The sequence below is a fragment of the Chrysemys picta genome, chromosome 11, assembly GCF_011386835.1.
Source record: "Chrysemys picta bellii isolate R12L10 chromosome 11, ASM1138683v2, whole genome shotgun sequence".
NCBI lineage: Eukaryota > Metazoa > Chordata > Testudines > Emydidae > Chrysemys > Chrysemys picta.
Window position 1 is genome coordinate 53,335,475 of NC_088801.1, and position 144,179 is coordinate 53,479,653.

At 40.5% G+C, this 144,179-nt stretch overlaps 1 long non-coding RNA gene across 1 annotated transcript; it reads right to left on the reverse strand.

Annotated features, from left to right (window-relative positions):
- Positions 1 to 19,579: 19,579 nt before the first annotated feature.
- Positions 19,580 to 104,025, reverse strand: LOC135974269 (uncharacterized). The gene is made up of 3 exons (XR_010591488.1): positions 103,839 to 104,025; positions 38,468 to 38,549; positions 19,580 to 20,287 (listed from the first exon to the last, which is right to left on the reverse strand). It is a non-coding gene; the product is annotated as an uncharacterized LOC135974269 (long non-coding RNA).
- Positions 104,026 to 144,179: the final 40,154 nt, after the last annotated feature.

Genomic DNA, 144,179 nt, shown 5'->3' on the forward strand with positions numbered 1-144,179 from the left:
TCTAGAACTGGACTGAATGTTAGCCACATCACGTGTGAAGGGGGCAGACTCACCACTAGAGTGTCTCCTTGTAGCCAGGCATAGCATAACAGCTCTCTTCCTACCTGGTCCTCCGCCTCGTTCTGCAACTCAGCCCTCTGGTCAGGTCATGATTTAAGCCCCCCCTTCTGGGATGAACAGAAAGTCCAACACAGCAACATCTAAGACCTTATATCAGCCTTTGGCCCAACTCTTGTCCACAGTGGCCCACCTCCCTTTCCTCAGGATTCTTCATTGTCCTTGTCACTTTCTCCAGCCTCACACCTCCATAGCTGTTAGGGGAACCTGGCCCTCCCACTACATCAGATTCCAGCCCAGGGACTCTATGACCAGCAGCCACAGTGTGCTCAGTCCAACTCCCTGCCACGGTTTCTCTGAGCAGCCCCTCTTCATTATAACTGCTCTAGGTTAACCCTTCTTTAAGGGCCAGGACACTCAGGGCTCTCTCCTAGATTTCCCCTAGCAAACTTCCAAACAAAACATATAAACATAAACCCAACTTCTTCCTTTCCTTGGGCTTGCATTCTCATCCCCCTTCTAGTGTCCCTTACTTTGTTTCTTAATGAGCACTCCTCATGGTTCTCTCCATGGAAGTCCAGATCCTGCCTTTCTTTCCATGTGCACAGCCAAAGCCTGTTTCACCCCAGTGGCTGTTCTATCCTGAAAATGTTTACAACTCTTCTGGTGGCTTTCTAGCCTTCTCTACTCAGACTATGTTCTCACAGCTTATTGTGCCTTGGGTTTTCTGCTCTTGTCCCAGAAAGCAATTGCCAGGCTCCTCACTCTCTAACTGTAACCCCCTTCTACTCCAGACTTCCTTTCTTTATACTAACAATCCAGCTCTCCCAGCTGGGCTTCATCATCAATTAAGCCTGGCCCACTGTCTCAGTGCAGCCAGGTACTATAATTGGCTTCTCAGGTGCACAGGGCCATCAAATCAGTTGAAATAAACATTTTCACTGCTCTGTTTCTTAATTTAAATCTTTAATGACACAATGTGTCTGAACAAGTTGTTACATTTCTTGTAGATGATGCATTATAGAACTGATGGGGGGGGGGGAGACCACAATCACACTTATACCAGTGAAAATGTTTTTTCACTATTTTTAGTAGGAGTAGACAAAAATCCATTTTCATCTGAAGCCTTTTAGCCATTACCATCAAAAGGGAGTTTTGGGCAATGAAAAATTACTTTCCCCTATTGAAATCAGATTTTTTATTCCGTCTGCAGGTGAAGGTCAAAGTTGAAATGCACCTTGCTGTGTAATGAAGACATAATAAAAAATGTGAAGTCATTAAAGAGAAAGTGAATGATTGCAGGCAATATAATGAATGCCCTGTTTACTCCAAAGATTGCATTACATCACAGAAAGCTAAGCTAGAGGGACATGTCATTCTTGCCTACTTCAGACGCTAGTTCTGCTGTATCCTGGGTACTATTGTCCAAGAAAATACTATTTGATGAGCAACCTGGTGTCAGACAGAGCTGGTTGTTGGCCCAAAAAAGCCACTAGTATTATTAAACAAACACAAAAGGCTCATTCTACCTTCCTTTACCAGCACAAAAGAAAAACCTGGTGAAAGCAAATCCCTTATTGTAAATGTATACACATATTGAGCTTTTCAAATGTCTCTGCCTGCTTACGAACAGCAAAAGACAGACACATCCATCCCCATTGCGGAGGATCTAATAAGAACTCCGAATGGAGTAGAGAGTAGTTGTGAGGCTGGTGGCTTAAAACACTGAAGGACAGATACTCAGCTGATGTCAATGGATGTAGCTCCACTGACTTCAGTGGACATATGTTCATTTAAACAAACTGAGAATGTGCCCCAGGTCTGTGTGGAAACAAGGAGAAAACAATTTTTAAAAAAATGTAGTGGCAGATCCTCTGCAACAATCTGGCTAGCTAGCACATATGTATATTTGCAAAGATATACAAGTTCTAGCTAGCCAGATTGCCGCAGAAGCTCCTCCACTATATATCACAAAAAAGAGCTAGAAAATAATTGACTATATCTATATATATATATGTTATAGAGCTATGTATGTCTTAATATACATTTAGCTGCAGTACAGACCATGGGCCATATTTTGTTCTTAGTTACACACTACGTATTATAAAATTACACTAAAACCATTTACACTAAAACCAGGGGACAACTGGATCAAATGGAATTATTCCTAGCTTAGTCTGATAGAACTCAGATAAAAATCTGGACATGTGTGTACAGATCAGTTACTTGATTTAAAGTGGGTTGGCAAGGGATTTGAGAAAAATTTAACTTTACAGCATAGTTCGTCATGTGTTCTCTTTTCACTGCTTATGTCTTATTTCCCATTCATGCTTTTTTTTTTTTTTAATCTCTCCTCATCTAGTAGTGGTTATTAAGTGTTGATAGGACCACGTTGTATTTATGCATAGGTAGTTATTTTTTGTAATTAATTCTATTGGCAAAACCTTGCCATAATTGTTTGGGCAATGGATACATTCCATATTAACAAACCATCCCTGAAGCAATTTATTTGATACCATTTCCAGTGTGTACAAGGAAGAATTGAATATTTGGATTCTGGCCCAACTAAAATATAACATATTTGAAATATGTTCCTCATGCTTTCCCATGTAAATTTGATTTGCGCCTAGGAAAAATATGCTATGTTCCGATTTAATACCTACTCTAACTTTAGGCAACAAGGTTTTCTCCTGGCCCCCATTGAAATCCATGGCAAAACTCCCATTGCAACTTGGCCCTAATACCTGCTTACATCCTTTATTCTATTTAGGAAAAAAAATCATGATAAAAATATATTGAATCTAAGTTTGGGCCCAATTCTGCAAATCTTGGCACAAACCATTAGTCCTTACTCACATTAACAATACTTAGCTCTTATATGTCACTCTGCCTCATTTTCTCAAAGAATTATGTGTCACTATTCCCCATTTTACAAATGGGGACACAGAGGCACGGAGGTGAAGTGACTTGCTCGAAAGCACAACAGGACAGTGACAGAGCCATTCACTCTTGTGCTATATCTATGGAGTACTTTGCCTCCCCAGCGAAGTCTGTGACATTGCTCACCTGACTAAGCATTTGCAGAATCCAGCTCTCGGGACTGTGGTATGGATCTCTAACTCCTGACAGATGACAGGACTCTCTGCAGAAACACAGATCCCTTTGCAGGACCTGAGCCTTAGTTTGTATATTTCTTTCCCATCCAGGGTACAACCATAGACTGTGGGCATCTCCTTATCACATTAATTTGGAATGCAAGGTGGAATGTCAGATGAAGGGCTTGGGTTTTATTAATAGCTTTGGGCCAGACTGTAAGTTGTCCTGTGGGTACACAGAAGGCAGTATGCCAGAAGTCCCCTATTTTGTACCCTGGGCAAAGATCGATCACAGGCATGGTGCCTATCCTTGGGGGGCACAAGGACAGTTTCCAATGAACACCTTGAAGAGAGTGGGGAGAAGGTTGGGCCATGACCTTGATGCTGTCACATCCACCCACCCAATCAGAGAGTTGGCCCTCTGGGAGTAGGCTGCATCATCTTCGATATGGCACAACCTACACATTCCTCCTGGGCATGAGGCTGTTTGGGAAGGACCTCAGGGAGGCTGGTTCTGAACTGTCCTGTATCGGCACTAGTGGATATATATTTTTTCTCCCCTGGTAACAGAGGATGCCAGGCAGTGGGAGAAGTCTTTACTTTTAGTAATTGTTCAGTCTGGATGTTCCAGCAAACAGATTTTGTCAGGGTTGTCTATACCAAACGTTCATGAAAGACATACTACGTATCAGGTAAAAGAGGTTTCTTAAACTTGATTCCATGCTCCCCATTTGTAGTAAATACGTTTCCTTTTCTGAATAATTAAACCAGCCTTTTAAAAACATCTCATTTTCTTCTAAAGGTTGTTTTATTACCACCTGTAGAAATAGCAAGAGCAATTTTTGTTTTATAAAATCTCATAGGTAGGACTAAGCAACTCTTTCAGGCTCTCGTTCCTGTGCTACACAGAATGGATTATGCAGGGCCACAGAGGTTGTCAGTGGTCCAATCCTTGCTTGTTCACCTAAAAGTTTTGACATCCAAATCCATGTATCAGGTTTGTGCCTCAGGTTCTACACATGCTATTGGTACCCCTTAGCATCAGGAGTCCCAAAGGAACTGACATGATCAGTCTCAGAAGTGCTGAGGGGGATTTTTCTTTATTCTTTATTTTAAGCAGAGAAAAAGGAAGCAGGAATCTTGCATCATAGAGACCCTCAATTCAATTCACCCCATCCTTTTATCTCACTATGAAGACACCCATCTGTCTTAGAAGCAACAGAGGACCTCTACCCACCATATCTGTAGATAAGGTCCGTGTGTCAGCCACGGTTAAAAAAAAAAAGTTTCCTTTAAAAAAAGCCATTCAAGGGAAAAGGAAGCTGCCTCCTCATCAGAGAACATGGATTTAGAAAGCGCATCCCTGGTGTTTGCTAAACCTTCTAAGTAGCATAGGAGCAATGCCAAATCTTCCCTAGGCTTAGACTCGTTTTCCTCTTTATTTTTATGTCCCATTATCAGTCAGAGCAAATGTAATTGTAGGAAGGATAAAAACAGGAAAGGGCAAGTTAAGAAAAAAAAAAAGTAGAAAAGTTTTTTTTTCCAGGTTCCTTCTCTGGGAATTAACTTCTGGAGGAGGAAGTCTCAGGCCAGAAGGTTCCAGTGATAAGTTTTTCCATCCAGAATATTTTGACCAGATAGATTGCTTGTTTATGCAGCTACGCTTATTAAGGTATTCCCATGCAACTAATATAACAACCTTGACAGAATGATGTAATGGGATCTAAAATCTCTCCTTAGATCAAGTTAGATTATACTTCCTCCTGGGTTAGGATTTACTAAATTATTGCTAATATGGATTTAAGGTACACTTACACTATATGATAATTCCTTTGTTAGAGCAATTTCTGGTCCAATAAAAGATACTGATTCCTTCAAAAGGGGAATTTCTTTCCCAAAGACCCAGGTGACAACTTTTAGGAAAAAATCTCCTGGATTCACCTTCTTTATTGTTGACACATTTCTGGATTCTGTGTAGGTCTGGCGTAGAGTCAGCAAGTCTTTAAAAAATTACCATTGCCAATTAGATTAAGTTGTATGAAATGCAAGATATAAAACAAAGGGCATTTCTATTCTGGATTATATTGTGCTTCATTCTACCAGGTGCTTCCTAACATCCTCAGGGAAAGAGTAAGCACATCCGCTGAAGGAATTTGTGAGGCAGCATAGGGAGCAAATCCTCATATGTTGATGAGGTGGTTGTGGGTTGTTGTTTTTTGGGTTTTTTTTTGAGATTCACAAACTGACTTCCTCTGGCATACATTGGTAGACACATTTCTTCTTTAATCAAGGCAAATGTAAATGTACAGGCACATAAAACATCAGATAAATGAAGCGTGTTTCCCACCTTCTCTTTATTGATTTCTGCACTGACACTCCCATCCCACTGCTTTAGGTTGCTGTCCAAACTCTTGTCAGAGAGAAAGAACATTTCCTTTTCCCTTCCCTGATAAAATCCATAGGCATAGGCAGTAATCCAACCCCATCCTTTTCTTTGGATTCACTTAAGGAATACTTACTTTTCTCTTTTTAAAAAGGAGTATGCACCATAACACTCTGTAAACGAGGGAATTCCCGGATTAAATTCTATGGCCTGTGTTATGCAGGAAGTCAGACTAGATGATCATAATGGTCCTCTCTCTCTCTGGCCTTAATCATTAGGCTTGACTGGAATGGTCTTCAGGAGATTATTCTCCTAATTTTCACTGCTATAATGTAGCACATCTTTCTGATTGCAATAAAATCCTCCTTACGCTCAAACTGGATTGGCCACATGTATATTGTTGTGATTTATTCAAATATTTATAATCGTTCATTCATGTTAATGATATACATATATCAGGTAATTACAGCTGCCCATGTTGTAAGAGACGAAGTTACTGGCACTCTGGCTCCTTTCCTTTTTCAGCTTGGCTACCGCCTCTATATCTCTGATGCATGAAATCCCATCCATTAGGATTTCTAGCTGTGCTATCAGAGACAGAACATGATCAGGAAAGGAATACACATTCTTTTGCTTCTTTTGTTGCTCTTCTCTAAATTAATATGGTTAGTGTTTTGTTTTGTTTTGTTTTTAATTAATAATCCAGATTGGACCACTCTACTTCAGAAGAGGCCTAACCGGTACTGGTCAGAGCAAAGTAGCAATTCCTAATACTTTTCTAAATTACATGGGTGTAAATCCAGAAAAAAACCCTCCAGTGACTGCAAGTTACTCTGGATTTACACAACTGTATCTGATGTAAAATTAATGGGTAAAATTCTTCTGTGTGATATGCTTGTAATTACAGCTTGTTTGACATTTATTATAGTTGCCTTTTTGTAACACTGCATTTTTTCTTATATTCAGTTCAGCACTCACTATAACTCTCAGACAATCTCATTTTATGATAAAATTACCAGCTGAGAAACAAAAAGAAACAACATCTAATGAATACGATTATCATTTATTTTCAAGCATACCATACCAAAAAATAAGAGATAACAATTCATTTGTATCTTTTCCGGTTTTAGGAAGATTTTACATAACATTTCTTGTGTAACTATTACAGCTTAAAATAAACTTAAAACATCTTCAGGCTTACCAACACTGCTATCACTTAAGTTATTTCCCCATCTCTTCCTGGATCTTGCATTTCAATCATCATTATATAGGCTTTGTTGATTCAATATTGTCTTTTATGCCATCAGTTTATAAAGCCTTATTAAAGTTTAATGAAGATGTGAAATTGGATAATATTTGCATGTAAAATAAATCTGTAGTCTAAGCAATATAAAGTATCTATAATCATCATAAAAAGCAGTAAAAAGAGAATAAAGACAAGGGGAGGCAAATTTATATACAAACTCCTCCAGGAAATCAACTACCAAGGGTTCACTAGCCATAATCACTTAGCTTATAAACATTTATTGAGTACAATTTCCATTTATATAATCAATTTCTTTCTGCTTTAATAACCAAATATTCTTTGAATATGAAGTACTCTAACTCTTGGAAATAATTAAAATTTAGGACACGGAGTATAGCTCTAAAATAGGACGACTATGGATCAACTACAATGAATGGGTAAAGTGTATGTGTGGGGAGGAGGGAGGGAGAAGGAAAATTGTACTAAAATGTTCAAGTTATGGGATGGCAAGAAGGAAAATGCCAGATGAAGGCATATGTTTTTTGCTTCTGTACTGTCTATAGGAGATCTAAGCAATTTAAGGGATAATTTATTCTGGATCAAAGCCATCCTACTTGAAGTCTCTCTGCCGGCAGATCTGTTTTTACACTAACAAATTATTTCTCATTTCTGAGAGATTCCGGGGAGATGTGTATCATTATACATACTCTAGCCGGGTTTTATGTTCCATAGAGGAGCTTCAAAATGCAGTAGGTGATTACTTAAAGACCATGGAAACATTTTGACAGTCAGAGCCAGTTCAGAAAAATCTCTGATTCTCTGAACATAGATAAAGCTGCAATCATTATTTGCATAGATTTTAAACATAAATTACACCTTCTCTAGGTTAAAAAAAAAAGGGAGGATGGCATGTCCTCAATGAACTGACACTAGAACTGAGCAAATGCTGAAGAATATTTTGTGAATATTTATTTGAATTTTTAAACAAATTTGCTTTGAATTCATTTCCACACCTTTTTGTGTTTGCCCCTGACACTTATTCTAGTAAATTAATTACTAGCAGGAATGATTGCTGAAGCAGTGGATTTTAAGCAAATACTACTGTATATTAAACAAAAGTGGATTTTGAATTCATATTTGTGAGTATAGCCATCAGCAACCTAATTCTTGGGGTTGCTCCCACACAATCAATTAACAGAAACATGCTATGTGACTCACACCTTGAATTCCCAATATAAAAATCTCCAAGAAATTGTTCATGAACAAGTCATAGCCAATGACAAATTCATATTTGTGAGTATAGCCATCAGCAACCTAATTCTTGGGGTTGCTCCCACACAATCAATTAACAAAAACTTGCTATGTGACTCACACCTTGAATTCCCAATATAAAAATCTCCAAGAAATTGTTCATGAACAAGTCATAGCCAATGACTTAGTTGCAGAAATTATTTGCTCAGTCATTTTGGATAATAAATATATGTGGAAAAAATGCAGTCTGTTCTTGGCCTATTTGTATATAGAATAGGAGATGAAATTCATTATTCATTTTTGAAATATATGCAAAGCTTTAGATTCCAGTCACAGGGGTTGGGGCAGGAATGGTAGTATCAGATACATCTAAGTGCTCAAGCTGCTATTTCCTGAAGGGATTCCTCAGTGTCCCAATAAAACAGGAACAGTTTTCCTTTACCCTTACATTTTAAATGGGAATTTATAAAATTGATAACTACCAATGCTGCACCAACGTGCCTTAACACTGATTTCAATGTTCCCATTTCACCACCTTTAAAGATGAGTGAGTCATTAAATCGTCATATACATTCAGTCCTTTGCTCCTCCACAGAGGTTTCAAACAAGGGTAAGTGCCATTGAGTTGAAAGCACTGAATATCTTGCAAGATTGGACTCAGATGAAGCAAATACACACACACAGTATAATTTTGATTCTCTTCATGCTTTTTTGTATGTAGTGTTGCTTTGTATACAAGTGCACAGTAAAAGCTCTGTCTGCCTGATATCTGTATTTAAGAGTGTACCCTCTGAATGCACTTCTTGGATGCATGCTACTGAACCATCAGAAGTATTAAATGCTGCATGCAGACTGCTGCTGCTCCACACTCTCTGCAGACACAGGGAAGATCCCTCCACGGATCTGGCTACATTCTAAATAGAGCATCCAATGATGGCAGGTCTTTCCCAATGGGAGGCCTGATTTATAGAAGTTGGAAGATGGTGGCCCCTCAGTACATAGTGAAACCATTGGCTTAGAACTAGAAAATACAAGTCTGCAAGGAGAGTTTAGTCTGGAGCATCCCTGAAATATCCACATGTTTATATTGACAAACACTGATTAGACACAGTGTTCAGAAGCCTGTGAGAAGTTTGTTTGAAAATATTCCATACTCATCAACCAATCAGTATGAATTTCTAAATTAAAGTCCAGTGATTAACTGGAAAACATTGTTCAGTCTTAAAAACATTTGGTGCCAGATCATGCCTTGACCCTGCATGGTTGTACAAGATGGGAAAAGTCACAAGGAGACTCCTTCCCTTGTGTCCTGTACAGAAGTCAGGAACAAGGGGTTGAGTTGATGGGGCTAAGACCCCCATATTTTTCTCTGCATTGGTTAACAGCCAACTTCAAGTGGGGGGGGGGGGGAGGGAGAAGAGGGGAGGGGGTTGAAATGGTTGTGTGTGAAGACAAAGTCACAAAGCTCAGCCACTAGACAGAGACAAACATCTAGAAGATCTCTATCAAGTATTCTTAAAACTACAATACCCACTTGTGGAAGTGAGGAAACAGATTGACAGAGCGAGACGGGTACCCAGAAATCACCTACTACTGGACAGGCCCAACAAGGAAAATAACAGAACTCTACTGGCCATCACATACAGCCCCCAGCTAAAAGCTCTCCAGCTCATCATCAACGATCTACAACCTATCCTAGAAAATGATCCCCCACTCTCACAGGCCTTGGGAGGCAGGCCAATCCTCGCTTACAGACAGCCTCCCCAACCTGAAGCAAATACTCACCAGCAACTACACACCACACCATAGAAACAGTAACCCAGGAACCAATCCCTGTAACAAACCCTGTTGTTTTCTCGGTCCCCATATCTACTCTAGCGACACCATCATAGGACCCAACCACACCAGCCACACTATCAGAGGCTCATTCACCTGCACATCTACCAATGTGATATATGCCATCATGTGCACGCAATGCCCCTCTGCCATGTACATTGGCCAAACCAGACAGTCTCTACGTAAAAGGATAAATGGACACAAATCAGACATCAGGAATGGTAACATACAAAAGCCAGTTGGAGAACACTTCAATCTCCCTGGACACTCAATAACTGATTTATAAGTAGCCATTCTTCAACAAAAAAACTTCAAAAACAGACTTCAAAGAGAAACTGCTGAGCTACAATTCATTTGCAAACTTAACACCATCAATTTGGGCTTGAACAGGGACTGGGAGTGGCTGGCTCACTACAGAAGCAATTTTCCCTCTTTTGTTATTGACACCTCCTCATCAATTATTGGGAGTGGACAACATCCACCCTGACTAAATTGGCCTTCAACATTGGTTTTCCACTTGGAAGGTAACTCCCTTCCCTTCATGTGCCAATATATATTTATGCCTGAATCTGTAATTTTCAGTCCATGCATCTGACGAAGTGGGTCTTTTACCCACAAAAGCTTATGCCCAAATAAATCTGTTCATCTTTAAGGTGCCACCAGACTCCTGGTTAAAATAGAAACATGTTATTTAAATTGTAGCATCAGTACAACGTGGTCCTATCCTCTTAAACCTAGAATAAGCTTACCTTAATTGTTCATTCTTGTAAATTAAAATTCAACTGGTACTGCAGGCATCTCCTTGCAGTACTCTTGTTTCTAACTACATTCATGACTTCTTTTAACTATTCTGCTCACAGCACTTTTTGTTACAAGCTGCTGGTATTTAGTACTTAAAATTTTCAGCAGAACTCCTTTGAGATCTCTTCACAAAAGACATCTCATGTTTAATTTCTTGCTACATCTTGATCAGATAGATCAGAAAATGTACATTGTCATTCAGAATCATAAAATAGTTTTAGACAAGGGAAACCAAAAACAAAAGTACTATAACTTGCACAGTGGAAGTAACCTTCTTGCAATTGTATGTAGAATTCATTATTTGCTTCGTGATTTCTCTTCCGGGTTAAATTCTCCCATGTTATAATAGCAGAACAATTATATTACCTCTCTTTCTCTCTCTCTTCACCTGAGTTTTAAAACAACTGGTCACCGACATTCCTTTGAATTATTGACCTTCACTACATGAAGAAAAATTAAAGTGAAAATTGGACATATGAATGTGCTATTTCAGTGAGGTGCAGCCATTTTTTTTTTCACACGTCCTCATTACTTTAATATTTGTGTATTAGGGTTGCTCTTTCTGCTACCTTTTGGTAACTCCCTTTTCCTTTCTTATGCAATTAAGTGGACTACTGAAGAGAGAGAAGGGTCTTATATTGCTGAATGTTGGTCAAAGATTCCACTGGGCCTTCAAGAGCAGTCCTGCAATGAAGGGCAGAAGCCTACCATCTTGGGGAAGTTCTGGCAAATGCATAACTCCTCAGATCTTCTAGAGAGTTCAGACTCTGCCCCAACCTTTTAGACAATACACCCATCCCCACCAACCTCCCCCCCCCCCCCCCACACACACTTGAAGTTGGCTCTGTTAACCAATGCAGAGAAAAATATGGGGGTCTTGGCCCCATCAACTCAACCCCTTGTTCCTGGCTTCTGCATAGGACACAAGGGAAGGAGTCTCCCTGTGACTTTTCCCACCTTGTGCAGCCATGCAGGGTCAAGGCATGATCTGGAACCAAATATCTAGTTCTAAGCCAATGGTTTCAATGGTTTCACTAAGTACTGAGGGGCTACCATCTTTCAACTTCTATAAATCAGGCCTCCCATTAGGAAAGACCTGCCAAAGACCTGCAAAAGATTTACTTACTGGATGCTCTATTTAGAATGTAGCCAGATCTGCAGAGGGATCTGCCCTATGTCTGCAGAGAGTATGGAGCAGCAGCAGTCTGCATGCAGCATTTAATACTTCTGATGGTTCAGTAGCATGCATCCAAGAAGCGTATTCAGAGAGTACACTCTTAAATACAGATATCAGGAAGACAGAGCTTTTACTGTGCAGTTGAATACAAAGCAACACTATATACAAAAAAGCATGAAGAGAATCAAAATTATACTGCGTGTGTATTTGCTTCATCTGGGTCCAATCCTGCAAGATATTCAGTGCTTTCAACTCAATGGCATCTACCCTTGTTTGAAACCTCTGTGGAGGAGCAAAGGACTGAATGTATATGAAGATTTAATGACTCACTCATCTTTAAAGGCGGTGGAATGGGAACTTTGAAATCAGCGATAAGGTACTTTGGTGCGACACTGGTAGTTATCAATTTTATAAATTCCCATTTAAAATGTAAGGGTAAAGGAAAACTGTTCCTGTTTTATTGGGACACTGAGGAATCCCTTCAGGAAATAGCAGCTTGAGCACTTTGTGGATGCAGACTAACACAGCTACCCTTCTGATACTTTGTTTCTATTATATTAGCTTAATGAATCTTATTTCAGTTTTAAAGTCACAACGCATACCCCTTTTAATACACCATGCAGCATATGATAGTTTGAAAGAGTTAAAGCTATTTTCTTTGATGACTTGGTTTTTAGAGGACCCTCACAGGGCCTCAAATTTCATGTAAATTCTAGAAATGGTTCATATGCCTTCATAGACTTCTGTACAGAGGTGAATTTCGTCCTAAATTCATAGCCAGACAATTGCATGCAACACTGGATGTGTGGACACACAATCTGCATGTCCACACAACTAGACTGACAATGATTTACTCTTGTACATTAAAAGAGTAGAGATTTGCAGAAAGGTTTGCTGTCAATTAGCACATGTGCAGAGTAGGTTTCTCCCTCTGTCACCATGAACTTCCTGGTAGCTATGTTCCACTGCAGCCATAAACATGTAAATGAATAGAGGCATCATCATGAGCGTATGAAACAGGACTTTCACAAGAGCTGAGTGTAGACTATGAAACTCACTCCCTCAAGGAAAAAAAAAAAACATCACCACATTGAGAACTAAATGCAAAACTTATCTCTGACGTGGCTTTTTTCTCAATATAAGTCTCCCCATAAAAAACACTATATTGGCCAAAAACCAACCAAACAAACCAATCCAAAGCTAGCTCAAGCTATGGTCTCCTATAGGCTGTCAAGGAAGAAAAAAAAGGAGATTTTTATTTTCATTATTAAATAATGGCGAGCTCAGATATTATTGGTGTTCATGAGTCTACAAATACCTAGACAGAGGCTGTCCTCATTGGTGAGGCAGGCAGGCAGTGGAGGGAGAGTGGGAGAGAGCCAAAAGGAGACCAGTTTGGACATGTAGGCAGGGGCATGCATGATGTAGCCCTTGAAAGCAAGGACAAGAAAAGTCAGTTTGAGGCATTTCACAAACCAAGGGATCTTTTGTTCTTATGATGGCTATTTAGATCCCGAATTTTTGGAAAAGGGACTGTTGTCATTCCTCACTAGCTCAGTGTTGATTATATATAAATAATAACAACAGTACTGCTAATGAACAGCTATTAGCATTTTCTCGGTTGGATTACTAGCCAAAGATTTCAAACTGAATTTATTAATTGCTGCACATCCTATTATATCGTAGTATAAATAGCAAACAGAGCCAATTCTTACTGTTAAACCTGTGCACACTTTGATAGGGTTGCATAGGGGTTCAGTCAGTGCAGAATTTGACCCAATAAGTTGTGAATAAAGTAAACATGAAATATGTTTTGGTTTTTGTTATTTTTATATTGTTCATTTATACCAATCCAAAATATTTAACCCATTAAATATTTAAAATGATTCATTTGAAAAAAAAAGGGGGGTGTGTGTTTCAAGTAGGGTGACTAGATGTCCCGATTTTATAGGGACAGTTCCGATATTTGGGGCTTTTTCTTATATAAGCTCCTATTACCCCCCACCCCCCGTCCTGATTTTTCACACTTGCTGTCTGGTCACCTTAGTTTAAAGATATATAAGGACTATTCAAAGAGTTTTGCACATAAAGCAAAACTTTGGTTTCTTGATGATTTCAGACAGGGGTATATAACGTTTGTTTGACATGGGCTTTGTCTGGACCAGCTGGGGAAAGTATGCTCCCCTCCCATTCTTGTGTTCATTCTTCCCCTTATGGTCTTGATGACAGGACGTCTGGGCTAATAAATGGGGTACAAGGGTGTAGCAAATCCTATTGGTTCCCACACAATTAATGGGCAAGTTTATAAGCCCATCACCCTGTCTTAGGGGCCATTCTGAGAGGGAAGAAAAGAAACCTCCCTACCTCTCTTGTGGAATATGAGGGTTTGTGGCCTAGCTGTGAGCATCTCACTAGTTATAGTGAGGGTCTGGGAAGAAATTTTTCACTCATTGCCAGATTGGAGTGAATAGGGTGGGTTTTTTAACTTTCCTCTCAGCATCCCAGAAATCTGGTGTGTAGATTAGGTTATAAAATTTGTTCTGTTGGCCAGTGCATGAATTCATTCACTAGGGGGTCTGGTTTTACTGGAATGGGAAGTCGGCTCCTAATGATTGGTACAGCAAAGGAGACAACCCCTTCTTCCCCACTCCCTTAACTGTCACACGAGGTAGTTGTCAGATGTGCCTCAGTAAAATTGTGACCTGCTTAAACTACATTCCTGTTGTCTTCTTGTCCAGGACAGTAGGGTAATGTTTGAAAGAATTTTTAGAAAATACTCAAAATACCAATTGCAGTTCAAATCCTGAATTAGCAAAATTGCCTACAATCTTATTTAATTTGTGATCTGTGCTGTGTTTTGGGGTAGAGAAGTTTTTAAAGCTTTTTTAGTCAATTTTAAAAATAGAGAGATGGTGGGTTGAGGGATGGTCTACCTCATTTGCTTCTAATTTCTTATCATTTTGGTGTTAGTATATTACATAAAAAGATGGAAGGGGAATAAGTAGAAGAAAAAAAAGTAGGGATTGGTCCAGTTGAAATGGGATTTAGATTGCAAGAGAACCATACATCTACTTGCCTTTAATAGTCTGTTCCTACAGAATTACTAAATAAAAGCAGGTCAGGCAAACTTCTGGGTGAAGGGGGAGGAAAACACACTTTTGCTGTTATTGTATGAGGACCAAAATTCTTTTCAAGAACAGATCCTGACACCAAACACAGCTTGAATACCCAGACTTAAAATGTACCTCTGAACCAGGGGTTCCCAGGCCAATGGGGGCGGCAAGAAGCTGCGCGGGCGAGCGATGTGCTGGCCGCGGCTTCTCGGCACCCCCATTGGCCTGGGACGGCGAACCGCAGCCAGTGGGGGCCGCGATCGGCCGAACCTGCTGCGTCAGCAGGTAAATAAAACTGGCCTGGCCCGCCAGGGTGCTTACCCTGGCGAGCCGCGTGCCGAACGTTGCCGACCCCTGCTCTGAACCAAACATTTGAGAAGTATGGCTGGAAACGTAAAAAAAAACCTTCTGCCACAAACAACCACCTTTGCTGAAGAAGTGCATGCTGAATTACATGGCTGCCTACATATGAATTTTCTTTTTCATGTTGCCCGAGGTTTCTGTAAAAAATTTCATTCCTTTAAAATCCTGACTCTAAATCAATAAAAAACAAAACAAAACAAAACAAAACAAAAAAAGATAGAGGAAGGAACAAACTTGCAGTTATAGGCAATAGAAAGACATAGGGGCTACTTGTGGGCTTCTAAACATATGGCACAGCACTGCAAAAATGCCATGACAATTTACCAGGCAGAAAGTACATTCAAATATTTTTTACTACAATGATTGATAATGAAAAAAAAAAAAGATATTCTACTCATTTGGTATGAAATGGTGAGCGGGGAGCAGAAGGCGGATCTAACACTATTCAAAATATCAAGAAATAGATTGTTTAGTTCAGTGGTTCTCAAACTTTTGTGCTGGTGACCCCTTTCACATAGCAAGCCTCTGAGTGCGGCCCCCACCCTTATAAATTAAAAACACTTTTTTATATATTTAACACCATTATAAATGCTGGAGGCAAAGCTGGGCTTGGGGTGGAAGCTGACAGCTCATGACCCCCCCCCCATGTAATAAACCGGGGGTCGCGAGGTTGAGAACCCCTAGTTTAGTTGGTCATGGGTCTATGAAATACCCACTGCTTATTGCTATCAAGAAAAAGCTCTAGAAAATTGATTACCAATTACAATTTCTGACAGGCTGACAGAACATCATGTAACAATTAGGTGGCGCAGTTGGTCATCTCAAAATAGTACATCTCAAAGGCGGACACTGGGAAAGGGCAAGTCAATCTGGATAAAATAAGGACATCCAACCATCAAAAATGGAAAATGAAATCAGACCGCACAATTCAATTTTGTGACAACAAATTGCAATCAGAATGGGAAAGTATATCCTAGCAAATGCTCTGCAATACAAGGCCATATATACAAAATAAAGTAAAAAATCTTGTGCATCTCCCCAGACACATTGTACTTTAAATGAACATTTTTAATTACTGACCTATATGTTACATATAGCCCTTGTTTGGTCACACAGAACCTTTTAGCCCTTGTTTGGTCACACAGAACAGTAGCACGTCTTTACTCGCCTGTTCAGATTGTGACTCCTGCCACAGGAAGAGCAGAGACTGCTTGTCCAGTACCCGGACATGGGTTAGGAGTTGCTCTGCCTCTCACCCCGTATCTCAGTAGCTGGCTGAGTGCACTAGGAGGATTAAGCTGCTCCATGAAAAGATTGAAATAACTTACTTTCTCCCCGGAGTAAGGTAGGAGCATGGTCTGCCACTGGGGAAGGGCATCTATGTACACACAGGACAGACTGTATAACTACTATTTAGCCCATACACATTTCCTGTTTCTTACAATCAGAAAAAATACTGTAGAGTTTGTACCTGGGCTTTTTAGTAGGACTTATTTACATGATGACAATGAACACTTTTAGTAAATTATTAGTAGAGAAATGTCTAAAAAGGGAATAAACTAGTGAAGCCTGGAGGCATTTAAGCAAAGGAAAATGTAGCCTCAGTATGCAGAAAAAAACATCACTTGGGAAAATTAACTTTTGACTGGGCTAGAGTGCTAGAATAATATTGCAGGTAACAGTAACTCATTGACAAGGCAGGGAGGTGGGCCGTATTAATAGAAACCTTGCAGGGGGTTTCTATTAATATTTTTTGAATTTATAATGCCAGGTTTTGTTTCATCCCCAGAATTGGCATCTAGTCCAAATCCCATTGAGGCAATAAGTCCATCAACTTTTTGATTTGATCCTCCTTCCCCTAGGATTTTATAAATAAACTGTGTGATTTTTTCGTCGTGATTAATTGAGGCAGTATTATCATGAAAGGAGTCAATAGTACATGAGCGAAAGTTTGCTGGATTTGGGTGTTACAGAAAATTGTACTCAAACTATGGCTCAAATTCTAAATGGATTTGAGTGCATGGAAATCAATGGTGAGTAAGTGAAGACAGAATCCGGCTTCAGGGGGTGAAGGACTGACATAATGGGCTAACTAAGCAGTCAACAATCATCTCACAACTTTCCTGCAGATCATAAAAATCAAAGCTTCTCTCATGTTATTCAGGGTTCACTTTTGTTATTCTGCTTGTCAAATTAAAAGAATAAAAGCTGTTTTGAGAGTAGATCAATGAAGGTTTAGTCCTATTTCAATAGCTTTTAAGAAAGAATTCTTTGTAAAAGGAAGAAGGTGAATACTCAGAAAACGTAGTACAACTTCATTTGTAATTGAAATGGACTGACAAATGAGTTTTGTATATTGATTTTTTTTATGTGTCTCTGTTCAACTGATAATTGGAACTTTGTCTACATATGCATTTATAGATATACTTACTCTCAAAGAAAACTCAGGTAATGTTCCTCCAGGGCCATTGTGCCAATTTAGACCTCAGGATACTTGTAGACTTTACAGTTTCAGTAAGAGTAAATAACATCAATTCATATGTTGTACATTTCCCAAGAAAATACTTATGATTTGCAAATATAATTTTATGAACTGCTTTGGAGATCTAAGCTACTGTCAGAAGTCAAGACTAGGAAAAAATACTGCTTTTTTCTTTAAAATGATTTTAAAATTTTACCTTGGAGGAAAACAGTGAGTGATGGAACCACATTGAGTCATATTGAAAAAAAATATCAAATATAAATAGCAGAGAAATATTTTTTAAAAAACGGCAGAGCTAATATGTTTGAAATCTATTACCGGGATATTGCTTAATCTCTAGAAGCACTAGACACTAAGGAAAAAAGGGGAAATAATTAATACTGTGTCTTGCCTGAAATCATCAATGTCTAAAATGGAAAGATGTCTAAAACATAGGAAGAAATAAATCAATTCCAACATAGAAAGGGAAATAAGTACAAATTACTGAAAAAGCATCTCTGGCAATGAATGAACTCCAGTTTTATTGCCACTTCTCCCTCCTTTTTGCCCACTGACTCTGAAATTACAGATGCTTGTTTTAGGAATTTTATTGGATGAAAAGTACATTTATAGATTAGGCTGCAGGGAGAGATATTCAAAAGCTCCTGAGTGATAAAGGATTACAATCCCCAGGGATAATTAATGGAACTTGTGCTCTCAAATGCCTTTGGTGCTTTTGAAAAATCCCTCCGTGTAGCAATATGTGCCACAAACACTGTACAAGGTGATCTAACTTGCTCCTTAATCCCTCCCCCACCCCATCGATTCCCAGGATTTGGGTATTGTGAAGTCGCCTTGTGCCCTAGTCCCATGCTTAGTTTAGCTCAACCAGATTGAAAGCTCTCTTCGTATACAGCTGAATAGGATAATTTGTACACTGTTCAGATACTAAAACTCTTGGGCTATATTAGCTGCTGTAAACGTCAGATGGTCTGAATATTTCAAATGCCACAGGGATGTGATGCATGAAGCTTTCTGATTTCCCATTCTAGTCTTTGGATGGATGGATGCATAGGAAAGCTACAGATCTCTCATCCTGCTGGCTGATATGTCAATGAACTATTGACATTATTAATGCTATGCTACTAATATAAATTGTCTTTCTTATTTACCAGCGTGCCTTTTTATGCTACTGTATCAGACATCACTGTATTTAGATCATTTGTTGAGGAAGCAGCTATGTTTTGCGATTGCTGACCATTTTCCTGCAACTATTGTTCAACTGCTTCCTTTACCCTGTCTTCTTGTGCCATTTATCCTGTTTGCTTGATATGAGGTGGCAGTTTAGGTCATTTAGAAGTCTGAGTGCCTGATTTGTGGGCACACTCATACTCTTTTAGACATCTACGGGAGTAAAATTGTGTCCATAAATAACTGTTGACACAAAATAGGTTTAGGGCTAATAGGTTTTTAAAAAACTGTCCCTTCATTTCTTTTCTTAAACAAAAGAAACGAACTTGGATTATTCTATTTCTGCCCATTTCTCTTTTGCTAAGTGGCAGCTCTTGAACCTCTGAGCCCAGATTTGACTTAATTGTTTTGAATCTGCACAGGGTCCCAAAAGCAATGGGCATTTAGAAATGAAGGATATAAATAAAATGATCTTTTATGCAGAATGACTCTAGAAAAGAGCAGAAAAATTAAAATGAATGCTGATGATATACTGATAAATATAACCAATGAAAAAATAGAAGGGTTTTTATTATTAAGCTTTTTCAATCTTTGTACTTGTTACAAACTAAAAAAATTCTAGATGCTCACATATAGAACAAATGCAAAACCATTATCCATCAGAGAAGACCAAGATATTTATACAATGCTTCAATTCCCATGTATTAACCACAATATTCCCAACACACAGATTTTATGGCCCTTATAAAAAAAAAAGAAATCAAAGTCAAGAGGGAAAAAGTTGGAGGGAGAGAGAAAGAAAGATGAGAGCAGATGGGGAGAAAGTGTGTGGATTTATCTCCTACCAGGATCTTTAGTTAACCAGTTCTGTTGTACCATTCCAAATGGACTCAAAATATCTGAATACAATAGACAAGCCTTTGAAAATATTAAGTTTTAAGCCACCTAGGTGGGGCATCAAAGCCATCATGAAACTGTTAGATGCAAGGTATTCCAATGTTATGGCAGTCACACTAGAGCTGGTTGGAATTTTTTTGACAAAACTATATTCTGTGGGGAAATGCAGATTCACCAAAATCAAAACTTTTCATAGAAACATACCAGTTTTACTAAACTTTGTTGGAAATATTTATCATTTGGGATGGGATTTCTGGTCAAAAGATGGGTGCAGAAGATGGGGGAAGACACCCATCTCAGAATAGCCAATAGTCCAGTGGTTAGGGCACTCATACAGTCTGTAGGAAGTCCAGTTTCAAGTTGCCCATCTGTCTCATTCATTTTTCGGATTTTTTTTCGAAAGGTCATGATTCATCCTAAATCAGAACAAAACCATGATTATTTATTTATTTGTATAAAATGGAATTCATGTTTTCTGGCCATCCTTAATTCACACTTTCATTTTTGGACTTCTATCCTGAAAAGTCATTGAATCACAGAAAGGAACAGAGGGATATTAATAACCAGTATAAGTCAAGAGAATCTAAACCAGCTTTGCTGACTATTATACAGTTGAAATAAACAACGTATTGATAATAATACTGAGAAAATATGGTTATGTTTCAGCAGTCACATCTATGCTGGTAGTACTAGCTCTGACCCTAATCCAAGTTACAGCAATGTAAACCAGGAGTGAGTACTCCGATGTCAATGGAGTTACACTGGTATAAAAATAATCTGACAGGAGAATCAGGACCAAGTGGTTTTCTAAGGCGGGGGTTCTCAACCAGGGGTATGCGTACACCTGGGGGTAGGCAGAGGTCTTTCAGGGGGTACATCAACTCATCTAGATACTTGCCTACTTTTACAGTAGGCTACATAAAAAGCACTAGCAAAGGCAGTACAAACTAAAATTTCATACAGATGACTTGTTTACACTGCTCTATATACTGTACACTGAAATGTAAGTACAATATTTATATTCCAATTGATTTATTTTATAATTATATGGTAGGAAGTAAGCAATTTATCAGTCATAGTGTGCTGTGGCACTTTTGTATTTCTATTTTTTTATTTTGTAAGCAAGTAATTTTTAAGTGAGGTGAAACTTGGGGTATGCAAGACAAAAATCAGACTCCTGAAAGGGGTACAGTAGTATGGAAAGATTGAGAGCAACTGTTCTAAAGTACTTGAAGGAGCTTTGGAAGACTAAATAAACCAACTGACCAATGGGTTGGCCTGGTGATGAGTGGGGAAGAATAGTGATTCTGCTGTAATAGTGAGGGATTCATGGAAGAAAGGGAGGAAGACCAGGCCTTGCTGATCTATAGATTCTTGAAAAGCAAACTATGTGCTGAATGAAATTTGCATGTATGCTTTTGGATACTGATAATAATGTGAGATGATTTGATATCATGTATTAGAAATGGAACAACACTCTTTTAAGCTGGATAGCCACAAGGCCTCTGTGTACAATTAAGGGGAAATAGATTTGTCATTAGGAGGTGGGGGTCTCTCACCCCATTCCTGCAGCTCTTGCCTTTCAAACACCCTTTTGGAGAAGAAAGGTATAGGTTGTCTCTTGACTGAAATATCTGGCTGGGTGGATGGATGATTCGTCATTGGGAAATACAGACATTTTTAGTCCCTGAAGAGACAGCATACTTTCATGTATGCTTTTGGATAATGATAATAATGTGAGCCGATTTGATATCACCTATTAGAAATGGAACAAAATTCTTTCAAACTGGATAGCCATCTATCCATTTTGATCCAAAAGAATACATGATGGAGAACAACATAGGCTAATCAGATAGGTATTATATCTGCTCAGAACAATACAGAACATGTTGGGAATACAAAAGGAAATGGGTAAGAAACAACGGAAGAGACATCTTGCACTATGTAATATACAGCATTGTGACTACTAATCTAACATTTTTGTTTCTGAATATGGTATAGCTAAATATTGCACAAGTAAATGCCTAATATAGAACTATGGAAGTAAACCAAAAAATGAGACATACTGGAAAGATTTAATGTGCCATGATGGAAATGGAGCCATGGTTAAGGGTTTGTGAATTTTCCTTAACAGAGCCAGAAACAAAGCAAAATTCTCATGAAACAAAGAATGCAGAAGGGAAAGGGGCAGCACTGTATGAATGCCTGTGAACTGAAACCACTAAATCTTGCACACAGCTGCATGTACATAAAAAACAAAACAAAAGAAAAAAACACACCTGCAAAACGAAAACACACACTGCACATAGATAGTGAAAGGATGAAACTACAGATGTTAGTAACTTAGCGTATGAGTGCCTTCCAGTTGCATGCTATGGTGATGAAGGCAGTATATGAAATGGAACAGGAAACAGAATAGCTGTGATATGACTAGCAAAGAAATGGTGATCTGTTGTGAAACGGCCATCGTAGGTGGTAAACTCACCTAATTCACTCAAATATGAATACAGAATGGATGGGAAAGGAATGAGGATATTTATTGTTCAGCATTACCCCAAAACCGCTGAAATATTGGCACACTCACTACATAATTAGCATTTTATCTAGATTTGCACATGTGCAACTATAAACATTGAAGAAAAAGAATCCAAAACAGAGAAAAAAGTAAGTTAGTTTAGAGAAGCACATCAGTAAAATGAGGACTATCCAGGAATCTTAACTGGCTGTAATGCTCCGTGAAACCAATGATCCCAAAATGATCGTGGTGACAAAAATGAGAACTAAATTTTTTTGGCTGAAAATTTTGGTTTGGAAATGCATTAGTGGTGCATAATGGAAATTGTAGTTTGGATGCCTCGTGCTCCCACTCTCCTCCCAGGGCTGGGCTCTCTTGCTGGACTACATTTCCCATGATGAACCATGTTCTCCCTTCTTGCTGATACTCCACAGTGCAGCATAGGAGATAAAGTCCAGCACTGGAAGGAAAATAGGGGTTTTCTTTGGACAATAAAATTGTAATTTGCCGTAGAAAGCAGATATTTTTCACAAATATATTTTGTTCAGTTGACAATGCAATTTTCTGTCAAACAAACCCAGTAAGGACTTGTGGACCTCAAAAAAGCAGGAGCTGGCTCTCCACTTCTAAAACAGGGCTGCAGCTATAAATCTACATTTAAACTTTCTTTATTTAATAAGCTAATTTCTTCATCTGAATATTTTAGTGGAGGAAATTCTCTATGACATCATACCAAAGAAACGATTTACAGTGTCCAAGCACAAGTTAAAATATGTGTTTATATATGTTTTAGTAGTAGTATGCTAGCATATGCCTAAAGACTAAAATACTACAGATCTGGAATTGATTAGTTCTGTAAACACTAGCTCTTGTATGAACATTGTGATGTTCATTTACTTCAATAAAATTCTTTTGGTTAATTCACTCTCACAGCGTGAATCTTCATAGGATTTATCCTGTGAGTATCCAAAAAGCTTATTGATCCCCACTACAGGCAAGTAGCATTGATTGCCAATACAATACCAAAAAATATATATCGATATCACTTAGTCCAACTCCAAAACATTCTTAAGCTGCTAAATGCATAGTTGTGAAATAAAAGGTTACACCCATGAGGTAGCGCCTGTTGACCCACAAGTGGGATAGGTAGATAGTCATCCATTTTAACAAGTCCCTGCTGAAGTCAATAAAGCCGTAAGAGCAATTATTGCCTACCCTGTTTTTAATCAGATGCAGCAGGATTGTGATCAGCTACTGTAGATTTTCTCTGAGTTTATTTTTTATAAAGTGAGATTTGCCTACATATCTTCAAATATTACTGGCAAGTTCTTGGCCAGTAACACAGGTATTTTACTTGGTAACACATTGAAGTGTTTGAAGACAAATTTCAAAAGTTTTAGGAACCTAAGCCTCACTGACTTTCACTTAGGCATTTTTCAAAATTTTACCTTACATCCTTAGTAACAGGGTTAGTAAAATAATAATTTTGGAATTAGAGAAGAGGACTAAATTTCAGGTATTTTTGTAAAAAAAAAATCCTATTTTTAACACCCTCTATCGCATAGTAGGTGTTGCACAGTAATATGCCATGAATTATTAAAAAGTTGTCATTTACTGTAACATGATTAACAACAAGTAACATTCTGCTTCAAGTTAAAGCCCTTGTAACTCTATTGATAAAGAAGAGTTACTCAATTGTAAATGTGGGACATCTCCTGACCCCATTATAGTCTATCGCTAAACTTGATTTGACTTCACACATTCTGTTCTCAGAGTGAAATCCCATTATCATTGAAGAGAAAATCCTGGTTAAAAAAACAAAAACAACAACAACAAAAACCCTAAAAGGGGATTCAAAGGTGTTTTGAAATATAGCTTTTACTTCTACTGAAACTCTATACCCTTTTCATTCAGAATCAAAGATCTGTCATAGAATTCTAACTGGCAAAGCTTTTATATGCCACTCAGACATAAACACACATCCAAGTTCATTGTGCAGTAAAAATAAATTTGCATGTACTGTACATCGTTTTTATTAAGGTTATATCACAGTATTCATTTCACGTTGAATTCCTCCTTGTCACACTGAATGGTTCTCTTTATAGAATATTACATGGTCACCCACATTTAATGTGTCATTCCTCATCTTCCATATCATGATAAGAGATAGTATGGATATACTCCAGTGTTATACCACAGCATAAAACAGAGGTTCTCAATGTTTTTATATCAGGACACACTTCTCCGTTCTGAGCTCTGGTGTGTGTATATATATAGATTTGTACAGCTTTTGAATTAATTACTTGGGAAGCTATTTATCCTTCTAAATATTCTGCTGACCATTTCACAGCTCTTTTATAGACCATCAATTTATACAATGGTATTATATTTTCAGTATAATTTTCTATTATTTTTAGTAAAACCTAAAACCCTCTTTTCACTTTCCTCTTACACCTGACAAGATTTTCAAAATGTGCATAAAACGTCTGTTATTTTAATTCAGTAAGAACACTAAATGCTGATTATTTTGACGTCCATCACATGGAAAGTAAGTAGGATCAGAATACAGCCCTGACTGATCAAGGTTTTGCCATAAGTTATTATATAAATAAAAATGTTAGGTACTGAAGGAAATATGTCTCCATGCCCATGGCCGGCTCTGGCTTTTTTGCCGCCCCAGGCAAAAAAGCCTCCCGCCGCCCCCCGGCGGGGAGTGCGGTAGGGGAGGGCTGCGAGACCGGCTGGGGCCCCGCTCTCCCCGACCGGCCGGAGCCCCGGGAGGAGGGCGGTGAGCCCGGCCGGGGCCCTGCTCTTCCCGGCCGGCCAGAGGTGAGTCCGTCGGCAGGCCCGCTCTCCCTAGCCGGCCGGAGCGCCGGGGGAGGGCAGTGAGCCCAGCGCGGGCCCCGCTCTCCCCAGCGCGCCCCCCTCCAGTTGCCGCCCCAAGCACATGATTGGTAGGCTGGTGCCTGGAGCCGGCCCTGTCCATGCCAACACTCCACAAGTTTCTCCATATAAGCTGTGGAGTAAGGCTTAAATCATTAGCTTGAGCCTTTCCCAGGATACAAGAATCCAGAACTCAATATTTTGGTTGGTTCTTGGGACCAAGAAAAATGACATATTCAGTGTTAAATAATGTAACAAACTGTAACAGAACTTATTCCAAAATTAATAAATGCTGCCTGAGACTAGAACATACAATTGCTTTAACAGAATAGGAAAATCAATGCCATTATGTATGTGAATAATGTGAAATGTATTTCAAATGTTCCACTGGGGGGGGGTGGAGGGGAAGTCTTTGGAAAAAAAACACTGGATTTGAAACATGCTTTAGAATACACAAAATAAAATGTTCTACACAAAGAAAACTAATATATACAAGTCAGTTTATACGGCCCTTACTCACACTGAATCACATTATGCATAAATGCTACTTTGCATGAGTAAGAGTTGTTAAAAAACTGGCCCTTTATGCTGCTCACCAGTAACGAAGAGTCAGGTTTCTTACAGATCTCAAAATTAAGCTCTGGTTGTTGCTAGACTGAAGGCAGAATGGGATCTCTTTAGAATAGGGAACCCTCCTCTCAGTGGTTGAAGATATGAAAACCATCTGGAAATCTATAATAGTTTAAATTCCACATTTTCATTCAAAAATACTGTAGCATTAGGATAGCCAAAGGAATAAGGCAAAATCATTATCTAAAAATATCCAACTAATGGATAGCAATGCCTGCTTCCCTTTGAGTTGGTCACATATGACCTTTCACCCACCAGCAGAACACTATTTCAAATCTCTGTCCTCCAGTCAGACACTCTAACCACACTCACCTGCAGTTGGGGATGTACTTTTTCTTTTCAATAGGTAGGGAAGATGTGGAGGGAGAAGTAAGTATTTAGTAAAATAAACAACACCAAAAAAACCCCTCTATTTGTTTCCCCTAATCAAAACCTGAATGAAAAATGTCATTGGTAAAGAGAATTGACTGACATTCCATATTATGCGTTTAACTCAATGAACTGTATACAAATAGTTCCTTATTTGTCTATTAAGTAACAGCTAAATCCTTTGTTAGTTCTGAAATGTACAACACATTTCATAAATCTAGAGTGGCTTTGTTAATTTCCTCTCTAATACTTAAATACATGCTTCACTTTAAGCACATGAGTAATTCTGTTGACTTCATGAATGCATTGCTGAATATGGGCCTAACCTGGGAACAGGAAATATTATTCCAAAACATGAACAATATGAAACTAATTTTATTTTCTGACAATATATTTTTCCACTTCACCAAACTGTTATTTGATAATACAGATATTGGGTGAAATCCTGGCCCCACTGAAATCAATGTGAGTTATGCTATTGACTTCAATGGAGCCAGGATTTCACTTATTGTATTTACTAAGGATAAGACTGTAACTTGGATTTAGTGAGGGACTAAGAGGTATTAAGAACACCCCTAATATGTTGGGTCTACTGGGGCATCTGTGAGCAGAATTAATGGCTCCATTGCCCCCTTGTCACTGGACAGTGCAGTTGAGTTGGGGCACGTCTACACTTAGAAGATTGCGGCGGCTTAGCTGTGCTGCTGTAGTGTTTCAGTGAACATGTTACTATGCCAATGGGAGAACTTTTCCCATCAGCATAGTTAATCCACCTCCCTGAGAGGCAGAAGTCCTCCCATTGATATAGCACTGTCTAAAGCAGGGGTTAGGTAAGTATAACTGTGGCTCAGGGGTATGGACTTTTTACCTCTGTATACTAGTGTACCCCTCCACCTGAAGAACAAGTGAGGGGAACAGGGAGAATTATGACTCAAAAGGGTGCCTGGATCACAATACCTCCAGGGTCTTCTTCTAGGTTGTTCTAGTTTATGTACCAGCTCTTGATTTATGGCTGTAACTACAGCCTGTGTGTGACATGACTGAAGCTCTGTCAGCCCTCGTCTGGAAGAGGCTCTCCAGTTTTGCCATTCCATCTCAAAAGCATATGGAACAAATATGAATGTCCAAAGACAGGCAAATCAAAATTAAAGATATAGAAAAAAAAATTCCACAGAGTTTTAAAGAGTACTTAATTTAAAGTAGGAGACATACATGAGAGAGGTACATGAAATGACTATACAGAGAAAGTAATTTGAGAGCTTTTATTTCCCCATTTATTTTCATAAAACAGATAAATGAGGATAGTCAAAGGAATTAAGAAATTAATATTAAAATGATCAACACATAAAAATCCCTGCTACTAGATACTATTGAGATGAAACAACGAGGAGTCCTTGTGGTACCTTAGAGACTAACAAATTTATTTGGGCATAAGCTTTCGTGGGTTAGAACCCACTTTATCAGATGCATGAAGTGAAAAATACAGGAGCAGGTATAAATACATGAAAGGATAGGGGTTGCTTTACCAAGTGTGAGGTCAGTCTAACAAGATAAATCAATTAACAGCAGGATATCAAGGGAGAGAAAATAACTTTTGAAGTGGTAAGAGGGTGGCCCATTACAGACAGTAATGTTTGAGTAACAGTAGGGAGGAATTAGTATTGGGGAAATTAAGTTTAGAGTATAGTAGGATTTTTTTTTAAAGAAAAGACTAGGGTTTGTTTATGACTAAAAATGCCTCAGTTACACTAGCTAAGATAAACATGAGTCAGAGATCTTAAACCCCATGCTTCAGGATATAAAGCACTCAATAGTTGGCTAATGTGAGGAAGAAATTGCCTCTATAAGCATATTACTACATAATTGCCCATTACATTACTACACGTCTGCCCATTGTGAAGACTCTAGTAATGGTCACTGTCTAAAACAGATGAACCATTGTTCTGATCCAGTAAAGCAATTTCCATTGTCCTATGAATAGAGATGGTTGGGAATTTTTCAATGAAACAATTTTCTAACAGCAAATGCCAATTTGTTAATGTCTCATGGAAAGGTGTCCATTTTGATGGAACTTTTATTCGAGAGATTTCTCAAGTCTAAGATGGAATTTCTGGTCAAAATTAACAGGAACAGCCAATCACTCAATGATTAGGACAGTCACCTTGGATTTAAGATACCAAAATTTCAGGTATATCAGAGACTTGAACTTCGGGAGTCTCCAACATCCGAGGTGAATGCCCTAGCACCAGCCTATTGTGTCTCTCTCCTCTTATACAGAACGTTTCAAAAGATATCAGTTTTGTCCTGATGTGGAACAGAAAAAAAATATTGAAATCTTGAAAATTTTCATGGGACAGGAAACCATTTCCTGCCCAGCTCTCCCTATGAATAGGAGACTGAATTGTATCCTCTTCATGGCTGAAGATCATTAGCTCCTTCATTCTGTTTCACTTCCTCACCCACAAGGATCCTTCTATCCCTTCCTTTTCTTTCATCTGTATGAATTATGCACACAAGACTATGGATTCTGAAATGATGTTACCTCTCCTGGGCATGCTTTTGGAATCTTGGGAGAGCCTACTTATGTGCTTACATCACAAGATAATGCCACATCCTGGTACATCCATTTTGAGGTAACATGGAAGATGAACCTTTAAAAAAAAAAAAAGCTGCAGCTATCCATTCCCTGGAACCTTGTAAATGGAAACAATAAATTAACCAGGTCAATTAAGTATGGGAACCATGGAGTGAAGGTGTGCAGCTTTTCATTTCTAGCATGGAGTGATGGCCACAGACGTTTTGGATAGATTGCACTTATTTTTCCATATATCCTTTAGAAAATAAAACAATCTCAGGAAGCAGAGTAGGAATACTACTACCTTGCCTTTATAAAGCAATTTTTGTTTTGAAGGATCCTGAAATGCTTTATAGACTTTCACATATAAAATGAATAATCATCTAAAAGAGGAGAACCAATGGACTCATCAAAATGCAAATGACAAATGAGAGAAAGGTGCAAAGCGAGGCAGCTCTGTTTCCACATTTCTTGAAACTGTACCAGATGGCCTAGCACTTTCCTTTCATTAACTAGTGTGCTGGGATAAAGCTGTGTTAATTAAATCACTAAACTACTACTAATTTGCTGTTATTTACTAATTCAACTAATTTAATTTTTTTGTTTCTTTCAATACAGTACATTTTAATTAAGTCTTACAAAGCTGAAAGGATCAGCTATTAAATGAAATAGATGAACAATGATATTCAGTTGTGTATGTTAGAATACTAGCAAAGAAAAAAACGAACAAGGTTCAAGGCACCAAGATGCTACAACTTATGTATTTAAAAACAAAAATCAGAATAAAGGTAAATAACTTGTGCACTTGCTACTGCACTACAAACATTGGCAAGCCAAAATATTTCAAAACTGTCACATGCCAAAAATAAATGTGCATGTGGTATGTGTAGATCTTGGCCCTGATTCACTTCTGCATTCTAACAGTTTTATACTGATGTATCCACATAACCTTCAATCCTGTAAACTACTCAATGTGGGCAAGGCACAGTGCAGAACCCCTCTGCACAGGCACAGGGTAGACTCATGTGGGTCCACTGCTTGGACGTGTAGAGAGTCATAGAGGGTATATACTCTGATGTTCTGGAGTGTTTTTACTCTGCTCACCTAAGCAGCGCCTCACTGTCTACGCTGCTATCGATATCCATGCAAGGGGGACTTGCAGTGTATGTACTCTACACACTGCTCTAAATGTAGATATAGATTAGTGCTTGTTTACACTTAAAATGCTAGAGTGGCACAGCTGCATCGCTTCAGTGGAGACACTACATATGTAAATGGGGGGGAGGGTATTCAACTGTCAGTATAGGCCAGGGATTGGCAACCTTTGGCACGCGGCTTGCCAGGGTAAGCACCCTGCTGGGCTGGGACGGTTTATTTACTTGCCATGTCCGCAGGTTCGGCTAATCGCGGCTCTCACTGGCCGCGGATTGCTGCTCCAGGCCAATGGGGGCGGCGGGAAGCAGCTGCCAGCACATCCCTCGGCCCGCGCCGCTTCCTGCAGCCCCCATGGGCCTGGAGCGGCGAACCGCGGCCAGTGGGAGATGCAATTAGCCGAACCTGCGGATGCAGCAGGTAAACCGACCCGGCCCGCCAGTGTGCTTACCCTGGCGAGTCACATGCCAAAGGTTGCCAATCTCTGGTGTAGGCAATCCACCTCTTTGAGAGGTGGTAGCTAGGTCAACAGAAGAATTCTTCCATGGACATATTGACGTCTACACAGAGATATAGGTTGGCTTTAGTACAAGTCAGGGATGTAGATTTTTCATATTTAAACTGACCTAATTTTCTAGTGTAGACCAAGCCTCAGTTATGGGGAAGGATAATACCTCTACACAACATAAGCCCTTCCAATGGAAGTGAGAAAGTCAGAAATAGTTCAGGCCCAGGGCTGGCCTTACCATGAGGCGAACTGAGGCGGCCACCTCCGGTGTTAGACTGTGTGTGTGCGGGGGGAGGTGCCACTAGGACTCAGAGTATAGAAAATTGTGTCTGCTGCTGGTGCATATGTATTCTGTCTGCTCTAGATGCACAGAGATGGTGGAGTGCTGTGCTGGAGGAAGGAGGGCACAAGAGACATAACAGGCAGGCAGGAGAAAAGGTGAGAGGGAATAACAGAAAGCAGCAGGAGCTGCAGGGAGAGAGACAAGGAGGAATCCCCAATAGTGACAAAGTGGAGAGGCCATGGCTTATGTACTCATGGCTAGAAATCTGGCATGCCATGAGAAGGCAGCAAATCACCAGAGAGCATTCCATAGGTGGAAAGAGCTTGAGATGAGACTAAGGTTAAAGGCCACCATCGATGATCAGCATCAAGAGAAGATTGCATCAGAGCAGGGCCGGCTCCAGGCACCAGCTGAGCAAGCTGGTGCTTGGGGCGGCAGATTGTTCAAGGCGGCATTCTGCCCAATCCTAGGGCGGCACGGACGCTTTTTTTTTGTTCGTTTTTTGTTCCGCTCTGGCCGCCCCGTAGGGGGCGGTGGTGCGGAGAACCAGACTGCCCTGCAGGGCAGTCCTCTTCCTTCCTTCCCCGCCGACCGGAGCGGAGCCCTCGCGACAGGAGGCAGCGCAGCAGGAGGGGCTGCGTAGCAGCACCCCTGCTGCAGCCCTGGCTGCCCCCTTCTCTCTCTCTCTCCTGCCTGCTCCCTCTCCCTCCCCCCCGCCAGCCGGTCCCCCTGCACCCGTGCTCTGGCCGCGCCGCAGGCTTCCTTTTTTTTTTTGCTTGGGGCGGCCAAAAAGCCAGATCTGGCCCTGCATCAGAGTCTCTTTACTGGCAAAATGTTCTGAAAAGGCTCATTGCCATTGTGAGAATGCTTGCTACCCAAAACCTAGCACTGTGTGGCACTTCAGATCAGCTGTATGTGCCAAACAATGGAAACTTCCTTAAGATTGTGGAGCTGATGGCTGAGTTTGATGCTGTACTCCAGAGCATCAAAGAAGAGTCACCACCCAAGAAATGTACACACACCACTACCTTGGAAAAATAATTCAAAATGAGATCACACAGTTACTGGCAACAAAAGTCAAACAGAAGATTGTGGCAGATCTGAAGTCAGCAAGATATTACTCTGTTATTCTGGACTGCACACCTGACATCAGCCATACGGAACAAATGACTTTAATGGTGCGTTTTGTAACAACAACAACAACAGAACCTAGTGAAAATGTCCCTGCAATGGTGACTGTTAGAGCATTTTCTAGAATTTATTGACATTGATGCTACTACAGGAGCTGGTATGGCAAATGTGCTTCTTAAAAAGCTGGAAGATACGGGAATTGCGATAGCTGACATGAGAGGTCAGGGCTACAATAATGGTGCTAACATGAGAGGAAAGAACAGAGGGAGGCACAAAAGCCTATCAAACACCAAATTGGGAAGATAGATGATGCCATAGTTGCCATTATGGAGGATAATGCTATGACAGGAACTGTTCGTGGGAGAACAGTGGCAGAGGGAAATAGAATCACCAGAAACATACATAACTTCAAATTTCTACGTGGCTTAGTGTTGTGGCATGACATACTATTTGAAATAAATGTTGTAAGCAAGAGACTCCAGAGTGTTGACCTTGATATATCTGAAGCAATGGAACAACTGGACAAAACAAAGTCATACCTACAGTCTTACTGGTCAGATGAGGGATTTCAAAATGTTCTGAAGAATGCACAGAAGTTGGCAGAGGAACTTCACGCTGAAGCTATTTTCCCAGCCATTCAAGAATACAAGAGTCACCGAAGACTCTCTGATTTTGATTATGAGACATGAGATAATTCCGTAAGAGACCTCAAATAACAATTCTTTAACCAGGTGCTAGATTGTGCAGTACAGTCAGTTGAAAAACGTTTCATGCAGCTCAAGGAACACTGCAGTATATTTGGGATGTTGTATGATATTCCAAAACTCCTCACTATACTTGAAGAAGACCTACACCAGCAATGTAGGGCACTAGAGACAGTGTTGACACATGATGGCATGCGCGATATTGATGAGAGTGATTTAGGTGATGAACTGAAAGCCGTTTCAAGATATATTTCAACAGGATCAACTCCAAAGGTTGTTTTGGAATATATATGCACAAATAAGATGATCACCCTTTTTCCAAATGCTTTTGTTGCTCTGCTCATACTTCTAATACTTCCTGTAACGGTTGCCAGTGGAGAACACAGCTTCTCCAAGCTAAAGTTAATAAAAACATATCTACGGTCCACAATGACACAGGAGAGGCTGGTCTGCCTTGCAACCATCTCAATAGAGCATGAGCTGGCCCAGACTGTGGACCTTCAGCAGGAAGCAGTTCAAATCTTTGCAACCAAGAAAGCACGGAAAGCACCACTTTGATTATTCAAACAGATAAAAATGCCAGCGTTTACTATGCAGACAAGAAAAGTTACATTTGCTGTTCAGGCATTTGAAAGTTAAGTGTTATTTCAAATTTTTGAACAAGGCATTTTAAGTTGTTAGTTCTCCTTTATTGGGGTAGGTAGCAGAGCAGTACCATGAGAGGAGTAGAACAGGAGGAAGGCAGAATTGAGACCTTTCAAAGTTTTGGCCCAAGCAAGGGGGCATGGAGGCATCATCCCCGCCGCAGATGCCAAAATGTTGTGGGCCGGCCCTGTTTAGGATCCAAGTGAGTTTAACAAGTAGTAAAACAAGAGGGCCTCATACCAGGAGATGTCAGATGCTGTCACTAATTTAAGAGCTCCATTTACTAACCCATTGATCTACAGGACTCTGGAGCTGTTGGACACTAGACAGTAAAATTCGGCAAGATATTATAATAGCTCTGGCTCAATTGCTGAGCCTATTATAGAGGAGATAGATTATTAGCAGCAGAAGAGTGAGTAACTCATATTCCCTTTTTCTCTGTTTATGTAACAGCTGTGGTGCTAATATCCTCAAAAATCTGGCTAACAAGCCTCCATCAAACACTTGTCTGCCAAATGTTCAGCTCTATGTATGACAGGTGTGACCAACCTGTCCAATTTTTAATCCTTTCCATATTTGTATTTATGATTAATTGTGTGGCCTCTAATATACTCACCCTTGAACTATGCCTGTGCCAAAGAGCTAGAAGCAGGTCTTGTTCATTTGCATATTAATGTCCTGCCAATAGTGATCTATTCATTTACATGCAAAGAGAGTTCTATAAATTGTATTGCTGCAAGGTTTTTCTTTACACATATCAAACGTGTTAGCATCTTTTTATCTCTGAAGCATCACACAGAGGACACTGACACAGTCAAAAGTCTGGGCTAGATGGACCAACAGTCCGTTTTCCTTCCATATGACATTAGGGAAGCTTTGGAATGTTGAGACTGCTCATTGGGATAGGCAACTTGCACCCCTCTCATCTGCAGGGCAACTGGCACCACACTTGATTCATCCCCAGGAAGTGTAGTCAATGGTACTGCTGCCACTACCTCCTGGAATTCCATCTGGGAAGGCAACTAATTCCAGCTTGGCATCCCAATTTCAAGAGCTGATTGGGAAATGCATTAAATCACTGTTCTAAGCTCACCTCTCACCAGCCCTGTCAACTTCATGAGAACACAGATCCTTCACCCCACATCCCAAATAAAGAGTTGTGGGCAGTTTGTATCAGGGTGCCCAATTCCTCTCCAGGCAGATTGACTACACCAGCAGAGCTTAGGCTGCAGACAGTCGGGTTCCCTGTGAACAAACCCAACTCAAAATTTAAAAGATTTTTTCATTGTTGCACATTGTGCAGATATAAAGGTTGAAGATCATCTGTTCTTGGTGTTGGCACATAAAACTCTTCGAACACAGATTCCCTGGGAAAGATTAAGCGGCAAACGCATCACAAAATGTGAAGCCTGACAACTATTATATTGGCTTTAACTGAGAAAACTAAGAATTGTCGCCAATTTTAGACTTAAAAGACTGACATCCTCAGGGATTTTGCCTCTATTCAGTTTTAACCTAACAATTAAGCTTCAAATCTGCATCACAGTTTCACCTAATCCCACCCCTCCTGGGACTTTTAATTAAATGTTTATATTAGAAAGAAGTTTCTTTCTTTTATATATTTTTCCTACTTAATCTATAAATGTGAAACTTAATTATTTTTTCAAGAACTTCTTTCCTGCTTTCATTTTACTATCTCATTCTGAAATATATTCTTAAAGTAACGTGAACAGGTGAAGTGATGGGTTCATTGGCCAAATACCATTTTATTTGACAGAAGACAGGTACAAGAATTTCAGAGTATTTTTGTGTGTTAAACAGTGACCTGATTTGATGTGTGCACAATTGTGATTGGAAAATAGTTCACATATATTGCACAGGTAGAAGAAGGGAGTATTTTTCTATGTCCCTTGCTACCATCAATGAACTTTGGCCTATGCTCTTCTGGTAAAGAAATCCCATTTTATCCCAGAGAAGTTTGCTATTATTCTTCTCTCCCATATTCTGAGTACTTAAACTTTGTCAGCCCATCAGTAGTAAAGAAATTAGAGAACTAACTAAATTATTTAAATCATATAATTTAAATGTCTGAAACCTTAGGGATTGAAGATCTTTAACAGTAATAATGAATAAATCTGTCTTATTCAGAAAGAAGTCCACTCTGTCTCCATTTGACATTTTTTGCTTTCATTCTACCATAAAATTTTTGTAAAAAAGTAATTATGTTTTTGTGCTTTTATCAGTGAATTGATCATATTTAAAGCCCTACTACTTAGTACTGTGATTAGTTGCCTGTTTCATGGAGAATCACGTGTAGTATCCATAGGTGCTGGAATTAAGGGGGGGGGCTGCTGCAGCACCCCCTGGGTTGAAATTATTTCTATTATATACAGGGTTTACAGTCTGGTTCAATGGCTCTCAGCACCTCCCCTATAAAAAACGGTTCCAGCCCCCCTGGTGGTGCCTTAGTCAATCCACCAATAAAGTCTGCTTCAATTTCAAATCCATCCAGTATCCCCTAATAGAAATACAAATTATAATTAAAAACAATTCTCATCCCTGCTGTTTTTGATTGTACTGTAGCCAGTTAATTAATCTCTGATCCCAGACCCCAAAATGTCACTCGCTAAATTAGCTGTCTGCAATATCCTACTCATCAGATTATTTTATGTCAATAGTTGCTTTTATTTTTATTGGGATGCTTCACAATCACACTGAAGAAAAAAAAGAAATGAAAATCTGAACTATTAATTGCATTCATAGAGTATATATCAAAAATTATGAGTGATGCAACTATTCTCTCATGTCACAAGCAATCAAGTGTCATATATTTCTTAATAGGTTTTTGGAAATATACACCTCAGATACTCTGAAAATGGTGTAAACTATGATAAAAACATGCATCACATATCTTGCTATTTTATATCCAACATGAAGACTGGTATGCGTGGCTAGCAAGCTGCTAAAAACAGAAGCTTAATTACTAAACTCTATAACCTATAGTCACTGCACAAGGTCCCAGTTCCAGCTATCTATCATGTCCTGCCTTAAAATATCAATACACCTACATTTCTTTCTTTCATATTATGTTTCTATCTCAGTTTACCTACACACTTATTCTGTGTACAATATGATCCAGATCTGTGTGTAAACTTAAGTCTGCTTTGCACCTCCCCAGCAGCACAGAAGGAATTTAAAGCTGCCCTAAGAAGGCAGCTGAGGATTCATCTGGTAAGAGGACTCTGGCTGGTATAGCAGAGAGTAGGCTTCTCAATATCAGTCCTGGAATAAATCAGGGAAGGAAACAGCATAGTTTTAGAGAGCTGCTTCTCTTAGTCCTTGCAGGATTGCAAAAAAAAAAAAAAAAAAAAAAAAAAAATCTCTCTCCTGGGTGACAGGAGCAGCAGAGTGAGCACAATTGCCAAAAGTGTCCCCTCGGGGTTACCCACAGTGCATAACTAATCACTAGGTGCACTAAGGCCATGTCTACACTACAAAATTATGTTGACCTAACTTACTACAGCATATAGCCACAACAGCAATTACATCACTTGTGTATGTGCACACTTGGCTCCTTCTGTTGGCAGTGTGCATCCTCACCAGCACTTGCATTGATTGTATTGTCAGTGTGGGGCATTACGGGATGAAAGCAATGCAGTGTCTACACTGACATTGGTGACCTAATAACATAGACTGCGACTATGATATTTGGGGAGGTGATGTTACTAAATTGGCATAGAGATGCACTTATATTGGCAGGAGCCAAATTTAAGTGAAAACACTTCTGTAGCTAGGTCGATGCAAGGCATCTTATGTCCACCTAACCCTGTAGTATAGACCTGGCCTACGTGGCAGTACTACACAGCCCTATTTTAGGCACAGACTGAGAAACTGCAGAAAAGCTGTAGCAGCTGCTTCCAGGCAGCACAGTGCCGGGGGATGTGCTGGGACAGAGAAGCCTAGCAGGGCCCAGCAACTGACAAATACTACCCACTGGAAGAGGGTCAGGAAGGTGGGAGAGTACTACTCTTGCTTTTAGCAGAGGTGGGGAGCAGAGCTCCTCTTTGTGCAACTCAAAAGAACAAACCAAGCCAAAAACTAAACACACACCACCCGAGGAGGGTTTGGTTTAGCTATAGTAAAACTGAGACTTGCCATCCTGAGCCCATTTCTACAGAACTTAAATAAATTAAAACAATAAAAAAACATTCTCCACTTGCTAGCCCTGTTTACCTGGCTATTTCTAACTCAATCTGTTTCCACCCATTTCCTGAGAGATTTAACTGATCACACCCTTCCACTCTTATCACAGCTAGAGTCATCCCAATCAAAGAACAAACAATATCATGGGATTATGAGCAACTGCACAGTGATAATTCAAATTGGTTTTAAAATGCCAATTGTTTTTCCCATGGGAAATTTTAGAAGATTTTCATTTTTGCAAAGATTTCAAGAAAAGTGTTTGTTTTTTCCCCCCCAAGAAAAATGATGCCAAAATTATTTGTTTCCAGTACCAGTGTATAGCAAGATTATTTAAATTATCTTTGGAAAGAAAAATATATGAAAAACTGTTTGAAGAGCCAGCTAGTTAGTGTTCATATCCAAAAGTCCTTCGTTCATTTTAGTATTAATTTATTTATTTTTTATGAGTTCTACTTTTAGACACTTAGTAAGAAAAGACAATGTCTTCTATTACCTGGACAGTATTTAGTGAATAATAATCTTGCATTGTTTGTACTTCTGCTTCTCAGCTGTAAGCAATTGTACTGTTTTTTATAAACTGATTATTAAGAACAGGTTATTATTGTATGTATTTTAATAACAGGTAGTCATGACAGAGAGGAAAAAGTCCTCATGAACAAAAAAGTGTTGTGCCATTGTGCTCTGGGGATGACATTTTATCTAAAAACAAAGGAGGGGGAATAAAACCTTATTTTTTTTCTTACATTAAGTCTTGATCTTACAGTGATCAAACTTTAATAAACCCATTAGTTATCTTGAACAGTTTATTTTCCAATTTCTAACCTTTATCTTTATTCAAGTTTGCAAGGTCTACTAGAATTTGTGAACACACTGGATGTTACGATGTTTTACTGCCATTTAATTTACTTGCATACTGGCTTGAAATGCATTATAGTAGAAAAGCAGTGACCGCATGATAAATTGTACACTGGCACAATTTAAAAATGGCTATGACTTACCCAATTAGTGCCAATAAATGGTTGAGCTTTGAGGATACTAGTGATGGAAAGGACCCAGTCACATGGCTTGTATCTTATTTTTCTAGAAAAACAAATGGAATACATGGATGCATGTGTCTATTGATGCTTCACATGCACATCTTTGTTAGAACATTGAAGATGTAAGAGACTTAAGAGTTACTACATGCAATAGCCAAATAGATACTTTTAAAAAAAACATACACTTCTAACTCTATACCACACTGCCCACCTACTGCTCTCCCTGCCACTTTGCTACTTGTGATGCAGGTGGCAAAACACAGAGACTTTGACCCCTAGTTCCCAGCATGAATATACAGCAGCAAGAGTTACGGTCTGGTTCTAACAGTAAGATTTTCAGAGGAGTTCAGGGCACTGCATGAATTTTGCTACCTTTCTCCCTCCTATTATACAGCCCTCATTGGCACTATATCTGAATGCCTCGCACTATTTTTAAAATATATATCCTCATGTGATACCCCTGTGAGGTTGGGAATGCTATAATCCTCAATTTACAGATGGGAAATTTAGGCATAGATAGAATAAGAGATTTACCTGAAGCACTTAGAGGAGAGGAAAGTGATCAGGAACAGTCAGCATGGATTCACCAAGGGCAAGTCATGCCTGACTAACCTAATTGCCATCTATGAGGAGATTACTGGGTCTGTGGATGAGGGGAAAGCAGTGGATGTGTTATTCCTTGACTTTAGCAAAGCTTTTGATACCGTCTCCCACAGTATTCTTGACGGTAAGTTAAAGAAGTATGGGCTGGATGAATGGACTATAAGGTGGATAGAAAGCTGGCTAGATCGTCGGACTCAACGGGTAGTGATCAACGGCTCCATGTCTTGTTGGCAGCCGATATCAAGCGGAGTGCCCCAAGGGTCGGTCCTGGGGCCGGTTTTGTTCAATAGCTTCATTAATGATCTGGAGGATGGCATGGACTGCACTCTCAGCAAGTTTGCAGATGACACAAAACTGGGAGGAGTGGTAGTTACGCTGGAGGGTAGGGATAGGATACACAAGGACCTAGACAAATTAGAGGATTGGCCCAAAAGAAACCTGATGAGGTTCAACAAGGACAAGTGCAGAGTCCTGCACTTAGGATGGAAGAATCCCATGCACTGCTACAGACTAGGGACCGAATGGCTAGGCAGCAGTGCTGCAGAATGTGGATGAGAAGCTGGATATGAGTCGACAGTGTGCCCTTGAATGCTAACGGCATTTGGGGCTGTATAAATAGGGGCATTGCCAGCAGATTGAGGGACGTGATCATTCCCCTCTATTCGACATTGGTGAGGCCTCATCTGGAGTACAGTGTCCAGTTTTGGGCCCCACACTACAAGAAGGATATGGAAAAATTGGAAAGAGTCCAGCGGAGGGCAACAAAAATGATTAGGGGGCTGGAGCACATGATTTATGAGGAACGGCTGAGGGAACTGGGATTGTTTAGTCTGCAGAAGAGAAGAATGAGGGGGGGATTTGATAGCTGCTTTCAACTACCTGAAAGGGGGTTCCAAAAAGGATGGATCTAGACTGTTCTCAGTGGTACCAGATGACAGAACAAGGAGCAATGGTCTCAAGTTGCAGTGGGGGAGGTTTAGGTTGGATATTAGGAAGAACTTTTTCACTAGGAGGGTGGTGAAGCACTGGAATGGGTTACCTAGGGAGGTGGTGGAATCTCCTTCCTTAGAGGTTTTTAAGGTCAGGCTTGACAAAGCCGTGGCTGAGATGATTTAGTTGGGAATTAGTCTTGCTTTGAGCTGGAGGTTGGACTAGATGACCTCCTGAGGTCCCTTCCAACCCTGATATTCTATGATACCTGATGTCACACACGAAGCCTATTGCAGAGCAGGGAATTGAATGTAGGTCTTTCAAGATCCAGGTTAGCACCTAAGCCACTGGGCCCTCTCCCTTCTCTATTCAAGTCTAACAACTTTTGAAAATCTGAAAATGCTTTAAATAGTTGATGTTTGCAAGCATGTCCCAGGAGTTCAAATCCTCAACTCCCCTTTACTTCACTGGGAGCTAGGAGGTGCTCAGTATTTTGCAGGATCGGGCCAAGAGTGAACATGTCCACTGAGCTAGGCTGAAGGGGAAACTCTGTGGGGAGAAAGGCATTTTATTCCTATGCCTACATAACCCAGCGTATGTACAGGAGATACCTTTTAGTATACCAAAATGGAAAAAAAAAACAATGCATTCCTCTCTCTCTATATATATATCTTTTGCATATATGTATATTTCTACTTCCATAGCTAATCCACAAAAATTACTCAAATGCACTTCTCCCTTCCCAGGCCAACATCAAAAAGCATAATTGGAGTTTGTAGGCACTATGGTTTTGGAGATATGGAGGAACCAAAAAACAAACAAAAAAAAAGGCAGCAGAAAAATTTCAAAATTGAAAGCCTCCTCATTTCTGAGCAAATCTCCAAAAAGGTCCATCCAATATGAACTAAATATCTTTCCATCAGAATTCTGCCCTCTAGTAAGATATAAAATCTAGTGTGAATTGGGTTAACTTGGATGAAATTAAAGCACAATGATTCAAAATTGGGCATGTAATAAAATGTGTTGCCTAATTTAGTTGTAACGTAAGTTATTCCAGAGGTAAAAATAGGTCTGTGAATTTCAAAGTGTGAGGATCCTTCCTTAAGACTGATAGGGAGGACTGCTGTGTCTAAAAGGGAAAGAATGTAGTTATCACCATATCCTTAGTTCAGTCAGAAGAAACAAAACACACACACAGGGGCAAATGCATTGATGATAGTGTCCTTTTGACTAGGGAGGCTTCTATGCCTCTTTGTACACTGGTTTCTTAACTATGGTCTGCAGTTCAGTGTTCAGTGGATCACTTGCTAGTGGTTTGTAAGAAGTTGGCTGGTCAAATGGATCTGACTCTTCCTGTATTAGTCAGGAAAGTCCTTAAACACTTTCCTAACATTCATTGTCCATACAGCTATAGCTTCTACTGGGCTGTTACTCAATTGTTAATGGGAGAGGAGATGCTTCACAACTTTAGGAATGGGAAGCCTATGAGAATCTTGATCAAGATGTGGTCCACTCAGTGAAAATAAGAGGAGGTTTCTAATAGCAGACAATCTTCTGAAGGAAACTCATCAGATTGTATGTCTACTATCATAGTGTTGATCTCTGCTACAGGCCTTCAAAGAACTAATTTGTATTAATTAAAAATGTATAAAAATAAAGTGATGACACATGACAGGATCTATGATGTGTCTGTAGTCTACAGGTATCTGCATGGGGAACAAATATTTTATAATGGACTCAAATCTAGCAGGCAAACATGCAACAAGATCCAATAGTTGGAAACTGAAGCTATTCAAATGTAGATTGGAAATAAAAAACACATTTTTAACAGTGAGAATAATTGTTCCAAAGGCTAATTTCCCAAAGATCGTAGTGGACTCTCCATCATGGGGATTTTTTAAATCAAGATTGGATTTTATATATATACACAAACACACACACATTTAAAAAAAATATGCTCTAGTTCAAACATGAAGTATTTTAGGGAAGTTCTATGGCCTGTGCTGTGCAGAAGACCGGATTAGACAACCACATTCTTCTGTGAATCACTTGAAGTCGCACTGACTCATGTGCGTTCAACCTTCTATCATGACATATTTGGGGGCAAGTTAAATGTACCTTGACACTGTTAAAATGCAAGATGGCATGCTGGTGGAGCAAAGTAACAGGTAACATTAGCTGCTCTCAGATATGCTTCCCAAGTGCCCACATGTCTTGGAGTAATTGTATAGACTAGAAATGACCAATATTTCATTTGCATAATTCCACTTTACAACTATTTCTGAAACTGGCAAGCACTCTTTAATTAAAATTGTAAACCCCAAATGAACATATTTAAATGGTACTCATGTTTTGTTATATTTAATATAAGATTGACAATGAAAATAGTCCTTAAAAAAGCTCAAAAGTTAGCTTGTCTTGGTAGACATGGGGTTTCAGCATTTTCTTTTGTTCAAAATTTCTGAAAATTGGTTAAAAGACAACTCCAGTGTTTATTAGATAAAAGAATGAGGACTTAGGACCAAATTTCATGACTCCAGAAAGACGTCTGAAGTCCATAATGGTTTTACAGCTAATGCAGAGTCAGATCAAGTATTTTCAGTGAATCCTGTATTACTTTATTTTAAAAGAGATAATGAGGAAGAGTCACCATCTCCTGAAGAAAATATTTCAAAAGATTGAAGCTAAGAAAATAATAGCTTTGTTTGTTCAATAAGACTTTTTAAATCAAATAAGAATAGCACCATTTGATCATGCTAATGGGAAACTCATTTGTGATAGTTGCTTTTTCTTCAGCAGAAATACAGACGATGGCACAGCTGCTTTCCTACTGCTCTACATTATGAGAAATTTCTCGCATTGATTTATTTTTTTAAGACAGATTTTAAACACTTGTCCTTTACTTTGAAAAAGCCATTCTATGCAAACCTGCTTGTCTGAGGCAGAGTTTAATGTTAGTAATTGATTGTAGTCATTGCTCTAAGAGGCGGCCATTCAGACTAGATGGAAACAAACAAAATAATGGGGGACATTTACAATAGCTTTTTCCTAATTTTAAACTAATTACAATGGTTTGGGCTTGCAGTTATTACATTTTGAACCATACTACCTTCATCTGCACTCAGCCTCTAAACTATCCAGCAACTAAGTCAAATGTGTCACAAGTCTTACCAACTGGTTGGCAAATAAATAAAAATATCAACCTTCACCCAATCTGATGGGATTTTGAAAACATTAAACCTAGAAAAGCACTTCTGCTAACTACCTGCCCTTTTCAACATGAGAATAAATACAGTGCCAATATCTTCCTGTAAATCTCCTACCATAACAAGCAAATAATCCTCTACGGTTCCCTTCAGGTCAGAGTGATGTATAAATGTTACTACGCATCTGCTTGCTGTAAAGAATGAACTCTGGATCTGTCCCAGTGGTATTGTAATGAGCTTATAAAGAAGTCACAAAGGAATCCAAAGGAGCAGAGAACTGGACAGAAGAGGATGATATGATCAATTGAATCCTGTTCTCATTGACTCTGCATTCCCACATCACACACACACCACTTTATAATTAGATTAAGTTATTGCACAAATATGCATTTTATTCACCAAAGCCTAGCTAATGGTTATGGGTTCTGATTCTGAAACAGTTTGGACAAACTCTTTGTGAATAGTTTAACTTGTACTTTTCTCTATTGTGACTTTTGGCTAAAACCATTATGTAGGGAATTGTGTGTGCACAAATTGCTTATTTGCTAGTCCTCTCTTTAATCAGGGTTCATTTAATCTTGTTTGTAAAATGATTACTATTTCCAACAGCTTGCTGGCATCAGCTCTTTCTTCGTCCCATACAACCACTTCCAGCCTTCAGTTAAGTGGTTCCTGGTGTGTGCATCAACAGCAGACTCTCATGAAACTCCGGTTATAATTTTTCATTGTCCTTTCAACTTCCTTGATCATTGTACCTTTGGAGAAGCACAGAGTCTCTGCTCCTGTCTGAAATAGTTTGCACTGAAACACTTTGATAGCCCTAGAGACATATTTACTGACTTCAGCTAAACTGGAGAGTATTAAAATGCAAAACATTAATCCTTTTGATTCAACAACGACTGTAGAATTCAACATAAATAGATACCTGGTACAAAAGATATAGTGTATGGATTCCTGACATACAAAGTACCCTGAGAATTCATTAAAACATCAAGTTAAACCCAAGAAAGAGCCAAAGTGAACCCTCCTTCATTGTGCATAGGTAATGCTACTACCAAAAGATGCAAAAATAACTACCTCGCTAAAATTAATTTGTAAGAGGAAACACACTAAATAGACACAATGTGCACACAAATTTAAAATGCTAGTTTTTCATTTTATATTTTTCTTTAACATAAAATATTACTTAAAGTTTGAAGAAAAAGTGTCAGAATGCACATTTTCCCAAAGATTCCTAGCAAATAGTCCAATTCTTTTCAGAGCAAAGCAGCATATGGTTCTCAGTCATGCACCAATGTAACACCTGCACAATATTTCCATTATTGTTCAAGGACTCAATAGTTGCCATCAAGTAACAGTTCATATTTCACGTATTCACAAAAGATTAAGACAATTATTTTACCAATACATAAGGATCAGAACATATTTATTGGTTGTCAGGTCAAGTGTAAGAATGGTCACATTACAAAGAGTTTCAGGAATAGGAGAGAGAGAGAGAGAAATTAAAGGGGTGAGGAGAAGGGAATGAAAGAAAGAGAGATCCTAGTAATGGGAACTATTTACACAAACACTAGCAGGGCCAGATCCTCAGCTGATGCAAAATTAGCTAGCTCCAGTGAAGTCAGTGAACCTGTGCTGGTATGTACCAGCTGAGGCACTGGACAAGGGCTCTTGTACAAAAGAACATTTTAAATATAGTCTTCCCAACCTCACTCTCTATTTTGTTATTACCGGTAATTAACATATTTTGAGCTATTAAGTCCAAATTCTCATAGTCTAACTCCTCCTAACACCTCTTACCTTTTTTCAGTCTGAAGAGTTGCATGTTGTAGGCGACCCCACGATCTCTGGTATTTATTAATGACACTAATATAAACCTCATTTTCTCTGGATCAATAGAAATTTGAAGCAATTACAGTTCACTCAAGTATAACCCATGAATGTCTAGTTACAAAATGGGTGTTACTACATTATTGTTTGGTAATAACTACAGTTTTAAGATTATGCCTAACACATTTAAAACATATGCTTAATCTAAAGTTTCCTTAAGTTTTTAAGAAACTGGAATTACATATTACAAAACATATACATCATATCTCTGATTTAGCAAGATATTTAAGTATCTCTCTTATTTTAATTATGTGCATAGTTTCATTGACTTCAATTGGACTGAGAATGTGCTTAAGGTAACATATGCGTTTAACTGTTTAGCTGAATTGGGGCTCATATCCAAAACCAATACTTAGTATTTTAAGATACATAATATGGCATAAGCTATTATTTCTAGTCACTGTACCTATAAATGATATACTTCCATGGTTAAATGTTTACCTAAAACATCTCTCTTTACTTGAAGATACAAGGAGGATAGAATTTTTTAGATGCAGAATTGTTTTTCTGCTGATGGATTTGAAATTAAAGTATTTTGTTGGCTCTGAAAAAAGTACTGGCTGCAATATGTCAGTTCACTTTTTCAAAATGGAAAAAAAATGTTATTTGCTTGGCAGTATTTTATCTTGGAATATTAAGTTCAGAAAACAAAAGCTGCAAAATGTTTTGTTCCCTAATACAATGTATCATTCTTTATATATTAACTGTATCTGTACTTGTCTAGTGGGAATTGCATAATGGTTCAATATATTACTGGCCTACATATTATACTCCAAAAAATATTTGGTGGGCCCTTTAATTTTAATCACAAGGCTTTAAAAAGAGTGAACATCTGTTAGAAGAACATTCTACTGAGCAACAACCCTGTTGGTTATTGGAATGTCTTCCAGATTCCATTTTTGGAACTGTCATTTAAATAACACATCAACTCTAAATCTGCGGGGGGAAGAGTCCCAAAAGATCATGATATTTTAAGTACTGTCAACTGAACATAAGTACTGAATAGTATAATATTTTGATGTCGTAAATACAGATGAGAATGGGCTGGGAAGATCCACAGGTACAGGAGACTAGAATCATAGGATGGTTCACTTGCTGCCCAATCCTGCAGAAACTTACAAATATAAATGACTTCATTAATGTTAATAGTCCCAGTGACTTCCCTTTGACTCAGCTTATTGTTGATAACTGACATGATTAAGTCTTTGCAGGTTTGAACTTGTAGTCCTTTTATATTCTTAGTCCTGGTCTACACTACGAGTTTAAGTTGAATTTAGCAGCGTTAGATCGATTTAACCCTGCCCCCGTCCACACAACGAAGCCATTTTTGTCAACTTAAAGGGCTCTTAAAATCGATTTCTGTACTCCTCCCCGACAAGGGGATTAGCGCTGAAATCGACACTGCTGGGTCGAATTTGGGGTAATGTGGATGCAATTCGACGGTTTTGGCCTCCGGGAGCTATCCCAGAGTGCTCCATTTTGACTGCTCTGAACAGCACTCTCAACTCAGATGCACTGGCCAGGTAGACAGGAAAAGCCCCGCGAACTTTTGAATTTCATTTCCTGTTTGGCCAGCGTGGCGAGCTGATCAGCACAGGTGACCACGCAGAGCTCATTAGCACAGGTGACCATGGAGTCCCAGAATCGCAAAAGATCTCCAGCATGGACCGAACAGGAGGTACTGGATCTGATCGCTGTATGGGGAGATGAATCCATGCTATCAGAACTCCATTCCAAAAGATGAAATGCTGGAATATTTGAAAAAACCTCCAAGGTCACGAAGGACAAAGGCTATAACAGGGACCCACAGCAGTGCTGCGTGAAACTTAAGGAGCTCAGGCAAGCCTACCAAAGAACCAGAGAGGCAAATGGCCACTCCGGGTCAGAGCCCCAGACATGCCGCTTCTATGATGAGCTGCATGCCATTCTAGAGGGTGCCCCTACAAACTACCCCGCCCCTGTGCGTGGACTCAGTCAACGGATTCTCACGCAACAGGGATGCAAATTTTGGGGATGAGGAAGATGAGGAGGAGGAGGAGGCAAGCAGAGAAACCATTTTCCCCAACAGCCAAGAACTGTTTTTCACCCTGAATCTAGTACCCTCCCAACCCACCCAAGGTGGACTCCCAGACCTTGAAGGCAGAGAAGAGACCTCTGGTGAGTGTACCTTTGTAAATATTATACATGGTTCAAAAGCAAGCGTGTTTAATGATTAATTTGCCCTGAAGACTTGGGATGCATTGGCAACCAGTACAGCTACTGGAAAAGTCTGTTAACGTGTATGGGGATGGAGCGGAAATCCTCCAGGGACATCTCAGTGAAGCTCTCCTGGGTGTACTCCCAGGGTCACCTGATTGAAATACGGGAATTTTATTAAGGGGACATTTAGAGGTGGCCGTTCCTGCTGGGCTGTTTGAAACAGAAATCATCCCTGCTGTTAGCCATGCAGTGGGGGGAGGGGTGATGCGACCATCCCAGAGAATTGGGTGTGTGTGTAGGGGGAGTAGTTGGGTTTGTGCTGCACATTAACCCAAAAACCGCAGCCCCTCCTTTTAAAAGGCCAATCCATTTTAAATGGCCAACCCAACAGGTGCTTGGTATGGGAAATGAGGGCACTGCTGTTTGAAACATCCCCACATGTTCTGAAGGTTAAAGAAGCCAAAAGACTGTGGCTTACCATGTCTGCCTGCAAGCCAAATTCTGTTGCCCGCTGGCCCTGCATGTATGATCTCTCACACCAAACCAGTAGGCCCTCGATATGAGGCAAAATGCGACCTTGTAAAGAAAGCACACGTGCTATGTAATGTTAACAGCTTGGTTCACCGTGAAAGAATCTACCCCTTGTTCTCTTTTAAATACTACTCTCCTTTTTTTTCATCCCACAGCTGCAAATGTTTCAGTGCTCCCTGTATCATCTCCGTCCCAGAGACTAGCGAAGATTAGAAGGTGAAAAAAAACGCACTCGCGACTAAATGTTCTCTGAGCTCATGCAGTCCTCCCACACTGAAAGAGCCCAGCAGAATGCCCGGAGGCAGACACTGTCAGAGTGCAGGAAAGCACAAAATGAATGTGAGGACAGGTGGCGGGAGCAAGAGGAGAGATGGCAGCACCATTGAACAGTACCCCTTTTGGTTTATGTACTGGCTACCTTGGTGGTTCGGTCCCATGATAGGGATATGCATTCCGTCTATCGCCACACCAGTTAGGGAATCCCATTGCAGCAAAGCCATCCACTATGACCTGCACATTTCCCAGAGTCACTACCCTTGATAGCAGTAGCTCAGTGATCGCTTTGGCTACTTGGATCACAGCAGCCCCCACAGTAGATTTGACCACTCCAAATTGATTCCCGACTGACCAGCTGTCTGGCATTGCAAGCTTCCAGAGGTCTATCACCACTCACTTGTGAATTGTGAGGGCTGCTCTCATCTTGGTATTCTTGTGCTTCAGGGCGGGGGAAAGCAAGTCACAAAGTTCCATGAAAGTGCCTTACGCATGCGAAAGTTTCGCAGTCACTGGGAATCATCCCACACCTGCAACACTATGCGGTCCCACCAGACTGTGCTTGTTTCCCGGGCCCAGAATCGGTGTTCCATGGCATGAACCTGCCTCATTAGCACCATGATGTCCAAATTGCCAGGACCCATGCTTTGAGAGAACTCTGTGTCCATGTCCTCATCACTCTCGTCACCGCACTGCCGTCGCCTCTTTGCCTACTTTTGAAGTTTCTGGTGCTGTATATACTGCAGGATAATGCGTGTGGTGTTTACAGTGCTCATAACTGCTGCAGTGATCTGAGTGGGCTCCATGCTTGCCATGGTATGTTGTCTGCGGAAAAAAGGTGCGGAACAATTGTCTGCCGTTGCTCTCAGGGAGGGAGGGGTGACTCACAACATGGCTTACAGGGTTGGCTTACATGGAATTAAAATCAACAAAGGGGGTGGGTTTGCATCAAGGAGAAACACACACAACTGTCACACTGAAGCCTGGCCAGTCATGAAACTAGTTTTCAAAGCCTCTGTGATGTGCAGTGCGCCTTGCTATGCTCTTGATGACGATCTGAAATCCAACCAACTTAGCTTTTGCTTTTGACAAACGTGTCTGAAGGCTAATCATAATCCCCTTTTTTTCTCCTTAGCTCCAACTGCTGTGAGCATCTCCTTACTTCTGTTTTAATGTCTCACATCAGTAATTAACTTTGTGTCAATGGCTCGGATAATCATGCAGCTTTAGATTGGTCATTCAAATCTTTATCTTGAGACAGCTTTTTGAGATGATGTCTGAATTTAAACTCTGGACAGCATTTCTTTTATAGACTTCCATCTGCCCTTTGATTCATTGCATCAAGCAGGCTTGTGGGAATCTGAGGCGGCAAATCTGAGCCCTGTGAAAGATAGTGAATTGAGAGAAGAGCTCTATAAATGGAATGGAAAGCTGTGTTTGAGTCAATCATAGATACACAGGATGGTTTGTATTTCCACAGGAGCTTGGCAAGGCTGCACCCGGCATCAACTATGTTTAATATCAGCACAGAATGGCTGATGGAAAAGCTTGAAAATGCAGTTGTTAGTAGTGTTGAGATGAACTCCATTTTGCTTCAAGACCTCAAAATTCCCCAATGACATTTAGTCGTTGACTCAGTTTGGGGAATCGCTACAGCTGATGGACAATGTGGTTGGGCAAAAAGCAACACATTAGTCTGGTTATTAATCTGGATAAAACTTGAGTCTCTGATCATTACCATTAAGCAACCTTCAACTTTTGATTCCAACCAGCTCAGGTTGCAGCAAATGGCAACTGTCAAATACTTGCGTCAATGTTGGAGGAGGTTTGAAAGATGCAGTTTCTCCAAGTTCTTTCAGAAACATTAGGGAATTTGGCCTCTAAAACCTACAGGTCCTCAGACTTCTACATAGATCTTGGCAAAGTGCTAGAGGCTTGGCATTGACTTAAGGATCTCCAGTCCTTTACTCCAACTTACTTAGATCAACACTGAGCTGGTTTTAAAAATCCCATCCTTTATGTATAGTACCCCTGATTACACAGGCTGAGATTTTCAAAGTTGCCTAAGAGATCTGGAGGACTAATAATTGTAATAGTTATGGGTGCTCAAATCCTTTCAGTGATTTTGAACACTCAGCCATACAGTGAATCTACATTTCATTTCCACATCATCACCAGAAATAGGATGCAAGAGTTTTGTTTATAGTGAATTGTGGGGATGAATATTCTAAGATATTGCATTCTGATTAGAATTCCAGACTGTCAAGTAGTACGTAAAGGGAGTGTGCCTTTGAGCTTGTCAAGGATTTGGGCTCAGGCTGTCCTTGCAACAGTCTGAGAAGCTTTTCAGGCTGGATATGCTTCTTTGACATCAGTAGGTGATGGCTTGGTTAAATGCATTTGGTAATCCACATCTTTCAGACACGAGTATGTCATTTAATTATGTGCTCAAAATTCACTTCAAATATTGAGGCTTTCAGGGGCCAGATTTAGATCTCAGTTACACCGGTGCAAATCACCGTCCTGCACTTTAAGCAGGGGAGGATTTGTCTGGCTGGCCCGGAGAAGAGGGCAATGCTTTCTGGCTTGGGGGAGGAGGGGAGATGTAAAAGTGCTGGAAAAGCAGTCAGCATGGTGGATGACTCGCCACCTAGGAATGAGGGGTTTAAAAAGGTCAGCCTGGGCCTGGACCCTCCCCTCATCACTCGAAACAGGCTAGGCAGACAGAGGCTCCAGTGCATGGCTTGCTGCAGGACCAGGTGCAGTGGTGAGCGGGGAAAGGAGGTGGGGGGAACCACATGGTGGCAGGGAGGAGTGGGTACAGGTTCCCTGTTCCACCATGTGGAAGCAATTCAGACGATCAGCGGGGGCTGGGGAGGGGGAGAGAACAACCCCTTCCCCAGTTGCAGGGCATAAAAGCAGTGAGCAGGAACAGCAAGGGCTGAGCAGCCCCTTCTCCATTTCAAGCCATAGAAATAGGGTGCAGTTGGGACACGGTGGCAAGAGGAAGCAGAAACCCCATGAGTTCAGCTCACAGACCTGTTTAAAAAAACAAAAAACAAAAAAACCCACTTCCCTGCCGCAACTGCAAGGCAGCAGGGAGAGGGAGGGGACAAAAAAATAGTGCTTATTCCACTCCCACATAGAGCCAAACAGTGTCAGGTAGGGGAAGGCAGGAAACTGCCCTCCCCTTCCCCCCCCCCCCCAGATCGCTACAGGAGGAAGAGAGTGTGCACTGGAACCAACACAATTTCTCATATAGCCCATACAGTGGGGGTGGGGGAAGAAACCTCCCACTCTCCTCCAGCAGGTACGAGGGGGCTCTGGGCAGCTCATTTTAGCCCCAAAAGTCAGTTCAGACAGTTAAAGGAGGAGGAAACCTTGCTGTGGCAGGGAATGCAAGGCCCTAGGGAATTATCTCAGAGCCAAGTGGGGTGCCCATAGAGGGCCAGAAGAAGAAAAAAAAGAGGGGTAAAGAAAGACAGAGGCAAACAAACAAAACAAACAAAATAAAAACCACCACATACTTTCCAGTCTGGGAAAGCATGGGTTGGGCTGGACTGGGGGATAGGAAGTAGATAGGGGGCTACAAGCCATTCCCTGTTTCAGTCAAGGAGGAAGAAGGAGGAGCAGCTGGTAACCAGTCTCAGCATGGCTCCAGGGGGATACAAAAAGGGGAAGGTACGGGGCGCCCAAAAGGGAAGGCTTAATTCTCCTTTTCCTCTGGCACCAGTGAAACAGGGTAGCAATAGGAGAACAGATTCACAAAGGGAGGTACAGTTGATTAAAGGGGGTATAGGTACAAGAAGGAAAAGGAGGGGGGAGCAGGTCCCTCCCATAGCAGTTGAAGTGTACATGGATGTTTAGGGAATCATGGGGCAGTTTTTCCCTGCTGTAGCCAGAACACAATGGGATGGGGGAAATTTGCATTACCTCCCCGTTCCTCAGTTAGTTTCGTTACCACAGGAACCCAGAAAGCAATCAAATCATGCACAAGGCAGACCCAGAGCAGTTGGTTGGCCCCAGGGGCAGAGTCCAGACAGCAAGGGTGAATGGTTGGGGGAGCCTGGGGTACTGCGCCGGAGTATCAAAGTCAGCCTATCAGGCTTGGGGAAGTGGGGGCTCCGGGTGTAGCTCTCACTCACCCAACTCAGCTAGCAGCGTCTGATGGGGGGCCAGTTAGCATGGAGCTGTTACGATTAATTAAATGTATTGAGTATGAGGTGGTTTCCACAGCACTACAGGCTGTATGAAGCAGAACAGGTCACGCAGATCCAGGACATCCCGCTCAGGTAATTTCAGGAACAACGGTAGAGGCACAGGGCAGGGATCGCCATCCACAAACCCAGACAAATGCTGTTCATGGAGCAGGAAGGCCAGTCAGCAATGTGGCCCATGACAGAGGAACAGGTGCTGCGGTACATGCTGTCATTGGCAACCCATCAACTCGCGTCCTCCACAATTTCGAATCGCCTTTCGGCCATTACATGTGTCAGTAGGCTAAATGGCTACCCGGATCCTTGCGGGGGTTTCTTAGTTGGAAGGTTTTTGGCGGGATGGTCACATAGCGGTGGAGCCAGGGAGGCTTCCCATCACCCCATCAGGGTTTCCATGCTCAGGGACCTCCTTCACATCCTCGCTGTCATATGTCAGAGTGCGCAGGAGGTGTCCTTATTCAGGGCAGCATTCTTGACAGCATTTTTTGGTGCTTTCAGGATCAGCGAGCTAGTGCCTGGGTCCATCAGGGATTCTACAGAAAGGGCTTTGGAATTTTATGACATAAGCTGGCCCAAGCATGCAATGATATTACACTTGCAAAGGTCAAAGACTGATCAAGTCGGCCGGGGTGCATTCGTTACCCTATGGGAGGGTGGCAAGCCTGGAGTCTGCCCCATTTTGGGCATTGAGGGCCTATATGGCAATATGGTGGAAGGGAGAAGGCCCCCTTTTTGTACATGGAGACGGGAGTCCCCTCATGTCGCGTCAATTGATTACCATGTTGAGACGGGGGCGAACGAGGTTGGGGCTGCCAGCCCATGAATTTGGTTCCCACTCATTCAGAATAGGGGCGGCTATGGCAGCAGCGCAGATAGGCATGGAAGCAGAGGCTATTCAGGTAATTGGGCGCTGGCAGTCTAATGCATACTGAACATATGTAAGACCGCAGGTGGAAAATCAACATTAATCGGTTGTGTTCTCATTTCAGATACGGCACAGCCGGCTATACACACGAGGGTGTGGATCTGTGGGCACAGTATTGTGTTTTGGGTCCATAGGCACCCATCCAGCCCAAGGGCTCCCAGCTGGCATTCGGTGGCAAAGCATTACTCAGTTGGCACGCACGGCGGGACATGTTATGGGATCAACTGATACTACTGTTGTATGCCGTGTGGGGGCGTCAGCAGCCACTGGATATATTGGTGATAAACCTGGGAGAAAATGATCTGGGAATACTTAAAGGGGTGGAGTTAATGCTTCAAACTAGAAGGAACCTGAAGCAGATCCTGGCAATTTTTCTGGGCGTTAACATTGTCTGGCGGGGAGCCATGAACCCCACCACAGTGGACAAGTATGTGAAGTGGCCAAATTCTTGTTGCCCTCGGGGGGGGGGCAGTAATTTCACATACTGGCATATTCTATGGGGCACCGGAGTTATTTTGGGAGGATGGGGTGCACCTGTCAGACTCAGGTGCTGCCATATTTTTGGCGAATATAAAAAAAGGCCTTGGAAGATGTCTGGGAACCCGGCTGGATGTGGGGAGGAGGCAGCCAAGCTAATGGCTGGCGCCTCCTTGTAGTGGATGTTCAGTGCAGGTACTCCATAAATTAAGGCACAAAAGTACGGATAAATGGCTTGGAAAAGGAATTAAGGAGAGGTGCTTGTTAAATGAGTGAGCTGGGGGCAGTTGGGGACTCCTCTGGTTGGTACAGCAGGGAGCCTACCCCCCATCATCATAGTCCACCTTAACCCCTCCTACAAGTGGGGCTAGGCAGTAAGTCTCAGCAAGGGAATTGCTGGAGGGAACTGGATGAGAAGGGGGGGGAGCTGGTGGACACCCCCACTCCCCCCAGAATTGGAGATTCCTGGCAGTGGATCTGCTGGTTGGAAATGAATGTTCAACTCGGGGGGGGGAGGGGGTAGAGTCAATTTATGGAGAATATTTGTGTTCTGTATTCTAAAAAGTTTCCTTCTTTGTATGAGAAGAAAGGGACACTCACCACTCTAAGACAACAAGGAGGCAGGAGAACAAGTCTCTAGAATCAATGGGTCCGACGGTAATTAAAAGTGAAAGCCATACACAATGAAAAAGGTTTGTCCAAATATCTGTCAAGGACAGAGCCACTGTTTCCTCTTTTAGTTTATGTCTGTTCAAAACCTCACAATCTTCTTCCTTCTAAAGGTGCAAACTGGATGCAGACAGTGGTTCAGTTGTGCTGTATAATGCAGGGTCATAGGAATTGCCAGACTGGATCAGACCTATTGTCCATCTAATCCAGTGTCTTGTATCCACAGTGGCACACACCAGATGCTTTAGAGGAAGGTGCAGTCCCTACTAGTTAGATTGACTTAAACCCTGAAGCAGACATTTTAATATCTTATCCATCCAAGATAACAAGAATATCCAAAGTTGTTATACCCAATGCTGTCCATGTAAGCATCCAATCACTTCCCCCCAAGTTCTGTGTGAAAGAAATGGTACTGATGTGTTGTTTTTCTGCAGAAATTACTATGTATCAATCTATTAATGTTGTGATGTAATCATGATATGAGCAGTATATGTGACCAAGTCATTGAGGAGATATTATTCTACTTTGGGCTATAAGACTTTCCTGTATAAATACATTGATCTAACTTATGTCAGGGCTGTGGTAAGAACAAAAAGGGAACCAACACCATGGCTCCCCAGCTAAGAACCTGATACACACACAAAAAAGAAAGACAAAGGGTAAGCTGTTGCCTTGACTAATCCTCTCTAACTGATTGAAAACCTTGTTTTGCCAGGCTGGGAACTTAAGATCAGCGATTAAAAAGACTTTCTGAGGTGGAGAGGGACAAGGTCAGTACAGCTAAAAACAATAAAGCATGTTTTCTCTTAATTGCTTTTGTTCTAAATAAATACTACTTTTCTTTAACAAGTAGAGTTGGGCAGAATTTTTCAGATTAATAGTTTATTTGCTGAAAAATGCAGTTTCTGTTGACCCAAAACTATTCGTGATTTGACCCAATTAGTTTCAGCTGGGAAAAACTGCCATGGAGAATTTCAGAACTCACAGTTAAATATGGGAAAGTTATAAGCAACTGAGAACAGGGAGCTATGTCATAAGCAATGCTATCAATTCCACCTATAATACAGGGCCTATCTCACAATGAACCCATTATTGTAAGGGGGGAGGGGGTAGTGGCCTTCAGAGCTGAGCAGCTGGAGAGTGGCGGCTGCCGGCTGGGAGCCCAGCTCTGAAGGCAGAGCCACCGCCTGCACCAGCACAGAAGTAAAGATGGCATGGTATGGTATTGCCACCCTTACTTCTACGCTGCTGCTGGCAGTGGGCTGCCTTCAGAGCTGGGTGCCTAGCCAACAGCCACTGCTCTCCAGCCACCCAGCTCTGAAGATAGGTGACAATACCACAATCCCCCCTAAAATAACCTTGTGACCCGCTGCAGCCTCCTTTTGGGGCAGGACCCCCAATTTGAGAAACTCTGGTTCCCCCGTGAAAGGGGGGTAAAAGCACACAAACACCCAGATTTCACAGTGTGTGACGTGGTTTTCATGGCCATGAATTTGGTAGGTCCCCCACCCTGTCTTACTAACGATCTCTAAGGAACTTGAGCATGTTTACACTTCATCTCAAATTTGGTAGCATGGGAATCTCTTGACATATTATTGTAATTCTGTCACATACTGATATAGCGTATGAGAGATTTAGGGTTGTGTCTACCCTGCACTCTAAGCCCAGGCTCTGACTCAGGTTTGAGCCCATACCTCCCTTCTGTCCACACACAAATCAGCAGAACTCAGATCAGCAAGTATACAGGACTCAGGTCCTAGGACTATGCTGGGGGTGGGCGGGCCAGAGCCAGAGTCCTGCTGAGACTCATGTTCAAACCCTGTGATGTTCAGTGTGGACACAGTTCAAGCCGTAGACTCAATCCAGAAGGTCTGCATAGTACAATGTGGATGTGTTCGTATGGCTGTGAGACCTGGATACAGCAACTGAAAATCCAGGTTTACCATTCAGTGTGGATACTCAAGCAGAGGCTTGGAATCACCAACTCCACAAGCCTGGGTCCCATGGCCTGGCATTTAATATGCTGGATCATTTAATATGCCATATACCTGACATACCTTTAGGCCCCACTACCATAAGCATGTGGATAAGTGTTTAACTTTAAGCACGAGTAGTGCCATTAACTGTCCACATGCTCAAAATAGGACTCTTACTGCTCTGAAAGCTAGACACGGGCTCAAGTGCTTTGCTTGACTAATGCCTTAGCAGGTGTACAGATAAGGAGTCCAAAATATCAGAGACTAGCTTGATCTTGATTGGATAAAATTTTGAGTATTCAATCCTCTCATTGATGGACACAATCAAATTGGGTCTTTGTCTGAATACTGCACATTAGGCTCAATCCCGCAAAGTCCAGCTGACCATCTAAGAAGTATTAAATCCTGTCCGGTTTGTTCACGTAGAAGTCAAGGGTGTTCAGCATCTCACAAGAGGTGCTTGGAGCTTTGCAGAATCAGGCCTTTGGTCTGCGACCGATTTACATAATGATCAACCCCCCCCCCCATTCCTCCAACACAAATAATCACAAATTTGAGGGGTTTCCCTGCCTACAGCTCCTTTCAGGAAGGCATGGACGTTGTGTTCTTCCCATACTGCAGCACTGGTGCAACATCATAATATCAAATATCAGGTCCAATTTACATCAACTACATCCCGTTATATTAACTAATATTCACTGACATTACTGGACATGTGAAATCATTATAATGATGCGCTGGACTGAGGCGCTCAAATTCACTTTGGAAAGATGTGCTTTGCAAAATGGATTGAAATAATGATCTCTTCCCTAAAGGAAATAGGTTATTTTTCAAACAGGTTAATGTTTATGCAAAATGCTACTAAAGTGTTTATAAAATATGTTCAGTGCTAGGAATGAAAAAAGTATGTAGAAATAGAGATAAAGCAGCTCAAATAAGAGTGATGGGTACTGTCTTTTGAACTAGAATCCTAGGACTGTATTTCCACCTACAACACTAGTCACATCTACTGCGACTTGATAATAGAGTTATTTGTGGTATGTATTGTTTTCTAAAACAGAGACAAGAAACTGTGCCATATTAATGAGCTTTCAGAAAGTCAGATGCCCCCATGACTGCTGTTTCAGCCTTTGTTAGATCAGCTGTGGCTGTCTTTACCTGGCACCTTTCAATGATCTAAAGAAAAATTAGTGTTTAGAAAGAAATCTTAATTGTCATTATGAAGCTCCATTACATCTCACTAAATGCTCTGGGCAGTGATTTTGTATTCCAAAGTAGTTCTTTGCAGAAATGAAAATGGCACAATAAGAAGATTCCATATTCTACATAAGAACTTCTTATTAAGAAGTCACTGAGAACACACTAAAATGAACTAAAAAAGTTACCATCCTGACAATCAAATATTAAATAAACCACAATGTTAAAAATCCATAGAAGAAACTTTAAAGCAACACTGAAAGTGCTTTGTTTTCAATGGCTACTATTGGGATTCCCTGAGCTGAGTCTAGACCGTAACCAAGACACAATACATTATCGGAGACTCCTGTCTGCATTTCTAAGCTAGTTATTTATATTGGTTATTTTTATTCCAGTGGAGACCACAATGGGCTAGGAAGAAACTCTCCCTGCATTCAAGAGCTTACAATTTAAAGACCTGAACCTGTACTTTGATCTGTAAGGTGGACCCTTGCACCCATATGGCACTCAGTGGAATTCTATCTTTATCTCTGACATAGTGTTTTCTCTTCAGCCCCTGGAGATACAATTTCAGGACAATCAACATGCAAGAGATAGAGAAATAAAAATGTGCACAATTTTTATATACAGTTTTAAAAACTAGAAACATGAATTAAATATGCGTACGTGCCCTTTAATATATCCTTTATTAGCTGGGCAGTTTTCATAGGTATTATGGAAGAAGAGGGTTTTAAGGAGGTATTTAATGGAAGAAAAGTTCTTACAGAACAGTTTGGAGAGGATATTCAGTATATGGAAGAAGGTTTATCTACTTGTATGTGTTTCTAAGGGATACACAGATGCTATGGGAATTTGGGGTGTGACAGATATTGCTAGGTATTTTTGTGCATAGAGTAAGTTTCAAGGGAGCAGTTATGCAAGTAAGACTCAGTTGTTCTGTTTGTGGATTGCAAATACTTAAGGGACAGAAATAAAGCCAAAGAAAATTCATTTGGTAAAACTGAATGAATACTCTGCAGTGTTTGTGACATTCCACCCAGCTCTGATGGATACCAATTGTTAGTCAGTCAATCTGACTTAGTTTTAAGAGCCAGATCTTCAACTAGTTTAAATTGACTTTCACGGAGCTATGCCAATAGATTTTAAACAGCTGAGGATCTGGCTTTGAATGCTGACCCAGTTTAGCTCAGTTGTACTTGTTTTTAAATTGGTGCTACAGGTATACAAACTAAATAAGTGTTGCCGGGGCGAGGGGAAGGTTGTCAAATATAAGTTTAGAAAAGATATTATACAATAGGAGGGATATATCTCTCCCCTAGGTACAGCAGCTCTTCAGAAGTGTACAGTGATTTATTTGATTTTTAATGTATTTGTTGGGGACAGTGGAATGTAAAATTATTCCCTTCGTGTCCAAGGCCCAATTCAGGAAAGCATCCCTGTTCTCTGTCTGGCCAAAGATGGCTTAATTGCTTTCCTGACTTGTTAGCTTATTGACCAATACTGGATTATTCCAATGTGCGTGCAAGAGAAAGAAATGTCATCCATTACAGAAGAAATAACCTAAGAAAAGTTAATTTAAAAGAAAGAGGTTCCAGTTCCATTGGGATACAGTACTTTAATATAGAATGATCTCTCTCACAGAGCTTACAGTGAGTAATTAGTTTACACCATAAAAGTTGAGGCTGTTAAATTACATCTGACTTCACAGCATTGAGAAGTAAATTCAAAACCCACTCCTTTGTTCTAGCTTTCCTGCTATACTACCCTTGCCCACATCAATACTCCTACTCTGTATGAAATAACTATTAAAAAGACTAAACCCACCTGTTGCTTACAAGGAAAGGCGAGAGATCATTGTTTTGTTCTCTCTTGGTAGACACTCTGATACAAAAATGATGGGGATGTAGATTTTAATACACAAAAACAAATAGACATTTTTTTAAAGCTTCATTTTATACTGTGCAACTAATATGAATATATGAGAAGTGTTTGAGAATTTCAGACTCTCTCCATGATAAGTTTCAATTTGAATGTCCAGTGTTTTTGTTTCTAGGGGGATTGATATCCCTGAAAGGTTGGTTTGTGATTAGAATTCAGTTGGATTATAATACGAAGCAAATCAAATGAAGAAATTGGAGGCAAGTATCAGTAGCATTGCAATATTTGTGGGTCATGTGTGAGTAATTGCACTGTGGAAAAAAAAACAACATACTAGGGAAATATGTTAGAAAGTTTACAAAAAATGGGATGAGAACGACAGGATGGGATGAGCGGGGAAAAGCAGGAAATAAAGGCAGGGATTTGCAGCCGAGTAAAGAAAAGGGGGTCCAGTACCATTCCCTGTGAATATTTTAAATTAAACTGCAGGATTATGTACAAGTTTTAAGGATATGAGACCATTTGACAGTACTGCTTTTTCTTATGATCCATGCATAATAAATGCTTGAAGGTAATTTGACTGTTACATATAGTCTTCTTACATGCTATCATTCTGGCTAAGAGAAGCCGGTGAGTACTTGATCTAATCATTCTAAGAATATGAATTCATAATCTATCTTCAGTGCTGGATGTTTTAATGGCCTACTGAATGTATCTGAATACATAGAACAGAAGCCTTAAAGGAAATGAAATACTTGGAAAAAATATGACCTAATTAAAAAGACTGCAAACATGTTTCAGAAATAAGAGAGTTTTTAAATTTATTGAGGCACTTCAAGGATGTTACAAAGAGACACATGTAACTCAATAGACTTATAGATTTCCAGTGTGCACTTGAGAACATTTTACAGTGGAGATCAGTTGCTGTGGCTCGGTGTTACACCACAGTGTAAAATTTGGACTGTTAGACTGAAAAACTAAGATCAATTTGAAGAGAAAAATCTTTTGGCTTAAAAAACATGACTAATTTGTGCAGCAGGACTGGGATCCTATCTTTTCATTGTTAATTAAAGGATTTTGATTTTCAAATTGAAAACAAGATTACAAGGGCTAAAGTGTGATTTGGACTATATGCCCATGCAAGGTGATGGGGACATCTTTTGCAACCCTGGGTCGGTGACCTGGGCCTTGAGTACAAGAGTTCTTCCTCTGCACGAACTGGTGAGGATGAGTGAGAAATTGACCAAGTCTTGCCTACATCCTTCCACCATTGTGTTGTTCAGCTCACTTGAGCTGGTGCAAAGTGTGTTGTACTGTGTTTCTGGTATAGGTCATCAAAGAAGGAATTGTGCCTCAGAGATCTATCTAACCTAAGGCGAGGTTTCCTGAAAAGAAAAAGGTTTCAACTGAGTTGGGGTTGAGTGTTGGATGAACTGGGTCCCAGTTCCAAATGACCCTTGGTGGTTTTGCCCATTTTCCATCCTCCATTTTGGCCAAATTCATCTTTGAAATTTAGTTCAAACACTCACAAAGGAACATTCAAGGGGTGCAGTCATTTGAATCTGAGTGGTAATACAAGATCATATGCATCCCTGTGAACTAAAGCTACCACATTTCATAAAGCCCTGCCTACTGTGTAGCCTCTCTCGGAGGAGTTGTTTCTGCATCATGAAGGACATTTTTTTTTATTTTTATTGCAAGATGGTATGACAAAAAAAAAAAAAAATCAATACCACTGCACTCCTGGATTTATCTAAATGCTCTGGTTTAACCTCATATTTATTTCAATAATATCGTGTTTCTGTAACCTTAAGGATGCACACTGTACACCAAACAATATCTTATTATGATTGTAAGGGACGAATGAACTAGTAATTTGAGCTAGTAGTGGTTTATTTTGTTTCCTATAGGCAGGAGCGCCGCCAGCTTTTCTGCCGCCCTAGGCGGTGGAAGGTCCCGTCCTGAAATGCTGCCCCCCACAGAGGCGGCAGAAGGTCCCGCTGCCGAAATACTGCTGCGGTCGCCGCCCCCCAAATTGTAGCACCCTAGGTGACTGCCTAGGTCGCCTAATGGGTTGCGCCGATAGGTAGGATAAGAGAGACTCTTTTCTTATTCTTCTTCTCCCTGCTATTATCTCTAGGATACGGAATAATCTGCTTTTCCCTGGGTGCAGCCTAACTACTCAGCTGTACCCAACTCCAATTAACCTGGGCACCTAAATATCCTTTGTCTCTAAAAAAGAACCTCCTCTTTGATTTGATTGATGTAGCGTACAATATGCTATAATACAACAGGTGGGGATGTGACTTCATAGCCCTGCACATGCAGCCTCAAAGGTGCAGATATTTGTAAGATTCCTTAATGTGAAACCACGTAAAGCCCTCCCTAAAAACAAACACAAAAAAAGCAGGTTCCACAAGTTGTTTGCAAAACTTTGACCAACATGAACATTCCATTAAATGCCATATTTAACCAGTGCTCAACTACGTTTTGTTTTTCCTATTTGCACTCATGTAGCAAGCAACACTTCAGGACACCATACAAATGGTCCAAGCACAGGTTCTTGGTGCAGATAGATTTATATCATAATAGCAGACATATCTACTGCTATGCTTCAGTAGGCTGTTAGCATGCTCTAGGGAACTGGAATAGTGCACAGCCAGGCCAGTACTAGGGGACACAAAGACAGATCAGGGTAACCATCTGTAGTTCACTCTTGATATGTTATGTGGGTTTGTTGGCCACAGGAGAACACTGGAGATAAAATCCACATGTGCACACCTCGTCAGGCTCAATTTTCAGTCCACCTTATAGAACTAAAATAAACACTGTGCTAGGATTGCAGAAAAGTGCATGCCTGCATTAACTGCTACAGGAATGGCATTGATTCTTTGAAAATGTGACCTTTAATGCCTACTAAATTCTACCTGATCTACTTTAAAGTGTTAATTGTCTTTTTAGCTTTCATATAGTGGCAACTCATTATGAGAGGATGCTTAATACCAACTTAAATTTACTATAAATCATTGTCAAAAGTTTGTTTTCATACCCTTAGGTGAATAACAAAACAATTTAAAAACGCTTTCCCTCAGAGCATAAGCTATGAAGCCAGTGTTGGTTCCATAGTCTTTCTTGATCAAGTTGGAGGCCAGGAGCCATTTCTCTCTCTCAAAAATAAAGAATAATTCCTTTAAACATCATTCAAACAGCACTTCTGCCTTCTCGAGCCCTGTGTTTGTATTCATGAATAGCAAGTTCACCTAGAACGAGACTGGTTGAGTGGCAACAGAATACAGAGCTTCTCATGTGTAAAGTTGGGGGGTTCAAACCCAGTGCTGTTGAATAGTAAGTAACCAACATTTATGTGGCAGCCTCTGACTTTTGGTGGCAGTCCAATTCCTATACTAGTGAACAAATACATATCATAGAGCATAACTACAGTAAATACCTTTCCTGGCAATCATGTCCAAGATGCCTTGAACAGGCCATGGAAAGCAATCTATCTTCCCACCCACAGAAATATTCCTCCTGATCAAGGCTGAAGAACATTGAGGATGTTGCATGAGGAAGTTTCCATTAACACTCTGGATAAAATTGAAGGACTCAGAGCTGTCAATCTGGCATCGTTTATGAGCATTAAACTAATTTATTGTTCAAACAGAAAGTTCACCTGGAATTAACAAACAGAACAAATATAAATTTGTCCTACATCCCACTTATCACAAATTCTACTGAGACTCCATACAAGCCTGGAAATAAACTTCAGCTGTGCATAGCACAGAGAGCTGAACGTATGGACATCTGTTCCAACTGTTATTCCATTTGAAACATACTGTAAATTCCAACTGTAGTACAGATTTTAACTGAGCCTTTTAAAATCCACTCCCAGCCTTATGTAGCAGCTTACAATATAAAAAATATTCTCTTGTTCTTGGTGCTTTTAATTGCATCTCAAAGAATTACATTTAATAAGAAAATATTGATTTGTAGGATTTTTTACAGCTTAAACAGAAATGCAATGGGTAACATATTATTGTATTTTATCTCATGTTGTACAGCAATCTTACAAGCTTAAATATGTTAGCTCGTGGCATATGGCATGTTAATGCTCATGTTGTGGGAGTAATGTTTACAATTTATCTACCAATAGTTGGCAGTGTTCAGTCAATTGCTTACAGGCATGGCAGAGATTCATAAAGCTATAGCCAGGCATGTCACACTCCTCTCAACGTGCAACACTGTTCTAGCCAGTTCCATTAAGGCATTCTATGAAAAATATTAGATTAAAAAACCTGTCAAGTGTACAATAAATCCAGGCTTTCCCCCCCTAATTATACCCTCTTTGGACCACCCAGGATTTCTGTTTTATTTCACATTTAGCCATGCTGAACGTCAACCCCCTGGGTTTTCATTATACAGTTTCACTTCCTTATTTACCATCCTTCCTAATTTGAGTCCTTCCGAATTTTGATTTGTGCTACTTACTTGCCCTTCTTTTGTAATTAAAATAATGTGTGCCCCATGCAAATCACTGAAGTACTTCCAGTAGTTTGATTATCACAAATCCATTAAAGATTTGTTAACAGGTGGGGGTCTATGTTTCTTTACTTTCATACAGACCCAATTTAAAAAGTAAAAGATTTTTCAGAAGTGCTTGATGTTGGTCTAACTCAGCTTCCATTTAAGTCATTGGGAGTTTTACCAAAGGATGACAATGAGAGCAAAGAATAGGCTGATCCACCCTAAATATGTTAAGTTAATCTCCACAGACTTCCCTTTAATCAGAGATTCTTTATGGACTAATTGTAATCCCTGAACTTGTCTTCTCCTTGCCGCTATGCATTTATCTATTTTAGTTCATTGTGTTTCTCCTGGCTGAGTAAATCTCATTTAATCTTTTCCCCCTTCTTATTTACTTCTACAAATTTTGACAGATGACAAGCAATCTTGTCTAGTTGTTTCCCCTTATTTTTAGATCTGTAAATCTCAGAATCCTTCAGGCCTGATTCTGTATCTGCTCTGCATACAGAGCTATCATTATAATCACCTACCCGCCGATAAAAGTGTTGCGCTCTACCCTGTTTCCCCGAAAATAAGACAGTGTCTTATATTAATTTTTGCTCCCAAAGATGCGCTAGGTCTTATTTTCAGGGGATGTCTTATTTTTCAATGAAGAAGAATACGGTACACATTTTTTTGCCTTATTATCGGGGAGGTCTTATTATCGGGGGGATGCCTTATATTACAACGAGAGGCAAAACTGTAAGTAGGCCTTATTTTCGGAGGATGTCTTATTTTCGGGGAAACAGGGTAGTAAATGCAAGACTCAAGCCAGCTCAGGTTAAGCACCTCCTCGCAACACAAGACACTGAATCCATACTGACCTCAGATCACAATAGTGTTCGTTTTGTGGCCAAAAGTGAAGTACTTTCCAAAGCTCCCCAAGTTGAAATATTTTATTTTTAGCAACATACACTTGGGGCAGAAAAAAGAAAGAGTGGCTGTCTTCATTCTGTTCACTCCCTCGGCTTCTATCCATGTCACAAAGCAGAATGCTTTGGGTTATTGTCTGTTTGGAGAGATACAATACTGAAAAAGCGAAAATAAAAATTTCCCCAGTGTTTGCTAGGAGCTGAGCACGGGAAGTAAACAGAGTGCGCTAGAGGTAATGCCACATGAAGGAGACTGACTTCATCACAGAAGTATGGTGGGATGTGTTGCATGACATGAAAGTTAACACTGAAGGTTATAATCTTTTTAGAATTGTCAGAGCAGATTGAAAAACTGCTAGTCGCACTTTATCTCTTGTAAAGGTTTGTAGTAGCCATTTCTCTGTAACATTGGTGTTTATTAACTAATAAAGTTTATTGAGGATATTTTTACAGCACTATATCAATGTATGGCCCTTGCCTTGAAGAATGTAATTAGACAAATAAAGTATAAGAAGATGGACAAAGGAAGGAGGGGAAAATAAAATAAAAACAACATGAACAATAACCATCCAGTCACGTAACTTTTTTCCACCATGTTAACTATGTTATTGTTCTGCTTCCTATAGCACTACTGTATCTTTTCCCTTTATTTGCTTGCTCATCTCATATCATGAGGATAGATAGAGATTTTTTTTTTAAGTGTTCATATAGACAATAACCCAGAGCATTTTGCTTCCTTGACTCTCAAGGAGTGATTAGAATGAGGACAGTCACTCTTTTCCCTGTTAGCAGTTAAAATACAAGCATTTGAATTAGGATTTAGCTTTAGTAAACACTGGACACTCGGGACAGTTGAACATTTGCTTGGGCCAGAACCTGGGGCGGGGGTGGAGGGAGTAAATAGTTCGTTGTGTACCAGCCTTATCCTTTTGGCAGAGGGGCAATTTGGCAGCTGGAGATTGCTGAGTACTTTCTACCCAAGTCACTGACATTCCCCCTGTGCCAGCCAGATAGGAAGGGAAGGGGCACAGATAGGTGCCCTAAGTGGGCAATTAAGGATCACCCTGACATGGAGAATAGTTAAATGGCCCTTTTGTATTGCTGGAGTGGTGCAAATGGACTGAAGCATAGGCCAGGGTCTGACCCAGATGCCCTACAAATGGAAAACATCTGTTAAACAATATACCATATCTCCCTGTCAGCATAGGATTGTTCACCTACCAGTGTTTTGCCCACTCTAGCTTTACATGTGAAAGCTGTCAGGATAAGTATTAAGATCACACTTGTCGCTACTATAGTATGTCAGCGTTGTTTGCCTCAAGTGATGCATGTAGCTACAAACAAGTTAAAAGATGTAACCAAAGCCGCCTTGTTTTCTTTCTTATTATATTGAACATTAGGTTTTCCTTTCACATTACATTATCATGATCTGACAATTACTAAACATTCGTGTTTTCAAAACTGATGTACATTGGTAAGTCATTTTAAAGCTCATGGTGTATCACAAAGAAAAAGTCTTGAAGTGGTTGATCCTCATTATCAAGAGTATTGTAAATTATTTATTTTAAATGTACCTGCAGATCTATCATAAGCAATCATGGGAACAACAGATGAGGCATACTGTATCTGTAAAAGAAATAACTGAAGGGGCATGATGCCATAAATAACCGGTGGTGACAACGAGCCTTCACCAATGACAGCTTGCATGAAAATTTAAGTGAAGCTTAATGAGACCAAAAAAAAAAAAAAAAAAAGGTGACTGACACACAGAGCACATTTTGTACAATTAAAGCATGTAGATGTAGGGATTTTTTCCAGTAGTTTACTTTAATGTCATTTCATTAAGAATGTTTTAATCACCACACAATATTTCAAAAATGATGATCCTAGACAAGCAATGCAGTTTGTGCAAGGATGTACATTAGTTGCCTGATCCTACCAGCACTGACACATGCAAGTAAGTTAAGACAGGAGCAGTTGCAATTAATTCAGTGGACAAGTGTTTGCAGGATCAAGGCTCAGCTTCACAAGTGTAGGAGTGAATGACTGGGATTTGCAGTAGGCCTGTATAAATGGAAATGAGGATTTAGAAATGCCAGACAAAACTAGTTCAAACAATCATTATACATAAAAGACAAGGAATTAAGTGTTTGGAAATTTCTGTTGTGAAAGGCTAATTAAATAATTTTATTCATATTCCTTTTCAGTAGACTGATGTGCTTCATCTAAAGCTTTTCAGTGAAAAATGATGGCCCATTCTACACACAAACACACACACACACAGTCCATGTAAATACCCACAAAGCTTTGAAAAACTGTCTGCAAGTATCAAGGGACACATCAGCCCAAATTGGACATTTAAGTTTCTGAATCTGCATATGCAGAATCATATGAAAAACACGACACAACTGTAGAGATTGTTAAATTACATACACTTCACTGAAACATACTCATTTGGAAGGCTGAGCCCAACAACTATTTAACTGCATGCATATAGTGAAATGCACAACACTTTCCAGCACTATGTGAATGTTATCCTTCTGTAGAAATGGAATACCACCCGGGTAGAGGGATCTACAACAAAAAATTTTTTTTGGGGGGGGGTGAAGGGGAGAGAACAGGAGGGCAGGATTCAAGCCCTAAAAAAAGCCTTTTCTAACACCTAGCTCTTCAAATTCAACCTGGGTGTAAAGGGTCAAGCTGAGATCTTTCCTTTTTGTGCATCATCACCAGTAACCATGATTTTACAGGTCAAATATTGTTCTCATTTACCTTTTACCAAGTTATGCCATGACACATGTGCAATCTGATTGCCTTCTTTGTGTTTCTTTACATGCATCTTTCGCTAAGAGCTGACATAAAAGGCTGCACAAGTTAACATTTATGTTGATGACACAGATGAACAGATGAACAGAAACCATACTGTTGCTGTATTGGGTCAACAGTAGTAAACACTTATTTTTGCCGTTAGAGAGAGAAAACGTGATTCTGAATACACAGAGGCTGCAGACCAGTTAAGCAAGAAAGACTTTTCAGACTAGAATTACTTTAGATATGACACTTTCCCCTCAGAAATGAATAATTAAATAACCATCCCAGAATGGTGTCAGGCAACATGGTAGGAATGGGGGTGATGTGCACTTTGTGTGAAACAAAGATATGAACTGCATATATTCAGACAAGATACTGGCGCATGAGTCATTTTACCTCTCTTTCAGTAAGTGGAGTTATGCCTCAGTTTCTCCTCACTACTTTACTCAATATGTGTTGGTCAAGTAGCTTGGCCTTCCAACTAAAGTGAAGAATCTTCCCCTTCTAAGATACACAAGACTCCAAATAGAAAGCAATAGCCAAACCTTCCCCCTTTGATGCCAGAACTTTGCAAATACTCTGTCACCCCTTATTAGGAGTAGCAGCCACTCACCGCCCGCCCCGAAGTGTCACCAGTGTGGTATATGTCCTCCCATCTATTGTGGGCTCCAGCTCTAACTAACAGAGTAGCCTTCTATTTCAATCTCAAAACACCCTCTTCATTCTTCCCTCAAAGCTAGTTTCTCCATAGGTTGGAGGAGAAAGCCTCCCTCTCAGGCTTTCATACTGCTCCTTCTCAGTCTTGGGAAATGCTCAGCTTTCATATAATCCCCCACAGCGGGGAATGGGGTCAGGAGGAAGAACACATCCTCATTTTCCCTGAGTAAAAAAAAAAAAGGCTGTTTCGACTTCAAACGCAAGTAGATCTGCCTTCCTGCCCAGGTGAAAACTACTTCCTTAATTCTTACACACAGCTGATGGAGCAAGCCCTCTGCCTGTCTCCCTCTTGCCATAAATTAATATTTTCCCTGCCAAAACCAGTGTGGAGTACATTCAGCCTGTGCCAAGCACCTTATTCAAGAAGTGAGTTAGCCCTGAGGACCTTGCCAAATTTCAGTATGAATAACTGAAATCTGCCTACCTAAAATTACCCCTGAAATTTTAAATGGATTCTTCACTTCCTGTCCTAAACTGTTGTGTAGATTTGTAGAGGGATGGATGAAATTCATTGGAAGAGAAAGGAAGGACAGTATGATGTTCACCCACTGTTGTAATTTGGGAGTCAAATCTTTACCTTTCATGTCACTGTAAAGAGGTCGGCACCCACCTCTTGCAAGCACCCCCTCTAACTGGGTATGTCTGGAGTCTTTAAATCAGTCCCAGCCCTGCCATGGGGCTGCATCCCCAGGGCTTCCTCCCTGGAGGCAATGATTTTGCCCTCTTAGTCTCTTTTGGCCCCAGTCTTCAGCTGGGCCTCCTGACAGTTCAGTCCCCTGGGGGTGGGGGTGGGGGTGGGAATTACTGATGTCCAATTGTAGGCCCTTCCCCAGTAGCCTATGGGGTGGGGGGGACCTGGGCCTACCCACTACTCCAGGCTCCGGCCTTCACTAATGTCACCCTTAGCTCAGGGCTCTTCTAAGCTCAGGCCCAGTAGCCAGCCAGGATCTCTTCCTCGCTCCCCTCATCCCTATTAGCACTGGGCTGTCCATTGTGCTGCAGTTCCCTCAGCCAGCCATACCGTTCACACTCTTCCAGCTCTAGCAAGGAACTGCCCAGTATCTGGATCTGTAGCTCCTTTTTATAGGGCCCTCCTGGGCCCGGATTGGGTGCTTCTCCTACAGCCACTCTAGCCAGATTTGAGGACCTATTCACAGCTCCTTACCTGGGACAAGTGTGGCAGAACCCTGAGGCCTCTGGCAGGGGGCCTTTGGGCCTAATCCACCCATCACAGTCACTTTCAGCTAACCACTTTCTAATGCCATCAACCATCACTGGTGAAGCTTGTGGAGTTTGAAATACTGAAAATCTCACAAGCTCTTTGTGTGATGTGCAGTGTTTGCAAAACTATTTTGAGATGGCAGATCTGTTTCTCAGGTAATGATTATGACTATTCATTTATACTACAGAGTCATGTCAGGCCCCAAATGATCAGGTTTCCACTGTGTTAGTCACTGTACATAAACACAGTTATAGACAATTCCTTCCTTGAGTAAGAATTCTCTGAAGACTTCTGTGATATCTATGACAGACTGACCCTTTCCTGAACTATTCTGAATTAACTTTATTGAATTAGGTTAATCCTTTTGAGGTCCATTGTATTCAAAACACAATTGCGTATGTGTTATTGTGGAATTACATGAATTTCCATGGGAAGGGTAAACAGCAGGGAGTGCTTAGGCAAATTCATTCAGGTGGTTTCATCTCCAGAGAAACAACCCCTGGAAAATATGCATTTACTAGTTCAAACTGGATTCTCTGGGGCCCAACAGACAAAAAGCGTTTTTGGTAAATAACCTGATATTAAACTGGCTCATGTTCTTCTTCCTAATCCAGAAAACAGACAGGACCCCTTGTCCATGGACAGCCCTAATACTTAGGATATGGTTAGAAGGACTGGGCCTACCAGAATCCATGCTAGTGGTGAGATGAACTCTGGGTTATTAGCATGCATATAGGTTCTTTTATTGTTTTTAATATGTTTTCTCTGTAGTGCTTTGTACCTTAAGAATTAAATATGCTTGCATAGAAAGAACTTGTGGTATTTATAACTGTTGGCAATCACTCTATCATCAGTCTCTTAAGAGAAAGCAAGCAGGTGTAATTAGGCAACCTGTCTCTGCTGAGAAATATACAATGAAGGCAGGGAACTATGCAACCTAGGAACACCCTGATCAGAAGGGAGAGAGATGCTGGTCTCCACCCAGAAAGGAAATGGCTGGGGAGCTGGAAGTTGATGGTAAATACCCTGGCTGAACCACTGCACAGAAATACAGGTCTAGTTGCTCTGAACTGTGACAGCAAATGACTGTCATGGTTCATCCAAACAAAAAAACAACCCCCCCCCCCCATGATATATACAAGAGAAGAATGACAAAAGATACTGAAGAGATTAAAACAGTCTATGAGGCAACAAGTTGAACTGCATAACTAAAGGGACAGAGGTATCTACCTAGTTACTAGACACCAATTTATCCATGGAGGTAGATGATGAAGTATCCTAAGAAGTTTCTACAATGACTGTGGTCAGAAATGAAGAGGCACCTAGTGAACAAGGGCCTGCTGCTTGAACCTGGTAAAAAAAAAAAAAGTGTTTCTTTACAACAGTGATCATGGGAAGTTCCCACCTTGGTTGTGTACAATACTATGGCCATAATTGTGGGGATATTTTTGTTTTGTGATGGGATCTTTAGAAAAGTCCAACTCAACATGATTGTAAAAAGGTTTAGTCCACTTTCTATACACTGACAAAAACAAAGAAACTGTATCTCATTCTTAAAGGTTACAGAAAAGAATTGTGTGTAGTCATCCCAATATAGGCAAATGCTGGAAAAGAACAAACTTCAGTGTCATAGTAGCACAGTCATTAAAAAAAAGCAAAGGCTCTGAGTGAATACTCTTATCCGACGTTTTAAATACAATCTATGTTATGAGTTTTTAAATGGCTAATCATTTTTGTGTGTAATGTCACAATATTTTTCTTCCAGGAAATATATAAAACTTTCCTTGACTATTTAAATGCCTTGTGAGGTGTTCATAAAGTATTTTATGAAAAATGATATTTTTCCTCAGCATGCATTATACTGCAGTTTATTGTTTTAGTAAATGAGCTATGCACTTACTCCTTTTACTGTTTGTGTACAACATTAGTCTTTGCATGTAAGTGCTGTTGAAATTCAGGGAACAGAATCAAACTTATTGAACTCTGCAGTACCTCTGACAGCAGTCATTCAGAATCTGTTGTTAAAGCCCCAGAAAAAACCTCACCAAAAAGTAATTTCCAGTTCAGTTCAAAATTCATGAGGGAGATGAGAGAAATAAACAATATCTACACAGTTTGTTCACTCAGTGTTGCAATGGCATTATAAAAATGGTGTTTAATGGTGGATCCCAAAGGAAACCGCCTACTATATCAGAGGTTAAAAGCAAAGTATTCTAGATCAAGTATACTAATATTTTCCCAGCTTGATATTTTGAAGAATTTGGAGCTTCTAGTGCAAAAGCACTATTATTTATTCCAAAGATTGTCTCATATTTTAAAGTACATCAGAAAAACAACTGAATTATTATAACCAGAACTCTGAATTGCTCCAGAAAGATTTTTCACATTACATACAACTTTGCACAACCCAAGCTATACCTTTCTTTACCCCCAAACACCCAGATCCCCACTCTCATAAGTGAAGCTTTTGTCTCTATCTTCAGTACAGTGCTCGGGATGCATTGACAATATTTGAGGCATTTGTTACATCCCTGGATGAACACCAATGACCAGAATTAGCAATCAACTCTTCTGCCCAGTTCAAATCTTATCTGGAAGAAAGACCCACAAAAACTATAAATCAAAAACCAGAATATACTACAAACTTAGCTGGTTACACCCTGGAGCTGATGTATTGAATGGATGTGTACATAAGGAACATGACAACTGTCCTCACCTATCTTGGACTGACCATCTCTTCCAGATAGTGATCAAACACTCCCCAGCTCCAAGTAAGAAGAAGCTACCATAATGATTCACTCCTGGAAACTCATGGCCTGGTCCAATTCCAATAGATCCTTGCATGAAACCCAGGTCTAGTGAGATGCTATGGACACTAATTAACCACAACCATTGACCAAAGATTCCACTCCCTTCCCATCACTCCTTCACATTCCTTCCTCACAACATTTTCTGTCAGCATTGCTCACCTCACTTAGGTATTATGCATGATCACTCCTATCGTCTGAGTATTCCCATGGTTACCAGTTGTAACTGTTAGGTGGGGTGCGGAAGATGGGGTTGTAAACGTACCATTCTGAATAAGAGATGTTCAATGTTCTTTTATTTTCCTTTCCTTTCTCTATACTGTCACTTAAATTATTAACAAAGACAAAGATGTTTCAGTTGAATTCTCTTCTGCTTCTCATTGTGGTGCTTCAGACAGCAATGGTTATTTCACAGCTTTTTTTGTTGTCAAAAACCCTTTAAAAATAGCAAATTCATGGGCAGGTGGTGGAAGGGTTTGTGGGAGGAATGTAATTATTTGACTTCCAAAGCACCAGACTTTTTATAAATCACAGTGAATCCTGCTGCCCCATCCCAAATCTCTGGGAAGTATCACATTGATCATACTCAGAAAATAAGGTGTGCACAGGTGAAGTGAATGGTAATTTATTTACATATTCCAAACATTTTTTTTAATAAAAATAAAACAGGAACAAATGAGCAACAACAGATCCCAGGGAAGTGGATAAACAATGTTTGTGGAAACATCCCCTTGCTCTTCCCTTCCCTGAGAGTATGTGTATGGGGGAAAACAACTGGGAATTATTGTGCGAGGGGGACAAACGGTGGATATCTTCTTTGTGGATTTTGGGGATTGAGGATAGTCTGGACTACAGGGATAGGATGGGACTCATTGGCTCCTTCCTGCATGATCTGGGGAGTTCCCCTGCAAGGTGTTTTGGGTGCTGGTGGAGTATGTTGTGCTGGTCATTTAGCATGCTCCCATTCACTTCCTTATCAGCAGTCTGGGCTGCAGCTGGAGGAGGAGCAGAAGCAGGAGGGGGAGGAGGTGCTGCCTGATCCAGGAAAGAAGCAGCTATGATGGTGGTGGTGGGAAGGCCCGAAGCATGCATCCACCTGTTGGACTAGTGACTGTATGAGCTCATGCTCCCATTGCTTGTTATGTCTCTGCATTTGTAAGAATCCATTATCCTACCTAAGAGACCGTCCTCCCTTGCCCTAAGAAAGTCCAGCTGCTCTTGATTTCTTCGGTCTGTGCCAGTCAGGTCCTCCATAGACCTTTGGAATCTTCCTCTGCTGTCTCTGAGGTGCCACTCCTGCCCTCCCAGAAAAATGGGTACCTTGTCAGCATATTTACAGTGTATCAAGGGGCTGGTTCATATCCTTTGGGGGGGTAACATCACCAGTCATCTTTTTCTTCTTTAGAGGCTGGCTATCACTTGGAGAACGCAACAGTTTTAAAAGTACCAGAATGGAAAAAGAGAAGAGGCTTTCCAGAAGTGCAGAGGACACACACAGCCATCTATGCCAGAGAGATGTTTTTGCTAATGGTGACTCCTCTACATATTGCTGAGTGGAGGGGTTTGGTGAGCTATGAAGATGGAGCAATCACATTTTCCCTGCCCTTAAGCCCAAAGAACTAGCTTCAATATCACTACACCAAAAATTTCTGAATCATGCTCATAGGACTGGGTGGCAATTCAAGAGGAACTTAATTGTATTCTCAGCTAGCAGGTGGAGTTCCCATGGAAGAGGGAACAGAGCCCACAAAGAACACCCACCACTACCCTCTGCATCACCAGAAACTGCGGTCCCTGTGTGCAGGGAATAGCATTGAAAGGGACAGGAATGACTTCAGAAGTGTATTTTCTTCCCTGAATTTTTGGATTAACACCACAAGCCAGTGGTCTCTCTGCTGCTAAGAGACAAGGCTCTATGTTTGTGCAACTGCCAGAGTGGATGCTTCACCCCACCCACTTCTCTGGGCTTCTGTACAGTGGCTCAGAGCAGGAATGGAGACACACCAGGGTTTGGGAACAGTACAAAACACTGAAGTGGCAGCAGGGAGAATGGACGTTTATGACTTTCCTCAGACAAACGAACAGTTCCCTTTTCCTTCCCGGATCAAGTGGGGCACACACAGAAGCCACCAATCACCCCCTTTCCCCTTCTGCGTGGCTCTTGTTTGTAAGGGGAAGGAAAAATGGGGGTGGGGAAAGAGGGGTAAGTGTCATTAAACTGTTATTTCCCCCCTCCAGGCCCTTTTAAACTTTGCACCCTTCCCCTTTCTTTCTCACCCTTTCCCTCCCTCCTCTCCCCCTAGTTCATGCAGCCCCCGGACTATTGCTTTTAGTGCTGCACAAGAAATGCACAGACACAGGAGCATAGTGACTGCTTGTAAACTGACTGTTATAGCTGATGCTAAATACTTTACACTGGTTCATGGGATTTCAATAAAGTCATTGATTTACAGCCATGTTTTGCTTGGGAAGCATGTTGGGACAGAGTGTAATTGGGGTTTCATGAGGTGTCCAGCTGTAGGGGGATTATGGCACAACACCACACATGTAACATGTGCATTCACCCTGGAATTCTTTTGAAAGTCTGCCCTTTCGTGTCAAACAACTGCATTTAAACAAGAACTTAAATAACTTCTGAATGATCCATTGCTAAGAGCCTCTTCAGCCTCTCCTATGTCACCCACTTTATTGCCTCTTTCCACACCAGGTTTAGACTGCTCAGCCTCAACCCTGCCTTTCTAATATCAGTCCACATTGTGCTTACATAACTGCCAACTTCTCTAACACAACATCCCTCCAAATTACACCCCTTCGAGCCTTTTCCCACTCTCGACTTCATCCCTTCTTTCTGGCCCAAATCCTTGCTCGTGGAAGCAGTCCAACTGAAGTCAACTGGCCTCTTCTCACAAGTAAAGCAACAAGATTTGGAGCCTGGTCAAAGCCCACAGAAATTAATGGAAAGCCTCCCATTGACTTCATTGTCTTTGGATCAGGTCCTTGACCCTGGATGATTACAAGTTGAATGCATACAGGAACATAACTAAAACCATACACATTCAGCCATATTGTGAATCCCAAATGTAAAGGAATGAAAGAAATCAGCAATATTTTGTATATGTTTGATCTACCATAATATTATGTCTCTTATGTGTGCTGAAATTCCAGAGAATTTCAGATAAATATTCCATCTTCCTGAACCAGTCTTATACCTTCATGATAGAGAGAGAGAAAGCAAGCAAATTCTCTCTCTCTCTCTCTCTGTGTTTAGGGAAAACTCATTAGGCACATATATCCTGCCTCTCTACTTTGTTCATTTCCATTTTTTGACTCCTCACTCATTTCTATTACTTCTCTGCTGACTCCTTTAAGACTCACATTTCTATAACTTGCTCCATAACATTTTTACATGTCCTTAAAGTGCCTTTTTGGAAGTCTCATTGTTCAGCCACTTTCAATCCTCCATCCTCTAAACTAAATTACATGCTCCCCTAGATTCTCTCTCACTGCAGTTTGTTCTCTTGCCCTCTAGTCTGTTTAATGCCATTTAAGTTCAGAAACCGCAGAAGTGTAAAGATGTGCTCACCCACGCAGCTGTTTTTTGCTGTTAATGAAACTTTCTCCCTGCCTCTTCCACAGCCTTTTCATCAGCCACTTTTGAACTTCACTTATAACAATGAAACTACAGAAGTTTTGTGCACTCATTTCCCCTATTACTATATACCCTTCTGAAGTTAAATTGGTACTGTGCTTGAATCAGCCACAGACATAGCAAGTAAATTACACCCATTACTTCATTTACATTAATCACTATCATTGTCACATAAAAAACACCTAGGATGAGGTAATATTCAGGCTGAAGGATCAATTGACAGCATGAAAGTATAGCATAATAGGGAATGTGTGAAAGTGACACATTATTAAAGGGAATTTATTTAATAAAATGTTCCATTCCACAAGCTCTTAATATAGTACTGAGAGTTGACAGAATCACAGAAATCATAGTTGGAAAGGACCTGTTAGGTCATCTTGTTCATCCCTCTTTCAGTGCAGAATGGTTCTGTATAATATATTTTCATGTGTTTTGTCCAGTCCAGTTCTAAATGACTAAAATGATGAGGCTATCCCATAGATTTGAAGGATTCTAGGAGGTGCTGATCACCTTTGGCTCCCATTATCTGTTTATCTGAGTATGTACTTACATGACCTTCATCACCAGGATATCTGCATTCCTACCTTCTGTGTGGATTTCCAACAGAGAATGATAACAGGATGATGTGTGAACTCAACCCCTCCCAGCAATGAATTCCCCCCACCCTCCCCGCCCCCCACAAGGAGTAATTGTTCCGCAGAAACTGCTGACTGCCCCACTCTATCTGGATTGTGGGAGATCCATACACAGGGGATCCTCTGAGCCTTTCTGATGGGGGCCCCCCCAATCAATCCCATCGTAAACCAGTGTGGATATACATTTATAGCACAATGGAAAGAGGAAAAGGGTGCCTATGGTTTAAAATACACTCAAGTCTTTCTGGAAATGCCTTGTTTGGAAGTCTTTAAGAATCTGTACAGGATAATAAAAACAAAAATTTAATCTACGTTGTGTTTGGTTTTCTGTTTCCAGAACCCATATAGCGGTTATTATTCTATATAATAATGTGTTCCTGCCCTGAAGAGTTTCCAGTCTAAGTCCTTGATCCTGCAAATACATCTGTGTATAACTCTAAATCACATGTGTACGTGTTTGCCAGATAGGAGCTAAAAATCTTACGTGAGATTTCTTTTATCAAAATAAATGTTCCCATGATATTTCTTCTTTATATCAGGTATCATATGATATCCAATATCACATCATAAGCTAAGCACTCCTGAGTAGCCTGTAGCCTTATTGATGGATTGGCATATTGATCAATCTCTTGGACCGCAGTGGTCAACAAAGGTTAAATTTCCTGAGGACTATAGCATCAAGAATATTGTTATCACTATCATTATCATTAGAATGAGCGACTGTAGAAGCACGTGAGAAACAATTGCAATTCATCACAAGTCCCTCTATGAATGAATCAACTAAGCAAATAAATAATCCTACATACACTGAAATACAACAGCAGAGAGAGAGAGAGAGCGCATCACTCACATCTCCTGCTGAGAGACTCTGGAGTGTCAGTCATTCTTCCTTCCTTGTAATCACCATCACCATCACCACCAGTAGTTGTCATCCTAGTGTCACCCTGTGTGCTCCCTCCACAGCATACAGGCTGAACAGCATCTTTTATCCTGAGTTACACTCATGCCTATTAAGCTCATACAGATGAATACGTATTGCAACCCATTTTTCTTTATCCATACTTCCACACCCACTAATTTAGGGGTGCCCTGTTTTCATACCCTACCTCATTAGCTCCTTTTTTATTCATTAACATCAAATAGTTTCCATAACTTGTGGTCAAGTTAAAATTTCCCAAGATGTTACTACTAGTCAACTTGCAATGTTAACTGCTACATTGGGACATATTTTCCAGTCTATTGCTGCATAGTTTCTAGTTTACAAGTTAACTTTATAGTAAAAGATGAGTTAAATTTTTCCTGGTATAGAGTTCTCTCTTGGTCAGCTAGTCATGCCAACCTGTTTCAGGCCTGAGACCTTCTATGGCCAAGCTACATCTTACAGACCTAAAGCTTGTAGACCTTGCGGTACACCCTTATCTAACTTATATATCTAATACACACTCAGAGATACAAACTTATACTTTACCACTTACATCTACTGCTTGAATCTAATTTAATTATAAATACCTTGTTGGTTTCCCTATGTCCGATTTATGAATAAAACACAAAAAAAGCAGAACTCTCAAGCTGTGACAATTCAAATGAGTAGAATTCATACACACACAGTTTTTGAATGTTTCATTGAAACACACTGCAGATTCTTTGAGAGATCTGACAGGATTGAAAGAAAGAAAGAAAAAAGGCTAAGAGCAAGGGAAATGAAAACAACTCAGGTATAGACCTAGGCATTAAAAATATGTGGGTAGGGGACAGCAGTCCCCATCAAGTGCCTTTCATTGCATTTCTACCATATTGCTTAGTTGTAGGGAGAGAGTTTGTACCACTAAAATGAGCAAGGGGTTCAGTCCTCAAGTCCTTTGGATCTTATAGAAGATAGTAGGGTACTCTCTGAGCCTCCTCTTAACCACATGTGGTTATCACCTTCACAGCTTTCACCATAGTTCAAAGGGAATCAGGGTGACAGAGTTTCTCCTACAAGCACAGGGGAAGTTCCCCAGTTCACAAATACTTAAGCATTCCTAAAGCTACAGGCTACATACACTTTTCAGTTTCCAGAGTGGGGCATCAATGCACATAGCCCTGCTTTTTCCTTGAGCCACAGGACACACTTTCTCCATAGCTTGAAGTCCATGGAGAGCCTTCCTCATGGTCCAGAAACAAGGGATATGATGCTGCAGAGGTGGCCACAGCAATCTGACAAGTCACTACCACCCTGCACGACCACAGCCAGATTTTGGAGGTGCGTAAGCTAGCCTTGGCCAGAGGCCACGACATTGTTGAGATATGCCACTTCATAAAACTTACGAGAAGATCAGACTAGCTGGAGTGGATCGGGGATGTGATAAAAACTTAAACAAAAAAAAAATGAAAAATAAATTAAAAGCCACAAGATTAAAGGCAAAGATTTTCTTAAAGAATGAGTGTCAAACTCAGAGTGTTTTTATCATGACCTGACACTTTGTTTAATATGGGATTGAGCAAAATGATGTGTTGAGCGGATAAGAATGAAGAAAATAGAGAATGGAAACAAATCAGGCTTTTAGGCCTCCAGTCAGGATCCTATCCTATTCCCGTGGGAGAAGGATGAGGCCCAAACTGAGCAAAGAACTGTTTGAATAGTTTCCTAGAGGATTTATACAATGTGTAATGCCACCCCCTAAACCTTCCTCCAGAAGGTTGGAGCAAGATGACTCTGAGGTGTCCCATTGATTTTACCTTCTCTGTAAAGATTTTGCGCAGGACTGTAAAAGAGGCCTGCTATATACGTGCTTTCTGTTTGAGATAAAGAATTTTTGTAAAGGTGATGTAGTAAATAAAGCACTGTTTCTAGGAGTTGCCATTGAACAGAGAGGAATTAGTTAGCTGTAAAAATTACAAAAATAGTGTTAATGTTTTCTTAATATTTAGGGGCAGATTTTCAACAGGTGTAAATTGTCATAGCACTATGGCCTTCCACTGACTGCTGTAGTAGTCATAAATTTACAGTTTAAAATAATAATAAAAAAAAATATCTAACTTCTTGGTGCTAATGGGAGTTGATAGCGTTCTATTCCTTTCAGGATCAAGTCCATAGAAAGCAGATTCTCCCTTCCCTGCCCCAAAATAAATTACCCATAACACTGGTCTACAATTTTTGAGAAGTTGTCTGCTTCAGAGATAAAATGTGCTATTTATTATGTATTTTGATGTGCTGAATTCAAATATGACAATTAAAACAACTGTTTCTAAGATATTTAAGTTTTTACATTTTATGTCTATGTATATTGTGTAGATAGTAGAGTTTTAATCATAAATTGTAAACCTAGGTCTTTTCATGTGTTTATGGTTGCTTTCCATGATAATATTTCACCTGTCCTGTTTATGTAACACTTTAAAAATCAGCAAAAGGGTTATATAAATAAAATTTATTATGAAACAAAAGGCAAAAAAGTATTATGTACATAGTTTAGTCCTATTCAGTGTCTACTCGGCACTTCTTGGCTTGTCTCTTGTATTCATTAAATGGAGCATCTCTTGTCACTGTCCAGCAATAGTCTGCAAGCATTGATGGGCTCCATTTGCCCTGATAGCGTTTCTCCATTGTTGCAATGTCCTGGTGAAATCACTCGCCGTGCTCGTCACTCACTGCTCCGCAGTTTGGTGGAAAAAAATCTAGATGAGAGTGCAAAAAATGTATCTTTAGTGACATGTTGCAACCAAGGCTTTTATATGCCTTGAGGAGGTTTTCCACCAACAACCTGTAGTTGTCTGCCTTGTTGTTTCCGAGAAAATTTATTGCCACTAACTGGAAGGCTTTCCATGCCGCCTTTACCTTGCCACGCAGTGCATGGTCAAATGCATCATCTCGAAGAAGTTCACGAATCTGAGGACCAACAAAGACACTTTATTTTATCTTAGCTTCACTTAACCTTGAAAATTTTCCACGGAGATACTTGAAAGCTGCTTGTGTTTTGTCAATGGCCTTGACAAAGTTCTTCATCAGACCCAGCTTGATGTGTAAGGGTGGTAACAAAATCTTCCTTGATTCAACAAGTGGTGGATGCTGAACACTTTTCCTCCCAGGCTCCAATGACTGTCGGAGTGGCCAATCTTTCTTGATGTAGTGGGAATCTCTTGCACGACTATCCCATTCGCAGAGAAAACAGCAGTACTTTGTGTATCCAGTCTGCAGACCAAGCAAGAGAGCAACAACCTTCAAATTGCCACAAAGCTGCCACTCATGTTGGTCATAGTTTATGCACCTCAAAAGTTGTTCCATGTTGTCATAGGTTTTCTTCATATGGACTCCATGACCAACTGGAATTGATGGCAAAACATTGCCATTATGCAGTAAAACAACTTTAAGACTCGTCTTGGATGAATCAATGAACAGTCTCCACTCATCTGGATCATGAACGATGTTGAGGGCTGCCATCACATCATCAATGTTGTTGCAGGCTACAAGATCACCTTCCATGAAGAAGAATGGGACAAGATCCTTTTGACGGTCACGGAACATGGAAACCCTAACATCACCTGCCAGGAGATTCTACTGCTGTAGTCTGGAGCCCAACAGCTCTGCTTTACTCTTGGGTAGTTCCAAATCCCTGACAAGGTCATTCAGTTCACCTTGTGTTATGAGGTGTGGTTCAGAGGAGGAGGATGGGAGAAAATGTGGGTCTTGTGACATTGATGGTTCAGGACCAGAAGTTTCATCCTCTTCCTTGTCTGACTCAAGTGAGAATGATTCTGGTGCATCAGGAACCGGCAGTCCTTCTCCGTGGGGTACTGGGCATATAGCTGCTGGAATGTTTGGATAATGCACAGTCCACTTTTTCTTCTTTGACACACCTTTCCCAACTGGAGGCACCATGCAGAAGTAACAATTGCTGGTATGATCTGTTGGCTCTCTCCAAATCATTGGCACTGCAAAAGGCATAGATTTCCTTTTCCTGTCAAATTTGCATCTGAAGAAGTGAGGTTCTTACCCACAAAAGCTTATGCTCCCAATACTTCTGTTAGTCTTAAATGTGCCACAGGACCCTCTGTTACTTTTTACAGATTCAGACTAACACGGCTACCCCTCTGATACTTGTCAAAGATTTGTTGCACAAGTGTTGCAGCATGTGTGTGGGGCCCACCTCTTGTCCTGATCTCCAATTTTGCAGCCAAAATAAAGGTGATAGGCTTTCTTAACCATAGTGGTTAGACTGCGCTTTTGTGATGCAAAAGTCACTTCACCACAAACATAGCAGAAGTTATCTGCACTGTTCACACAAGTACGAGGCATCTCTGCTCACTTTGGCTAAACAGAAATGTGTCCCTTTGCAAAATCAAACCCTGACAAATAAGAGAGCACGACACTGTATGATTTCTAGAGTGGATATAGGGCAATTTGTTCAGCAGAGTGATGTAAGCTTCATTATGATTGCATCATCCATGACCTCTAGGAATAACATGATGCAATTCATATCATGTATGACGCAATACCAGCTTTGGATTGCATCATTCATTGTTTTGTCTAAAAAGCAAGTACTGTCCAAACCCAGTCACAGATTTATTCATAGATCCAGTCAAAGATGTATTTTAGTCATTTCTGGTTTAAATTGAGATCCCTTCCTTTTATAACTCACTTATCCTCCGCCATTCCCAAGTCAAGGGTCGAATATACTGACCCAATAGCATATCTTGAAAACTAGAGCCAATCAACAATGTTAAGCATCATTTTCGTTCTCAGTAACCCAGAATTAGTAAAGTTTGACTACATTTATTTCAGAAACATTTTGGCTGTAGAGGAGTGTAACCACCTTTAATCCTTATATATCATATCGACACCACCACTTTAGGCAATGATTAATTTTCATACTAACATAGAAATAAGTATTTATCCAATACCACAATGACAGATATTGTTAATGTTTCTGCCATTTCCCTAGAAGAGAAAAATCTTCATTTAATCTAAATAAAATCTTCAATACATTTCACTATTGGCTCTGATGATTGCAGTTCACAAACTGGACAATAAATGGAAAATCAGTGGATTTTATATCCATTTTACTTTATAAAAGGTCAAATGTTTCTACATATAGAAATAACTTGACTTTTGCACAGACTTGCAAAGGAAAAGATAAAGCAGCGATCTCATAATGCTGACCTCGTTTATGGCTTGTGAATCTCCTGCTGCCATCTCTTCCATGGCTGAATGGAAGAAGCGTACAGGTCTGTCTCATCTTACGTGGCGGTTCCGTTCCGCGGTTAGCGCGTAAAGCGAAAACCGCGTATAGCCAAAACTGCATTGAGTTCAATGGCAGGCGAAATCGTCTGCACTACAGGTATAGTATTAAAACTGTTGTTTTGTTTTTTGTTTTTGCCGACGGTGTAAAATTGAAATCGCACCTGTTAAATGTGCGTAAGATGCGACAGACCTGTAGTCATTATTTTCAACAACTGAATCCATGTATATTCCATTGGCTATCACTCTAGCTCTTAAAGTGCTGATACATCTTACATGAGAATTGTTTGGATAATTTCTAAGACTATCTGTTCTTTGGCTGTCTGGCCTGAAGAGTCTAGTTTATAAAGTTTATTTCATTCCATTGGATCTTGACGTACACACAGTTTATAAAAGTCTCTGACTTTCGGTGTAACTCTGAATGCCTTTAAGATTGAAATTACTAGACCTTGGATGATAAAGCTTGCTGGTTTGCTTAATGATCATCCTACTATGATTTCTACCTTGCAGTTCAAGGCTAAGATCCTTCAAAAGGCTGAAAATGAGCAGATCCAGGTTAATTTATAAGATAATATATGCAGTGATATGAAAATAATATAATGCATACACATTCTAGCAATCACTTAGTTCAGGAATTGACTCGAGATTGCACTTGGTAAAGTTTTCAATTGCAATTATTTTGACTGATTTGAAAGCTGTCTCTTCATTGTTAGTTCTGGATGAGTGTATAATGTTTGATATCAGAAAATAGGAGGTGTTACTGGAATAATCTGACCACTGTTTGAATGCATACTGAGAACTGACTATGCTCTTGATCTCATCTTCTACATAGTTATATCTGATTCCTCCTCTGCGTAGTTTATTAAGGTGTATCTTAAATGTCCCATTAAACTGCATACTAGGGACATTATTTTTCTTGCTACATGTGCAAGTTTGATTTCTGCCTCAATTTTTCATTGACCTGTTGTGATGTTGCATTACTCTGCTGATACCTCGGCCTTGCCTTTTCCTTTGTTCTGATGCTTTATTTTCTTAGTGTCTGTCAGGATTTCTGAGTTGCCTAGCACCCACATTTATCTTAAGATCTTGATCTTAGTATCATTTTGGAAACAGTTTCCAGACTCTGAAGAAAATCATTCCATTTAAACATGCTATTTCCTAAAGTTATGTGTAGATGTTGGTCTATGCATCAGTCACTGCAAAATTAAAACTATTGGAATTCTTGATCATGGGATATATTGCTTTCTGGGCTTTAGCTTGTTCAAAATACTAAACAGCTATTTAATCATTCCATACGGACATTCTTGTTCCCCAGCCATTGCATTAGATAGTGCATTGATTTTAAAAGTGTACTGCTCACTTTCAGAGCACTCAAGAGCTTGCCACTTTTGCCTGTTAATGATTTACTCATTCCCAAATCCTAAAAACCAACACACACAACAAAAAAACCCTAATACCAAAAACCCAAATGAGTTCTGAGATAATCAGCTGCCATGCCTTTGTGACTTTTGGACTAAGGATACTTCGTGCATATGCTTTTGGAACACTGATCATTTGAAATCTCTGAGTGAAATCACCAATATAAATCAAATCTTGGTGTTTGCATCTTTATTCTAATTACCAAGACCTGATCATAATAATGTTATCCCATTTGTTAGGTGTATTGGGATCTCTCAGTTGGCAAAGGTTTACATTGCAACTATCATGCTACTGACAAGGTGCTGGAATATTTTCATCATGTTCTGTAAAAAGTTTTTAACCTGAATCCTACAAACCACACCCACAAATAGCAGTTCATGGGATTAGATCCTTTACTGGCATATATTAAGATAAATTCTGCTCTCCCACTTAATTTCATCTGCCACAATTTACATTTAAGTTCATGTGGTTGGACAGCTGTAATTAAAGGTAGAATATGGGCAATACCATAGACTATGGCGCAGATTTGTAAAGGTATTTAGGCACCTCTCTGTACCTAATGGGATTTTTCAAAATCACCAGCATTGGCCTACCTCTTTTTCCATTGCAGTCAGTGGTAAGACTCTCATTGACTTCAGCGAGATCAGAGTCAGGCTAACATACAGTGCTTTTGAACACTCTCACAAAGCAAAACTATTTCACAGTAAAAAGAACGAGGAGTACTTGTGGCACCTTAGTCTTTAGGTGCCACAAGGACTCCTAGTTCTTTTTGCTGATACAGACTAACACGGCTACCACTCTGAAACCTAGTGCACAGTGTATACAACGTTTTTGTTTTAGGACAGGGGTCGGCAACGTTTGGCACGCGGCTCGCCAGGGTAAGCACCCTGGCGGGCTGAGCCAGTTTTATTTACCTGCTGACGCAGCAGGTTCGGCCGATTGCGGCCCCCACTGGCCGCGGTTCGCCGTTCCGGGGCGATGGGGGTGGCGAGAAGCCACGGCCAGCACATCGCTTGCCCGCACCGCTTCCCGCCGCCCCCATTGGCCCGCGACAGCGAACTGCGGCCAGTGGGGGCCACGTTTGGCTGAACCTTCCGTGTCAGCAGGTAAATAAAACTGGCCCGGTCTGCCAGGGTGCTTACCCTGGCGAGCCGCGTGCCGAACGTTGCTGACACCTGTTTTAGGATATATTCCTAGCAGTATTTTAATTATGTTTTTATTTCTAAACAAAACATGAAGACTTGCATTACAAACTCTTTAACGGGTGCCTAGGGGCATGAGCCAAAGTCTACTGAAGGCAATGGGGAACCTTTTAGTTGACTTCAATAGGGTTAAAATAAGGCCATAGATGCCTCACTTGAAAGAATAATGGGAGGTCAATTGGACAAATTTACCAGGGAGCACGCTAAACTTTCCTTAAGGTATGTTTGTAAGACAATGAATATATTTTATGAGGAATATTTGATCCTGTAAAACAATTTAAACAGATTAGAGTTGTGGCAGGTTTGATTAGAACCTCAGGATGTCTTATCCAGTGGTTTTTTCCCCAAGAACGCCAATACCACCCATGAATTATACAATAGTGGATACAACAGTGGATACAACTTCCCATTATATTTGTGCTTTTTGTTGTCTTGAACAGATTCCAGAGTAGTTGTAGCAATAGCTCTTGACTTCTGCTAGATCCATTTTTGTGTACTTGTAATGTTCTAATAAGTGATCATGTTGGTCCTCTTGGATGGTATTCTCTGTTGAGTCTGAGAAATTCTTTCTACGGTGTATGATGCCTGGAGGTCTATAGAGACATCTACTACTTTCTCCTTTGTATTAGTTTCTTGTATTCTTTCCCAAATATCTCACCATTAGTCCTCACACACACTTACCAAATTGCAACTATTTTAAAGATACTGAGCCATATTCAGCTGTGGTGTAGCACCAGTGAAGTCAAACTATGGATACACCAAGATTTCCACCCTCAAGAAATGTGTCATAATTAACCTACAAACTGAGAATCCCCCCACATATTTTGGCTCTGGTCTATTGGTCACTTTTCTCAACCATTCAGTATTGGTTCTAGCTCAGCTTACTTATTTCCCTTCCACTGTGCTTTTGTGCATAGAGTTTTCAGTACATTAAAAGATACTTTTATATTAATTTTTATTAATAAAGTTTTGTTCCCTAAGCTCTCAAATTCATCTCAGAAATACAAGCCAGTGTTTCAGAATACACAAAACTATTTTTATTACAGTAGAATGTCACAGTTTCCTTCAATGTCACAGTTTCCTACCTTGGTAAGCTTATTACTCCGGGGGCAATTCTGCACCACTCTGTGTGCATAGTTAATGAGCTGCACAACATTATGTGTAGAAAAAAAGCTTCTGCTGGAAAGTTGCTGCAGATCTGCCTTTTGCCCACCAGAGGGTGCTGTGGCGATAGAACAGAGCCGCAGCTCCCAGCCAGCTAGGGAAGAGAGAGAGCCTGCCTTCTTCACAGATCCTGTTGGGCCAGGTCAGGAGACAGGGGCTATGGGGAGACAAACAGCATAGGGCTGCTGGGGGAAATCAGACCGGGTCTTATAAGTGGGAGGACAGACTGGGGCAGGGGCTGAATGGGAGTGGCAGTGAAGAGCCAAATGGTGATGTGGGGGGAGGAGGTCCATGGCCACATGTGGACAGGAGGTGCAAGGACAGATTGGGATGGGGCAGATGTGCTTGACTGAATGGGAGAGGCTAGGGGTCAGCCAGGGTCTGCATGGGGGAAGCTCCCTAACAATCCCTCCCCTCCCACCCTCAAAAACCTGTTCCATACTTTTCCCCACCCATACCCAACAACCCTCCAAATTCACACCCAGGTTCCTTCCCAGCAATTACTTCCCTCTCCCTCAGCTCCTCAGTTACCCAGGATGTCAAGGCTTTGCACTTCTTTGGAGAGGTGCAAGAAATATGGTTCTGTATTCTAGTTTAAAATTATTATTACTCAGAGTTCTGTAATAATAAGACTAGTAAGGAATTTATTTGTCAAAAAAATTTCCTGAATTTTTTGTTGTCTGTATTGTTACAGACATACTTGCTGACAGGTATTTTGACATAAATGACCAAGAATAACTGAAACTGGTAAAATTATATTGTGTTATTTTGACAAATAAAATATGCAGAATTTTGCAGGTTTTAAAATATTGTGCACAGAACTTCATTTTTTGTTGCAGAATTCCCCTAGGAGTAGTTTATGTAGGAGCTCCTACCCAATTAAAACTGAAATTACATACCATAGATTACATAAGGCCAGCACTGAACAACATTAATTTTCTGCTGTTATGATTTATAATAGAATGGGGTTAGGAATTGTCAGTTCCATCTTTGGGAAAGCAGAAAAAAAAACTAAAATAAACTTGCAGGGCTGTTAATAGCTAAGAGGAATCATAAATAAGGCTGTGTCTCTGTCTGTCACTGATGCCATGACTTTCCATGAGCGCTGTGACTTCTACAGCGGCCGATGCAGTTGGCTCCGGGGATGCTCAAGAAGCCCCAGGGCCAGCTTCACCAGCCACTGCTGGGGCAGTATTGGGCCACCGTGCACTGCCCCCTGCCCCAGCAGCGTGTGGAAGGGGGCTCAGGGCTGGGACAGGGAGTTGGGGTGCAGGATGGCACTTACCTCATGAGGGTTTCACCGGAAGCAGCCAGCATGTCCCTATAGTTCCTAGGGTTAGGGGCCAGGGGGCTCTGCTCTGTGCCCCTGCCTGCAGGCACCGTCCTTGCAGCTCCCATTGACTGTGGTTCCCAGCCAATGGGAGCTGCAGAGCTGGCACTCATGGCGGGGGTGTTGCACAGAGACCCTGGCCTTCCCTCCCCCAGAGCTGTGGGGAATGACAGCTGCTCCTAGGGAGCTGTGTGGTGCCCGCCCCCAGCACCCACACCATCCCCTGGGGCCAAGTTTTAGTTAGGTGTATATAATACGTGTCATGGACAGGTCATGGGCTGTGAATTTTTGTTTCCTGACCATGACCTGTCCATGACTTTTACTAAAAATACCTGGGCCTAAAATGAAGCCTTAATAAATAAAGAAGTCCATTGTTTTGTATTTCTTTGGCACTAAGATGGACTTGCCTGTATTGTGTTTTTACTGTATGGGCTGAACAAGAATCAGATTGCACATTTTAAACTTAAAATTAGATGTATACAGAGACATGCACTAGTCTTTTCCTGTATTTGAACCTGATTTTTTATTCCTGATGAAATACTCACTCAGTACACCAGATCACTGAAAATATAGCAGGTGGGGGAAATTGGAAAATATGATGTACTGTGTGAAAGCCATTTGTTGGTGGCAGTGTTCTAAAAGCAGCATCATTACAAAGGAACAGAACCATGGTAAATGTTCAAACACATCATGGTGTGGCTTGGAGTTATAAATCCCTGAAGACTATCTCAGAAACTGCTTCTTTCCTAAAAGGAGAAGTTAGGTGATCTGCTCTCACCTCAATTTCTGTTTTGGTGTCCAGTGACAAAACTCTTGCAGTGGAGGGTCATTGACTGAGCCTCACACCCACCATTAGTGAAACAAAGTCCAAGTTTATGGATCAGGGCATGATGAAAAGCTTGTTGATTTACTCAAGCTTCTGCCTATGGGAGTGGCTGAAGCAGCAAATGAAAAGATTGGTGAGTTCTCTTTAGAAGACAAGTAGTATCAATTTTATATATTAAATTTATGTACATACACCAAGAAAATATGACAAAGCACATTTTATACAATGAAAAATAGTGAACTTAAGTTCTATTTATCTTTGACTAAAGAACAAAAAAAAAAATGGATCCCACTGTGGAAAAATGCCATGAAAGATGGCAGTATAAAACAAAGCACATTGGGTAGGTAAAAAAGGTAGCATTTCAAAAAAATGAATGTCTTTTATATAGACCACTCCAAGTGGCAATAGGACTCTAGGCCAATTTACTATTTTTATTTCAAAATAGGATAAGTGCATCACTATCTGACACTATTACTCCCTATATTAGTCAATGCTTTGGAATTGTGACTGTCCTGAGTAATCCCATTGTTGGATTATGCCCTCTTGAAATAGATTCCAACTATTGCTGTACGTGTGGAAGATTTTGTAGGAAAAAATACATTAAATAGGAACAAAAAAATGATACAATTGTGGTTTTATACAGATATAATGCACTCAACAGAAGAAACCAACTGGAAAGTGAAAGTGAATGCTGAATATTTTATTTAACACGACTTTCCTGCATGTGTTAACTTGATCTGTTCCTTGAAGAAACAGGAGGAGCACATTAGTTTGCCAAGTTGAGGTTGTGACTTAGAGGTGGCATATTTTTTTTACGGAAGAAATTAGAGGATACTTTGAGGAGGAGGAGGGAGCATGACCCAGTGGATGGGCACTGAAATGGGAGTCAGGAGTGCTGGGGTGAAATCCTGGCTCCTGTGAAGTAAATGAGAGTTTTGCTTTTCACCAGATGTCACCAATATGCAAAATGGGGATAACAATCCTTACCTTCCTTTGAAAACGTCTTTGAAATCTGCAGATGAAGATCAAGATTCTCAGGTACATGTGAAAACTCTACAGGGAAACTCAGTGAGGATGCAAATGTGACTTTAAACCTCAAATCCACATATGCATTCCCCCAGTCTTGGGCTGTCAGATGGGCCACTCCTGTAGTGTTATCCAAAAAATCTGAAGGTTTCTTTAATTTGTGCCAGCATCCAACGGTCCAAAATGGCCAATATGGCTGTCAGGGATCAGTGGGGTACATAGAAACCCAAGCAATACCATCTAAGCTAGCTGCAGGAGGGGTGTGGTGGTATAGGTGCTACTACCCATTTCTGAAATATCATGGGATCCCCCTTTAATGTGTGATCTTCCCTTGAGTTTTAGGGCCAGCAGTGCTATACGAAAGCCAAGTCATAACTTGCAAAACTTAAAGCTCAGACTGCTGCACTGGACAGGACATTAGAAACCAGTTATAGAAAGAATGATTCAGGCAAGAATTTCATCATTTCCTTGAATGTAAACATCACTTTATAATCTTTTTTTTTTAAACAACTGTTTACAGTTGATCCAAAACCTTAAGTACTGTGTATTTAGTATATTTGAATCATTGTAATTACCTGGAGTATGCTTCATGCCAATTACTATCAGCAAAATGGATTCTTACTTTGACAAATTGACACCTGCACTTTTTTTTATTAATACTCTCTCTCTCATTTCCAAAAGAGAGAGAGAGTGAGTGTGTGGGTGGGGGGGGGGCAGGGAAAATGTACTCACTATGGAAGCTGCTGTGACAGGTTGGATCACAGAAACCCCTTGGGGCTGCCAACTGATGTGCCAAGACTACTTCTGCCCCGCCTTCCTTGCCAGCTTGGGACTCCAGAACCCTGCCTGATTGTACCAGACACACTTGCCGGCTACAAACACAGACCCAGGTCTGAACCATGTCCCACAAACTGCAGGCTTAATTGAAAGCAGCGTAAGAAGTGTTCCTGTCTTTAACACTCAGATGCCCACCTCCCAGTGGGGTCCAAACCCCAAGTAAATCCATTTCACCCTGAAGAAAGCTTATACAGAGTAAACTATAAATTGTTCACCCTCTATAAAACTGATAGAGAGATATGCACAGCTGTTTGCCCCTCCAGCTATTAATACATACTTTGTGTTAATTAAGTAAGTAAAAATGGTTTTATTAAATACAAAAAGTAGGATTTAAGTTGTTCCAAGTGATGACAGATGGAACAAAGTAAATTACCAAACAAAATAAAATAAAACACACAAGTCTAAACCTAATACAGTAAGAAAACTGAATATAGATAAAATCTCACGCTCAGAGATATTTCAATAAGCTTCTATCACAGACTGGACACCTTCCAGTCTGGGCCCAATCCTTCCCCCGGTACAGTCCGTATTCCAGTTCAGGTGGTAGCTAGGGGATTTTTCATGATTGCAGCCCCCTTTGTTCTGTTCTACCCCCTTATATAGCTTTGCACAAGGCGGGAATCCTTTGTCCCTCTCTGGGTTCCCACCTCTCCTTCTAAATGGAAAACAGCAGGTTAAAGATGGATTCCAGTTCAGGTGACATGATCACATGTCACTAAGACTTCAAGCCCCTATTCCTCCCAGCCTGACTCACAGGAAGGCCTGCAAGCAAACAGAGCCATCCACAGTCAATTATCCTGGTTGATGGGAGCCATCAAGATTCCAAATCACCATTAATGGCCCACACTTTGCATAACTACCATAGGACCTCAGAGTTATATTTCATATTTCTAGTTCCAGATACAGGAGTGATACATTTATACAAATAGGATGACCACACTCAGTTGATTATAAGCTTTGTAATGATACCTTACAAGAAACCTTTTGCATGAAGCATATTCCAGTTATATTACATTCACACTCATTAGCATATTTTCATAGAATCATATAGAGTGCAACGTTACAGCTGCATTCAGTGTTTCACTTATAATCCAAATTCTGAGTTTAACATTCACTTTACCAAGGAAAACCTTGAAGCCATTATGAAAGTTCTGCTACTAACTATTAATAACAGCTGAGAGCTTTTTCTGTCCTTGCCTATTTTATTTAGTCAAGTTGGTGATAATTCTGTCAAAAAACTAAGACTGAAATGCTGGAAGTGATTATATTATACCAACCAGCTTGGTTGGGGGGAGAGAAGGAAAGCTGTTTTCTTCATAGGTTTAAGCACTTTATGTTCCTAAACTGCCTACTTGTTTATCACAAGACCACTTTTCTGTCTGAGTTGAGGATGTGATACCACACACGACAGATGGTTCTCCAAAACCTATCACATTTACTTCAATTATTTGTGAAAGACAGGAGGGGGCAAAAAAACTATGATAACAAGAGCTGTACAAATTAGTTAGCTAGGTATTAATCTCAACGAGGGTGATATTCTCATCCCAGTTATCGAAATTTAATGGATTTCTTTTAAAGGGGAAAAGGTGTTTAAAAACAAACCATGCAATGTGATCATTTACATTACACTATTTACTTTACAGTACTTTTTACATTCTACACAAAATACAGGCATGTGAGCATCACTTTGCCTAATGTGTGCAATAATATTTAATTGCCTTTGTTTATTTATAGGGAACACATGCAGAAACACTAGCACAGCCGGTAATAAATTAATAATCCAAAATGTTATACTGCAGTCTGAAAGGAATTCAGTGCTGAGGTGAAGGGATCAATGAGATAGGAGGTGACAAAGGGATGTATTTAATGCTCCTTTACGTGTGGAATGAACAATGTCCTCTCCTGCTCACCATCCCAGTATTGGGTTGTTCAACATAGGGCAAGTTTGCCTTATGGCTGTTACACAACTTTGGTGGACTGAGCCTGAGATTTCCCAATGTTTTCTAAATTGTGTGCCAGTGTGTATCCTCCTCAGAGCAGATCCACTCAAGCAAACCACCAGGAACAAAGTTTTATTCTGTAAGGAAATAGAGAACAGGCTTATAGTCCAGCTGCCTTTTCTGTTTGCCTCATTCTCTCAGTTCAGTACTAAAACATCCTGATGACACGGCAGAGGGACTCTCTGTCAGGAACCAGGAAGTTCTCCCCATATGCAACAGTTTGTAGATCATAATTGGTAGTTCCCACCACTGTTACTGAAGCACACTGAACCTTGGGCTCTATTAGTATCACTACTAAGGCAGAGCAAATAGTTCCATCCCCAAAGCTGGGAGAATACTGCGGCACACTTCATCACCAACACCTTCTTCACAACAGGATGCAAGGAACCCACAGGCAGTACCATGGTCACATAGACTGTCCACACCCACTGATTTGGAGTCCCCCCATTCCCACACAGCAGAATAGTGTCTTGTTGATTTGTCGTCCCCTTATCCACTCAATAAAAATTATACTAAAGGGAAGCAATAAATGCTTCTGTAGAAATTAGTATTACTATTGAAAAATATCAGGGGTGAAATATAAACAAAAACAAACATGTTTATCATCCCTAAAGTCTATGCACAGAAGAGGACATTGGGACAAAAATATACTTTGATCTGTTACTTTGCTTAAATTGGGAGGTTACCTTTCAGACAGTCACAGATTCAGAGTGTTTAAGCCCAGAAGGGATCATCTAGTTTGACCTCCTGTATAAAAGAGGTCATTGCATTTCAACCAGTTATCCATTATTGAGCCCAATAGCTTGTGTTTGGCTGAACCATAGCTTCCAGACCTGATTTGAAGACCAAGATTGAGAACACACACCACTTCCTTTGGTACTTTATTCCAGTGGTAAATCACCCTCACTGTTAAAATGTCAGAGGGGTAGCCGTGTTAGTCTGAATCTGTAAAAAGCAACAGAGGGTCCTGTGGCACCTTTGAGACTAACAAAAGTATTGGGAGCATAAGCTTTTCAGATGCAAGAAGTGAGGTTCTTACCCACGAAAGCTTATGCTCCCAATACTTCTGTCAGTCTCAAAGGTGCCACAGGACCCTCTCTTACTGTTAAAATTGTGTGCCTAGTTTACAATTCGAATTTGACTGACTTCAGCTTCCAGCCATTGATGCTTGTTATGCTTCTCTCTGGTAGATTAAAGAGCCATTTCATACACAGGGTGTTCTCCTGATGAAGGTAAACTTATCAAGGCAATTAATCTTTTTGATGAACTAAACAGATTGGGCTCTTTAAGTCTTTCACTATGCAACATTTTAATTTAGTCCTCAAATCATTTTTGTGGCTCTTCTCTGCACCCTCTCCAATTTTTTAACATGAAGTGGAAAGTATTCTCACCAATGCTGTATAGAGAGGTTAAAAAAAAAAAAAAAAAAAAAAAAAAAAAAACCACACACACCCTATTTGTTTATACTCTCTACTCCCCAGTTTATACATCCAATGGCCACATTAGCTTTTTGAAGTGGGGGGAGGACGGAGTTGCATGGAAGCTCATATTGAGTTGCTTGCTCACTGTGACCCCTCAATCTTTTTTCAGAGCTCCTGCTTTCCAGGATACAGATCTTTATTCTTTAGGTTTGGCCTGCATTGCTTACTACGAGATGTAGGACTGCATCTCTGGTTGCATTCAGGGCCGGCTCTAACTTTTTTGCTGCCCCAAGCAACAAAAAAAAAGCGCCGCCCCCCGAGCCCTCCCCCCCGCTGAGCGGCGCCGCAGGAACCCCCCCCCCCCCCGAGTGCCGCACCCCGCACCGCCCCCCCGCCGAGCGCTGCTTCGCCAGAGCCCGCCCCCCCCCCACCGAGCGCCACGGCCCGCCCCCCCCCCCGCCGAGCGCTGCCCCTCCGGAGCCCGCCCGCCAAGTGCCGCCGGAGCGCCCCCCCCCACGGAATGCCGCGCCGCCCCCCCCCGCAGAGCGCCGCACCGCCGGAGTGCCCCCCGCACGGAATGCCGCGCCACTGGAAACCCCCCCCCGAGCGCCGCCGGAGTGTCCCCCGCCCCCCCGCGGAATGCCGCGTTGCCCCCCTCCTCCACCACCCCAAGATTGGCCGCCCCTTACCAGGTGCCGCCCCAAGCATGTGCTTGGTTGCCTGGTGCCGGCCCTGGTTGCATTAAAGACACACTAGGTTTGAATTGGTCCAAGTTACCAAGCACTCCAGTTCACTCTTGTGATTGCTCTGATCTCGTTTACCACTCTGCCAATCTTTTTGTCATCTGGAAATATCAGTGATATTATATTTACTTCCGGATTTACTTCCAATATCGATGAAAACATTGATTAGCATGAAGCATAGTACTGATCCCTACAGAACCCAACTAGAAACACCCCCATTCAATTGGGATTCCCTATTGGCAGATCTCAAAGTAGTGGTCAGTTAGGAAGTTCTTAACCTATTTAAGATATGCTCTCTATTGATATTTAGAGGTTTTGTTGTTTTTCAAATCAGAACGTCATATGGTACTAGGTCAAAAACCTTACAAAAGACTGAAGGTACGTCTACACTTCCAGTTCAAGGAGATCCACCTACACAAGCTTGATAAGAGCTAGCATACTAAAGATAGAAGTGTAGTCTTTAATTCTTTATCAGCTAATCTCTTATTAGTATTTCCATTATTTTGCCCAGGTTTGATGTCAGGCTAACCAGCCTACAGTTTCCCAGGTCATTCCACCTGTCCTTTTTGACTACTGCTACAACATTAGTACTCCTTCAGTCTTTTGGAATTTCTATACCTGATCTCAGGTCAAATATTCTGCACGGAACATGGCACTGAACACACATTGAGATATTATAGATGCAACTTCCGAGGATTTTTTCTTAGATACTGTTCAGAATCAGTATTTGAAGACCGTGGAAGGGTAGTCATAAAATTATAGGTGCAAATTCTTCACCAGTGGAAATATTCCTGAGGAAAATCTCATACAAATGGTATGTCAAAATAGGTTAAGTCAATTATTTCTCTACACTTTTGTTGACAAGCAGCTTTACAGAGAAGAAAAGAAATCAGGTTGCATTTTAGCATTGTTTAGGGGGAAATTAGACAGGCAATTGCCATCAACAATTTCAGTTCTTAAAAAAAAAAATCTAATCCTGTATGGTATTGGTCAGTAAGGATATACAGTAATCTTTACAGATCTATTCTATTGCTCTGTTCCTTTCATATAGGAATGAAATAAAGTTACATGACAAGACAATGTTTTCAGCCTGTGGTCCACTGACCTCAGGGGTCTGCAGCCAATGTCTAAGATTGCCAAAGGGGTCTGCATTGACAGTTGACATTTTTTAGGGGTCCACAAATGAAAAAAGGTTGAAAACTACTGATCTAAGAGAAATAGCACATGAAATGGGATTCTGTTTTTTTTTTTAAATGGGGGGTGTATTAATTTCATTTTTAAAGTTTATTTGTAGCAAATTGAATTTTTAGATGTCAAAAACAGGGCTTTTTGTATGTACTACATATTACCCCTTATAACAGTATGTTGTAATAAAGTCATATTTTTGTAATGTTTCCTAGTGTGGTATTACAACAATTAAGCATGCTAAGGAATCTTTAGTGCATGCTAGCAAGGTCTACATGGACTAATTAATGCACAACACATTAATGCACTTTAGAAATCACAGTCCACATTACTGCTCTGTGTAGACAAGCCCTTAGATTTCTGGTGGTTATGCAATAAACACTTTAAAAAAAAATTGGGAGTGTTTTATCAATTAAAACCTAAAAGCAGAAGCCTGATGTATAATACCAACATTCAGAGTGGCCAAAGTTTCCAAAAGCCTGAAGTTAGGCTCTTACATCCCGAAGAACTTTATTAAGTAGCCTGATTTTCTAAAGTGCTAAGCACCCATCAGCTCCCATTGACTTGCATAGGAGTTTTGAGTGAAAACTGATGACAGTATCAAATTGCTGCCTACTGCTCACACGTTTTATATTTTTTGGCATACTGGAAATCTGAACCATCATGCTACCAAAGCATGTTACCATGTGGCACAGAAAGGATTGCATCAGTTCCCACTTTATCTTATTTCATCCTCTATTGGCTGTCTTTTGAGCAAATGACAACGAGGCTTGATTCCCTTGATGCTCTTCCCTGCCTCATGCAAAGGGGGAGCAGGCAGATGCCTCAATGGTCCAGGTATGGCTCTTAAGGCAGAACTTAAGGCATTATTTAAACATTACTTAATACAGCAATAGCAGCTTATAACAAGCTGCTCCCAACCACTGTCTGTTCTGTCCACAGCAGTCAAGACCCTCACCATCCAAAATGGACGTGGATTTTGTTTGTCTGTGCAGACAAACTCCACAGCCTTATATAACAGTTGCAGCTACTTCAGTCACTATTTTCCTCACATCTACTCTGCCTTGGATGACATGGAGCCTGGTAGCATTGAGGATTGAATATTTGAGGAAGAGGAGGGACAGATGTGGGGGTCAAGGGGTAATTGTCATTTCAAACCTCATGGGGAGTACAGCAGAACATAATTTAATCTCATGATTCCCCCTTCATGCTGGAGAAAAATCTCCTTTAGGGGGAGTTTCAGGGGCAGCTTGGGACATCTGCCTCCATTGCTGTTAAGGCCCAAGACGATTCTAGAGTTGTCAGAAAGTTACAGGGTCTCCCTACAAAGGGTTCTGGGCTGCAGCAGATCCAGAAGGATTGTGAGGATGGAACCATTGAATTTGTGGGAAAGTATTATGCCAAGATCCTGGTTGAGCATGATTCCTCAAGGGCCTGTTCTATGTCTATTTTTGAAGGCATGGGTGCGACCTTAAGAGCACTCGAAAGCCAGAGAGCGAGGTGGCTCTATGGTATGTAGCAGTGAGTCTCGGTGGACCCCACACTCTGTAGTCACAATATTTGTTTAGAAGGTGTCTTGTATTGTGTCACTGGAGAACTAGGAACTCACTTGTCATTAATATTCTTGCAGCATGCATGTACAGTTACTATTCAATGAGCTATACAGATGTGATGGAAATGTGCCTGTTCTAAACACCTTAGTTACGACAATACAAGTTATTAGAGGTTTTGATAGACAAAGGGTTGTGAATTCCCTCATCTGCCATGGACAGTAGGGATACATCAGCAGTAAACACAGCAATCAGCTCACAAGCAGGGGATAGGAAGACTTCATTTGCATTGCAAAATTGCAGAAGGAAACCTCACATGGGGACTCAGGAGGGGACATTGATCAAGATGGCTCACCCTGCTAGAGGAGACAGGAAACTGAATCCCTTCCTGGATCTTGACAGGACAGTAAACTTTGGAGGAATATACGGAATGGGAAAAGGACTTTGGGTTAGCCTTCACCGAAGGAAACAAAGAAACCAAGCACTTTGGAATCTGTGTTGGCCAGCCATCCTGGAAGAATGACTGCAGTGAGAAAATTGCAAAAGACTCTCATTAAGTTAGACGTTAGTCTTAGAAGAATAGTTTTGCTTGTTTGTTTGTAACTATTCCTATTCCTTCTACTTGGAATCACTTTAAATCTATGATCGTTTGTTGTTAAGCCTGTTTTACTTTTACTATAAACCAGCTCTGTGCAGTGTGTGGAAAGGTTGCTGAGGTCCCCCTGCAAAGAGTAACTGGATGGTGGAAACCACAGTGAGACCTTCATGCTTGCTGTTGAAGCCAGGGCTGAGAGATACCATTGCATAACATTTAAGTCACCCAGACTTGCATGACAGGTGTTGACTGAACCTCTTACTGGCCTGGGTAACCCATAGTGTCACAATGGGAGCGGAGAGGCTTTTTGTTAATTGCATGTTGTACATGAAAGAATGTCTTACAGCTACTGCAGAATGATGCTTCCCACCTGCTCACTGGACTGAGACACAGGGAGAAAATTGTCAGACAATAGCTAAGTTTGCTTTGGAGCCACACATTTATTCTGTAACAATTGGGAGGAAAAATTTTGCAACTGCAGAATAATAAAAGAGGGGACTTTTTATTTATTCACAGGCTTTTCTATGGTGCTTACCATGGTAGCATTTCATAATCAGTAGCAGCATTATCCTCACAACACTTGTGTGAGATAGAGGAATATTATTTCTTCCTTTTACAGATGAGTAACTAAGGCATTGATTTCAGTGGGAGTTAGGCACCTGTGTGATTTTTAAAATAGTGCTAGGCACACCACTATAGCTTCAGGTGCCAAAATATTTAGATTATTGATGGTAACTTGCCCAAGGTCATAGAAGAAGGCTTTAGCTCAACTGAGTAACAGCCTAGTTCCTTAACTCCAATACTTGCCTCCTTTCATAGTCTATGAAATATTTCTAAGGTCAAATGAATGTTTCTACAGTTGAGAGTGCCTCATTCTTGTGTTGCATTGCATTTAACTGAGCTTTTCAGTTTCCTGTTCGAGATACAAATTATTGTTTGACCTAACGTTGTCTCACTATTTTTGAGCCCTAGTCTTTATCTGTTGTTGGCAAATTGAATGAGTGTCAATAGGTGTCTGTATTTATAGGTAGCCACTGTTCTCAAATATCAGCAGAACTGCAAAGAATATTGTTGCTACAGTACGGTAAACTAATATTCTGCTACAAAATGAAGACATCCTATGAAGTCTAAGTATTCACTGAAATGGATTGGAAAACAGAAGGCATTTTTTACATTTGTTCTTTTTTGTGGCCTATGTATCAGTATTTTTATAGTTGCTGTATCATTTCTATTGTATATGTTTGTGAGCTTGAATAAGGCTTTTCTTGTCTGTCAAAGCTTACCGCAGTAGTAACTGCTTTAAAGCAATAAGCAATTCAATAATTCCAAATTTAGCTGAACCAGCAACAAGCCATTGTGTTATTCCAAACCATCATTTTTATGAAAACATGTACTTTCTATGCAATGGGCAACTTATAGATTCAGAGTATGTTCAGGATTTGGGTCTGGAGTCAATTATTTAAGCAAAGAAGGTAACTATCAAGAAGACTAAAAATGCTAGGAGAGATTGGGTTTTTCTATGGGTTAGATTAAAATAAGGACAGGAAGAGGGTGGGTATGAAGGGGAAATATTTTTCTACATAAGTAGTGATCTGCTTCCCATTTGGAATGATGAAGAGGTATTTGCAAGTGGGAAAGATAAAGAGGAAAGATGTGCTGTTTTAAATATATTGGTTAAATTGCTGTTCTGTAGCAGGGAAGACCAGCTAGACTAGGAAAGACAAAAGTAGTTACATGCTTAACTGATTTGGCGGAGTTTAGGGCCAGATTTTCAAGTTTACACTCACCATCCACAATGGGGGCCAGATTTTCAAGACAGCTTTGCTCCCATTTATCCATTTGAGGACCAGGTATTCAATTATCTTCATCACCCAGCAGCAAATGTTATGTCTGATCAGATTTTCAAAAGAACTCAGCAGGTTCTTGTGAAACGCAAGCACATATTTGGGTGCCTAAGTAGGATTTGAGCTCTTCTGAAAGTCAAAACACTAATTGTGGCAGCTGATCTCTAACAAGGTCAACTGCTTCCCAACAGCTCCGTGTGACACAGTGGTAGCTCTGCAGCATCTTTCCTCACTGTCCCTTCTTAGACTCAAATACTCAGAAGAGATGTTCACAAGTCCAACAACCACCACCCTTCTTGGGGTCTAGTTTATTAACATGAAATTCAGTGTGTAAACACAAAAAAGCCTTCCCTTCTAGTCATAAGCTCACCACAGCCTCTACTTCCTGAAGTACTGTCTTACTCTGACCCACCGTAAAAGATACAAACCTTGGATTGTCTTCTTTGCCTTCTGCACCAAAAAGAAAAGAAAGCTTCCAGATAGAATTTTTATTCAGCCATGGCTGCCTCCCTCTGGGACCATTACAGGAGACTGTTCCTAGTGCTTCGCTTTGCGGGTCACCTCTTGGCTGTACACAGGCCTTTGGTTTTTTTAGCACCATATCCACCCAAGGCCTAATTTTCCCCCCACATAATTCTCTCCACCTGGGGAGGAAAATCAGCTATGCCACCAATAGACGGAGACCTATGTACCTTTACAAAGGCCAGATACCCTGGGACATGAACCTTATGAAATTTCTGGCCTACGTTAATGGAGACTCAAAATAAGTATCCACACAGGAATTCTGTGGGAGGGATCAAGAGAAGAGTGGAAAAAAGAGCCAGTGTAACTTATAATTTTAGATTAATCATTTGCAGTAACACCTCTTTTTGCTTAGGTACAGCATCAAGACAGCTAAAGACTAGGGCTAAATTCTCTGCTGATCTAAATGGACAAAACTCCATTAAAGCTGTGCCTGGTTACACTATAGAGAATTTAGCCTTATGGGTTAGTATCTGGTAGACAGACATTAAAGCAACAGCAAACAATGTGTCTGTTTGACACACATAGTAGGCCTAATTCTGTAATGAATTAAACCCTGGACAACCTGATAACAGCAGGTTTGTGGTAGACAGAGAAAACTTGTGGTGTAAAGCCAGGGGTACAATTTGAGTAACAAGCTTCTGAAAGTTGTTCCAGTGGGAGTCCCAGACATAAGGAGGTGGTCTGATTGGGCCTGCTACCCTTAAGTCATTGGAGTCTCTTCCACCTATACAAGAACCTACAGATCCTTCTATGACACTGCTCAGAAAGAGACCACGGCTATCTTCTTGTCTTTGACGTGAACAATCAAAAACAGCATTCATTTTAATCTCTGCACTTGACAATGTCAAAATACCAAGGGTTTTTATCTGCTGTATGTGGTCTTATTTTATGGTTTATGTAAAAAGTTAATTCTTTAAGTCACGGACTAGACTCAGTCTGTTAAGGCTGCTATTCCATTGGTACAAACCCATGTTTAAATCTAGCACTAGCCAGCAAAGGATTCCCTGTGCATAGGGTGATCCTCTATTCATATAAAGCAGCTGCTGCACTATCCCTTCTCCTGACCCTTGAGTAAGGGGTGTGCCCAGGAAAAGGGTTGTGGCCCAAACCAACAGCACTCCCACCCCCAATCCAGTGTTGGCAGGTGGTATATGACTGAGCAACCTCCAGGTTAGCATATTTCATTCCAGGGCCTTGGCCAGCCAGCAGCACCCAAAAAAAAAAACAAAAAAAAAAAAACAGGAGAACATAGTGGTAACTAACTCACATTTACCTCCTTCCCCTCACACTTTTACTTGTGCCCAGTCAGTCTGGACTAATTTGGGCCAGGAGATACATTCTGAATGCTTTTCTCACTCCTATGAGCTCAACGGCTCTTATTTTAAGATGCAACTAGCTTCTTTCAGTGCACTCAGGATACTCACTCAAACATGTGTAATGATGAATTATTAACAACAAAGTTTTAAATCAAGTAATAGCATTCTTGATTCTTCCATAGAGTTGGCAAAAAATACTGCAAGTATCTTTTTTGTACTTTATCAAAGTAAAGTAATTGTGTAATTAGTATCAAATTGCTTAGAAATTGACCAATTTAGTACTTAAGTACCATTTAAACTAAAAAATGTGCCTCTTTCAAGATTGTTAGCACTCTAAAAACCTGACAGTCTTGCACTCAAAAGGCATGCTCCTACATTTCTGAAAAAAGATTTTTTTTTGTTTAGATCATGTTGTAAGGAGAAAAATCAAATACAATGTTTTCAGAATCCTGTTTATATATCAAATTGAAGTTCAGTATTGGATATATTATATAATTTTCACATAGATTAAAAAACCCTAAGACTAGACCCCTATTAGCTCCTAATATTTTAGTACTTCATAGAATTCCATATTTTCAATTTAAACAGTGCATAAACAACATTGAGGGGATAAACAAATGATTAAATGTAATGTTGATTGGAAGCTCTTGGAGCTAGTGTTTGATTTTACTTGATAAAAATCAAGCACGAGGGCCTATTCTAGGGCAAGCAATAAATGAATTCAAAATAAATTCCACTCTCTTCTACACAAGAGTAAGGAAAGTTTCCACAGCATATATTTAAAAGGGTGTTCATGGTTATATGTAACTAAATAGCTTGAATACAGCTCTTCAAATTTTAGAGAGTTTCCCTCCCTACCTGTAAATTACCTCCCACACCTTCCAGAATTTAGCAATCATAGCTCTGACAGTTACAGTATTTGTAAGAGACTGATCATTTCAGTTATTTAGTCTCTGCTGAAGCTATGTACCTGCTACACACAGATGAGCAAAGCAGCTGGAATGAAATAAAACCAAGCCAAACATTCCATCACCAATTCACAACCACGGGTTGGAAAAATTGGATACTTAAGTTAGAAGTTTGGGCTACTTTGTGGCTGCTTCTAAACATTGTGGTTCTATTGAGGGCTAGAAGAGGAAGTGTCAAAATGCCATACCATGAGAAAAGCTAATCTCCCAGAACTTATGACTCAACTGAAGCCAGGTCAGACCAAAAGAAAAAGTAAAATAATGTAAGCAACGCTGTTTCTGTGAGATTTCTCACATTCAAGTGGTGTAAGGAAAGACTTGATGGCTTATCTGAACAGACCTGCTCAGTCTTTTTGCATTTGGCACTCACTTGTATACTTTCAATAATGTACACAATGTTTTAATAAAATAGTATCTATTTAAGGAGAGATACCTACCTCTAAAGAAGGTCTGTGAGGAAGTAATATAGTCAGGGGCTGTATTATCTCTGGCAGAATAGTGTGTGCACACATGGGGAGGGTAATGTAACAAACTCACCAGATCCCATCTTCTCACAGCTGGGTGCAGCATTGGAGTAACTCAGCCTCAGTTCTTCCCCATCCCCCAGACAATTGGTTGGCTCTGGGACAATCAGGTTCTTCTCACCAGTCTCATATCTAACCAGCTCATTTATAATCTGATCTCTTCCATGGAAATATGAGAGTGCTACAGGCCAGAAGTCATATGACCCTGCATCAGTTTATCAGCCCAAGTCCTACTCTGGTGTGTATAGTCCTTGACCCCTCTTCCCCAAGGGCTTTCCTGTCTTCCTTTCTGGGCATAATAGGGGACACCAGACACACCCTTACCTCTATATTCCAGCCCAAGGACTCTGTGTTTAAACAGCTAAGACCTGGTCCTTATAAGCCCTTGCTGCTTCTTACCTTCACCTGTCCACTTGCACTTTTCCCAGGGCCACAGTCTCCAGTTCTCTCTCACTCTTTGGGAGTCTGACTCCCTGTGTTGCTTCCTGCCAGTTTGTTGCTGATAGGCTGAGTATCCTCATTATCATAGCAGTTCACAGCCACCTGGACCCTTTACTTCCCATTGCCCTTTCCCACTAGACTCCATGCATCCTAATACATATTTTTTCTTTCAATCCTCCTTAATGGCCCTGCAGTCCTTCTTTTATACCAGTGGCTCTCAACCTTTCCAGACTACTATGCCCCTTTCAGGAGTCTGATTTCTCTTGTGTACCCCCAAGTTTCACCTCACTTAAAAACTACTTGCTTACAAAATCAGACATAAAAGTACAACTATCACAGCATATTATGACTGAAAAATTGCTTCCTTTTTCATTTTTGCCATATAATTATAGAGCAATTGGAACATAAATATTGTACTTATAGTTCAGTGTGTAGTATACAGAGCAGTATAAACAAGTCACTGCCTGTATGAAATTTTAGTTTGAACTGACTTCACTAGTGCTTTTTATGCAGCCTATTGTAAAACTAAGCAAATCACTAGATGAGTTAATATACCCACAGTTGAGAACCATTGTTTTATATGAACCACCCAGCCTGTTTCTCCTCACCTGGGTCTAATCCTTAATTACCTGTGTCCTCTACAGGTGCCAAAAAATGGGCTAGCTGGGCTCTCCCTAATTTGACACTGATAATATGGGGTTTATACACCCTCATCAGAGTGTGTGTGTGTGTGTGTGTGTGTGTGTGTGTGAGAGAGAGTGAGTATGTGTACACATTTAAGCATACTAAAAAAGGCTCAGTTCATTACTGTACATAGAGTCCTCACAAAGTATATGGACCGAATGAGCCAGGAATCCTGTAGAAAAAAATAGTATGCGGTCATGTAATGAAAGACACACAAGGAGGCCAAATTAAAATTACCTGGGCAACCTTAAATCTAGCATTTCTTAATTTTGAGTTGTGCCTTTGCCATCTAAAGAACATTCATTTAATCTAGGATTTTGTTGTATATAACAGTGTGTGGAGGGTGTATAATCATATGTTACCTACTAACTTCACGGGGTTTTAGAAAAATAAATTGTATTTTCAATCTTGATATTCAATTACTATTTTCAACCTTGATAATCAATTACTATACCAGCAATTTACAATTTCATTGAGGAACAAAAACTACAAATAAAAAAAAGTGTTATTGACAATAATATGCTCTGAGATATAAAAGTGAACTCCCGGATACAGGGCTTTCAAGAGGTGAAAACTTTAAGTGAGATTTCAGAAACAGGGGATTTTAACTGTCATAACGGAGCGCATTATCGAACCCTTCATTACAAGAATAAAATGTTTTAAAAACCTGCCTTAGAATTAATCCAAAACGAGTGAGATGTGGCAGGTCTGCTGATTACTCATGGTTATTAAAAATCCCATGGCACTTTTTGTAAGAGCAAGGGTGATAACCCTTTGTGTCCTGGCTAAGTTCCAGCTTAGGTAAATAAATTTTGCCTGCTGTTCTTAAATTCCCTATGTAGTTTCAGTTAGATAAGCTATTCTTCTCTTCTCTCCAAAATACTGTTGTGTAGTCTCCTAGGTATACAGAGGCTACAACATTTCCATCTCAGAGATGAGTGCATTTCAGTGGCAAATTATTAATTATTATTTATTAGTATTATCCCTCACTATTACATGAGGGGGATTATTTTTAAAACAAATAGTCTTCACAACATAACAAGCTCTATAAGCACGGAAAGGGGAAAGCTACCTAATTTCTTCCCCTGAGTCACCAATAAATCCTGCCCACAAACTAACTCTGTAGTTTTGGGTAGTCAGGAGTTTTGTTAACCCTTCGGCGGAATTTCTGTATTTTAGGTGCTCAAATGCACTTGCTCCCCTTTGACTTCCCTTAAAATTCTTTCAGGGCCTACAAACTATCTTTTGGAGGTCACTGTTCATGGTGGCTAGTACTCCTAATGAGTTCATGAGCTGCTCATTTTAGGGATTGCTCCAACTACTCCACTAATCACTGGACTCATCTTTGTTCCAGTTTTCCATAATCGTTCCACTTGGTGTCAGAGTTCTTCATACTTCACCATCTTCTCTCCTTGTTTCTTTTTATGTTTCTGTCTGCTGGTATGGCAATATCAATTAACATGGTCTTGTTTGTCTTCTTTTCTACAACATCTATGTCTAGTCTGCCTGCACCATTTGTTCTGTGGCAACTGCCAGATCCCATACAATCTTAGCCTCTTCATTCTCTAGAGAGCTTTCATTCCGGTGATCATAATACCTCATGATTTGTTTAAATCCATACTTGTCACAAAGGGTCCAATTGTGTCTGTTCTTATATTCTCACCCAGCCAGGCTGTTGCAGGCATTCAACACAATGTTCCACCATCTCTTCCTTTTCAGAACAGACTCTGTAGTTTGGAGAGTAGTTCTGTTGGTCAGTTTTGTTTTGAATGTAATTAAGCCTCAAGGACTGATCTTGGGCACTCATAACGAGGCACTCTGTCTCTGTCTGGAGATATCCCTCAACAAGTTTGTTAATCTGTGATCACTAATGGGTTTGGTCTCTCTCCATCACTGTTTGTACATTGATTGCTGTGTAAATGCTTCAAGTTTTTCTTTGGAAATTTGCTTTCTCCTTTCTTTATCTCCTCCTGTCCATATCTTGACTGAACTTCATTACTCTATGTTTTGCCATGAGTTTTCTTGTTTGGATGTCAGTTGTTGGGGGCTGTAGGAAGTGGTGTGGCCCAAGGGATGTGTGGCCGCCACTTCCTGCAGCCCCCATTGACCTGGAACTGCGAACTGTGGCCAGTGGGAGCTGCGATCGGCCAAACCTGTGGACGCTGCAGGTAAGCAAACCATCCCGGCCCGCCAGCAGATTTCCCTGATGGGCTGTGTGCCAAAGGTTGCTGATCCCTGCTCTGTTGTCTAAGCTAAAGGACCCCTCTCTCTTATTCAAGGCTGCAGCAGGATCATTATCTCCATGTGGCTTAACCACCATTAAGAAGGGAGAGAGCACCACACCATGTGCATTGCTTATATACTCCCCCTCTCCCAAGCTCCAGAGGCTTCCCAGTTCAATTTCCCATATGGGGCACATCTGTAATGTCTATGTTGCAGATGGGTTGTCAGTAGCAGGTTTTAAATCTAGGATCTCTGGATCTCAGTGCAGGAAGCTCTATTGCCTGAGTTAAAAGACTTCACTCCCTTAGCCATGGCGGAAGCAGGCTCATCAATATCAACCTTGCCTAGACACCACCAGAGGGGGACAGAGTGCCACACCGAGCTGGCATACTTACTTAGATTCATGCAGAATATTGACCTTGAACTTGATTCAGCAAGTCATACCTAATTTTAAGCAGGTGAATGCTCCTACTGATTCAATTTGGACTACTCACATTCTTTAAGTTAGGCACATATTTAAATATGTTGGCAAATTTGTCCCCTCTGAGTATAAGTGAGCTATGTTTCCCTCTAGTAGCTCACCCCCCAAAAGGATAAAGAACCTCCTACTTGCAGTAACTACAAAAATTCTATTTTGCATCAAATAGCAGAGACATAGGGCTTTGGAGCTAAAGGACCAGAGTTCTAGACCCATGGCCATTTATGTGTAATTAATTTAATAACTGTGTCTGTAGATTTTAGTACATTGATTTATTACAGATTGTTGCCCAAACAGTGTCACTTGTTAAGGAACACGAATTAATTACATCATTTGTTGTATATTATTGTAATTTATATTATATATATTTTTGGGCAGTGACTGTCTCTTACTACATGTACCTTTAGCACTCAGCACTATGGGTTCTCAATCCAGTAGGGGAAGAAAGAGGGTGAGGGGAAAATTAGCAAAAAATCCACAAACACACAAAAATTAAGCAAGAGGAAAGATTTTATTTCCAGTCAAAATTTCAATTTTCAATTTTGATCAGTTTGATAGGTAGTTAAAATTAGGGGTACTGTGTTTGTATGTGTGTGATTACAAATGGTTATTTCAAGCAGGGGTTAGATTGCGGGTAGGTAGGAAAGCAGACAATCACATCAGATAGCCCCAATTACTGATACTTGTGCAGGTGTCATTCACTCTGAAGTTTCCACTTCTGATCCCAGGACCCCCCTGCTTCTACCATCCTGGCCCTTTAACTAGCCCCTGGAGCCCCGCTGCTACTCCAGGGCTCCAGGGGCTATTTAAAGGGCCCAGGACTCCCCTGCTTCTACCATCCCGGCCCTTTAAATAGCCCCCAGAGCTCTGGGGTAGCGGCGGGAGGGCTCCGGCGGCTATCTAAAGGGCCCAGGGCAGTAGAGGCAGCAGGAGTCCCAGCCCTTTAAATAACTCCCAGAGCCCTGCTGCCGCTACCCCAGGGCTCCAGCAGCGGGGCTCTGGCGGCAATTTAAAGGGCCTGGGGCTCCAGCCACTGCTGGGAGCCCCAGGCCCTTTAAATTGCCGCCTGAGGAAGTTGGGCAGCCCTGGTACGGCGCACCGGCTCTTGCCGGTATGCCGTATCGGGACATACCGGCTTACTTTCACCTCTGCCGTATTCACCACTGGTCACAACTCCTCAAGGGAAGACTGTCAGGTAGCCAAAGACAGTCAGAATTGCTGAGCAATCATGGTGGGTACATAGGGTACCATATCCCTGGTCTAATGGTGGGAGAATTGTTGGATTCCACCACAGGACAAATGAAGGCAAGAGGGCTAACACCTGAGGCAGTGCACTCAGTGACCAAGGAGGGCATCAGAGATGCATGAAGCTCTGAACCATGACACTAATAAGTAGTAAGCTGAGCTGTGCATGAACCAGATTTTTCATTTCAGGCGGTATCGCGTGGAATTTCTTCTGTTCTGGGATATAATGAAAACAACACATCAAAATAGAATTTTTCAGCAAACTGAAATTCTGGGGGAAATTATTTCAGGACAATTTAACATTTCATTCTGATTTTGACTTTTGATATTAATTTTATATTTTATAATATAAAATAAAAACAGTTCAAAGAAAAAAATGGTTTTGAAATGGAAAATCAAAATGGTCCATTCTGAAAACATCTAAATGGAATGTTTCAATCTTATTAAAATGCTTTTTTCCAATTTTTATTTCAAAATGAATTTTCGTCACAGGTGACCTCCACAAAATATTCCTCTTTTGATAAATCAGCGTTTTCTGATAGAAAAGCTTTCTGTCAGAAAATTTCTTACAAGTTCTCATAATACGTAAAAATAAAGCATGAATTACTACAATTTATACATTTTTGTATGCTCTGGTCAGTCGTTATCTTGTTAGAGTCCTCTTTTTTTGGTCTATTGATGTAGGAGATACACCAATTTATTTTCTCTTAGATTCACTTTGACTCTAATTTGGGCTGAAATGGTGACGTATGTTGGGTGTGAGTTGCATATTTGTAATTGGATGTGAAGGTAGGTGTAAGTAAGTCGATCTAATGAAGTCCATAGGAGCTTGAGTTGATGCAACATACATTGAAGAAAAGTGTCAGCTGCACCAGTAGAGTGTCCCTGTAACTCCTTTACCTCTGAATTTGGGCCATCTTGTTAACAAGGAGACATTGCTTAAGAAAATGTGGAACTTGAGGCTTGTCACACTCTACCAGTATGATAGTCTATAACATGAGTGCCAAGGTTTCTCCTCTTTCCGTTTTAGGCACAGGCAGCTGGCACTGATGTGCAGTTCCCCTGTGCTGAGGAGAGCAGATGGACTGAATTACATATTTCAACAGTCCTTGACACCACATCAAACACCTTGGCTTTTTAGTTTGAGAAGATCTCCTGGGACTCTGTATTTTTTCCCAGCATTCACCATCCAAATAAAAGTCATATGCAGTTATTTCCTTTTTTATAGGCCAATATAGCAGAGCCATATGCTGTAGATTTGCAAGTCTTGCATAGCAAAAGAGTGTAACAGCAGCAAAGGGAAATGTGCTGCATTATACTCTCCAGCTCAGAAAAGGCAATAATCATTGAGCAAAGTACTATATGTAACCTCTGAAATAAAGGTGCACCCCATATGAGATATGGTCAACTATTTTGCCTTTTCCTTGGTAGCAATGAGGTTTCAAATACACCTCTATCCCCATATAACGTGACCCAATATAACATGAATTCGGATATAACGCGGTAAGACAGCGCTCCAGGGGGATGGGTCTGTGCACTCTGGTGGATCAAAGCAAGTTTGATATAACGCGGTTTCAGCTATAACGCGGTAAGATTTTTTGGCTCCCCAGGACAGCGTTATATCGGGTTAGAGGTGTACTATTCAGATCATTCCTAAATAAAAAGCTTAACTTTGAACCACTAGCAAGTATTTAATATTAATTACATGGATTGCAAAAGTATAATTGTTTTAGACAAGTTTGCCTTCAGGCAGAAAGCTGATTTTGGAAAGATTTTTTTTCCTGTAACATAATCACGGTTATCTAGCCATTTATGTAGATTTTTTTTAAGAAAAATCTTTCCCTGAGTGCGTGCACATATATTGTAAACATAAAATGATCCCAGGCTTTTAAAAAGCGACTCTTCCAGTGCTTTCTCTCAACTACTCATTTCTTTCTCCCCTTCTACCCAAGACCTGGAAGAACAATGACCTTTAAGCATCATCTTCTGATGGTCAACAAATAGAGGTTCTGTCAAACTGCTGCAGAAAGTGACTTCTAATGGCAAGTAACTATTGCTGAAAACACCCTTCTATCCTTCTCGTAATTAAAATGACCGGGGTGTCAGCTCAACTGAGATTATGACTAGGCAAACAGGAATTTTGGTGGGTACCCTGTTTGTTCATTCAGTTGGGGGAAATAATATTCTAACCCAATCTCCTGAAAGAATGTCAAATTAAATTGAGTGCCTGGCCTTCCTATCCTCAGTTCTTAGGCCTTCTGTCCTTCTCAAGGGAGAATAAATTATCAGAATGATGACTCGGCTTTCAAATTACTGTGCAATCTCTTTTAGTCTCTGATTTTCAGCAGATCAAGTGTACCTACTTGGTCGTAGCCTTGATTACTTCCTGGAGGTCTGATCAATGTTGGCTATTTTGTTATTTTCAGATAATGAATACCTTCTGAAATGTTTTAAGTCTATATCAGTTCTACATTCTCATATAGTTTTCATTTGGAAATTCTGCATGTGCAAGTAACTTTGATCTTGGCCGGTTCAATTTTCTTTTGAAAAGCATCACTCAGCAGATACTGATCACTGATGTCAATCTCTTAAATTATCATATTTAGTTTTAGCTCTATTTCTTTTAAATGCATTAATGACAGCTAATTTTTCCTCCTTTGTTAAGGCTACTTTCTTATATATTTAATTAGCAATTCTTTTTGCAATAATCTCCAATTTTGTACATCAGCTCACTTCGCCTTTTTGTGTTATTTCATTCCAACTTTACAAAAAATGTAAATCACATCTTAGGCACAGTCCCCTCCCCCCCCTTCTCTGAGAGTGCTTGTTTTGCTCTCCTCAAAACAATTATTTGCATTCTTCTTGGTAAGAAGAATATTTTCAATGGTTGACCTGTTTTACTTTTTCTTATCATTATCCATTTCACATTAAAGTAAAGATAATGATCAGTAAGTTTAAGGTATCTATTTTTTGACATATGTTCTCATTTTGAAATGATTTTTTGTAACTTCTAGGTACACTATGCACATTAGTGGCGTCATAGTGAATAGGGTGGCTATTTTGTCTCCTACCAGTCATTTGTAAGTGCTTCTCAATTTTTATTTTTAACAGCCTGTTACATGTGTGGCTGTTCTGTCGCACCCCTGCTGGGCCAAGAGTGGCACTGCAGGCACTCTGTGAAGACCTAATGAGATCCTGGGATGCATAAACAGGGGAATCTTAAGTAGGAGCACAGAGGTGATTTTAACTCTGTATTTGGTACAGATGCAACTGCTGCTGGAATATTATATGCAGTTCTGGTGCTCACAATGCATGTTGATAAATTGGAGAGGGTTCAGAGATGAGCCACGAGAATGATTAAAGGATTAGAAAACATGCCTTATAGTGATAGGATAAATAGATTGAGCTCCTTGAGGCTAACAAAGAGAAGGTTATGGGGTAAATTGACTACAGTCTAAGTATGTGCATGAGGAACAACTATTTAATAATGACAAAGAGTCCTGTGGCACCTTATAGACTAACAGACGTATGGGAGTATAAGCTTTCATGGGTGAATACCCACTTTGTCAGACGTGTCTGTTAGTCTATAAAGTGCCATAGGACTCTTTGTCACTTTTTACAGATCCAGACTAACACGGCTACCCCTCTGATATTTAATAATGGTCTCTTCAATCTAACAGAGAAAGGTATAACACAATCCAGTGGCTGGAAGTTATAGCTAGATACATTCAGACTTGATATTAAATTTTTAACAGCATAAATTTTTAATGATGGGAGTAATTAACCATTCGAACAATTTACCGAAGGTCGTGGTGGATTCTCTTTTACCAACAATTTTAAAATCAAGATTAGATATTTTTCTAAAATATATGCTCTAGGAATTATACTACTTCAACAGTTTCATTATTCAAAGAGATTGGTGTCATGGATGGACCTGATCCTAGGTTTTGCAGCTTTTTGACCATGTTTTTGACCATGAAACATGGAGGCTGATGTTGGCCGACTCCTGCTCCATTTGCTGGAGTGCCTCGCAAAACCCGTCGGGGCTCTGTACTAGAAGAACGTCATCAGCATAGTTAAGTCAGATCTTAATGCCTATGGACCTGATGGAATGCTGCATTATGAAATTCGTTGCCTGACAAAAAAGTGCAGGGCCAAGACACAACCCTGCCTGACTCCAGATACTGATTTAAAAGGTGCTGACATCCAATTCCCCAGATGGTTCTATTATCCAGCTCACTAATCAAGTCCAGCAGAGTGTTTGGGACACCTACACCCTTTAAGGCCTTCTATAGTGCAACTCAGTCAAGTGAATCAAACACATCCTTAAGATTGACATATGCTATATTCAGGAGCTTCTTGAACTCATGGTGTATCTCCAACAACAAGCGGAGGGCCTGTTCCTTGTAAAGCCTGACTGTTGGGGGTGATGCTTCCGATGTAGCAGGGAATCCAAATGCACCAGCAGAACATGCGCAAACACCTTCCCTGGTATGGACAGCAAGGTGATCAGCTTGTAGCTCTTAGATCTGCTTCATGGTCCCTTGCCCTTATAAAGTGAGATCACAATACCGTCCTTCCAGGTGGGTGGTAAGGTTCCAAAGGTGGCCTGGTTGAAGTAGTCTCCAGCTTTTGCTATTTGGATTCTATACAGTTCCTCCAACTCTCATACAGAGGTTCTTCACCAGATTGGCATCACAGCATTTGCCATGGGTCATTTGTGACAAATATGGAATCAATATAATCTCAGCGTGAAAACCAAGTTCAGGATCTATTCGAGCTGTATCCTCTCCATACTGCTGTATGGTTGTGAAACATGGACACCATAGCATTCAGACTGGGCAAAGCTGGAGGCTTTCCACACAAAATTCCAGTGTTGTATATTGAGCACTAAGTAGACCAACTTCATTCATAATGGAGACATTTACGGTCACTACAGTCTCCTGGGGCCATTATCCACAGCCAGCATCTGACGCTTTTCAGATATGCCGCCAGAATGCCGCAAGACGTTATGGCAAATGTTGTTCTCCAGGTGGCTTGTAACATCTGGAATAAAATTCCACCAACAGAAGAGAGGAGGCAGCCAAGAGGCAGACCCCTATTATACAGGTGCACTAAGTCTGTTCTGACATTGGACTTTTGGCTTGTCAAGCCCTTGCGCCAGCACAGGAACAACCAAATGGTGAACGATCACAATGGCTGACCATTCACCTAAGCATTGATAAAGAAGAAGGAGGAATTATATGAGGTCAGACTAGATTATCACAATTATCCCTTTTGAGTATAGAATCTCTGAACCCCTGCCTCAGCTCACAAGTTATGGCACCTGTTTGAAGCAGGACAGCCTGAGTCTCTATTTTTGCTGCACTCTGATCCACAAAACTTCTGCCAAATCCTGTAGGCACCTAAACTCATGCAGCACCTAAGTTTTCAATTAATGAAAGAGTGATTGGAGCAGAGGGATTGGACCCAGGGTCTCCCCAGTGCTGTGGTCCAGTCCTCCTGCTCCAACCACTCTTTCATTATTTAACCACAGTGGAACAGCTTCAACAGGAGAGATTGAAGGACTCCTGTGGCAGATTGTCTTATAGTCCAGTGCTTAGAGCACTCTCCTGAAAAGTTGGAGACCCCTGTTCAAATCGTTTCTCCCCTCTGGTGGTGGGAGGAATTGAATTTAGGTCTCCCATATACCAGAAGAGTGCTCTAACCACTGAACTAAAAGTTGTAAGGTGGGCACTGCCTTCTCCTCCTTTAGCTGTTCCATGTGCAGGAAGGCAGGCACCTAACTCATTCCTGCAAGTAACACTTTAGGCACCTAAGCCACCTGACTCCAGGCATTTGGTTAGGGTCATGGATGGCTAAACAGAAATAGGTGCCTCCCTGGAACCCAGTCTTTGATGCCTATCTGAGAAACGAAAGACGCTTAGCATGCACCCCTGTTGTCAGCAGCTCCCTGCCTACCACGCTGGCTTTGTGGATTGTATTCTTAGGTGCCTGTCTCTCCCCATTCATTCTACAGAGAGCCTAGGCACATAACTTGGCCTTGTGGATCGCAGTATCATTCCTATGACTTTCTAGGTGCTAAAAAGATAAGCATTCCTACCCTGAGCATCACAATGTATATCCTTCCCCTCAAGCCTAGATTTAGGTGCCACTGTGATCAACAAAACCCCTCTCAACTTCCACTTAACCTTGTAGGCACCTGAACTCACTAGACACATACATGTTTCCTGTAAAAGTCCCCTAGGCACTAAGTTTCTGCCTCTGAGCATGTGCACTGCTGCGTTAGGCAGACTCCCGGAGCCTATCTCATGCCTAAGCCCCAGAGAGACCAGATGAAGATAGATGGAGCCCCATCAGTCTAGTCTGGTAGACATGCTCCAAGAACACAAAATATCAGAGACAGGATGTGATGGCCTCTCTGTTAACCTTTAGCCCAGTGGTTAGGGAACTTGCCTGGGATGGGAGACTATGGTTCAATTCTCCCCTCTGCCTGATGAGGAAAAGATGTTAAGAGGGCTCTCCCACCTCTCAGAGATGCGTTTTAACTACTATCCTAAGGGATAGGCTTATGTGGGTCTCTGTCAGTATCTCCTATCAAATCTGTTCCAATGTGCATGAAGTATTCATTGGCCCAGCAAGAAAAGTGAAAATGACTCTAGTCTAGTAGTTAAGGAAACCACACAGGTGCCTGACTCTAGGAGAGGGTTCCCAGCTGTGGAGCCCAAGAGGAGATTGGCACCTAAATCTCTGAGAGGGGTGAGACTTAGGACACATTCCTCTTATCGGTGTTTGCTATATGGTAGTTTATGCAGGGAACCACCCAAGAGGAGATCGACATGTTTAATTTGTTACCGACATTGCTCTGTCGATGTATCTATTACTTGATGCTTTTGCCAAGCACAGGTTAGTCATTTGAAAGTGCTGTAGCTTAACTCTGTAGTTTCATGCTCTGTTCTTGGGCATATAAATCCATGGCATTTACTTTATTATTCCTTTCCCCCTATGCAATATAAAATAGAAAACTCTACAGTTTCTTTTTGGAGTTTCTTGGGGAATACCTAATGACATTTCACTTACTACTGCTCCAGTTTTAGTGTGCCTTGAGGGCCCCACTGAATGGAAGGCTTTCAGTTATGGAGAAAATATCATAAGCCACAGGCCTGGTCTGTCACAGAACCTTTGAAAGGACTACCACCAACACGCACTCATTATTGATTTGTAACAACCAAAAAACTTACATTGCTCCTTACATGTTTTTTCCCCACCAAAATAGTTTTATGCATTTTCAACTGGATAGAAACTTAATAGCTAAAGCACTTAGATGACATAGAAGCTTCCCTTCCATTGACATTCAATACAATGTAGGCTCCTAAGTCACTTAGGTGCTTTTGGAAAATTTTACTCAGTGCCTATTGAGTATTCTTATTATAGAATCTGTGAAATCTAATTTGTAGGCCAATTATGTTTCCATTTTAAACACGTGAGGAAAGATATTGTGAAATGTTATTAACTGGATTTCTCACATCCCACTACAATAAGGGGATTCCTGCTAACTCTTATGTATATGGTGAATAATAAGTATTTTTGAGAATTTGGACATTTTATTTAGGTGCCTAAATGGGAGCTTGATTCTTTTGAAAATCTGGCTCTTAATTTGTTGTAATTTCCATATGTTAATCTGATTTTCATTAATATATGTCAGAAATGTATTCTGTATCCTACAAATCTTTTTATAATTAAAATACTAGATTTATAATTGCTCATTTGGAAGGAGAGAGGAAGAAGTGGGTTGGAGCGCAAATACACATCCAAAAAAAGAACAGGTATAGAATGTCTTTTTTCAATGCTGATTATTCTCATGAAGTCTGACATAGACTGCAGCTGAGCCACATCACTTTCATAGATTCCCTTTCTCTTCGCAGAACTCAGCAGATGTGGCAATGGAACAAGAGCATTTGGAAAGGCAGAAAAGCTGGGCAAAGCTTGTTAAATTCCATCTCTCTCCCCCGTCCCCACACTTATCAGCCACTGCTTGGAGCCTCACACAAAGGCTGATTCTTCTGGGGCTGTGAATGGAAAGGAGATCTATCACTCATCTAAAAAATAAAACAAAAAACAAGAGGGAAATGTATGTCAGAGCTATTGACCTCTGGTGAACTAGATGATGGAAAACAGACAACAGTGGTTAAAGGAGACATTTTAAGGACACTTTAAAAGATAATTTACAGTTATAATAGTGATGGTGCACTGGGAAATTATAGCTGTCAAATAAACTAATTGGTGATGATCACCACATGATGGAGTGAAACTGTTTGACTGTTTGTCAGTGTGATCACAAACAAAATGCCAGCTACATCCACAACAACAGTCGCATCCAGAGCGGGGAAGAGTGCAAAAATGTTCTGTAAAATTAAGGTCAGAGTCCATCATAGGGTACACAAATGAAATATGTGAGTAGGTTGGACCTTTGGAATAATCCATTAGCTGGCCCCATTTGTGTGTGGCAGTCGCACGTATAAAGTGTACTACAGTTTCTTGCAGATACAATATATACTGTCTTCAAGTTATGCTCCTGAGAAGGTGACAGCACTTGGGGGTGGGGTGGGGGGAGCCTTCATTCCACATTGAAGAGGAAAATAGCTTCCATCAATCCAGGCATAAAATTTTGTAATTAGACTCAAAAGTCCTTCACTGTAATTCAGTGTAATGGATTCAGTCAAATCTATTCAACCCCAAAATGCCCACTGTGTTTGCTTTAATCCTGATAAATTGCTTTGAAGTTCAGTATCCAGAGACAATACAGAACTTCTAACAGCTGTTGGAAAAATACTGCAGCCTCTTTGACATTTTTATTATAGTTGTTGCAGCCAAGGGTTACTGTAAATTGATGAGTTAGCTGGATTAGATGCTAATATGCGACTTGATATATTATTCATGAGAATGAGTCACAGACCTAATTAGAAATATGACATGAAAAGCTTTAGCGCCCACAATCTGGATTCTCCCTGACATGAAAGATTTGACATGTGAATAAATTTTCACTTACTGTGAGATAAAAGATAAATGACCTTTTACATTTAAATGTAGAGTATCATGTTAGAAATTCATTTCCTGACTTTTTTCAAAGTTTGGAAAAGCAGCATGAGAACTAAATGTGATATAACCCTAATAGAGAGGAAACAATGCTTTACATTTCTGAAGGACTTCTTTCTCCTTCATAATTCCTAGCTAATGGAAGTAGTTGAAGAAACACAGGCTGACATGCATGTTCATCACCTTTCCAGTTTTATATATATATATAAAGTTTCAATAAGAAGGCATCTGAGATCAATCAGTATGACTCACAGATTGCAAGACCAGAAGAGACCATTGTGATCATTTAGTCTGACTTCCTGTATAACACAGGCCATAGAACGCCCCAAAATAATCCCGAGAGCAGAGCTTTTAGAAAAAAAAAATCAAATCTTGATTTAAAAATGGTCAGTGATGGAGAATCCGCTGCAAGCCTAGGTAAGTTGTTCCAATGGTTACTCTCACTTAAAAATTTACACTTTATTTCCCTTCTGAATTTGTCTAGCTTCAACTTACAGCCACTGGATTGTGTTATACCTTTCTCTGCTAGCTTCAAGATCCCATTATTAAATATTTGTTCCCCATGTAGATACTTATAGACTGTAATCAAATCACCCCATAACCATTTCCAGCCATTGGTTTGCGTTGCACCTTTCTCTGCTAGACTGAAGAGCCCTTTATTAAATATTTGTTCCTCACATTGGTACTTATAGACTGTAATCAAGATCACCCGTTAACCTTCTTTGTTAAACTTAATACTAAAAACTTGATAGCATGTGACCTTGTTGCCAACAGCTGTAATAGACACTATAAAATTGTGGCCATATTTGTAAGGCAATAATTCCCTAACATTATTCAGTGTGTTCAGCTGTTTTAGGCAGGATAACATTACGTTTAAGCATCATTTAGTGATACCCATACAAAGTGGTGAATAGCCCTGTTTTTGCATATGAATGAAGAGAAGTGTCTTTAAACTAAGTTAATCACATTCAACCATAAGCACCTGCATGACTGTCTGTAGGATGTTTCAATTTTCCAAGCTTAATTGATGATTAAACTAACTTTAGTGCACCATTCGTTAACATTTTGGCCAGAAGTACTGTTTTAGCTAAATTAGCAACATTAGGTTCAGACAACAGCAGAAGGGAGCCTCCATTCACTTAATGATAATGACTAAATAATAGTAATGGTCAATATATTAAACTGTGAAAGCATTAGCAATGCCTCTTATGAGGGGACTGCTTAGTGCAGAGGGTTAATGCACTAGTCCAGCATTTCTTCAGGCATAGGTCTAAAAATACATCCCATTAGAAATCCCAAATGAAATAAATACAGTAGTATAAGCCTTAGGTGGATATTAGCCCACATCACAACTCCATCATTTAACCCAGCAATAGAATCCAGGATTTCTGGTTTCCAATCTTTAATTAATGTCTAGCAAATATTTGTGTAACCTGCTGGCAATGTGTGTGTCATGTCTGGCATGTTTCCCCACCAGTGGTTGGTCCAGAGCAACTCTTTTGGCTCAAATGGTAGAGATCTGGGGGACAGAGATGGGGTCCTGCATTCAAATCTTGCAACTGACATATACAGGGTGTCTTTATGGTTGCTTCTGATAGTTTGTTTTGTCCAGTTTTCTTTTGAAAAAAGAAAAAGTTACCGTTATTTAAAACAGATGTTTATGATTAAAAACAATTTGTCACTTATGATGTACAACAAAACAGGTGTTCCACATTGTGAATGCGTGTGATACATTTTCAGCTTCTTATGTAAGCCATTAGCAGATATGAAGGTTGAGAGGTTTGGCTCAAGAAGCAGCACAAGAACCTGCGCCCTCCAGTCTTTTCACCAGGTTTGTGGTAAACTGACTAGAGAAAAGCAAGTCTGAAGTTCAAATCCCAGTATTATCATAGCCCAATCAGATACCTGTAAAAGCAAACAGTAAACTAGCAAATAAAGTCGATAAAACAGTGCTTATTCAGTGCTAAATAACATAATATCAGAAAGAAAAGCTTCAACAATTTGCCTTTCATTTCATAGCATGAGGGACATTAAATATATTGGGGAAAACTGCAGTGAGGTAGATGGAGGCTGGTTTCTGCACCAACGGAATAGAGGGAAGAGTACAATACCCCAGACTGAATTCCCTGCAAGGACTGGGCACAAGTGCAGTTCTTCTACTCATTTGATATGCTGCTCCAACCAGTAGAAAATATTGGTACAGAATATCTAGATTTGGCATCTATTGAAATTAATTGGAAGTTTTGCCACACACTTAGGCCCTGCTCCTGCAAATTATTCCATGTCGGTGAATCCCTGTACCTACATGGATTTCCAATGAACCAGGGGTACTGAAAGAGCAATTGTGCAGGCAGGATTAGGACCTTAGTCTATAAACTTGGTTTACTGTAGCCACCCTGTTATTTCTCTTTGCTAGTGCATGATGCCATCTGTACTTTCATCAGTTTTGTAAGATATGGAACATTTTATTATAAATGTTCTTAAAATTTTCCTTGTCTCATGAATTAAAAAATGACTGCTTTAATTTTGCTGGGTTTATTTAAATCCCATGGTTACATTATAAAAATCATCACAAACAAAAATGACCGAATCACAGTTTCAGCCGGGAAAACTTTTCTACTGTACACTTTAGTTCAAGTGGTTAAGGAAAAATAAAATCAATAGGGCAAAAAGGGAGGCTTTTCGCACTTTCAAATTTAACAAATCTTTTAAATCTTGAGACCAAGGCAATAAAATGTAGAGTAAAGCAAAGAGGGGAGCTCAAGATAGAACAAAGTGTCTTTGGGCAGATTTGAAAGGAGATGGCCTCCCACACAATGAAAATGATCATGATAAACAACATATGTTCTTAGTTTACAAAAAAAAAACAACAACCATGATGAACTAATTGTCTGTCAGGCTGGAAGAAATATTTTAAAGAGTAACTCTACTGAGTAGACAGGAGTCAGTGTCTGAAAATAGGTTTACAGTTGGGGGAGGAGGGGAAATAAAGTAATAGCTCCTTACAGACCATATCAATCTGATCATAGTGAAATCTGTCATTAAGAGCTCAAAAACTGGGGTAAAAGCAAATCAGAGATCGGTATATCATATAAAATGGAAATATGAGCAATTAAATTTTCTCAGATGACACAGCAGTATTTTAAAATGTATTTTTTGCACTATAGAGTGCAAAAATAAGTGAACAGATAAATCACTATGAGTCAAGCGGGTATAGTTGCAGAGTCAGTTTGATGTAGGGATAATCCTAGACTAGCTGGAAAGGAAGAGTCCAAAGTACATTCTTGCATTTTCATTGCAGCAATATGCCAGCTGCTGTCAATTTTGGGCTATTTTCCAAAAGTAATGCTTAAAAATTAAATGTTTTGTTTATAAAAACCATTGTGGAAAACATTAAAGGCCTGATTCTGTTCCCACCAAAATCAGTGACAAATACTCTTATTGACTGCACTTAAGGAGGTCAAACTCCTAAGTGTTATTTTTTAAATCACCAAAAAAAAAAAAAACCCTCATTCAGATTGCGTTGTTTTTGTTTCCTGCAAACTGGAAAACCATTAATGCAAGTGACAATTGGAAGGATCTGTTTTGGAGCTATTTATAAAAGACATTATGTTTTAGAGGTCCCATCTATTGGTGATGCCATTAATTTCACTCTGTGATTCCACCCAAGAATAAATAAGTGCTAACTGGGTAATAGCTTCTAGAAACTAGACACAACCACAGATTACAACTGTACTTTTGGGCCTTGTAACACTTGCTTTGTGCTGTTTATAAAAGGCTGTTTTTATTTAGTGTCAATCATGCCTTTCAGTGATATATTTATTTTCTCCTGTACCAAAGACTGACTAAAGAAGTGCACATAAATAGTGTAGTAGTCTAAAGCAGACACAGACTGCGTCAGAGACAGATATCACTTAGTTTTAATTATAAAAGGCTTGGAGTTGTTAAGACTTAACAACTGTGCTAGGAGAGTTAGATAATCAAATGTCATGTTATATATTATGGCAAATACTTATAGGGACTGTGGCATAATGGGGAAAACCACACACTTTAAAAAAGCATATTGAACCTTAACCTTCGAGATTTGGTGTGGAAGTTCTGCTACAAATTCTTAAAATACAGCTCCAAAACAAGTTACAAAACCAGCAAATGCATGCATCTGGGTTTAACTTTGGGCATGTCCCATTGAAGTCGATTGGGCCACTCACGATCAGGGCACAACTTTATACTAGTAATAACTTTATATTGGTAATCTACAGGGAGCGCTCCTCTCATACTGAAACTATAATTAAACACTGCCTTACATATACAGCCCAGGAAGCTTCCCAGAATTCTTTTCTGCAAGAGGGAACTGGGAAATGCCATACACTGCCATACTTTTGCAAGAGCCCTTCCTTGATTATAGATTGGTATCTGAAGAAATACATGAATCAAAGGGAAAAAAGACAAATAGTTACTAGGGACTGTAACTACAGATTATTGTTTTAGATCCATCTATCATTTAAATCAAAAGTCAGTGGCAGTATATAATGTTATGACACCCAACATGTGATTACTGCCTGCAGAAAAGGGAACACTGATAACGGAGAACATATTTTAAAAGCTGGATGCAGTAAAATAATTGAGTTACTGGATAAAATGAAGAGCAGAATCGCCTATAGCTTTTATGTTGGCAGGAAGTAGGAATACTATGCTCATCGTCAATGGACTTTAAGCATGTGAGTAATCCCATTTACTACAATTTCTCCTGCTTTATAGCTGTGAGCAAGTAAAGCATTGAGTAGAATTTACCTTTAAGACTGTGAATAATCCCATTTAAGTTACATTCCCCCCCCCTTTCTTTCCTCTTTTGTTTCCCCATATCTTGGCCATTCGCTAAGAAACTGGTAGCGTACCTGAAGTTAGTGGGACCACTCACATACTGAAAGTTAAATGCTTGGCTAAGTGCTTTTGGAAATGGGGCTTTAAAGTAGGGGAAAGATTCTCATATCATTAGATCAGGTTATAATATTCATCAACAGGCAGCCTTTCCATTGTTAATTTTAGTCACGTGGTAATGCTGAACTTCATTTATTAAAATGAATATATAATTCACTTACAAAGCAAACATACCAGCAACTAAGCTAAATGTTTGACTTTTAGAATTAATCAGAACATCCCTGACTTTAAATGATCTCCTCTTTTCCCCAGGAATGGTAGCAATAATGTTGATGTATGTTGATTCATACTACAGGCTTTCCTTGTTTTCTTCCCTGATAGCCATTAAGTGATGATCAATATAGGTCTCAATATTAATTGAGCTAATCATTAGGAAGTGTCTCTCAGTTGTGAAAACAATCAGTGTCTTGATTGGCCCAAATCAGTCAACTGTATCATTTTTATCTCCTCTAATAAGAGTGTAAAATCAGTCCTATCTAAAACTTAGCGCTGCAGCCAATTCAACATTTCAGCTTCAGAAGACTTGGGAAATCAAATTTCTTTCATAAAAATCCTAGTTTGGAAATTATAAGACTGACATTTCTCAGAGTTTAGTCAAAGTAGTTTTAATGTCATGTACTTGTAACAACAACAATGTTTTCTAACCCAGGTTGAATGTGTGCCAAGCATTTTAATAGACTGATTTCATTTTTAGCTCTTTTGACTTGTTGTTAGGTCAAACTGTAAAATTAATTGTTAACAGCCCTGTTAAACAATTTACTGAGATATACATCTATGATTTTTTGATATCTTATTACCATATAATTTTATTCCCCCTTGCTGACATACAGTTTGTCCACATTGCTTCTTTTGTATTTAAACCTACCGTTCCCTCTGCTTTCAGATATAGCTAAAGTTCCCAACAAGATTGGATTTAATCTATAAATGTTTACTGAACATATTAGTCATAACAGCAATGTAGTACCTCTCACAGAATGCATGTCTGTAACACATTGTGACGAAATAAAACATTCCAATATTGTATATCTTTGGGGGCCAACTACTCTTTATACACAGGGATTTACCGCCAATGGTGATGTTATGCATGGTGTTGGTGCACTATACATGCTTGTACCTGCATTTGTGATAATTTTTCTTGTATTGTGAAATTTCTTTCAATACACAGTGGCATTTATTTATGCCCCAATTCCCATGGACTAGAGCTTGGAAAAAGCTCAGGGTACAGTAGTGCAGCCAACAGCCATCTGTCAGTGCAACTGGCTGTGGGTAACCATTTGAAAACAATGGCTAACAATTAAAAATCATTGGACTGGCTATTGCTGATGTTTGAAGAAAACAATTAGTCCTGCTGAAATTGAATTTTTGATTAGAATGCTTGCTTTTGGATCCATTACCATCCATATGTCCCCTGCCATATCTCAGCATGGGGAAATGTATTTTTGTGCTTGCTACTACAGTGTAGATGAGGGACTGTAGGAGTTCAGGCCTAGTTTGAATGTCTGATTATTACATATCTTAACTATCCAGACCTTATGAATCTGCAAAATTGGATTTGAAAATGTCATACTGTTTAAAGGTATTTTCAGCAATTATCAACCAAAAAAAAAAAATGAAAACCAAAAAACCACGCATGATGATAATTCAAAACTTTGCTATGGTGAGAGTGTAGTATAAATAGTTAGGTCAGATGGAGAGGAATAGATTTGTTTTCAGCTTACTCTGAACAATGGGGAAAGGTTAGGGTGGATGGCAGTGACTGATTGGGTATTTTTTATTTTATCCAGATTGGTTAGTCCACACCCTTCATAGATTATAGCTAATAGTCTATTAGGGTTTCTAGTCTAAATCAATATTTTTAACGGTCAGTCCTAGTATAAATCTGTATTTTTAACTCAGTCCTTTCTGAATGGAAGCTTGAAATTGCAAGTTCTTAAAGCACAATGGCATTTTTTCCCAAAATGTTTTAAAATACCAGCTTGATAGATCTGAAATGACAGCAGTTCAAATAAGTATATGGTGCAGTATATTTTTAGCAAACATTGTTTTTTATAACTTAAAAAAATTCTTTAAGAGAATTTGCCAAGTTGTTAGTTCTCTAATTTATTTTTGTATGCTTTCAAGCCTACTACTGTCATATTTCATATTCCATCATTAATGATATGATAAATTAATTCTACTATGTTATAGTCTGATAACATAGCAAATTAATTTTATCACATGCTCAGATAGTTAAATATAGCTTCCATGTATCTGTCATCCTTTGTATACGAAGTAAGAGTTATTAAGAGTTCAGCAGTTAATCATAGATCATCTAGTCCAGTCCCCTGCACTCATGGAAGGACTAAGTATTATCTAGACTTGTGGTTCCCAAACTTTAACAACCCGCGAACCCCTTTTACTAAAATGTCAAGTCTCGTGAACTCCCTCCGAAAAATGAATATTTCCAGGGATTTTCTTCCTTACCTCAGCATAAATGATAAAAGCAGTGATCTTGGAAATATAAAATTTCTATTTATGACATGCCTATTACACATTATTTATTAATTATTATTTATCATTACAGTATTTTTATTACTGTATGAAAACAGCAACACTCTTACAAGATCTCATGTTTGTAGTTTGTCTCACTTTTGATTAAGCCTGTTATAAGACAAGGCTCCTATCAGCGGCACCGATAGAAAAAAAGGGTGTGGGAGCAAAGCCCCTGCGCACCCTGGGGCCTCAGGGGGCACCACCGGAAAAGGTGTGGGATGGGGCCGCTGGAAAAAAAGGGGAGGGACCCACAGGGGAGGGTGGCGCCGAAGTGGGGGTGGCATGTGACCCTCATTGCCCCCCCATACCGGCACCTCTGACTCCTTATTTTCATCAAGGAGTATTAGATGTAAAACAGCATGAAGGTAATTAAGAAGCCAACTCAAAGAGTTCCTCCAACACAAGCGTTTAGGTCTTGAACAGTCCAGACAAACAAACAACACTAGCAGCCTGTTTAATTTTAAAAACAGCAAAAAATATCCAGCTCCCTTCCTATTTCGTAAAAGGAGTCTTAATGTTTAAATCTCCTCAGTATGATAGATATGCTTGCTTTGATCTGCTTAGCTCTTGGAAGTCCCCAAGGCTCCGGGCTGCTGGCCCAGGGTCCCTATGGACAGCTCTGTCTGCCTCTAGGGAATTTTTTCCCGAAAACCCCCAGTAACATTTTGTGAACCCCAGTTTGGGAACCACTGATCTAGACTAATGGAAATCAGTTACTTGTCTTTCAAGTTAAGAAATGTTACCCAAACAAAATGGAAACTTTTCTAAACTTCATAAATCCCAGCTCAAATAGTTTGCTAATTACTCTGGTCTACAATTTTTGAGAAGTCGTCTGCTTCAGAGATAAAATGTACTATTTATTATGTATTTTGATGTGCTGAATTCAAATATGACAATTAAAACAACTGATTGGCTACTGTTTCTAAGATATTTAAGTTTTTACATTTTATGTCTATGTATATTGTGTAGATAGTAGAGTTTTAATCATAAATTGTAAACCTAGGTCTTTTCATGTGTTTATGGTTGCTTTACATGATAATATTTCACCTGTCCTGTTTATGTAACACTTAAAAAATCAGCAAAAGGGTTATATAAATAAAATTTATTATGAAACAAAAGGCAAAAAAGTATTATGTACATAGTTTAGTCCTATTCAGTGTCTACTCAGCGCTTCTTGGCTTGTCTCTTGTATTCATTAAATGGAGCATCTGTTGTCACTGTCCAGCAATAGTCTGCAAGCATTGATGGGCTCCATTTGCTCTGATAGCGTTTCTCCATTGTTGCAATGCCCTGGTGAAATCTCTCACCGTGCTCGTCGTTTTGTTACCACCCTTACACATCAAGCTGGGTCTGATAAAGAACTTTTGTCAAGGCCATTGACAAAACACAAGCAGCTTTCAAGTACCTCCGTGGAAAATTTCCAAGGTTAAGTGAAGCTAAGATAAAATAAGGTGTCTTTGTTGGTCCTCAGATTCGTGAACTTCTTCGAGATGATGCATTTGACCATGCACTGCGTGGCAAGGAAAAGATGGCATGGAAAGCCTTCCAGTTAGTGGCAATAAATTTTCTCGGAAACAACAAGGCAGACAACTACAGGTTGTTGGTGGAAAACCTCCTCAAGGCATACAAAAGCCTTGGTTGCAACATGTCACTAAAGATACATTTTTTGCACTCTCATCTAGATTTTTTTCCACCGAACTAAGGAGCAGTGAGCGACGAGCACGGCGAGCGATTTCACCAGGACATTGCAATAATGGAGAAACGCTATCAGGGCAAATGGAGCCCATCAATGCTTGCAGACTATTGCTGGACAGTGACAACAGATGCTCCATTTAATGAATACAAGAGACAAGCCAAGAAGCGCCGAGTAGACACTGAATAGGACTAAACTATGTACATAATACTTTTTTGCCTTTTGTTTCATAATAAATTTTATTTACATAACCCTTTTGCTAATTTTTAAAGTGTTACAAAAACAGGACAGGTGAAATATTATCATGTAAAGCAACCATAAACACATGAAAAGACCTAGGTTTACAATTTATGATTAAAACTCTACTATCTACCCAATATACATAGACATAAAATGTAAAAACTTAAATATCATAGAAACAGTAGCCAATCAGTTGTTTTAATTGTCATATTTGAATTCAGCACATCAAAATACATAATAAATAGTACATTTTATCTCTGAAGCAGACGACTTCTCAAAAATTGTAGACCAGTGTTATTGCTGTCCAATGTGGGAAGCTCTAGTAGCTGGTTAGTTTAACACATGCAGAAGACACTGCAGTGAGCATAAACCAAGCAGGAAATTTTGGCTGTAGCATGTACAGAATGCAATATTGAGTTCATGGAGGCAACATCTTCTCCAGTTCTGTTCTTTCAGATCTAAATAATCTTTATCTGAATCCTGAATGTTAAGTAGGTGGGAACCATACCACTAAAAATATTGACCAAAATAAGATTGCAGTTGTGGCACGGAATCATACAGGGGATAGACAATACCTATGTTGTCACTTTATTCACCTCCTTGCAGCATTGCTATTTCTTGGGAAGTCTGACCATGTTGTATACCATGATTTAGTATTTTGACCCACTGCTTCTGCTTCCCAGTCATGGTAGCAGTGATGGCTTTAAAGGCAAACAAATGCAATAAAATGGAGCTTGTGTAATAGGCACATAAAAATCCTTGGTCTAAACTAAAAATAGCTGTATTATCTGTATTTTCTGACTCCAGCTGCATCTTCACCACCAGCGTCCACTCCAGTCAACTATAAGCATGATGATCTAATGCTCTGCAAGCCCAAATACAGGGATAGCAATTTGAGATGCACTCAGGAACATAAAAGTAACATCAAGGCTTCTTTTCTGAAGGGTGAATTCAAGCTGTGAGGTGAGAGTCATGAGAGGTTTTGGTTTTGTGGAGGGAGGGGAGAAATCGCATTTTAGAGACAGAAGATATTGACTGACTCTCAAACACTGGAGAAGGCACTTGTTGTCAATATAGACTCTTAATGTGTGTGTCTTTAAAAGAGAGAGCAACATTAGTCTCTTGGAACCACCCCTGGAGAGGGCACTTCCTAACCAATAGGATCTGTGTGTGTTTTTAAAGGAAAGAGACAAATTATCTAGTTGAAGAGAAAAGTGGCCATTTCTTTTACACTCGGTGTGTTTTTGAGTAAGATGCATTAGCCATTGTAAAAACCCTTGGTGGCTTTTGTGTGTGTTTAAAAAAGACAAAAACACATTAACCTGTGATACCCCTGAAGAAGACAATTATTAGTGAATGTGTTAAGTACCCACACATATGCACAGCATACATAAATGTGTGTGAGAGTTATTATTAAGGACACATTATTAGCTTCTAATAAAGAACTCTACGTTTGGCAATTTGACACTAATTTGCTTTATTTTTTTGTTAAAAGAAAGGAATATTTCAGTTGTAGAACAAGATCCTCTCTTCCCCAAATGGGACAATTACCTATGGAAAGAAGCATTTAACCTGAATTAATGTTTGGACATATTTTCAAAAGAAATACACAATTTAGTCCTGAAAGAGTCACTCAGCATTTGGGGTGAAATCCCCTGAAGACAATGAGAGTTTTAATATTGATTTAATTAGAGCTAGGATTTTTCCCTACTGCTTAAAAACAAAAAAAAAACACTTAATAATTGGTAAAAGACACATTACCTATGGTACAAGATTCTAGAATATGCCAATTGTTTGGTGAAAGGGACATTTACTTATGTGTGTATGAATATTGTCCAAGAGATCTATAATAGTCTCTAAACCAGCAGTTCTAAAACTTCATTGCACTGTGACCCCCTTGTGAGAACAAAATTTCTTCATGACCGTGAGTGGGAGAAGAGGGAGTCAAAGCCCAAGCCCCACTGCTCTGGCTGGATGTGGAGCTAAGGCTTCAGCCCCGGGCCTCAGCAAGTCTAATGCTGACCCTGGCAACCCCAGTAAAATGGGGTCCCAACCCACAGTTTGAGAACCACTTTTCTAAGCCTACTGCCATAAATGGAAGTCTTTCCATTATCTTCAATGGGCTGTGTAACAGGCCTTTAAGAAGATGTCCCAGTAGAGAGTAATTACTGGCTAAGAAAGCCCTTTTTCATTTAAAATGATCTTCACTCCAAAAGGACAAAGAGAAAATACAATACTGTAACTTTATAAACAATTTATTTTGCTAATGCCACCGACATATCATGCTCTTAGCAATGCTAATTATTTCCCCTAACAAAAACTCCAAAACTAAGTTTTATATTCGCCACACAGCAATACAAATATCATTTATTATAATTTTGGTTTCTGAAACAGTGGGCAGCAATACAAATGCATATTTAAAAGTCCAGAGCCTTGTCTACACCAGGGATATTTGCACCAGTGTAGCTCAGCCAGTTGTATATGCACCAGTAGTCAAAAGTAATGTACGCCAACTGCTTAAGTAAGTTGGTTTCGAATTGGAGTAAGCTATAAGAGAGCACATCACTCTTTACACTGGAGCAGCACATCTAAACTAGGGGTCTGCACTGCTGCAGAGACCGTCCCTAGGGAGTGCGGGGCCCAGGATAAATCAGCCTCCCTGCTAGTCTCCTCGTCATCCATGACCACCCGCACAGCCGCCACTCTCCTCCTCGCCATCCGCCTGCCTGCCCACTGCTTCCCTCCCTGCTAATCTCCTTGCCGTCTGTCCGGCATACACCCCCATCTGCCCGAACGCCACTCCCCTCCTTGCTGTCCGCCCCCCCGCCTGCCTCCTCAGGGGATTGTGGGGCATGGGACAAATCAGCCCCCACCAGCTTGGGGTCCTGCTCTGCATCGGCGGCTAGGCCAGCAGCTGAGTCCCTGAGCATATGGGGCGGCAGCCAGGAACCCGGATGTGCTGCAGCAACCCCTGCACCGCCTAGTTCCCACATCTGTCTCCCTGGACCAACCGGACCAGCCAATCGCACTGGCCTACAGGAACCCCCAAAGCGTGGGGCCGGAGCGGTTGCCCCAGTTCTCCCTACCGAAGGGCTGGCTGTGCACCTGCCTCCTCACGCCTCTCCCACTTGCCCACCTGCCACTTGCCTCCCCATTCTCCTCTTCACCCCGCTTGCCCGCCCGCCTCCCACAGAGATTTCAGCACCACACTTATAACTGTACAAAAGGTAAGTAAACATATAGGTTTTAGAAAGGCTTTTAAGCCACTCTGCACTAGCGTACCATGTACTTAAATCTTTCCTCCAAAAAAACACGCACACCTTTTGAACAGAAATACAAAGCTGTATCTCCCAAAACAAAAATCTTCATTAGAAGATGTTACTGAAATTCGCCTTCTGATTACAGTCATCTGGACCTCTTGTTAGCCAAAACAGTTTGTTTATGAACAGCACATTGAGTTGCTTACATATCTGATACAGCTTAAAAAAATGGAAACCACTTCCTGTGTGATTGATTCCATGTTGACCACATCTGATACAATAGCCTGGGAGAAACTCAAAAGAGAAAAACATTGGCTTACATCACAGGGTTTGGCTGCTGGATTTTATTGTTGCTGATATTGGTCCAGTACAAAGAAGGCACCGTGAAATGCGTGGTTTATGCATAGCTGCTGACTTGCCTAGTGCTTTATTTGGATTTTGCAGCATCCAATATGGGAAATAAGCACATAAAATCTCTCATCTGTGTGGCTAAATAAGTGCTCACTTCTGTTAGTCCAGCAAAGCATAATAATACTAAGTGGAGGGCAAAAATACTCAATGACAGGCAAAAACGAATCTGTATAATATATTTTTGCAATATTGCCATGAGTTAGAACTCTATTTTTTAAAAATGGCTTATGTCCTAATCAGAGCTCAGAAGAAGAAAGTGCTAAACAGTATTTGCTAAGAGAGGTTTTAATTACATCTGCACCTTTGGACCTTTTTGAAGTGTTACATTGAAATCCTGTAGCCCCCTGAAGAAGCAGCTAAGAAAAGAAAGACAAATACAGCCACCTTGAGTTACATATTAAGATTTACAGAATTGAACTAAAGACTGAGTGAGCACACAGAAAAACTCTTCTGCCGTGAACAATGCCAAGCCAAATCAAAAGAGACATTGACAAGAATGATCAGCAAAGTCAGAATGGAAGAGAGATTGTGCACTGTGATGAAGGCCATCTGAAATCAGTCGCACTCTGTGGCAAGGGAAGATAATTCTTCTTTCACATTTAGAGCAGTCTTGGATTTTCATACACTAGAAATCATTTATTGAGCTCCTCTTAGAATACTCGCTACAACATTTTGGACTAGATTCTCAGCTGTCTCTAATATGTTCTGGATGCATCATAATGAGAGGTGTACATATTTAACAAGCTGTTTTGGGCTCCCTGATCGTGAGGCCAATGCAACACCTGTCTGTACCATCAGCATAGTTTAGAACAACCTTGTGGTTGCTCTGAACTACACCAGCTGCTTATGTCTTCAAGTCAATAAGTCAAAGTAAATAAAAGCTGAATTCTTCTTCCTTCGCTCACATACATAAATACCCTGTTCTGCAAGAACTCCCATGGATTTCAAGGAGATTTCTTACAGTGTAATGTATTAATAAATGTAAGGGCAGCAAAATTCATTCCAGCTAATTAATTCCCAGTGACACCATAGCTGTTTTTCAAAACGATAGGGGGGGAAATACAACTAATGAAAAAGGAGCTGCCATCTCTTTGCCCTTTTTCATCCCTTCTAAACTTAGGTCAACAATGACCATTTTGGGGTTCACCCACCTGCTATCACAGCTGGAATTTTTGCCGTTCAGCCTCCTTATTAATCTGCATCAGCATATGGTCTACCTGACTTTTAGTTTTCAGTAAATACCCAGGTAAATAACATTCAGTGGCATGAAAAGTCTTAAAGTACTGAACAGAAGACACCTCTTTGGCTTGCTCATTTGTAGGCAGCTTTAAAATAGGTTGCATGTCCCCCACAGATGGTCTGAGTCTGGAGCCACTATTTAATAGTGCAGCACGAAATCAAGTTTGTTACCTGAACAATGAACACTGATGAAAACTAACCTGATCCTATTTGATGATAATTATGGGCAGAGAGGCATTTCTGCTCTTGTAATGCAAAAGAAAAAGAAACAAGGAGAGAGATAGCAACAACTACAAAGCATCTAGCAAATTCTCCCAGAGTTCGGAGGAAAACATTGGGAAAGAAGCGTAGAGTGATTTGAGAAGAGGCAGTAGTGTGGTCTAGTGTTAGGAAACTACTCCAGAAGTCTAAAAGTCTGGGTTCTAGTTCCAGTTATACCCCCAATCCGGGAAATAAAAGGCTCCTATTTTCTCATACTATTCTCATACTAATATTGGGACAGTCCCGATTTTTATTGAAGAAATGGCTGAATGGCTGGGGTTCTGGTTCTGAATTTTAGACAGTTATGAACTTGTAACCCTGGGTAAAACCCATGTGTGGATTTTGAAGGACTGATACCTACCACAGCCCAAGGCTGGAGTTGTGGTGACCTTTGATAAGCTTATTAGCATGCATATAGGTTCTTTTCTTGTTTTCATGTGTTTTCTCTGTAATGCTTTCACCTTAAGAATAAATGTGCTTGCTTAGAAAGAGCTGTGTGGTACCTATAACTGCAAGAAATTAAACTGCTCATAGTCTCTGGAGAGAAAGAAAAGCACAGACACTGGTATTTTAGATGGTCTGGCTTGCTGGGGATATCATACTCTAGACAGGGAACTGTGCAGCCTTAAAGATCCCGCAATCAGGAAGCAGTGAGACACGGGTCTCTGCCCAAGATAGACACCACCACAATTCTGGCAGACAGCCTCTGAGACAATCTACTGGATCAAGCCCAGCATACAATTTAGGCTGCCAAACACCAATCTTCCCCTGGTTTGCTAATCACTCTGGGGCTTAGGAGGAAGATAGAGGTCTGGGCCCCTAAAGCAGGGGCAAACTACGGCCCGTGGGCCGGAGCCATTTTAAGCTGGCCCCACGAGCTCCCACTGGGGAGTGGGGTCTGGGGCTTGCTCCACTCTGGCACTCCAGCTGGGGCTCAGGGTTGGGGGCTGCTTCACGCAGCATGGCTCCGCTCCAGCTCCTATGCACTCCAATGGCCCTGCTCCAATGTCCCTCTCTGCAGCTCCAATGGGAGCTGCAGGGGCAGTGCACATGGACGGGACAGAGCTGCCTGGCCGTGCCTCTGTGTAAGAGCCGGAGAAGGGACATGCTGCTGCTTCTGGGAGCTGCTTGAAGTAAGCCCTGCTTGGAGCCTGCACCCCTGAGCCTCTCCCCATGCCCCAATCCCCTGCCGCAGCTCTGATTCCCCTCCCACACTCCAAACCCCTCTAACCCAGCCCGGAGCACCCTCCTGCACCCCAAATATCTCATCCCCAGCCCCACCCCAGAGCCCACACCCTCAGCCGGGGCCTGCACCCGTTCCTGCACCCCAAGTCCCTGCCCCAGCCCTGATCCCTCTGCCCCAGCCCTGATCCCTCTCCCATCCTCCGAACCCCTCAGTCCCAGTCCAGAGCACCCTCCTACACCCCAAACTCTTCAGCCCCACTCCAGAGCCTGCACCCCACAGCCGCACCCCACTCCCCCATCCTAGTCCGGAGCCCTCTCCCGCACCCTGAACTCCTCATTTCTGGCCCCACCCCAGAGCCCGCACCCCCCCAACCAGAGCCCTCACCCCCTCCCACACTGCAACCCCAATTTCATGAGCATTCATGGCCCGCCATACAATTTCTATTCCCAGATGTGGCCCTTGGGCCAAAAAGTTTGCCCACCCCTGCCCTAGAGTGAGACAGCAGTGAACAGGCCCAGAGGCTGAAACTTAGGCACCTATGTTTGGATGCCTAGAAGGCGCAGTGGGAGTTCTGAGCATCAAAGAGGTTCCAAAACTGAGACTTAAGTACCTACAACCGTGACCTAGATGCCTAACTCCTTTTATGCATTCAGGTCAGAAAGTCTAGTTTAAAAAAGTTTAATTGGAAGCGTTCAGTGAGCAGAGCAGACAGGGCAAATCTATGTGGGACACTTCTGCCTCCCATGTGCATATGGTGGCATTATCATCATCATCATCCTGCTGTCTGAACAAGTTGACAGTACAGGGATAAAGGGTGATCACATGTAGTCTGTCACAGGGGAGTCTAAATATGGAGGAGGAGGGGGAACATAGAAAAGGGACATGGGGATGCCAATTGGGAGTGCCTTGAACTGGCAGCACATCTATAACAGCAGAAGCATTTCTACGATATAGAAAAAAAAGCATTTGGCAAAATGATATTCGAAGAGGGAGGATGTAAATGTGACCCCACAGTGCTTTAGCTCCCAAGACAGAGGTGGGAGGGATGCATAATTTTATTTACTTTCCATTGCTGAAACCCTGGGAGAGGAACAACAGTGAGTACATCAGGGAAGATAATACCTATTTCAACCTATACAATTCATGTATCCAGTGTTCCTGGCTTGGAAGGAGACTTCCTGTGCCAGCTTCCATGATTCAAACTTCACTCCTTATTTCTTTTTGCTCACAACAGTTCCCCAACTGACAGATTCAGAGTATCCAGCTACATCAGACTGCGTCTCCGGTCATGATTCTCCAAGACAGCTGCATCTCTCAGGCTGAGGCAGCCAACAATGCCCAGGAAAAACACATTTTTTAAGGACTACTTGACTTTGTCCTGAGCTACCAGAGGACATAAGACTAAGCCACGCTACTCCAGACCCACAATTTTGACACTTCCTCCCCACCGCATAACAAAAGACAAAGAAATACATGAGGGTAAAAAAGAAAAGCATCCCTCCAACTCCAGCAACCTAGGAGAAGAGACCAGAAAACTCCACTATAAATCAGTTTTGGACAATCAGAAATCATCTAAAAGATGCCAATTACTCTGAGTCTCAGAGAGATATAGGTAAACCAAACTAGTTTTCCAAGCAGCTTAGATCACAGAGATTTCAGCACCACACTTATAACTGTACAAAAGGTAAGTAAACATATAGGTTTTAGAAAGGCTTTTAAGCCACTCTGCACTAGAGTACCATGTACTTAAATCTTCCCCCCAAAAACACGCACACCATTTGAACAGAAATACAAAACTGTATCTCCCAAAACAAAAATCTTCATTAGAAGATGTTACTGAAATTCTGCTTCTGATTACAGTCATCTGGACCTCTTGTTAGCCAAAACAGTTTGTTTATGAACAGCACATTGAGTTGCTTACATATCTGATACAGCTTAAAAAAATGGAAACCACTTCCTGTGTGATTGATTCCATGTTGACCACATCTGATACAATAGCCTGGGGGAAACTCAAAAGAGAAAAACATTGGCTTACATTACAGGGTTTGGCTGCTGGATTTTATTGTTGCTGATATTGGTCCAGTACAAAGAAGGCACCGTGAAATGCGTGGTTTATGCATAGCTGCTGACTTGCCTAGTGCTTTATTTGGATTTTGCAGCATCCAATATGGGAAATAAGCATATAAAATGTCTCATTTGTGTGGCTAAATAAGTGCTCACTTCTGTTAGTCCAGCAAAGCATAATAATACTAAATGGAGGGCAAAAATACTCAATGGCAGGCAAAAACGAATCTGTATAATATATTTTTGCAATATTGCCATGAGTTAGAACTCTATTTTTTAAAAATGGCTGATGTCCTAATCAGAGCTCAGAAGAAGAAAGTGCTAAACTGTATTTGCTAAGAGAGGTTTTAATTACATCTGCACCTTTGGAACTTTTTGAAGTGTTACATTGAAATCCTGTAGCCCCCTGAAGAAGCAGCTAAGAAAAGAAAGACAAATACAGCCACCTTGAGTTACATATTAAGATTTACAGAATTGAACTAAAGACTGAGTGAGCACACAGAAAAACTCTTCTGCCGTGAACAATGCCAAGCCAAATCAAAAGAGACATTGACAAGAATGATCAGCAAAGTCAGAATGGAAGAGAGATTGTGCACTGTGATGAAGGCCATCTGAAATCAGTCGCACTCTGTGGCAAGGGAAGATAATTCTTCTTTCACATTTAGAGCAGTCTTGGATTTTCATACACTAGAAATCATTTATTGAGCTCCTCTTAGAATACTCGCTACAACATTTTGGACTAGATTCTCAGCTGTCTCTAATATGTTCTGGATGCATCATAATGAGAGGTGTACATATTTAACAAGCTGTTTTGGGCTCCCTGATCGTGAGGCCAATGCAACACCTGTCTGTACCATCAGCATAGTTTAGAACAACCTTGTGGTTGCTCTGAACTACACCAGCTGCTTATGTCTTCAAGTCAATAAGTCAAAGTAAATAAAAGCTGAATTCTTCTACCTTCGCTCACATACATAAATACCCTGTTCTGCAAGAACTCCCATTGATTTCAAGGGGATTTCTTACAGGGTAATGTATTAATAAATGTAAGGGCAGCAAAATTCATTCCAGCTAATTAATTCCCAGTGACACCATAGCTGTTTTTCAAAACGATAGGGGGGAAAAATAGAATCTGTGTACGATTACCAATAAAACAACTAATGAAAAAAGAGCTGCCATCTCTTTGCCCTTTTTCATCCCTTCTAAACTTAAGTCAACAATGACCATTTTGGGGTTCACCCACCTGCTATCACAGCTGGAATTTTTGCCGTTCAGCCTCCTTATTAATCTGCATCAGCATATGGTCTACCTGACTTTTAGTTTTCGGTAAATACCCAGGTAAATAACATTCAGTGGCATGAAAAGTCTTAAAGTACTGAACAGAAGACACCTCTTTGGCTTGCTCATTTGTAGGCAGCTTTAAAATATGTTGCATGTCCCCCACAGATGGTCTGAGTCTGGAGCCACTATTTAATAGTGCAGCACGAAATCAAGTTTGTTACCTGAACAATGAACACTGATGAAAACTAACCTGATCCTATTTGATGATAATTATGGGCAGAGAGGCATTTCTGCTCTTGTAATGCAAAAGAAAAAGAAACAAGGAGAGAGATAGCAACAACTACAAAGCATCTAGCAAATTCTCCCAGAGTTCGGAGGAAAACATTGGGAAAGAAGCGTAGAGTGATTTGAGAAGAGGCAGTAGTGTGGTCTAGTGTTAGGGCACTACTCCAGAAGTCTAAAAGTCTGGGTTCTAGTTCCAGTTATACCCCCAATCCGGGAAATAAAAGGCTCCTATTTTCTCATACTATTCACATTTAAATGAGCAGATAATCTAGTTTTTGCCAGCTAAGGAAATACAGTGTGGTATTTGGTTTTTAATTCTTGCTGTTTCTCTGTTACTACAATGTATGGCTTGTAAGGATAGCGTGTATGCTATAAGCCTCAATTTACCACCACAGTACTCAATACACACACTTGCCATTATTGTCATCCACCCCGTGTGTACGCTGATGGACCATACACACTGTTTTGCAAGGAGGGGCTACAACAGGAACTGGTATGAAGCAGGCTTAGAGGAAACAGTTCTTGGGTGCTCATTATTTCCATCAGTTAGAAGAAAATGGGAATACTGATTAGGTTTATCCTACTTGATGAATTCTGCCACTGCATATTTTAATACAACTGTTCACAAGCAGGCATTCATTAACCCGCTAAAATGGCAGCGCTGTGCAAATAAGCTTCCTTTTGTGCTGGAGAAGGACAATGGATTAAGTGCTGGAAGGATTTGTTCGGTGAAGGTATAAATAAACAAATCCCAGTGAAAATAAACCTATGCACATTTCCATTGAGAGAATGTGACTGACTAGGTATCTGAATGTTGTGTGCATAACAATCCCTAACCAAACAAGGGATTCTCTAATTGACTTTCGCAAGTCAATTCATATTGGATTTTACCCTGGCAGTTGTCAATGCTCTATGGTTGAACAGCTCATTGAGTCAAGAGCAAGTAAGTCACTCACATTCTGGGCAGAGATTACATTCTGCAAGTACCGGTGAAACAGCTAAAATAATCCATCAAAATGATGTGTAGCAGGGAAAGGATTTATACAAATGCTAATGTAAATAGTAGTGTATTGTTCTGATTGTACTTCTATTGTTGGGAAGTCAGAGTGATTTTTATATGGAGAGGCACAACAATACTAAGATTGGCATACGGTTCCCTCAGTTCTTTACAAATGATTATGCAGAATAAACAAATTAATATATTTCCAAAATTAAATGTCTGCACTATGGGAAAGCCATTGAGTTTTGTTTCACATGAGTTGACAAAACTGGGTAAATGCAATTTTCATATGAAGCTGTTAATCTTGGTAAAACTCTGCTTCACTACCATTAACCCTTGTGTGGCAGGACTGCCAAAAACACAGCCCTGCAAAAACCTCAGGACAACAAACGGTTAGCCTCTTAGCCCCAAAATTGAGCTGAAGTAGAACTTGGTTTAGTGAAGTGATGGGGGAAAGTACTGTACAAAAGGCCATTATTGTGGTAGCTTTGGCTCAACCAGAAGCAGCAATTACCCCACAATGAACCTATTTTCCTTTGATTTCCCCACTCCAATTTTGCAGACTTGGAAGATTTTAACATTTTGTGTAGGGCTAAATTAGCATAAACTTTTGGTGTCTTATCCTACATAAGAGAACCAACTCATTGGAAAAAGAACAGGAGTACTTGTGGCACCTTAAGAGACTAACAAATTTATTAGAGCATAAGCTTTCGTGGGCTACTGCCCACTTCTTAGGATGCATATAGAGTAAAGTATAGAAGAATAGATTAGGAGGGCCTCAGTTGCAGGCAAGTGTGGATGACTGTGAATGTGATGTGGGAGGTAAGAGACCAACTATCCAGCCAAGCATAGGTCAGAGAGGTTTCAATACAACCTTTTGGAAGTATAAGACCTTCATCACACACCTTTAATGGCTTTCTAGAATTCACCAGAGAGACCATTAAGCTACGCTTGACAGGTGGAAAGCCCTTATACTGTACTTCATTTATATAAGTGTTTTATACACTTCCAGATTCCTTAGGAGTGGTTATTTCATAAGCTGGTGGGAGTGTTATAAATCCATTCTCTTATGCTTGGATTTACATAAATGTGTCACCTGTTGACTTATGTTTGAACTGAAACTGGATCTATAGCAAGTTCCTATGTTATTGGGCGCTATACAGAGGTAACTGAGTGAAATTTAATGGCCTGTGATATACAGGCGGTCAGACTAGATTGATCTAATGATACCTTCTGACCTTTAACTCTATGAATATATTATATTCTGAAAAAATACTTTTTATGGAGCAGATACAGATGGTGCAAAGGAAGGATTAATTCAGAATTCTCCCCTCCCCAAACCAGGGTTGAGTCACTTTCTTTATTTCCCATCAGATGCTCTTGTCTGTGCTTTTTCACTAACTCAGCTACAGTATGTGGAGATCCTGTGTAGCTTACATCAACTAATCCCTTAGGCTTAGTATTTCTGCAGAAAATGATACACATCACAGACCCCTTTATCTTTTCATGATATATATCTTTGATATGTATTATGGCATAGAACAAGTCTAACTATGGTGTAGTCATGCATATAAAACACATGTCATCAGTAGCTGAAAAGTGGGCCTGAGGGTATTTAAGGCTGAGTGGGTGGGTATTTTATTTTATTTGACATTAATGTGACAACTCCTTTAATCTAAAAAATGAAGCCAGTAAATGCTTTTCCACAGCTAATGAAGTATACAGTTATTTAATACATCCCCAAAAGGAGTGGTTTTCTATGTATAACTTATTTGTCAAAATAGTCCTACCTTCCTTGCTAAAACATATAACACTTCCTGCAAACCATGATGATTTTTGTAGATGTTTTTCTTTTACAGAAGGGTCAGAGCATGGTTAGCAGAGACACCATTTTCGCAGTCTAGGAAACCTCACTGTGTTCTGCATTCCATTCGGATTTCATTCATTTTCATCAGATACCAACTGAGCATCTGGCAAGCCAATCTCATTCCACATTGTTGTGTGGGTAGCTAGGGGGATGGGGGCAGAAGGGGGAAGGGGTAAGAAAAGACAAATGGTTCATAAGAGAGAAGTCATAGAATTCTTGGTTTTTGGTCCCACCCCTTTGTGCCAATCCAGGAGTGCTAAGGGACAGAGAGCTGGTCTAACATAGTTGCTGGGGATTTCCATTACATCAGTGGGGAGAAAGCCAGCATAGCTAGCTCTGTGCCTCACGATAGTAATCATTCAAAGGATGTGGCTAGTGTGCTATATGATCCAATGATCATGGGGCAGTAGAGGAGTTTCCAGGTAGCTGTTCCAGCTAGTGCTGGTCAGAGCAGCTAAGGGGGCTACTTTATTTGCACTCTGTGAGGCAAACAATCTATTGGATGCCTCCTGGGTCAGCCATGGGGGGAGAAGAGCATGTAGAAATCCACCTGTGATCCTTCACCCTCCTCAGGTGCCCCATTACTGGGCATCCACCCCTGTGGATCAGGACCATGGTTAAGTTCAGTACGGTTTCAGTTCACACTCTGTTTAACTAGACACTGTATTGGAAACATGCTGTGGGGGTGAGTGGCTTGTAACAAAGCCCCATCCTAACTTGAGCATCCGAGCATGTGAGTTCCAATAGTGTGTGCAGATGTAGAGAACAATTGTGGTTTAACATGTTTGACACACTTTCTCATAGACTTGTAGGTAGCACGGCTTTGTGTTCCAGTGTTACTGTTAGATACAATAATGGCTCTCAACAGTGTTTCCCAGGAGAACTGAAATTGCCATGTGTCAGCACTACAATTGCAAGTAAAATAGGTGTAGCAGGGTCTGACATGGGGGGAAATTAAAACAAATTGTCATAACCATTGTATATTGTTCACTTAAAATAATACAGTGTAAGCAGAAAGCTATTTACCTTTCTTTGTATGTTCCCAATGTTCTGCAGGTCTTCTATTTTTATTGAAATAGCTGTCAGTTGAAATGGTTCTCAGTTGAAGTGGCTGGAACTTTGAGACAGTGGTCCAAAAATCAGATCTGAAGTTACACTCAAGACACCATGTCCAAATCTGGCCCAAATGTCTTTGGTATTGTATGATGTATTTTATGATGCAGTAATAAAAACGCTTATGAGATATCTCCCAGGAAATGCCATTCATGTCACTAGAATGCTCCTGAACATAGCACAAGCCAGAGAGATACACTAGAGTCTAAAGGAGGTTGGGAAGACAGAAGTTCATATTGTTCATAAGCAACAGAGGGTCCTGTGGCACCTTTGAGACTAACAGAAGTATTGGGAGCATAAGCTTTCATGGGTAAGAACCTCACTTCTTCAGATGCAAGTAATGGAAATCTCCAGAGGCAGGTATAAATCAGTATGGAGATAATGAGGTTAGTTCAATCAGGGAGGGTGAGGTGCTCTGCTAGCAGTTGAGGTGTGAACACCAAGGGAGGAGAAACTGCTTCTGTAGTTAGATAGCCATTCACAGTCTTTGTTTAATCCTGACCTGATGGTGTCAAATTTGCAAATGAACTGGAGCTCAGCAGTTTCTCTTTGGAGTCTGGTCCTGAAGTTTTTTTGCTGTAAGATGGCTACCTTTACATCTGCTATTGTGTGGCCAGGGAGGTTGAAGTGTTCTCCTACAGGTTTTTGTATATTGCCATTCCTGATATCTGACTTGTGTCCATTTATCCTCTTGCGTAGTGACTGTCCAGTTTGGCCAATGTACATAGCAGAGGGGCATTGCTGGCATTTGATGGCATATATAACATTGGTGGACGTGCAGGTGAATGAGCCGGTGATGTTGTAGCTGATCTGGTTAGGTGTAGATATCTACACCAGCAACACCATCACAGGACCTAACCAGATCAGCTACAACATCACCGGGTCATTCACAAAGGATTAAACAAAGACTGTGAATGGCTATCTAACTACAGAAGCAGTTTCTCCTCCCTTGGTGTTCACATCTCAACTGCTAGCAGAGCACCTCACCCTCCCTGATTGAACTAACCTCGTTATCTCCATACTGATTTATACCTGCCTCTGGAGATTTCCATTACTTGCATCTGAAGAAGTGAGGTTCTTACCCACGAAAGCTTATGCTCCCAATACTTCTGTTAGTCTCAAAGGTGCCACAGGACCCTCTGTTGCTTTTTACAGATTCAGACTAACACGGCTACCCCTCTGATACATATTGTTCATGTTTATTCTAAGGAAGCAAAATATCTTCCTGATAGGTCCTTTGTACAGTATATCTATAGTCAGACCCAACTGGTTCTGACCAACACTTCCTAGAAAAGCACGCTTTTCACTTTTATCTATAGCACTGCAAATCATTCATGTCCTATTAAAAAACATTAAATGTATAAAGACATTTTACTGTACAATGCTGCTTTACGATGATGTAATTTAAAACTTTAGATTTAATTTGCTTTTAATTTTATCTTGCAATTAAATTAGTTTTCAGATAGCAAGTAAACAAGTCTGACAGGCTTTTATTATTGGAAATTAAGGTTAATAGACTGTCAAAAGAACACAGAAAACCTGACTATTATTGTGCCATTCCTTTTCCCATTGCAAATAAGGTAGATCATTTTTATGTACGACTGAAACTGCATTGTTTTCTTCCTTACTATATGGGTACCAGAAAATCTTTAAAAAGTAAAATTAAATACATCTATCTACATTTCCCCACTTTGAATCACCACCTCAAAACTTGAGCTGTCTTTCTATCTTCACATATAGTTTATTTTTTCTGCTTTTAGGAAGTAAGAAAAGAAAAGTTGGAGGGATGGGGGGAAGAAGGAACCTGGAACTTGAAACACTTTGTATTTATCTGTGTGATCTTATATTCATTATATGCAGATGTGTTAGCAGTCCATCAGCTCTCAAAGATATGCACACATTTGAACCATGACAGCTTTAATTTCACTGCTATAAATTCAAAAATATCTTTCCAAATGCAACTCATGTCCATAAGATATCAAGAAAGGGGGTATTTTAAAATTAAATGACATTATTCATGGACTAGTATAATTTCCCCAGAACTGAAATAAAATCTCTTAGAATAACTAAGAACGACAGCTACAGTGAATAGTTTGAGGTGAGTTGAACTCTGGAGAATAATCCTCACTTTCTATGTCCCCTCCTCCCCTTTAGCTTGGCTTTCAGCTGCAACAGGCAAACACACAACTAGCTAATTGCTATTGACAGGGAAATTAGCACAGTCCTGTAGAAATGGTTTGGATCATATACAGGACCAGACTGCCAATTCTGTGGGTGTTCCCTGAAGTCTTGGTTGGGCTTATGTGTCTATGCTGAAAATCTATCAATCTATGGGGAAATCCTATTTTACATTGGCTCCCTCCATAGCAGCCAACCAAAACTTTCTGTACTTGCTGAGGGGCATCTTCCCATTTACAGTAGACAGCATCCTCAAGTAAATGAAGAACCAGCCCTTCACAACTGACAGCCTTCCTGCACTTCCTTATCCCCCCAAACTGTACCTTCCTCAAGGCCTCCTGAGGCAGTAGCTATGGGGAGGAGAAACAGATTTTGCCACCCACCTTCAGATCTCCAACAGGCTTACAGAATGCAGAAGCAAAGCAGCTTCACTAATGCAGGGGTTGGTTCTTTCTGTCATCATGTGCATGTTCTCCATTGCCCAGGCTTCAGCTTCAACTACATGAACCCTGAGACAAAAGCCACCAGCCAAGATGGAGAAGAGAGCCTCCAATCTGCTCTCAGTCCAATTGTAGCTTCCACTAAGGCAGGAGCAGCTTTTAAAAAGTAGGATCTGGGACATCCTGCCATCATACCAGACTTTCCCATCTCAGAGGGAGGTGCTGGGACCTCTTTCTGCACCAGGCCTCCTTCCTTCAGGAACCCAGAGGCAGCAGACCAACTACCCTCGGCTCTGAAAGGTGAAGCCAGGATCCTCACAAGTCTTTCCCTAATATCTGCCCCACCCATATTTGCCCAGCAAAAAAACAGTCAGGATTTCTTCTCCCACCTCTCATATTACCTTGAATACTCCCTGCATAACCACCTCTCTTTCCGTACAAGAAAGAAGAACCAGGCCAACATGAATTCTCTCTGGGTGAGTTGAGCAAGGACATCTCTTGCCCCTGAGTGATGCATACACACACATCCACTGCAGATATGTGAGGTCCTGGCTTTCTAGCAAGGAGACAGAGGCCACCCTTCAGGTA